At 38.0% G+C, this 122986-nt stretch overlaps 1 protein-coding gene across 6 annotated transcripts; it reads left to right on the top strand.

Moving 5' to 3' along the window:
• The first annotated feature begins 813 nt into the window (after nt 1-813).
• On the top strand, nt 814-117646 carry MTMR2 (myotubularin related protein 2). 6 transcript variants are annotated; one of them, XM_042907000.1, is made up of 16 exons: nt 1111-1196; nt 10809-10879; nt 41810-41915; nt 67265-67340; nt 72244-72338; nt 72490-72600; nt 75756-75857; nt 77203-77286; nt 88630-88779; nt 89529-89717; nt 104509-104694; nt 105854-106060; nt 112254-112346; nt 113549-113662; nt 115409-115585; nt 116282-117646. In XM_042907000.1, the coding sequence occupies exons 4-16, from the start codon at nt 67295-67297 to the stop codon at nt 116441-116443; spliced, it is 1716 nt and encodes a 571-aa protein (XP_042762934.1). In that variant the 5' UTR covers nt 1111-1196; nt 10809-10879; nt 41810-41915; nt 67265-67294; the 3' UTR covers nt 116444-117646. The 6 variants fall into 6 exon arrangements, with proteins under 6 accessions (XP_042762933.1, XP_042762934.1, XP_042762938.1 ...); XM_042906999.1 differs by lacking the exon at nt 10809-10879 and having other exon boundaries at nt 814-1196; XM_042907002.1 differs by lacking the exons at nt 1111-1196; nt 10809-10879; nt 41810-41915 and adding an exon at nt 65793-65974.
• Nucleotides 117647-122986: the final 5340 nt, after the last annotated feature.

Raw genomic sequence — 122986 nt, forward strand, 5'->3', positions numbered from 1 at the left:
TTATAGCAGGACTGAAAATTTCTGCTTTTCTAGTGCCTCTTCTGCAATGTTGGGTCGGTGGGGGGAATGGAGATAGAATGAGGAGCATTAATTTTTTCCTACCTGTCCTGTACTTTCTCCACTCCCTTTCCCATACCAATCACTTCTTCTCTGCCACCCTTCCTATATGTTCCTGTCCGTTTCTTGCAGTTGTATTAGAAACTGTTTATATGCATTAAAACATTACATGCATCCTAACAACCTTTACGAAGTAGGCAGTAATACTAACATCTAATATTTGAGTGCTTACTATGTGCCAAAAATTGTTTTAAGCATTTTACCTGCATTAACTCATCTAATCTGTGAAGTCATTAGTCTTCCTATTTTACAGCTAAGGAAGCCGATGTTCAATGCCTTGGGTTACACTGCATGTAACTGGCAGAGGCAGGACTTGAATTCATGTCCGACTCACTAAACCAGCCTTTAATCGCTATTTAATAATAACTAATTAGTATTTTCAGCCCCAAATCTGGTGAACACTTTTGCCATTTCGAGTTTCCTCATCCTTTACGTTCCCGTATGTTCTTTCTCTTCGTGATCCCCCACGTCCTTTCTGCCCCTTCATCCTACCGTTGGCCGGCATTCCTTTATTACTCCGTCTTCTCACTATCCTTGACCAGCACCGTGCCGGCCTCAGTCATCCCCATGCCTATCATCCCTGTCCCTTTCTTCCCCGGAGACGTTCATCCCTAGTATTCCCTTATTCCTCTCTCTCGTTTCTAAAATTCCCCCTCCTCCCACGGGGTCCTCGTCCCTCCAGCCTCAGGGGACCCTCTCACCCCCGGTACGGCCACCTCCTTTCCCAGGGTCTAGAGGCCACGCGGGGCACGCAGCGAGCGCACGCAGCGAGCGCAGCGCGTCGGGGCTGCAGTCAGAGGGGCGCCGCGGGGTCCTCCGGCTCCTCGGCGGCCCCCGGGCGCGGTGCAGTCTGGGGGAACATGGCCGCTTCCGGTCTCCCTCCCGGGCCGGCGCTGGCCTGACCGCGGCCCCTGCCCGGCGCACTCCGCCCTCCGCTCCTCCCGCCCCGCAGCGGCGGAGGTCGCTTAAGCCTTTCCCTCCCGCTGCCCCCGCCGCGCCATGGAGAAGAGCTCGAGCTGCGAGAGTCTTGGCTCCCAGCCGGCCGCAGCACGGCCGCCCAGCGTGGACTCCCTGTCCAGGTAACCAGGATGCCCACGGCCCCGCCCAGCGTCCGAGAGGGATGGAGAGGGGCCGGGGACCCGCTGGATGGTGCCCCATCTCTCTGACTGCTTCCGAAGGCTGCGCCGAAATTCCTTCCCTGGGACTTGGGAGCCACTTCTTCCTCCCTCTTTGGGATTTAGAAGCTGGGAAAAGGGAGGTTAAAACTCACTGCCGCCTTATCGGTGATTCTCCCTTTCGTGCAGCGATCTCGTTTCATCCCTGGTTGAGGCAGCCCCAGTTCATTAGTTTCTCTTGTTTCTCATTCCATCTCGAATTATTTTTTTTGGACAGCCCTTCCCCCAGCCACCACCCCTCATTTCCTCTCTGCCTGTCTTTCTTTACTATTTTCAAAACCATCCTCCAGTCTTTCTTCCGTCTGTCCGTATGTCTTTGATTTTTGGATTCTTGCCCACCCTTTCCTCTTTTTTTCCATCACTTCACTTCCTTATCGCTTTCATGATTTTCCCTATACTCTGACCACCCGCCACCCTTTTCGTTTTAAAAATGTAAATAAAAATGCCCACTGTACGTCTCTTTTCTAAATCTTCCAGCTGAAAGTCATTATCTAGGAATCTGACTAGTCCTTAACCCCGAGTGAATAATGAGTGGTAGTTTTCTTTCTTGGACTACCGGTTCTCCTGGTTATTTCTCTTGTACCAGATGGGATTTTTTTCTCCCTGGAATTTTGAGGAGGACTTTAGTATGCAGTTTTGCAGACAGCTGTTGCGAATATTAACTAGACATGTTTTCGATGAATTTTTTTCCTTTGGTTTTAAAACAGTGATTTAAAATTTCGGGAAGAAATAATAGAAGACCTGTGTATATTATATATCCATAACAAAATAAGGTTCTTTTCCATCGAAAAATAGTCTAATTGTTATTAGAGAGTTATTGGATACTGATCTGCTATGTGAAAACATAATTTTCATTATCTTCTGAATAAACTGAAGTTTCTCTCTTTTAATTCATTTTGGGGTTTCATTAAATACGGGTGATACTGCTGTGTTTTCCTATTACTGTTCAGATCTCATTGGGAAATGATTAGCTGATATCATCATTATAAATTAAGATTCTCTTCCTAAAGCATTCATAGCAGCCTACCCACACCTTTTCCAGAGTTCTTAACAAACACAGTGTAATTGCTTGTTTAATTGTCTTTTTTATTAGGCTATAAGCTACTGGAGGACAAGGACCTTACTCATTTTCTTATCTTATCTCCAGCATTTAACAGAGATGCTGTGTGTCAGAGGTGCTCAACAAACATTTTTTTGAATTTGTAGATTTAATAATTTTCCAGGAGAGAAGAATTTTTCTTTGCATTCAATTACATATATTGTACATTTGTTTCAAGTATTTTTAAAATTTTATGTTTATTTTTCTGAAATTTAGAAAGCTGAGGATTTAAAATTAAAGAGAAAACAGGTTGGAAAATTATATTTTATAGGAAAGTTATAAATGACAGCTATGGTTCAGAATAGAATATAAAGAAAACAAATGAGGCAACCAGTAATCTCACCCAAGTAAGAGGATTTAGAACCACAGGAGGCAGCATAGTCTGTTAGAATGAACAATATACTGGAAGTTAGGAACTCTTAAAAGTCCCTGGCCCAGCTAGCTCTTTGGCTTGTATCATAATCTTTCTAGTCTATGTTTTCTCATCTTTCAAAATAAAAAAAGTTGGTCTAAAAAAACTGTAAGGTCTCTGGGTGCTCTAAAATTCTATCATTCTTTATCTTAATGACAATGATTATTAAGATGCATTCTTATCAACTACTAATTCCCTTTACAAATACTCTTTGTTAACGGATTTTTGAAATTATACTAAGTAAATGTCTGTTATTATTACAAATTAATGTACCTAATTATGCCACTTAAGCACATTTATTGCCCACCCCCAAAAGAAAGCCCAGTAACTTGAACGTTTATACATACATTTTAAGTCTTAATTAAAGAATTGGTTTTTTAAAAAATTTTTTTTTTAATGTTCATTTATTTTTGAGAGAGAGAGAGAGAGAGACAGAGTGTGAGCAGGGGAGGGGCAGACAGAGAGGGAGACACAGAATCTGAAGCAGGCTCCAGGCTCTGAGCTCCGAGCTTCTAGCACAGAGCCTGATGCAGGGCTCGAACTCACAAACTGAGATCATGACCTGAGCCGAAGTCGGACACTTAACCGACTGAGCCACCCAGGCGCCCCTTAATTAAAGAATTGTTACTGACAGATGAATATGAGAAAAGTAACTCCTTGAAAGAGTTTTGACTGGAATATGTTATCCTCATCCTCTCTGGAAAAAATATAAGTATGATCTACTTTCCATAGGAGAATGCCAGCTTTCATTCCTCTCCTCTGGAAAGTAGAAAAAACTAACATTTATTGAGTGTGTGCTAGGTAGAATTCACCCTGCTAAAGTTTTTCATATCTTTTATTTTATGGATCATTACACTTGTTTGATCAGTGTAGAATAGCTGCATTGGAGATACTTGTTAGAAAGCTTAAATTTAAACTTAATCTAGGCTAACAATCAATTGTAGGTGATTCTAATACAGAGGCAAGGTAGACAACCATGATTAGAATAGCTATGCTAAGTGGCTACCCAGTAGCTTAAATTTTTACTTTGATAGCTTATGGTAAAGCAAACCATCAATGTTTGGACTGTATTGTCAGCCTTTTGCAGAAACGTTGCCCTTAAAGTGTAGTTTATTTTTATGCCTTCTTTTTTTTTTACAGTCAGGACATTTTTGATTTCATATTTTCAATTAGGGAATTGCCATGTGAATTTTTTTGATACCTCCCATACAATAATAGTTTATATGTTCAATGTGTTTCCTATGTCTTTTCCAGACTAGACTGACACAGATTTCTGCTGAGTTTGGCTCCGAGAAAAATTGTTTATGTAAAAAACGTATGCTTCCCATTTGTTTGAAAATAGAAACTATGTAACTGCATCTTTCTCTTCAATTTAGCAAAAAGATTTCAGTCAGATTTGTAACTGAAGTTGGTAATACACCCCTCTCTAATTTCTTCAAGTACTTCTACTATTAGATGAATTCAGTTTAAGTATCATGTGATATTCAAATGTGTTAATTTGTAAGTTTTTTAATGCTTTTCTGGGATATCGGGGTAATACAAATCTGAAAAATAATACACTAGTCTTTCTGGTTGCCCATTGTTTTTGTGAAAATGACAAACCATTGCAGTGGGGTGACTGGCTCTTGTGGGATCTGTAGTTCACGCTAAATGCATGTTGAATCTTGATATCTACCTATCTGTCTGTCTATATCTTTAGTCATCTCAGAGTTGCTATTGCAGCTCTAGGCATTGCCTTCTAGGTCATCATTGACTTGATACTTTTTGGCCAGAAAAGAGTGATTTTATTTTTCATATGATATCCAGATAGCAGTTTCCTAATCAGCTATGTTCATGTTGTCTTGCATCCTTAAAAAAAGTAATGTTCTTTGGTGAGTCTTGCTTGGAGTTGCTCAACTTCAATAGGCTGTTCAGTAGCTCTTGTATATTCTGCTGTTGTCCATTCTTCAATGCGTCCAGCTGATAGAGAGAGAGCTGGGAGCAAATTCACTTCAGCACACTGACAACCTGGCTGTATTCCATAATTTAATTCTTGCTGCTCTTTCTCTGATTCTTGACATAAGTATGACTTATACAGGATAGAGTTAAAACAATCCTGTGGGCTAGCTATGATAGCTAGGGTAGGCCTGTGCCTTAGAATTGTATAAATTATGCAGCCGGATTTGACACTGTCCTGGTAGTATTCTGCCTTCTTACTCTGGTTTTCCATTTTTTTCAGTTTGTACGCTGTTATAAAATGTACTGCTTGAGTGGGTTTCTTTGATTATTTTTTACTATGCATAATCAAATGCTGACACATGTGATGCCAAATAGGTGCCCAGTGAACATTTAAATAAAGAATGGTTGAATGTTCATTGCTCTTTTATATGTTGTGTCCACTCAAAGGATTAAAAAGGGTTTTCTTATGTTGAATTTGGCCTGTAAAGACACAATTTCAGGTTCAAGCTAAAGTTATTCTTAAATGAAGTCTCTTGACACACTGAGCTGATTTAATTGACTACATTATCTTTTCTTGTGCCCAGTCCTGTATATCTTCACAACATTGTGTTCCTGTAGCCTACCTGCTTTTCCATCTGCTACTCTTTATTATTTTGGTTTCTTTCTGTCTAACTTATCTTGTCAGTCATTTTATTTAATGCCTATTTCTTTCATCCTTTATATACCCTCATGCTGGGCACCACTTGTTCGTCTCAGATTATTTTGGTGTATAAGTTGATTTCTAGTCTATAAATTCATTAGCATTTATATTTACATATTTATATGCACATATTTACATTTAGCTTAGATAAAAATCAAAGGGTGGCACCCAGAATATACTCAAAAAAATAGCCTTCAACTAATTACATTTTTAAGTTACATGTCTTCCTTTAAAATTACCATCATCTGAAAATAGCAAATCCTGGATTTTTGTTTCCATGAATTTTGACGGTACTTACAATCTGAAAAGGGAGAAAAGTTTTTGAGATTTCTGAGACACATTTTGTTGTAAGGTCTCACCTTTAGTTTCAGCCTCAAGGTCACTTAGAGGTAATATGTTGGTAGGAAATATGCTTTTGGGTTGTTTTCCAGTAGTGGTGATGGATTTGTGTCCAATCACACATTCTTACCCACTTCCTTGTGACTCTTGGCATGTCTTTGGAGGCAGCTGACCAGGATTAGTGGTAGAAACTCACTGTGGAACTTAGTGAAACTCACAGGTTGAACTTCCAGCCTTGGCCATATAATTAGCACTTTGTGTCAGACAGCGAATGTATTGGTCACTTAAAAATTACTTATTTTGGATTTTATTTTTCCAGGACCCTAAAAGAACTTTAAAGTTTTGTCAGACGAGATCCAATATTATTGTGAACTAATCAATAATTACTGTGTAGATATTTCTGAAAGAGCATTTAAAAAGATTAATTACTAGTCAAAAGTATACAAGTATACTAAAGCTGAGATTGGGTCCCCTATATGTTTTCTTCTTTCCTCTTTATGCTATCATCAGTAGTCTTCTATTAACGTAGACCATTAGTTCCCAGATCAGTAACATCAGCATCCCTTGGGGATTTGTTGAAAATGCAGATTCCTTGGTCTTACCTCAGATTTAATTGGATAAAAGACTCTAGGGGTAGAGCCTGCGGTTTGTTTTAATATGTTCTCCAGGTGATCCTAAACTAAAACTAAGAGTTTGAGAGTCACTGCCTTAGGTCTTTTACTAATTGTTTTCTAGTAACTCCATCAAATTTGCTGAAATAGACTGGGTTAAGGTCTGTGTTACAGCTACCATAAGCCTATTACTTGACAGCATTTTTGTACAAATATTGATTGAAGTAGTGGAAGGTAAAAGTCATCTTTTGTGGATTTATGATATCTAATTTTGGGAAATTTCTTGAGGGTTTTTTTTTTTTTTTTTTCTCAGCCATGAGTAACACATCAGAAATATGTGTTTTAGGCCTTTTCTTAAAAATAGGTATTTGGTGGGGCGCCTGGGTGGCTCAGTTGGTTAAGCGTCCGACTTCGGCTCAGGTCATGATCTCATGGTCCATGAGTTCGAGCCCCGCGTAGGGCTCTGTGCTGACAGCTCAGAGCCTGGAGCCTGTTTCAGATTCTGTGTCTCCCTCTCTCTCTGACCCTCCTCCGTTCATGCTCTGTCTCTCCCTGTCTCAAAAATAAATAAATGTTAAAAAAAAATAGGTCTTTGGTAAGATACATTAGGGGTAACATTAAAAAATATAATATTATAGGGGCGCCTGGGTGGCTCGGTCGGTTAAGCGTCCGACTTCAGCTCAAGTCATGATCTCACGGTCCAGGAGTTCGAGCCCCGCGTCAGGCTCTGTGCTGACAGCTCAGAGCCTGGAGCCTGTTTCAGATTCTGTGTCTCCCTCTCTCTCTGCTCCTCCCCTGTTCATGCTCTGTCTCTCTCTGTCTCAAAAATAAATAAATGTTAAAAAAAAAAATAAAAAAAAATATTATAAAGAAGTAATTCCAGGAAACCATCACCTGAACCAGTGAAGTCTGGATTACGCCCAAGGGAAGGAAATAACCCTGATACAGATGTCCAGAGAGCAGTAAGTTTATTTTGTAAAGCTGCCAAGTTCATGCTATTGTATTCAAAATCACCAGGGCCAAAGGTTGTATGTGATTCAGGACTTGACCAGTGGAAATTCTCTAGATTTTAGTAGAGAGTATTTTCTCTTTTTAAGAAAATTATTTTTGAATAGGTAAAGCACTTGCCATCTTTGTCCTATTGTTTGATTTAGTTAAATCTGTGGATAGGATTGAAAACTATTGAGAGGTTATAATTAAGGACAGGGAGTGATTTTATAAGCCTGCTTTCCACAGGAAATCAGGTTAAAAATGGAAATTTTGGGGAAAAAAAAGTTGGTACAAGGTTATTAAAATGAAAGACACTGGTGAAGATGCCCTCTTAATGAAAATAATAACCTCAGTTCACTTTCCTGTAATTCTATTACACAGAACTGATTGTGCTGTCCTTCTTAATGTGTTTCTGTATATGTACCAATGCTGTCATCACTATAGACTGCTATTGCATCAACTTTGTAGTTCTTCCCCTGCCCAAGTACTTAGTACTTACTGTGGCAATACTCGCTGATGACTTTTCATTTCTTTCAGAGACTCTTACTGGATGTGATTATCTCTTGGGCTCTTTAAATACTTTTTAGTCTATATTAAATAAGGGCAGATGCTATATTTTCAATATAATAAGAATTAACTTTTAAAATATGTTTCAGGGGTGCCTGGGTGGCTCAGTCTGTTAAGCGTCTGACTCTTTTATTTTTATTTTTTTTTAATGTTTATTTATTTTTGACAGAGACAGAGCATGAGCAGGGGAGGGGCAGAGAGAGAGGGAGATGCAGAATCTGAAGCAGGCTCCAGGCTCCGAGCTGTCAGCACAGAGCCTGACGTGGGGCTCGAACTCACAGACCGCAAGATCATGACCTGAGCCAAAGTCGGATGCTCAACCGACTGAGCCACCTAGGTGCCTCGCGTCTGACTCTTGATCTTGGTTCAGGTCAGGCTCCACACTGGGCATGGGGCCTGCTTAGGATTCTCTCCCTCTCTCTCTGCCCCTTCCTTGCTTGCATGTGTGCGGGCACACACACACATACACACACACACACTCTCTCTCTCTCAAAATAAATAAATAAACATTAAAAAAAGTGTTTTAAACTATATACTTCAAAAACCCTAAATAGTGATACTTGGAAAACTCTTCTTATTTTTTTAAAGTTAGGGTTTTGATTTCACAGAGTATAAGAGAAAATCCAAACTAACTGGCTTAACAGAGATAATTTAAGTTTTTCACCCACATAAAAACCCAGGGGTAGTCAGTACAGATCCGATATAGTGGACCTGAAGTGTCAAGGGCACAGACTCGTTATTCCAGTGTTATCTCGTGAACCAAAACATTTGTTGAAGCGCTAACCTTTGCATTCATTGTAGTCACGAGAAAGGAGGAAGGGAAGAAGAAAGGTATGTTCTCTCTCTTTAAAGGATACTTTTTTGAAGTTACATGTAGTCTTTTAAGCTTCTATCCAGTTGGTCAGAACATGTTCCCATGGCCATACGTAGCCAAAAGGAAGGCTAGGATATATAGTCTCTTCTGGGAGGCCTGTGTTAAGCTAAAAATGGGAGGTTCTGTCTATAAGAAATAGGAGAGAATTGGTATTGGAGGTAATTAGCAGCTTCTTCATATTATTTAAATGAATCATTTTAGCAAAGAAAACATTTTCCGGTTAAAGTCTACAATACTTCACTTCTGAGACTTGCAAAAGCAGTGACCAACGTAGAAAATGCATTGAGAGACATGATATATGGTAGCAGACTAGAAAAGAAAACTGTATCTTGGAGCACTCTAAACTCTTGAGTTTTTTAACTTTCTGTTTTTTTGTGTATTATTTTGGGCCAGATTTTTATAATCCTAATCTGGGATTATAATGTAGAAGGGATATGTTTAATAATCGTCAGCTTGTGAAGTGAAAGGCAAATGGAAGTCAAATGAAGAATGATCAGCTGTACTCTTTCATTGTTTATTTCCTTTGAGGAGCTCAAGGAATTGCGTGGTAAAGTGGCCGTGGTGGTGAGGATGGTGGCCTACACTGCTTACTCTTCTGCAGTTCTCAGCTCATTTCCAAGCCACGTGTCCATGTGTTTTATTTCCCACCCCCAAAATACTGCATCAGGTTCTATTTAGGTATTTTCTCTCATTTCAATTCTAACGGTTTGGTATCTGTAAGGGAAATAAAGCTTGCCGTTTGGGGCCATGTTAGTTTCTGAGTGCTTTTGCCAATATTTTGTGTGTTTTTATATCTTTGACCTACAAATTTGAAAATCCACAGAAATCTGTTTATTCATTTTTGTGTGTCCTAATTTAAATATTACTATTTTAAGCATGGAATGTCAAACATAGTTGTTTAATCATTTAGGAGTGAGTAGGAGAGGGTAGAGAAGTCTCCTCTGGATTGTATTATTCCTTGGATTCAGAGGGTTTAATAGGCATGAGTAACCAATATATGCATCTCCTTTCTTAACAGAATTGCATTCACAGATGACTGCAAGTGAGCAGTTTTTCAGATAGGACTCTGTTAGCAGGTCGTATGTTAGCAAAAGGAATAATAACTTTGGCTGATGATAGGCTCCTGGTTACCAGGAGCTTAATTTTCTTGAGCTGAGCCAGGATGCTCAGCAAGGTCAAAAATAAAATTTTATACGATACAGATGTCCTCTGCTACTGGTATTGAATAATATTCTTCCATTACCACCAAAGGCAGTACCTAAAAATATAAGCCCCTGGGATAAGCTTTGCTTTTCAAGTGGTGGACAGTTATTCTACTAGTAAATTACCATTGTTGTTGTGATTATTAATACTAATATAAATAATAAGTATAAATAATAACATTTCTGAGTGCTAAATCCTTTAATATGCATTTTCTCATATCATCATCATAATTGGATAAAATAAACAGTGTTAACTGTTTCCATTTTACAGATGAGAAAACTGAAGATTAGGGAGAGCAATTTGACATTTGGACCCTAGTCTTTTTAATGTTAGGGTCTTCGTAAAGAACTGATCATACCTGAAGATCTAGTGTTCAAGGTCCAGGCCAAAACCTGGTGGTTAGAGGACAGTCCTGAGGCAAGTTGATGGGTGGTAGAGTGATTGGCTGCACTACCGAGAAGGAAAAGGATAACGTGTACACAGTAATTAGTGCGTTCAGAGTGTCCATATTTGGAGAGAATTTTCTCTAGCTTTGAATGTTGTTTTCTTCTGACAGAAAATTGGATGATTTTTTTTCTTTGCTTGATGATTAAGAGGATAGTGTCATTAGAACAACACTACATTTTGAACGTCAGATAAATTATGAAGCAGCTAGACGTGGTACCAGAACCTCCTCTTGCCATTCCCTACCCCGCAGGCTTTATAGAATAATTTAGAATACTTTACTGTAGGGTTCCTTAAATATCTGAATTCCCCTAAGTTCCTTTGTGTGTTTGTTTACAGTTAATGTGTTAAGAGCCATTGACATTTGAAGATCATCAGAAGTGAAGATAAAACATCTCAAAAATTATAATGTAAGTGAATGGGAAAATGGAATTAAAAATGGACAAAAGTTAATATTGCCAACAATATTTCTGGAATCCATATACTTTTGCCCCAAATGAAATTTATGCATTTGAGTAACCATTAACTTCAAACTTGAGTCCCAATTCCAAGTCCCAGTCCTTAAAATTCTGTGTTGGAGTAAACAGTTGCTACGTTTTAGTCACCAGTAATTTTCCATTAAAATTCTTTGGGCTTCCGCATAATGTTTTTTCCCTTTTTCTCTTTAGTAGTTTGCAGTTTGACAGTGGCTCCTGCTATATTTAAAATTATATGTGTGTACAGACTGAGGTTTTTGCTCTTCAGCTGGTGATGTATGTTCTACCCAATTTTAATTTTACTACCATTTTGTATGTTTCTTAGCCAAAAATATGACAGCTAGTCTCTTCCCTTCCTTTCTTCCTCTTTATAAATATTTATTTATCATCTACTGTGGCCTGCACATTATGCTATATCCGGAATTCTTAAGACCTTGGTGCTTACATGAGTTGTGTCATTTTTTTTTATACAGTTAGGGACTTTAGAGATCATTTGTGAGTCACAGTGATGTGACTAGGACTTGTGATGACCTCAAGTGTGGCTGAGGACCGCCTGCATATTTCAATCACCTGTGTTGCTTGGTGGACATTTAACTTCCTAGCTTCCAGTGCAGACATTCTGAATCATGGGGAGTGGGCCCAAGAATCTGCACTTAAAGTGAGAACCTTCAATCCAGATACTTTCTAGAATCTATAAGTTTGTAGATGCAGGAACAGACCTAGAGAAGTTTAATAATTTACCCAAAGGTACAATATGTGCTAGAAGGCCAGAGAAGATTGGTGTCGTTTCAAGTCCTTTAAAGTCACAGAGCTAATTAGTGTTAGAAGTGTTCTGACTCCCAGTTCTAGACTTCATTAAATCATGTAGTGACTTTTGTTGGGCCAGGCAACTTCACTGTGTATATATAAAATCATAACTAATTATCACTGGTATTGAAAAAATTAAATGCACATATGGGTTTTGTGTATGAAAAACATGGACTGTTTTTTCATCAGATATGTGACTGGTTCTGATTTTGAAATCATTAGATGGAAAAAGACCTTAGTAGTCCAAGTAGATCCCCCCACCCCCACTCCGGCCATGGTACTATTCCTACTTGGCCTTTAAGTTTTATGCTTCTGAAGAAGGATTTGATTTAATTTTTGCATCATGGTAACTAGCATAGTGCTTTGCAGATAGTAGGTGCTTGCTAAACTATAGTATGAACAGTTTACTGTTAAAACTTTGTCCCCCCCCTCCCCCCTTTGGATTCTGTTATATACTATTAGGAGTGGTTTTATTTTCTTGATATTTTATTGTTGTTTTTTATTTTGGCGGGGTGGGGGGAGAAGAACGGGGGAAGAGAGAGAGAGAGAGAGAGAGAAGATCAAGAGAGAAGATCTTAAGTGGACTTCTTGCTCAGCGTGGAGCCCAGTGTGAGACTTGATCCCTCAACCCTGGGGTCATGACCTGAGCCAAAATCAAGAGTCACTGACTGAGCCACCCATGCGCCCCATGAATCTGATATTTTATATACCAAGCCAGAGACCTTAAACAATCGGTTATTTTATATTTTTAGTATTGAATTATTATAGCTGATAGTCACAGTATCTCTGAGGGATTGAAATAGTCTAAATTATTTTCTGAATTACAGAAGTTTGACTTAGTTTTAGTATTGTGTATATTTTGTATTGCATATGGTATACTGATAGTTACTGAATTATAATCTTACATTAGGAAATATAGTTTTCCAATTTTTGGGAAACATTCTGTAATTCTCAAATTTGTTAGTAAGTTTAACTATAAAATGCCATTTTCCAATTTTCTGAATATTTTGGAACATGTTTTAATTGTAAGATATAAGAAAAGCAGTATTTAAAAATAACTTTTTCATTTCTAATAAGTTTAAGTAATGTAAATTTTCTTTCCATTGAATTTTTTTCCTCTGTTTTAACCACAGACCCCAATAAATACTATATAGCTGTAAAAGAGAACTTTATCCACTATGTAATCTAACTTTTTCATTTTTTTATGCTAGGACACTAAAGCTAAGGGATTTGCCTAAGAGTGGAAATTTTATGAATGTTGCCATATATTTGTGAACAAACAGAATAATATTTATGGTATTTCTATGATGACATGTGTGAAAAGCTTTTAAAAAAGTGTCACACGAGTAGAATGTATTATGATTACTGCTATGATGATAATATGTCTGCTAAGTTCCCTCATGACTTGATTGAAAATTTTCACTATTGTTTAATTTAAAGTCAGAAAAAGAAACTGGTCAGATTTTACTGAATTTCCTTTTACTTTGCAGGTTCCCTAAATTTCTCTTTCACTGTGTGTAATCTAATCCAGATTGTCACCTTATAAAATTACACAAAATACTCACGATGATATTTATTGGAAGAGTTCTGTCGGCCATTTTCCATGGGAAAATGATGAATGCCCAGTTTTATCCCTCAGTGTAATCAAAGTAGCTAATAGTAATAATAACACATTTTGGTGTAGTTTTTGTGGTTACAAAGCTCTTTGACCTACATCATCTCCATTGTTTCTCATAACAGCCTCGTGAGGTAGATCTTTGATAGATGAGTTACTGAAGCTCAGAGAAGTGATGTGATTGTCACAGTCTCCTGTGCGTAAGAGATGGAGTTAGAACTTAAACTTTGACTCCAAATGCCATTCTGTTTCCACTTCCCAGCATAAATCTTAACGTGGAACCCCTGGAGTTTCATGGGGTATACATCTTGCTATTTAAAAGAAATTCTGAGTATTGGAAAATCGATGACAGTTTCATCTTGTCCAGCCAACCTGATTATTCAGTGCATACTTCTCTTTAAAAGTCCGACTCATGTTGCTACTTTTAAAATACTTAATAAGAGTTGCAGGTATCTTTTGGATCAAAGACTCATTCTCAGCATGGCTACTAGTGTGTGCTGCTTAAAATTATTTGAGTGTTTAAATGTTTTTTTTTAATACTTTTTTTTAACGTTTATTTACTATTGAGAGACAGAGAGACACAGAGCATGAGCAGGGGAGGGGTAGAGAGAGGGGGAGACACAGAATCTGAAGCAGGCTCCAGGCTCTGAGCTGTCAGCACAGAGCCCGACACGGGGCTCAAATTCACAAACCACGAGATCATGACCTGGGCTTAAATTCACAAACCACGAGATCATGACCTGAGCCGAAGTTGGTCGCCTAACCAACTGAGCCACCCAGGCGCCCCTAAAATTATTTGAGTGTTTAAATGTTTGAAACAGTAGTATGTTGAACTATACAAGCTCAAAAAATAAACTGTGATATAATACAACACAGTGTACTGAAATGTCTTGATTCCTTCTTAGTCCTTGGCTCTTTAGTTCTGATTCTACTTGTTGACTGTGACTCTGGATGGGTCACTTGATTTCTGTGAGCCTGATTCCCTTATCTGGAGAAAGGGTAAAATGATATCTGCTGTCCTACCTTTTATAGGGCTGCTTTGAGGCCTAAATATGAGGATTGATGATGCTGACAATAAGAAAAAATCAGCTAACTGCTGTGTAATGCATATCATGTGGTAGGCACAGTTTTAAGTATAGTTGGTTAAGCATCTGACTCTTGATCTCAGCTCAGGTCTTGATCTCAGGGTCTTGAGTTCAAGCCCCGTGTTGGGGTCCACACTGGGCATGGAGCCTACTTTTAAAAAAAGTATTTTATATATGTTCATTTAGTTCTCATAACAGTCCTGCAAGGTATACGAATTGTTACTATTGCCACTTTGTAGATGCAAAATCTGAGGCACAGAGAGGTGAAGTAACTTCCTCAGGGTCATACAGGGTGACTGAACCAGAATTTAGTACCAGGCAGTGTAGCCCTAGAGTTGGTAGTATGTGTGGAAGATAGTGTGCTTTGACCCTTGTAAAGGGCTATGCTAATGTTAACCATTAATACTTTAAAAAATTGTTTAAAAAGAGAGATGTGTTCCTCATCCTTGTTATACAGATAGAGAAAAAAGACAAAAACAAGCAAGAAAAAAGTCTTTATGATTTATGATTTTTAACAATTAACTGACCTCACAAATTTGGAAGAATATTAGAAATTATGGAGAGAGAAATTACTGAATGAGGCTAATACATTTGATTTTTAATTTAACCTTTCCAGGCTAAAATGAGAAAGAGACATTGAGTGCTTTTCTTTTCCTACTGAATGTTTTAACTTCATGACTGGAAAACAAAGTGAAATACCTGTGTTATTTTCTGGGATTTTGACGTTTGTGCAGAAAAGTTTTATCTCATTACACTGCCAGGGAGTGACTAGTTAATAGTAATAATTAGTTTTGCTTTGTCTAGGATTACAAAAAAAAAAAAAAAGCAAACCTTTAGATAGTCTGAAGAATGAATATGTGACTTTATGGTTTTAATGCTGAATTCAGATTTGCATGATGGGGTGAGAAAATCATATGTGAGGTCATTTGTGAAGGAATGAATTCCCTATATGTTTTTCTGTTTGTCCACCTCAAGGTGTTTTTGAGAAAGCATTTATTGCATAATAGGTCAACTGCCTTTTTTTAGTGTTTCTGACCTTGTATTTCAATTTGGGTTGGACGTATTTGTTTCTAAAAGGAAATGCAGTTTCAGAGTCGTGCACTTTGAGTTCTAATGATGTGACCAATTTTCAGTTTAGTATGACATTTTCTCAGCTACACTTCACTATAAATAACTTCCCCTTTAGGCTACTTATGAATCCGTATAAGTTTTAATTTTAGCTCTCGTCTTCAGAGTTTGAGTCAGATTTAGAAGTTCTGAGAAATTCTTTTAAGGGGCTGCTGAGGGTTTTGGGATTGGCACTGGGACTCAAGGTGCCTCTTACTCCATTTTTACCCCATTCTCTGGACACACGCTAGTATTGGCTAGAATATTTTGGTTTTTACTTGTCCATTTATTTATATTTCCAGATAAGTGCTTTGAAGAAACACTACTCTGCAGAAAAAAAAGTATGTAAGGCATTTCCTTTATAGCCTGGTTTTTCACACTTGCTGGTGCATTACCACATAATATGCCCTGACTTTTGGGAAATATAGTTGACAGACCTGAAAACAAAATAATGAAATTAAAATGTCCCCAAGGTCACGTGTACCTTAGAACCTTGGGATTTTCCAGACAGAGTGCCAACATGCGCCAGCTGTTCCAGAGCTCAAATCCCCTTTGTTTCTCGGAAGAATACAAAATGTATTCTCTCATCTGTATCCATCAGATGCCATGATGAGAAGATCATTTATGCTGTATCTTTTTATACTATAGATCGGTTAAGAAATTTAGGGTTCTGGTGTAGCATTTCAAAAAATAATTATAAGCTATAAATTAATTTGGTTTTGGTAGTTGTTTTTCTATTTTGGGGATCCTGCAAATATTCTGACAATAAGTCTTTTGTGTGCCAATGTTTTATACACACTGCAGGCTTTTTATTATTTTTTTTTAATAAAATTTTGAACAGAATGACTGATAGAACATGAATAGTGCTTATGACACTATGGTCCATTGTGTAAGTGCTGAAAGCAAATTTGCATTCCTCGAAAAGCTTGTTCATAGGCAGAATATAGAACACATTCTTTAATGTTCTTGGGCAAACATGTTATGCGTGTGCTCAGGACATTAGTTTCAAGAGAATACTTTTTAAAAAGAACCTTTTCTTTCCATGGACTACTGAAGAAAAGTTAAATTGGCGGTAGGAGGGAGTGAAGCGATTTAAATAAGGCAAGTGGTTTAGATTTTATTGTAATGACTATGGTCCGTAGTACCTGGAAGCAAAAGACATGCAACCTCTCCCAGATCCTCTGGAGGCGTTTGTTTACTAGGATATACGAAAAGATAGGTGAGTTGTTTTCAGGCTGGTTTGAATGAAAGGTATATATCATGCTGCTATGTTTATCTGTACCTTTAATTTTCAGACATACTTTTTTACTTTCGGTAGAAATGGTTTTATTGGATTTTGAAATATTAGATCAGGAGAAATAAGAGTACTATAAATGTACTTATGGCGTCTGTTAGTGCTTGGGTTTTATATTTCTGTTCACTATTGCGAAATACCTCTAAGTATACTATGAATGACAATAAAGTAATGATAATTCCATTAATAGTCCAGCAAACCAGTAAAGCCAGAGAGGTTCAATACTTTGCTAATGGTTACACTGAAAGATTCAGGTGACGGAATTGGTTTTGTGAGTGAAGCTTTGGGAAGTCTTCTGTTTGACTGTGTCAGAAGTTATGTAAGATGTATGTGTATGTGTATGGGTGTGTAATATATGTATAAATATATTACATAGAAAAATATAAATATATTATTTATAGATAAATAAAAAACAAGAAACATAAATATAATATATGTTCATACATATATAAAAAACAACTTCATCCTGATATTTGTTCTTTGTTTTAAGTGATTCATCAAACTCTTTTTAAGTTTAAAAGTTAGTACGTGCAGTTATCTTAATCAAATGAGGACATTTTACAGTATAGACCTAAGTGTAAAGTACTTTTGCGGCCAAATGCTTTGCTTCATTTTAATTTAATTAATCGATTCCTTCTTAAAAGGAGACCCTTATTTCTGATCTCATTCTGTTTTCCCTTCTGAAGAAGATACTCTTATATTTCCACAGGGCTATTTGTTGAATATTTTCTATCACTGCCCGTTATTTAGCACTAATAACTTTCAATAGGCCATGTTTTTGATCCTTATTATAGTCTTACACGGTATTGTTAACTTATAAAGAACAAACAGAGACAGATGTAAGTAACTTGCCTGAATTGTTATTTGCTAAGTGGTGAGATCAAGTCTCTGTGACCCTAAAGCTTATGTTTTCAGCCACTAAGCACTTCTACATCTTGTTCTGTGCTTTGTGTTCTCTTCTGTTTCAGTTGTGTCCTGTATATTCCTTCATTGCTATACAGTACTATTATGAGACACTTTCATATCTGGCACCTTCATTAGGTTGTAAGTCCCTTGAAGAAAATGAATCTATTTTCAACTTTATCCCTAGTATGTAATCCATTGCTGATGTTAGTAAATGTCTGTGGAAGAGATAGATGAGAGGGCATGATAAGGGAGATTCAGGAAGTTCCTTCTCCCCAAATGGAGGGGAAGCTTGGTAAGAGCAGGGGGGCAGATAGCTAAGAGGCCTTTAGCTAGAGGTAGGCTTTCTTAGTTTCTATCCTTCCAAGGAGCTGAACGGTACTCTGAGGCATGGGAATATTCGGAGGTGATAGGTGAACCCTGCTCTCTGGAGGCAGATTTCTCTGCCTTTGCAGCATTAACAGTGATGCTTGTAAGCCTAGTAGTATTGAGGCAAGAAGTACTTCTGTAGTTGGTACCCCAATTTATTTGTTTGAACATAATTTTCTTAATTTGCAACTTTTTAGCTTGATTAATTCTCAGGAATGATTATAATTTTAAAAAATCTCCTAACTGAAACAAAAAAATAGAAAAATGGAGAGGACTTTATCTTATTTAATGGTACGCTTTTGAAAAGCACACAGAGAGTAATTCCTGTCCCCCTACCAATAATTAGTTTGTATAACTGCTCGCCTAAATGCTATACTTTGAAATGGCAGAACTTTTGATACCAAAAGGGTGGAGCATTGTTCTTAGGAGTAGTGTAGCAAAGGAAAAAGACATTCTGTTATAACAACAGCAGACCAGTAAATGTGTGGGAATGACTAAGAGTCAGATGATGGGATTTCTGTTTTGATCTTGTGGTGGAAGGAAAACTGTGTCACTCTGGCTAAGATAGTGGCAGAGCTATTAAAAAACAGAGTATGACTACAGCTGTTCTCTATTGTGCCTCCCTTACTGTAGACCTAAGTTCTGTTCTTCCATGGGTATGTGTATTATTTTGTGGAACTAGAAGTTAACATTTAAATAAGATCAACTTGCTTCTTTTTAATTCGGAATAAAGAGAATAATATAGCTTAGGGTGGGATGAGGAGTGGGTTAAAGAGCAGGGAATTCTGAGGAGAGGGACTTCCCATTTATAGAACCCATGGCCCTGCAAATTTGGATAAATGCATTTGTGAATGTAAATTGCTTGCACGTTCATATAATCTTTACTCTTCCTAAGAGTTGAGAATGAATCAGAATTTAATACATTAGACTATAATTATAGATTTTTTTTAAGTTTATTTATTTTGAGTGAGAGAGAGAGAGAGAATGCGTGTGTGTGCACACAAGTGCTTGTACTTGTGTGAGTGGGGGAGGGACAGAGAGAGAGAGGGAGAGAGAATCCTAAGTGGCTCCACAGTCAGCGCAGAGCCCAATGTGGGGCTCCAACTCACGAACCATGAGATCATGACCTGAGCCGAAATCAAGAGTCGGACACTCAACTGACTGAGCCACCCACGTACCCCTAAAGAGTTCTGATTTTTATTTGGGAAATTTTCTTGGATTAAGCATTTACTGAGTTTGTGCATTTTACCAAAGTAGAACACATACACTGGCTTGAAAACATTAGCAAAGAACCAGTAAGAAATAGCTGTGAATTAAGGGTGAATGTGCTGAAGGGGACATATATCCGGGAGGAATGCTGTTAATCTGGAAAGTCGTCCTGGAAAGATGCCTTGTTTCTTAGACAGCTCCATATATATTTGTTTTTTGCTTTAAACTTAAATCTTAAACATTTTAACAGTGACTTCATTTTCTACATTTTAGCATGTTATCAGTTGCAGGACATTCCTGCCCTCTGCCTGTTTTTTTTTTTTTTTTTTTTTTAGCAGTAGGATTTACCTATAAAAGAATCTTACAATTCAGGGGTGCCTGGCTGGCTCAGTTGGTTAGCTGTCCTACTCTTGATCTTGGTTCAGGTGTTGATCTTGGGGTCATGAATTCAAGCCCTGTGCCGGGCCATGCAGGGTGTGAAGCCTACTTAAAAAAAAAAATTTTTTTTTCAAAAAGAATCTTAAAATTCAGATAGCATTTTCAGTTATTTTTTTAATAACTATTCAGTGAGATAACGAGTAAGTATTTTTTATTTCTACTCATAATATGAAGTTGAGGCTCTAAAGCCTAACCGACTTTCCATAATTTATGAGACCTATTTCTCTTCTTGTAGTTTAAACTCACATGTCTGGTTGGAGTGGGAGAGTAGCTTATCTATGTGTTAGCATTTGCCAAAGCATCCCTTGCTTTATATTGTGAAGATGCTTTTTAGTATGGTAACGTAATCGACTATAAAACACTTAACTATAGATCTCCTTTTTTGGTTGTGAAATTGTACGTGGCAGTTGTGGTGAAAACAGAAAGGATCTGTGTTTCCAACAATGATTTAATAATTGGAACAGGTTGCTACAAGGGAAATATAAAATTTTCTTCTGTAGAGGTTATTTTTGTTTGCTCATCTTGTTTTAAATGAATTGTATTAAGTTTCCTCAGGAGAGACTATTTGATTGTTGACAGTTTAGTTCCTTGGTTCTTTAAAAAAAAATTTTTTTTTAATGTTTATTTTTGAGAGAGAGAAAGGGAGAGAGAGCAAGCAGGGGAGAGACAAAGAGGGAGACACAGAATCTGAGGCAGGCTCCAGGCTCTGAGCTGTCAACACAGAGCCCAACGTGGGGCTCGAACTCATGAACTACGAGATCATGACCTGAGCCGAAGTCGGACGCTTAACCAACTGAGCCACCCAGGCACCCCAGTTCCTTGGTTCTTTATTGACCAAATTATTAGAGTCTTATTTGTTTGGCTCCGTCAGTCCTGTGTTTAACCTTATTCTGATAAATTAGAGTTCTCTGATGGCAGTGGGAGGTGTCCTATTCCAGGCTCCATTAGGTATAAATAGTTTAAATTGTTTTGGTGTTTCTGTTTGTCAAGTAATGTGCTAAACTCTTTGCACACGTGATTTTATTTAATCCTTATAACTAGGTGAAGTCTTCCTGGCAGTCAGTAATTATTAACTAAGTGAAGGAGATATAAAATAAATAAGTAAAACAAAAACTATGTCAGATGATAATAAGCACTCTAGGAAAAATGAAGCAGGGAAGGGAGTAGAGAATGAGTGGGTGGGTTTAGAGTAGTTTGCAATTTTAAATACAGTGGTCGGGGAAGATCTTACTAAGAAGGCAATATTTGAGCAAAGAAGCTGAAGGAAAAAAATGGGAAATATGGGAGAATAAAGTTAGAGATAACTGAAGGAATAAAGGTCTTCAAGTAGGAAGTTGCCTAGTGTGTTTGAGGAACAGAAAGGAGTCAGTTATAGGCCAAGGGAGCAAAAGGAAGAATGGTAGAAGATCAGGGAGGTTAGGATGGGAATGGATTGCCAAAGGCCTCATAGGCCATTTTGGAGACTTGGGCTTTTATTCTGAGTGAGATGGGAAGGTAGTGGAAGGTTTTTTTGCAGAGGAATGACAATATCTGATGTTTCAAAAAGTCTCACTCTAGCTACTGTTTTAAGAACAGACTGGGGGGGGGAGATGCGGGAGTGATCTGGCTGCAACATCTGTCACCCCATTGATTTCCGGGGTTGACTTGGCCGATCTGGCTGCCTAGTCAGGTGTCCTCCTCCTCCCTCACTGGTCCATGTGCATCCGTCCCAAAGCTGTTTTCTTAGTTGAAGAGGACGCCCTTCCCTGATAGAGGAGGAGCATTCTTCTTAGGTCAAGGGTATCCGAGTAGCTGCACTCCCCCACTAGAACCTCTAAACAACTCTCAGTGTCCGTTTGTAGGAGAACTTAGGGTAGTCGAATTTCCAGGACTCCAGATACCCCCAGATGAGGTGCTGTATGAGACAGTTTGCCTTTCTTAAAAACAAAAACAAAAAACAGACTGGGATGCAGAAGCAAGGACACTGGTTTATGGGCAGTTAGAAGCATCCAGAGGAGAGAGAGAGATGTAGAAGAGGTAGAAGTGATTGGATACGGGTACTGGACATGTTTTGAAGGTGCAGCCAACAGAATTTCCTGAGTGTTTGAACATGTAGTTTAATGGAAGTCTCAAAGATGACTCCAGAGTTTTTGGCCCAAGAAAGTATAGAAGGCTGGATTACCATTTACTAAGATGTTGGAGCTGGTTTCAGGAAGAAGGGTAGGAGCTAGGTTTGGGGCATCTTAGGTATCCACCTGAAGGTGTTAAATAACTAGGTTATTGGAATCTGGAATTCAAGAGAGAAATCTGGGATAGCACTAAAAATTTGGGTTCATCAACTCATTGCTGTTAAAGCTGTGAGACTGGGTGAGATTATTAAGGAGGGGAGGTGTTGTCAAGGACTAAGAGTTCAGGGGTACTCCAATGTTAAGAGGTTAAGGTGAGAAGGAGACATTATAGGAGATCTGTGAGAAAGAGTAGTTAGTAGCTAGTAGGGTAGCCATGAGTTTTGGAAGCTGAGTGTTGAAAGTATTTCAAAGAGGAAAGGCCAGTTATCTCAACTGCTGCTGATAGATGAGTACTAAGTATTGACAACTGAGTTTAATGGAGTGGATGTTGTTGATGACCTTGACAAAAGCATTTTGGCTGGCCTGATGGAAGTGGGTTCTGAGAGAATGAGAGGTGAGGGATTGGAGGCAGTGAGTATAGACATCTTCAAGGAGTTTGGCTAGAAAGAAGCTTAGAGGAATGAAGTGGTATCTGGAGAGGTTGACAGAACCTCTGTGGTCACAGTGCAGAGCCCGACGGGCTCGAACTCACAAACAGTGAGATCATGACCTGAGTCAAAATCAAGGGTTGGATGCTTAACCCATTGAAACCCAGGTGCCCTGAATGCTTGGGGTTTGTAAACACAGACAGGAAGAATAGTCTGAAAGTGGCAGTGAGGAACAGGGCCCGATTTGCAGGGCCAGTGGTGGGAGAGGGGTATAGGAGAGAAAATGAAGACTTAATTCTCCATTTGAAAGAGCTATGGGGAGAGCAGTGTTCTTGGGAAAACCAGGCTTCAGTTAAGAGTAAAAGGTGAAGAGACCATTTAAGAGAGAGAGAGAGTAGAAGAAAAATTGCTGATGTTTGACCTTGAAAATCCAAAGTACAGGAGTTAGGGGTGAATGGAAGATGAGATCAGAAGAGAGGTTTGGGGTCTGGCCGTTCTGACTTCTTGTGGGAACTGTCGAAAACGGAGATGAAGGATATGATGAAGTTAGTCCTTACGGTTTTTAAGATGGGGATGTGGTGAGACTGAGTGTTGAAGGGGGTGGGAAAGTTAAGGTCCTGCATGGACGACCCACAGTTCTGGTTGTTTCCTCTTCACTTTGCTGATAGTGGGGGTGAGGCCAAGGGAGAGATGGAAGGAGAGTCTTACTCCTCTAGAGCATTTGGATTTCTGATGCCCTTTCTTAACTCCTGCAGATGGAGGCTAGTTGCTGGGGGAGAGTGGGTGGTGTCACTTGGAACCCAAGGAGCTGAATTAATGACCAATTTGTCATCTCTGTTTTGCATATAAAGAAACTAAGACTTAGAGAGCATCCTGCCCAAGGCCACATGGCCACTGGGTAGTGGAGTGAAAGGAAATGACGCACTCTTACACAGTAAAATAGATGACGGGTCAAGGAGCGGTAACATTCTGTGCGATAACACCACATTGTCATTGGAGCGTTATCTTCATTTACTTTCAGATCCTGCAGTATCACTTGGCTTTATACTGGATTCTAAATGAGGGATCTAATTAACAGTCTAGTCTTCTCATATAGAATGTGTTCCCTGTGTTTGTTGTCCAAAAACTTAAAGCAATTATGGGAAACAGGCCGAAAGGTACTGTTTTGGGGTAGTCTTATTCTTAACCTACTTCTAAATCCAGTTCAGCTCTATCTTCCCCAGGAAGTATTCTTTTTTTTTTTTTTTTTTTTTTAATTCAAGATCTCATCTTGTCTTGCCTATTATTTTTTTTAATGTTTATTTATTTTTGAGAGAGAGAGAGAGCGTGTGTGAGCGAGTTGGGGAGGGGCAGAGAGAGAGGGAGACACAGAATCTGAGGCAGGCTCTAGGCTCCGACCTGTCAGCAGAGAGCCCCCATGTGGGCTTGAACCCACAGACCGTGAGATCGTGACCTGAGCTGAAGTCGGATGCTCAACCAGCTGAGCCACCCAGGCACCCCAGTTCTTTGATTGTTCTTAACTGACCTTCATCCTTATACAGTGAGCTTATGTAGAAGAAACGTTGGTGCCTGTGTGTGTGCTGCACGCATGCGTGTGTATGCATGTGTGTATGCTCTATCTCCCCTGTCAGATAATAAGCACCGTGAAGGTATTTCTTCTTTTGGTTCCACACTCTTGTCAGAAGCAATGTGATTTAGTCAGGGGAATCTGATTCTGTACTTGGCTCTGCCACTAATTTGATATGATATTTCAGACCATTCCCTTCACTTTTCTGGGCTCTACTTTATCTGTATAAATGAGAGGTGTTTCACTAGAAAGATCTCAGGGTCTTTGAAAGTTATAATATCCTATAATTCACTGGCCGACCATCAGAATAGTTGGTTAACTGATGCGTATAAGCATTTGAAAAAAAGAATTTGAAAAATACAGTGTAACTCTAGTTACCTACTATACAGCTTAATGTCATTGTAAGGTGTGGGCAGTCACCAAGCAGGATCAGAGTGAGAAATAGGGCTGAAGAGAGGGTAGGCCAGATGGTACCAGTAGCAAGTATTTGTGGATGCGGGGCTGAGAAGACTAAAGATATGTTCGAAAATCTTTTGCACAGAGGTGATAACTGGAGCTGTGGGAGTCTGTATTTCTGAGAGATTGAGCACAGAGCGCAGAGCCAAGGTTAGAACTTTCAAGAGAATCTATATTGAGAGGGCAACTGGAAGAAAAGAGCAGAAAAAAACAGTATAAAGAAGGGCAGTAGGGGCGCCTAGGTGGCGCAGTCAGTTGGGCGGCTGACTATGGCTCAGGTCATGATCTCGTGGTCCGTGAGTTCGAGCCCCACGTCGGGCTCTTTGCTGACAGCTCAGAGCCTGGAGCCTGCTTTGGATTGTGTGCCTCCCTCTCTCTCTGCCCCTTCCCTGCTTGGTCTCTGTCTCTGTCTCTGTCTCTGTCTCTGTCTCTCAAAAATAATAAACATTGGGGCGCCTGGGTAGCTCAGTCGGTTAAGCGTCCGACTTCAGCTTAGGTCACGATCTCGCGGTCCGCGAGTTCGAGCCCCGCGTCGGGCTCTGGGCTGATGGCTCAGAGCCTGGAGCCTGCTTCCGATTCTGTGTCTCCCTCTCTCTCTGTCCCTCCCCGTTCATGCTCTGTCTCTCTCTGTCTCAAAAATAAATAAACGTTAAAAAAAAAAATAATAAACATTAAAAAAAAAAGAAGAAGGGCAGTAAATTTTAATGGCAATGGAAGTGTAGGGAGAAAAGCAACTCAACAGGGAGGCAGTGATAATACTATCTACCTCTTTGGAGAGGTTAAGGAGGGTAAGAACTGAGAGGAATGAGGTGCCCCTGCATTTGTTCCTCAGGGCATTAATGACATCCAGAGAGCAATATCAATTGAATAGTTGAAGGTAGACTTCAGTGTGTTATTAATGATTCTGACATAGATTCAGCAACTCACTATTGAGTTCCTGCTACCTGTCCAGTGTTGTGTAAAGCCTATGCATGCCTGTACACACACAGACACACACCTTCCAAAGGAGGAAAGACTGCCCTTAAACCTGAGAAGAGATATGTCATCATTCTTCTTTTTTTGAATGTTTATTTTTGAGAAAGAGAGAGAGAGAGGAGAGCAGAGGATCTGAAATGGGCTCTGCGTGGACAGCAGCCATCTCGATGTGGGGCTCGAACTCACAAGCTGTAAGACCATGACCCGAGCCAAAGTAGGACGCTCAACCAACTGAGCCACTCAGGCGCCTTGAGAAATGTCATCATCTAAGATAGGAAGAAAGAGTCAGTGTGGATATAGATAAATTTACTGAGAGAGGGACAAGAAGTTAAGACAGTTCATGCCTCATTATTTTAGTGTTTTCATTTATACTACATTATTGTCGCTAGAACATTGTATAGACCACGTTGACATAGTAATTGATTTAACATATTAATAAATCCATTGGATTTTACTCTTATTTTCCTTTACTGCTCTGTAGTATTATATACTGTTAACTATTGATTTTAAAACATTCTTTTGGTTTTCACTAAACTCTTTGTTTTTTCCATCTACTTTTTTCTATAGTTCTACCTCCAGTCTCTATTCTGTGAAAATAAATGTAGTTCCATTCACTAAATCTCACATCTCTTTTTGCTGTGTATGCTGTTCCAAAGCTACATGATTCAGTTTCATGGCTTTAGCTATCACGTAACTGTAACCTCTCCAGGGAATGTCAAAACTAGAAAAGTTTTGCATTTCCACTTACTTGATGAACACATTCATGTGGATATTTTGTGAGAACCTCAGATTCAACAACATCAAAATCTATTGCATGTTTCCACATATCTCATTCAAACTTTTTCTCCTGTATTTCCTATTTTTGTTATTCTGTGGCCCATTTCAGTTGTCTATTAAGAGACCTAATTCAGTAGGCTATTAACTCAGTTCCTGTAGAATTTCCCCTCCGTCGATATTCCATAAGCCAGCAAAATATATAACACTTCTACTCAGAAATGTTTAATGGCTTCCCCTGCCTCTAGAATGGAATCTGAATTCTTGGTATCCAGGTTTCTTCACAGAACATAGTTCAGTCTTTCTCGCCTCCACCCCTGCCATGACCCACAAAGCCAGTCACATTTGCTTCCCCAAATAATCTATGCTGTTCTCCCTCTCTCAGTTGTTTTCACTCTTCCCTTCTACCATTAAATCCTACTAACAGGCCAGTGTCCCTTAGAAATGACACATCTTTCAAGTCTGCCTAGCCTGTCCCATCACATTCAATCTTTTCTTCCTTTATTCTCCTGTGGTATTTTTAAGCTACCCTTATAGCATTCATCACAATCAGATCCCCAGATAGTTAAAAAGGGGTTTGCCCTTCCCATGAGGCTGTCATTTGGGAGCACACCTAATATTGTTGTATCGTACATACTGTCACAGTTGTCACAGTGCACTCATGTAACAGAGTAAGTAGTAAACTGACACTGCCTGCCTGCTTGCCTGCCTGAATGAATTGAATGAATGGATGAATAAAGAAATGCATGACCAAGTCAAATGTGAAATCTTTTGGCCTACTAGTGTATGAGGTGCTGCGTGTTTTCCCTGTGGATGCCCTTGATGCCACCTCAGTCTTAAAAATTTCAAGACGAAACTTGTCAGTTCCCCAAACTACCTACTTTTCTTTTTTGCTGCTTTGGCACACTGGTTGCTCAGTCAGCAAGACTTGGGATCGGATTTTGATCCCTTTCTCATCATGTCGCGTTATTTGCCAAGTTCTATTGATTCTGTCTCCATGGTGTCCCTTGTATCCACTCCCATTTCATTTTTACTGCTAAGTTAGGCTCTTAGTTCTTCTGACTTGGGGAGGTCTCCAAATAGATATTCCTGCCCTTGTCATCTGTTCTTTGACCTGTTCTTAAAATAATCTTCCTAAAACACAGAAACTTTCAGTAGCTTCTCACTGCTTTCAGAGCTAAGTATCTAAATATCTACTTATTTGTCATGACCTTCTACCATTTCAGGCTTTTCTCTGATTATGTGTTACAAGTATCCTATACTCCAAAGTGGTCTGTGTCTTACAGTAGCTGTAACATCCCCTCACTCCTTTTTTTTTTTTTTTTTTTCCATGCTGTGTCTTTGCTTAGTGAAATTGTTGAGAAGGTGTTGAACCTCTTCCATATTTTGGCTAACCTCCAACACTCTTTAGTAAAGCCTTTCTCAAGCCCGTACATAAGAGCTGTACATGAGCTTTTCAATTTCCAGACCTCTAAGTGGTTTATTTTTCTCTTATTCATTTTTCGTATTCTACATTGTGCTGTGTTTTACGTGTGTGTGTGTGTGTGTGTGTGTGTGTGTGTGTGTACTTGAATTAAGGATATTAGAGTGAAAACTCAGCAGGTGCAGAAATCCTGTGTTATTTATCTCTGTATCTCAAGGAGTTCCTAGAACGGTACTGCCTGGCATATAGTGGGTACTCAAGACTATTGATTACATTAAACTGAGATATGGAATAACTGAAACCATATGCTAGTGAAGGGAGATGACAATTTATAGTATCAGAACTGAGAAAAGACCCCCACCCCTTTTTTTATTTTTTACAATTGGGTCATTAGTAATTACAGAAAAAGCCATTTTATGGGATTCATTAGAGGCAGAAGCCAGATTGCTAGGGATTAAGGAGTGAGTGGGTACTGAGAAAATGGAGCCAGTGAGGGTAGACACTTTGTTGTAATGTGGAAGGTGGCTAACCTCTTAAGAAATGGAATGTGATCTGCAGATTTGGAAAGAGAGTTGTGAAGGAAAACCACATGTGGTGTTTGAAGGAAAAATGAGTGTGCTGTCAGAAACATGAGTGCCAAAATTACTCCAAATCATACGTTTTCATTTTTCACCCTGGCAGAGGAGTGCTCCAAGTGAGTCAGGCCTCTGAAGCTAATACCAAGTTGCAGTGTAGGGAGGGCACAAGGTTAGAGTAAATGAGCACACGTAGCATAAGAAGCCTTGGAAACATAACCATGCTGGGCATTGGGAAGGGTGATGTTCTGAGTCAGAGGAGTTTATATTCCTGTGTTCCAGTTTAATGTGATGAACTTATTTAGAAGAGTTACTGAGCCAGTCATATATATATATATATATATATATATATATATATATATATATTTATATTTATATTTATATTTATATTTATTTATTTATTTATTTTAGGGAATCTCTTCCCTTAATTATTATACATATATGTTTTGAAATGTAAGATACTTAAAAAAGAATCATTACTTAGCAAAATTAGAATATTTTTCAAATGCATTTTATTTTATTTATTTATTTTTTTAAAAATGTTTTTTATTTATTTTTGAGACAGAGAGAGACAGAGCATGAACGGGGGAGGGGCAGAGAGAGAAGGAGACACAGAATCAGAAGCAGGCTCCAGGCTCTGAGCCATCAGCCCAGAGCCTGACGTGGGGCTCGAACTCACGGACCGCGAGATCGTGACCTGAGCTGAAGTCGGATGCTTAACCGACTGAGCCACCCAGGCGCCCCTCAAATGCATTTTAAAAGATAGATATAGTTCCTACAGTTTCATAGTTCCTATGAAAACAGTGAAAATATTTAAAGAAATTGTGGCTTAAATATCTTGATAGGCTGTCATTCTGTGTACCTGTAGGCGGGGGTGTTGAATTTATACAGTGATAACTCAGAGCTCCTGAAATAAGTGTAGCTGTTATATTTAGTTTTAGTTTCCCTAAAGGATATTTGCAAATATCCCCTTAAAAACTATGTTGTCAGAAATACAATATTGGAATATTTCTATTTAGTCCTAGTCTTAACTTCATATTTAAGACTAAGGCTGTGATTATAGAATTAGAAAACATAAGTAGATACAAACACATAACACTTTTTGGGCAATTTAATTTTTCAGCACTTATTTAGATACTATATCGATATAACACAAGGTAGAATACTCCTTTCAGAAGGCATAGACTGTGTTAGAACTAAAAGGGATCATTAGGCCAGGGTTCTTAATCTTCAAGTCCCTGACATTGTAAGTAAATCAGAGAACAGCTTTCATGAGACTCTCAAAGACAACTAGGATCACCAAAAGGCACCACTAAAATGGTCTAATTGTTACTTTTCACAGATAATAAACCAGAATGGGGAAATGGGGAAAAAGTCATTTGTCCAAGGATATTGCTTGGTTTTTTGGTTCCCTACTACTTTTTAAACCATCCCAATGGAAATAACACATAGTCCAAAACCAATTCCCAGCTGTTAAGGATTATTTGTTACTCACTTAAGACATAATCTCTTTAAAGAAATGTTTGTTCTAGTGTGCTAAGAAGTTTTTAAATGTAAATGGAACACTATATATGGTGTATAAGACAATATACACACATTAACTCCAGAAGGAAAATGAGATCATTTACCTTCCTCTGTCCTTGTTCTGTCCCTCCCTCTCCCCCCACTCCCTTTACCAAGTTTCTTTTTCATTTTGTCTTGGATATGCTAGTCATGGCCTCTGATGAATCATCCAGTCTTTGATCATTCTCATTCATTTTTTCACTCACTAGTTGATTCAAGAAATATTTCCTGAATGCCTGCTCTATGCCAGGCACCATACTAGGTCCTAGGAATAGAATGGTGAGCAAAATTGACATGGCACCTTCCTTCCTTGAAGTATGTGTTCTTGGGGGACATAGATGTTAATCAAACATTTGTAAAGATACGTAAGAACAGGATTTTGTAGTTAGGAAGAACTAAAAACACGAAGTACTGAGAGAACAACTAGTAAGTAAGGTGTCTGAGGCATCTGTTCAGATTTCCCTGAGGAGGTGATGTTTCAGTTGAGAACTTAAGTCAGGAAGGAGTTTGGAATAACCATGCTCCCTGCAGAGGGGCCAGCATATTTAAGGATCTCCAAGAAGGCCAGTGTGATTGGGCTGAGGAGAGCAAGGGGAAAGAGAGATGCACAAGAGGAAGCTGGAGGAGGAGGTGGGGAGCAGATCATGTAATGACTTGAAGGCTGTTTGAGGTAAGAGGAAGGGGGAGGCCATTGGAGGATTTCAAGCAGGGGAATGGCCATTCTGGTTTTGACTTTCTGGCTCTTATGAATAATGCTGTTATGACCATTTGTGTACATTTATATGTATTCATGTGTTCTTCTTGGTGGACATACGTTTTTATTTTTCTTGGGAATATATTTAGGAGTGGAATTGCTGGGTCATTTGGAAATTCTGTGTCACCTTTTAAAGGACTGCCAGACTGTTTTCCAAAGTGGCTCTTTATCACTTTACAGTTCTCCCAGCAGTGTAGGAGGGTTCCAGTTTCTCCTTATCTTTGCTAACATTTGTTATTGCCTGTTTGACTATAGCCACCCTAGATGGTGTGGAGTGGCATCTTATTGTGAGCCCCTTGCTTTTTCTTAGCAAGGCTTTTAAGTCTGGCATTTAGGATTCTCAGTGATCTGGCACCAGGCTACCTATTTGCCCTTTTATCCATTTAGTTTGAGTAACTATTCAAAATCTGCCCTGTACTTTCCCAGACTCTTTTCAGAATTTTCTTGTCATATGTGCATATTCTTGTGATTTGCAAAGCCCTGATCTGTGCCTTGCAATCTTTAAAGGCCCAGTTTTCTGTCTTCTTCATTTTATCATTGAGCCATATGGAATTGTTGATATTTGACCATTTTACCTATAGAAGTAGCAATTTCAGATGGTTCATTTTAATGTATTTCTTGCTTTCCTCTAATCCTCAGATTACTACCATTTCCCCTGAGGTTTTTTTTTTTTTTTTTTTTTTCTCCTAGCCTTTGTTTCTGCCTCTCATGGTATTGATGTGCTGATGTGGTATAGCTTCTCTTACAGGGCTGAGATCTCAAGGGCAGAAGCTATTCTATAGCCCAGTATTTTGTACAGAGTAAAGGTTTGGTAATTGTTAACTGTCTTTACGAGGAATATGTGCACTATATAATGAATCAGTATAAACATAGTACGTCAGTATAAACGTTAGCTATAACTGAATGTGCAACATGCAAACATGTTGGAATGCCTGGACTTATTGGAAGGAACCAGTATGAATCACTTCGGGACTGGCTTCTTAGGGGAAATGAACCCTTAACAGAAGTTTTAGGTAGTTAAAAGCCACAGTTGGTCAGAAGAGAAGACATTTGGAGAGGAGATTAAAAAATACTCAAAGCGGAAAGTGGGAAGAGTCTAGCTGCATGAGAATCGGGTTTGGGTAAGCCAGAGTCAATGGAAGCGTGAGCTAGAATTAGATATGGCAGAGAGCTCTGACACTCTGAAAGCTGTGATGCCGAGATCTGATTTGATGAGGAGGCAGCTGGGGGCCAGTATAAGCACCTTTGTCATAATAAATGCAAGTGCTAAGGAAGTGTTGGAGAGATGCTTGAGGAAAATTCTTCTTGGAGGTTTGAATATAATAGAGAGAGATGAGACTAACATCCCTGAGTGATTGTAGGCATGAGCTGGTTCCGGCTTTTTCACCAAGTTTTATTGGCTAGAATTAGACATGAAAATGGGAAAAAGGGGCACCTGGGTGGCTCAGTCAGTTAAGTATCTGATTCTTGGTTTCAGCTCAGGTCATGACTTCACAGTTCCTGAGTTCAAGACCCGTGTTGGGCTCCACACTGGCAGTGTGGAGCCTGCTTGAGATTCTGTCTCTCCCTGTCTCTCTCTCTCTCTCTGTCCCTCCCCTGCTCATGCTGTGCCTGTCTCTCTCAAAATAAATAAACCTTAAAAAATTAAAAAAAAGAAAATGGGAACTAAAAATTATATTCAGTGTGAAAGAAAGGAAAGGAAGAAGAATGGAAAATACAAACTGTTTCTTCTTGGAAATTAGTTTGTGCAGTTGGAATAGCTGTTAAGTTGAGGTAAACAGTTTTGGGAAACGTAGTTAGTTCTCTGGAAAACAAAAATAGGCCAAATGAATCAATATTCAGCTTCTACTCTGGGTTTTCTCAGAGAAGCGTTCTTCGTCCTGTTACTATTTACATACTCTGGATCTGGACAACGCTGGCTCTGTCACTTATTAGCTGTGTGACTTTGGGCAAATTACTCAGCATATCTTTCTAGAGCACTTAAAGCTGTTTTTAAGAAACTGAGAGAAAAGCCCAGGGTCACGTATTTCTTATTTGATGCTGTCAGAATGATAACCTAGGCCAACTGTATTTCCATCTAGTGATATTTCCATCTTACACCACTGCTTTTAAGACTGCTGCTTGTCAACAGCGTGGTAGCTGAGTTCAGATAAATACTGGGTTCCTAAGCTTACTAGTAGTTTTTTCTTTCTTTCTTTCTTTCTTTCTTTCTTTTTTTTTTTTTTAATATTCTAAAGCTATGATGCTTTGAATTTTTTAAAGAAGTTTTCAAGTATACACAAAAGAGAGAGTTGTACAATAAGCCTCTGATTACCCATCACCCACATTGAAGAGCTGACCAAGAATTTGTCATATTTGCTGTATCTTTTTCTTGTTTTCTCCTAAACTATTTTGAAGCAAATCATGTCTTCAGTGTGCGTATTTAAAAGGTATAAACATTTTTCCACATAATCTCATAATGACACCTGAGAGTATTAGGAACGGCTCTTTTTCTCACGTAAGGCTCCTCCATACCACGTTCCCCCAGTTGTCTAAAAACTATCAATTTGTCATATAGATACAAAAGCCAGACATTACAAATGATTATAACCGTGAAGCCTCTTAATTTAGAGCAGTTTCCCTCGATTTAATTTTGCTATCCTTGTCCATTTGCAGACTTTTTCTATAGACCATCTCTCTGTGGTTTATTTACACGTTTGTCTGTACCTGTGCTATCCAGTGCATTCGCCATTAGCTACCTGTGGCCGTTGAGCACTTGAAATATGGCTAGTCTGAATTAAGATGTGTTGTGAGTATAAAATCCACATCCAATAGTTATGAAATAAAGAACGTAAAGTATCTCATTAATACCTTTTTATGTTGAAATGGTAAAGATTATCATTGATGACATCATTAGGTCTCTTCCAGTGGGACTCTTCTGTCCATTTTAATACTTTTTAGAACTTCATATCTTATTTTGTATAGAAGGAAAATACTTTTTTTGTTTTCTTTTAGAGAGAGAGAATGCACACAAGCACATGTGTGAATGGGGGAGGGCGAGAGAGTGAAAATCTTAAGCAGGCTCCTCGCCCAGTGTGGAGCTCGACCTTTGCTCAATCTCATGACCGACCATGACATCATGACCTCAGCTGAATTCAAGTTGGACGCTTAACTGACTGAGCCACCCTGGGTGCCCCAGAAAAAAAAGTACTGTTAAATCGGAAATCTTCCACTTCAAAATCCAAGAGAAACTCCTTTGGTGACTTTCATCTTCTGTGACCATCAGTTCAGGGTTGCTTCCAAAATACAATATAAGCCAGGGCAGCTTAAATCACAGTAATTTATTTCTCTCAGTTCTGGTGTCTGGGAAGTCCAAGATCAAGTTGCTAGATGATTCAGTTCCTGATGAGGGCCTTCTTTGACTGGCTTACAGGTGGCTGTCTTCTTGCTATGTCCTTGCGTGGCCTTTCCTCCTTTCCTCAGTGCATTTATTGTTTGGGGATGGGGTGGGGGAGGGGAAAGACTGAGGCAGGTGAGGGATGCAAGCCTTCTCTCTTTCTCTTCTTATAAGGCCACCAATCTTAAGGGAATAGGACCCCACCATTATGATCTCATTTAAACTTAATTACCTCCTGAAAGCCCTATCTCCAATTACAGTCACACCAGGGGTTAGAACTTCAACATAAGAATTTGGGGTGGGGGCACAATTCAGTCCTGAGTGATGACAGGCTTCATTTTTAAATGACATTCACAGTGTCAATGCGTGTGCTTCTATAGCGATGGTAATATTCATTTTTTTAAATACTTTAGCATAACAGTGTCCAAGAGGAATAATTTCTTATTTTGTCAATACCAGATCTTTAATGTTAGTTCCTGCTATTTTACTCCCTTAGCAAATCTTTGGTTACAGTCACTGGGGGAATTTATATTCTCACTTGTAATATGTCACAGCTGGAATAGTATTAATGAGAGATGACCCAGCAGCTTTGCCATTACGAATGTATTTATTCAACTAATCTGACTTGGGGGATAATACATGTTACATGTACAGTGATATTCCTTTGTCATAAATAATAATAACCAACACTTACATGTGCCAGATATTCTTTTTCAGACACTTTACATGTTTTATTGAGAGCAAGGAAGAGGAGAAACGATCTGTGCTAAAGAAAGAATCTTGGAATAGTATACAATAACAAAAGTATCTGAGAGGAGCTTGTAAGTGAGTAAATGCAATAAAGTATACAGGTCTTATGATCAAAAAACATACAGTGTACAGTAAAGGGAGATGAATGGGGCAAAGTGGGCATGGAAGTGCATGGAGGCCATTGCAGGTAATGTCAGCAGGATTAGCAAAAGACAGAGGTATGAAATTGCTAGAAAATACAGGGAATCTGCAGGCCATTCCCAATGATTTCAGATGAGTAAAAGCTATAGCTGGTTATATACAACAAGGGCCAGATCATGGAAGACTTCAAGTGTTATGTTAAGGAGTTTGGGCTCAATTTGGGAGGGATTGAAGAATCACTGAAAATTTAAGTTGGGGAATGATACGATCAAATCTCCAGTTTTGAAAGGTCACTTTGGTATTCGTTTGGGATGATATATTGGGTGTGTAGGAGAAATGAGACAGGTGATTTGCTATAGTCCAGGTAAGAGATGTTGAATTAAAAGAGTAAAAATTAGGATGGAAAAACGGATGCATTTGAGATGATAGGGAGGTAGACTGTATACAACTTCGGATTGATTGGATGTGATGGGTTGCTGAGCACTGCTGAGCACTCATGTCCTAAGGGGCCCCAGTTTGAAGATTTCTTCTATTAGTAGCCAAGCTTTAGCACAGGCGAAGACAGATCATTATATTGATTCAAATTTAGGGATTAACAGAGCAGTGATGGCCAACGGATAGGATATAAGGTGCTGAATGTTTGCCAAAGAGATTTTAAAATATTGCTATACATTTTAGGTTGGATAGGGAGGCAAGTGAGAGGCAAAAGGAGAGCAAAAAAGCATGAATGATAATGACAAATGGAGGGGTTGAGAGATGAGTTGTCCCCATTGTGTTGAAGATTAGATGAAGGGAAAGTTAAGAAAGTGAGATTTCTGGAAAGGATACCATCTGTCTGTGGAGAGAGATTGGTTTCCTTGTGTTTAAGATTACCGAGACTGCGTAGTTCCCAGAAATGATGAAGTCCAGGGTGTGACGAGAGAAGTGCATTGCTAAAGTGGGAATGTGGGTGAGGGATGTAGGAACTGAGGCGTTTCGAGACAGGTTGTCGCTGGTTTATCCTTGTGGACCTTGAAATTCCCATGATGATGGCTTTGCAGCAGAGAGAAGCTCTGAAGAAGAGGAAGTAAGGCAACTGAAAAAAAGTTCTTAGTGAGTGACGAGGAGTAATGAAAAGGTAGGTGGATGACAGTAACAAGGAAGCTGTATAGCCAAATGCCAGGAACCTCAGAAGAAGCCTTTTACGGAAGGTGGAGAAGTAATACTAGTGGAGAAACATGGGAGTGGAGCTGGGAAAGTGCTGGTTTCACCTTTGGGTTTTGTTAGATGTGGGGGAAGAGTGTCTAGAAAAGGCTGCAGGGCAGTGGGTTCCCGGGAGGAGGTGTCAGCTGGGGCACAGAGAAGGAGGGAGAATTCTATTGAGGATGTGAGGCAATCAAGTCACTCTGGGGTACAGATTCTATAGCGTTAGTAGCTGAAAGAAGACCTGAGCCGGGAGAATGGACAGAGGAAGGACATAGTCCAGAAGACCTGGCATTTTTGAAGAGAGGCTCAGGCTGACAGGGGCGGCAGGAATGTTCGGGCAGACTGCAGTGAAGTTTGTGGGCCTAGGAAAACCGAGGACTAAAGTGGTGGTGGTGGTTACTTGATGAGGTTAACAGACTGCAGTCTTTGCTCCGAGTTCAGATGCCTTGCCAGTTACAAGATTCTTATCCTCTAGCAGCTTATAATTTAAGAAAGAGATGGCCACATAACCAAAGAACTCTAGTCTAATGTGGAAAGTGTTAGGTGTGATTATAGAGTAGAGGCAGAAGTCTGTGAAAGTGTAGAGGAATGGGACTTTAGTTCCAGCTGGAACACCAGGGGAAGACTTCTTGGAAAGCTTGCTTTTCAATTGGGTCTTAAAGAGCAGGTAGGATGTTAATAAAGAGATGGGGAGAAAGAGGTGTTCTGTTTTGGAATAGTGTGAGCGAAGACATGAATTCAGGGAAATAAAGAGCTTGTTTGTGGAACGGCTCATAAAAGATACACAAAGAAAGTTTGACTTCAATATGGAGCAAAGGAGCAGTGGAAAAGAGTAGTGGTCATTAGATTGTATTATACCAGTGGCCCTTGACGATCAGAAGCACTCGTAGAACCCATCTGACGGAAGAAAAGCTAACTGAAAATAGAGCTCTGCATTCTAGGGCATTTGTGGCTGCCTTCAGTCTGAGTAGCTGTAAAGGGCAGCACTTCCTGTTTATACCAAGAGAACTTTTAATGGTTCTGGGGCGTGTGTGTGTGTGTGCACGCACGTGTGTGCCATAATCACAAGAACAGCACTAGGATATATACCCTACTGTGGTCTCCCCCAGCCTCTCATTACTTGCCTGGGGATTGAAACCTTTTGTAAACTGGTTATATTGAAGTATACACATCAGTGCTGCTTTACATATAACATTGTGCATCATAGTATCTTCTCTGAAAGAAGTTAATAATTAAAAGCTGTTTGCCACACGTTTGCTTGAAAGACTGATTCTATGAATCTGAGACTACAAGTTATTAGTTGCAGAACTTAATTTTTTTTGTTATTTTATTTCCCTTAGATTTATTTGCTTCATGCTTTGGCTTTAAAGAACCATTTGCTTTCTTAGTGGGACATGCTATTATATCTTCTCTGTCAGAATTATTTTTTCTGAGTAATATACTACCCGTAGTTCCAGATTGGTTTATTGCCTTTAATTTTATCTGTTCTCTCAGAAGGTCAACTATGCATAAGAAGTAGTACACATTTGAACTTGGCCAAAATAGACTTTATGAGGTGTTGCTATATCATTTAGAATTGTATTTGGCTGTATAGAATATAAAACTCCATTGCAGTGATTTAAGAAATTGAGCTTCATTTTTTTTTACATAACAAAATTACACAAGTAGGGAGTTGGTGTGGATTCCGCTGCTCAGTGATACTATGAGGACTTTCTGTTCTTCCTGTTGTTTGGCTCCTTGTTCTCAGCAGGCCAGCGTGTTGGTCATGTTTACAAGATGGCTGCAGTGTTTCCAGGCTTTACATTCTTGCTCCAGGCAAGACCAAATGGGAAAGGTTAAGGACTACCCTGCTGTTTCTGCTCTCCTTTATTAAGAAAATAAAAGGTTTCCATAACCATTAGCATGGTTCCTCTTAAATTCACTGACCAAAATTGTGTCCCATGGTTCTCCTAGCCAGGAGGGAGCCCAAAGGAATCTTGTTATGTTGGGCTGGGCACATACTGCCCTCATCAAAGTCAGGAAAAACAGAGGTTCGTATGTACATGGAGTAGGCAACAAATCGTATCTCTCAAAATATTGTGCCAGAGTTTGATTATTTTACCTGGTACTTTAATACAGATGGTATTTAATTAATCAGAAGTTGGCTACAACAACAAAAAAATAAAAGAGGAGGAAAGGAAGAAAACATTCTCAGTCTGTCAATTTCTCTTTCCTTACATTATAAAAAACTAGATAATAGAATTTCTTATGGCTGCTCCTTTGTGTAATATTATAGGTTCTTGGGTGTAAATAAATAACAACCACAAATCATACCTTGAAATAGTTAATAAAATAAATATATGTTTGCATTTGAAAAAAAAATATTATGAAGAGCTTCCACTGGAATACCGGTTTTAATACATTTAAATGGATTTCTTTTGGGAGAGATGATTTTCACATTGTATAAATATACAAAAGTGTTTTGCAGATGGCATGATCTTATACGTGGAGAACTGTAAAAGCTCTACGAAAAAACTGTTAAAACTAATAAGCAGATTCAGGAAAGTTATAGGATAGAAAATCAACATGCAGAAGTCAGTTAGGTTTCTATTTACTAACAATAAACTCTCCAAAAGAGAAATTAAGAAAACAATTCCATTGCAATAGCATCAAAAAGAGTAAAATATTTAGGAAAAAATTCAACCAAGAGGTTAAAGACTTGTACAAAGAACACTATAAAACTGTGATGGAAGAAATTGGAGACACAAATCAATGGAAAGTTATCCTTTGTTAATGGATTAGAAGAATTAATCTTAAAATGTTCATGCTAACCGAAGTGATCTACAGATTCAGTAGATATTTTCTATAAAAAATTTCTATTTTCTATTTTCTCTATAAAAATTCCAGCAGCATTTTTGATAGCCTGAAATCAGTGTGTAACCACAAAGCCCCAGAATAGCTAAAGCAGTCTTCAGCATGAAGAGTAAAGCTGGAGCCATCATACTTCCTATCTTCAAACTGTACTACAAAGCTATGGTTATCAAAACAGTATGGTACTGGCATTAAAAAAATAGATAACATTGACCAGTAGAGCTGGATAGAGAGCCCAGAAATAAAACCACACACATACAGTCAACTTATCTTTGAAAAGGGTGCCAAAAATGTATAGTCATTTTGTTAAAAATGGGTATCCACATGCAAAAGAATGAAATTGGACCCTGATATTGCACGATACATAAAAATCAACCCCAAATGGACCAGATGTTTAATTATAAAGCCTGAATCTATAAAACTCCAAGAGGAAAACAGGGGAAAGGCTCCTTGGCATTGGTCTGGAAATGGTTTCTTGGATTTGACACCACTAGCACAGGCAACAAAAGCAAAAGTAAACTAGCAGGATTATATCCAATTAAACAGTTTCTCTACATCAAAGGAAACAACAAAATGAAAAAGTGATGTAAAGGATGTAAGAAAATATTTTCAAACCATGTATCTATCTGTTAAGGGGGAAATGGGGAGATTCTGAGCAAAGGGACAAGGTTTTAGATATACAGTGAATAGTTCAGGGACCTCATGTATAGCCTGGTGACCATTGTGAGGAATATTGTATTGTTTACTTGAAATTGCCAAAAGGATAGATCTCAAATTCTCTATACACACAAAAAAGGTAACTGTGTGAGGTGATGAATGTTGAAATTAGCTTGATTGTGGTACTCATCTCACAGTGTATACATACATCACATCATGTTGTACATATTAAGGCATTGTACCTACACTATTTCACAATCATGCCTCAGTAAGGCTTAAAAAAATAACAGTAAAAAATGAAGTGACAGTTTCTTTTGGAGGACATGATTTTTCCCATTGTATAAATAATGTACTTAAAGGCAGGTTTATGGTGGACACATTTTAAAACAAAAACAATTTTTTAAAGTTTATTTTGAGACACAGAGTGTGTGTGCACGTGCAAGCAGGGGAGGGGCAGAGAGAGAGGAAGAGAGAATCTTAAGTGGCTCCCCACTGTCAGCACGGAGCCTGATGTGGGGCTTGAACTCAGGAACTATGAGATCATGACCTGAGCTGAATTCGAGTCGAATGCTTAACTGACTGAGCCACTCAGGCACCCCAAATGTGTTTTTTAAGTATCACAATCTCGAGATGGATTCTTTTATCAAAATCTAATGAAAAAATTTTTACTTTTGGTGTGAGAAAGACTTTTAGTATGTTGGGAGTGAAGCTGAGAAAAATATATTTTTTAATCAGAACTTTAAACTTCAGTTCAAAGTGCCTGAAATTTCTCCACCATTGGTTTTTCTTACTTTGAATAATTTTGACTTTCTTTTAGTGATAAGAGGAAATGATGTAAATCATTCAGTTTTTGGCATAGGTATATTTTCACTGTGTTTTGGAATTTAACAAACATGATACATGTTAACAGTATACATAGGCACTGAAGTAGATTTTGTGGAAAAGGAAGACCCAGCTCTCCCTTTTGAGGTGATTAAAATGGAGGAAAATATATATGCCTTAGGTCAGTATACAATTGGAGAATAAAAGTAGAGCGTGATTACTTAAGGTAATGGAAGAAGTAGATAGGCTTGTTTAAAGTATAGAAGTTGATTTAGTGGTAAGGTAAAAGGTGCAAAGACAAGCTCCTCTTTTTGTCTTTAGCTTCTGTTCTGCTTATCCAGCCCTGTTGAACCCTTTGTAGTTTCTCAGAGTGTTCTGTGTTCTTTGATTATTCTACACCTTTGCAGTGCTTTTTGTTTTTGTGTGTTTTTGGAATTCCCTTACTTGTTTTTCAGCTTGGCAATTTCCTATCTTTCAATAACATCTCCTCTGTCACATCTTCCCTGATCTTCCTGAGTAAAGTTAGGTTCCTCCTTCTCCTTTGTCCCATTTTCCCCGTTTCTGTCTCTCTCTTTGTGTTTGTAATGTGTTAACCTCGAAGGTAAAACTATCAGTTATATTTCCAGCAAAATGGGTTTACTCAGAAATGACAGAGAATTGCAGTTTGAGACATGCAAGTTATGGCAAAACCATAGGCAAGTCCAGAGAACAAAGGAGAGGAATGAATGCTCTTTTATATGGAAAAGGGGGCTTTAGGAGGGGCTGTTCCAAACAGGAGGGGCTGTTATAAACAGTCCACTGGAGTAAACTGGGTTTTAAAGTGTAGTGTCTTTGATTGGCCTACTTGTGACAGTCACTCTTTGGCTGGGCTGTTGCCAGGCAAGGAGATAATCTTCCTCCTACTGGGGTAGTAAAGGATAGGCTTCTTCTGTTGGGAATTCAGAGGGCTGCAAGGAGTGGTAGGGCACGAGAGTTCCACCTTCTGGCCTCCCGACTCCCATTTTAAATGAGGCTTCCTTTATTCAGTTTCACAGTGGCCGGTGTTATCACCACGCACCATTTACTTATTTGTCTTTGCCACAGCTTGTGAACTTCGTGAACATGAGGATTATATATTTATCTCCAGATCCTAGTGCCTGGTGTAATGGTTTTGCACATTGGATCATTCAGTGAGTGTTTATTGGATGAGTGAATGGATGGTTGAATGAAAAGAAAGAATTAGTCCAGAGTTTATTTAGCAGTACCAGGGAAGTCTGTTCAGAGGAAATGTGGTACGAATACTTAACCCTGCAGGTATGGAGAGTTTGTAATTTATCAGTATTCGGAGATAAGATTGAATAGGCAATGTAGGACAGGTTGGCAATGAAAGTTTTAATACATAATGGAGTAATAATTAGTAAAATTTCTGAAATCGTGTTTTAAAGCCCCCCTTTTTCAAGTATGTTTTCAAACACTGTGCTTTTGTATTTTGTAGTGCTTCCACTTCTCATTCAGAGAATTCAGTGCATACAAAATCAGCTTCTGTTGTATCATCGGATTCCATTTCAACTTCTGCAGACAACTTTTCTCCTGATTTGAGGGTATGTATGCTGCTTTTATGTTTTGATGTATCTTGTTAGCTGTTTGTTGCCAACACTATGAGTATAGCCTTGCACTAAGTACACAGGAGGTCTTGATGGAGCAGCCTCCCAAGACGTCAGTCTTTATAAAATATCCCAGAACAGCCCAGCAGATTTGGAAGTCTTATTTATTTGCAAAACAAAAATGTATAATTTATTTCTACATTTGATAACTTTTTAGTTCTTTGCCAAAAGATACTTAGTGTATTTTGTTGTGGTATAAAAGATTGTCATGATTACTCCCTTGCTGATTGGCCAATAATAGCTAACATTTTATTGAGTACTTACCATATGCCAAGTGTCCTTCTAAATGCTGTAATGAAATGTCTCTTGTAATACTTCTTTCAATTCTGTGAGGTAGAGACTATTTTCATTATCATTCTGCAGGTAATAATAGCTCAGAGAGATAAATAACGTCCAAAGTCTCATCGCTAATAAATTCTGTGGCTGATATTCTAGCTCATGTAGTCCAGTTCTGGAGCTAAGTCACTTAAATATTATGCGATAGTTGCTACACATCTCGCTATAGTTTAAATACTCTTCTATTTGTTCAAGGTCTTGTTGCTATGAAATTAATCACATCAGTGATATCCTGTAGCATTTTGTACGTTTTTGGATTCATCTGCTTTTCTACAACTGTTTATCTATGAATGATAGAGCAAATGAATTTCATGTGCAGTGCCGACCCTTAATTCTTAGAATCTTTTTATTCCGATCAAGTGGCTGCTTTCCCAGTGGTTATACTTCCCAATTTTAATGAGAACATTGTTTACATTAATGAAGTCATTTGTTGGTGAGCGTATACTGATACTGTATCTTTTCCTTATATTTCACTTTCAGAACAGAATCCGACAAATGTAAGAATGTAGGTTATAAACGTCTGTAAAGACTACTGCTTATTTGTCCTTATCTATCTTTTGTGAAATGTCAGAAAATAATAGCTTGAGTATGACATGACTTTAAATATCACTAAAAATAATAGAGATTTATCTTTATAATCTGGATATCTATTGTGCTAATTATGAAGGCTTCATAATATTCTATTATTTTGACACATAACATACATTTAAGGCAGGTTCATCATTAATAATGCGGGATATAAATCCATCATTCCCTGTCCTTATTTGCTACTTAAAAATACATGTTATATATATACACACACACACACCTAACTTTTGTTTATTCATTATGTTAATGCAAATCCACTGTGGGCCTATAGGCCTCTTGATAATTTTGAATTTTTTTGGCCAACTTCTGGGCAGATTGTATTAGTTAAAAACACCCTTTGTTTTTAACTTTGTATTGTGACTGATAACTCAGAAATGGGAGAAATGTCACTTATGCTTCTTGATATACTTACATTATTAATATTACATTCTACCTGCTGTTTCTTGCCTGAAATAAAATACAATTACATGGTTCAGAATAAACCATTTGTGTGTTCTTGTGAGGATTTAGTTAAACTACTTGAGTGGGTACATATGTGAATTGCATCGCTTCACAGGATGCTGACAGATGGCCTCTGCTGTCAGCTTCTTTGCAGACAGGTCCCCTGTCATTTCCTCACACATCATATGTATTATAAATAAGAGTGACTGACTTACATTGGAACAAAATGAGGGTCATAATGTTAATCTGTATGTTAAACATAATTTATTTCTTATTCTTTTTAGATACTTCTTAAAATTTAGAGCAGTTTTGGATTTACAGAAAAATTTCAAAGATAGTGTGGAGTTCCTATATACTTGACACTTCGTGTCCCCTATGAGTAATGTCTTACACTTGTATGGTACATCTGTCAAAAATAATGAACCAATGTTGAACCATTGTTATTAACTAACGTCCATACATTTTTCAAATACCCTTAGTTTGTACCTAGTTTTCTTATTTTTGTTTTAGGATCCCATCTAGGATATCACATTACATTTAGTTAGTCATGTCTCCTTAGGTATCTTCTGGGTGAGACAGGTTTTTAGACTTTGTTTTTGATGATCCTGACAGTTTTAAAGAGCACTCAGGTGTTCTGTGGAATGTTTGATATTTTATCCACTATTAGACTGGGGTTATGTCTTGTGGGAAAGAAGACCACAGAGGTAAAGAGCCATTTTCATCACATCATATCAAGGGTACATGCTATCAACATGATTTATCACTGTTGATGTTAACCTTAATCACTTGTTGGAGGTAGTGTTAGGATTTTCTTTGCAAAATAATTTTTCTTTTCTCTTCTTTTCATACTATACTCTTTGGAACGAAGTGCTATGCACAGCCCACATTTAAGCCCACCTGTTTGTCAGTGGAACATCTACATATTTTTCATAATTCTTCTACATGGAGATTTGTCTCTTTTCTCTCATTTATTGCTTTATGCAATCATTTATATCAGTATAGACTCGTGGATATCTATTGTATATATATATATATTTTTAAATCTTTTGATTTTTTTTAATGTTTATTTCTGAGAGAGAGAGAGAGAGAGCACGAGTCGGGGAGGGGCAGAGATAGGAGACCCAGCATCTGAAGCAGGCTCCAGGCTCTGAGCTGTCAGCACAGAGTCCGATACGGGGCTCAAACCCACAAACTATGAGATCATGACCTGAACTGAAGTTGGACGCTTAGCTGACTGAGCCACCCAAGCGCCCTTCTATTGTATATTTTGAATTGCAGTTCAGTGCTACTTCGCTGCTCAGATTGTTCCAGCTCCAAATTAGGAGTTATTTCAGCATATCTTTTGTCCCTTTGACATATTCCCATCGTGTTTTTTTCTTCTTTTGTTCTGAGCTGTTTTAGTTTACTAAGGAAGCACTACAGGAGGCTCCAGGCTCATCTTGATATTTCCTAAAATTATCCATTTCTCAAGGAGCCCAGGTTTCTTTTGTTGGAGAATGGTATTGGAAACCAAAATCTGGGCACTAGGTGTGCTTACTTTCTTATTTCATTTTATAATTTGCCAAAAAGGAACAAAGCTCTTTTATTTTCTTTCTGAAGCAAAAGATCATTTGCATGCATTTTATTTGGAGGTAATATTGTGGATAGGGTGATCACATATGCACATCTGTCTGGAGTAGGCTTATTTTATGCCTGTTTTCCCTTCAGATTTAACCTTAGACACAAAAATGTCCTGAATTATTGACTTTCTCAGTACTATGGGGTACCAAGGGCATCTTTTGAATTTATACATCACCTTCATGACAGTAGGAATTATCTCCATTAGTGCCTTATGAATTTAGCATCTTTCACAGTTAGAGGGTCCCTCAGAATTTTTATGAGATGAATGAACTGTACTTTCCATAGTAGTGTGTAGGCTGCCTGTTACCCTGTTCCCTCAATTTTGTTGTTGTTGTTGTTGTAATGTTTTTATTTATTTTTGAGAGAGTGCAAACAGGAGAGGGGCAGGCGGGGACAGAGGATCTGAAGCCGGTTCTGCACTGACAGCAGCAAGCTTGATGTGGGGCTTGAAGTCATGAACCATGAGATCGTGACCTGAGCCAGAGTTGGATGCTCAACTGACTGAGCCATGCAGGTGCCCCCTGTTCCCTCAGTTTTAAAGATATGTTTAGTTGTTAGTCTTCTTTTCAGGTGGGGAGGGAGAAGAATGATTAACATTACGTCAAATGTTAGTATCCTTTAAAAAATGCAGCCCAATTTCGGGTGTGTGCTCTTTTCAGAGGTGGGATGGGAAAAAGGAGGTGCTTCTAATACTTGAGAAACATCCAGCTTGCTATTGATAAATATGTATACATGCCTCATCTAACTTTCACAACAATCCTGTGAGACAGATATTATTACTCTGTTTGGCCAGTGAGAAATCTGCTAATTCAGAAGAGATGAATTAAGTCCTGTGCTTAAAGTCACACAGCTCAGTGTTGTCCTTACACGGTCTCAGGTTGGTCATATTCCTGTACAGCACATTACCCAGAGAGACTGTCCTTCCAAGACTTGGCTGCTCTTTTCGAATGTGCAGTGAGATTTTCTTAAGTAACAAGGAATGTCTTTAATACATTTTTTGAGGTAGCAATAACAGCTTTCAATATTACTTCCTTAATACATGAACATTGCCTTTCTGAATAATCAGAAAACGAGGCTTTTTGTAATAAAAATCTGATCTCCCCTCTCCCCAATTTTCTTAGCGGATTGATATTTTACTTTCAGTGTGTATACCTTTACTGGCCATAAGGTAGGAGTGAGCTAGTTAATTATAGGTGGACGTTAACTGGAGACAGTTGCGTGTTGTTCTCTGCCTGATCGCGGTGCGGCTCTACTCACGAGGTGAAGGGCTTGGTGTGGAAGTGATGGAAATCATCATTCACAGATGATCTGAAGTTGATTAACCTCTAGGCTCTGAGTTCTCCACAGAACCTCAACCATTTACCCCTGCCTTAATCTTTTTAAAACTCCTTTGTAACAGCTTCTAAATAAGTATAAGCAACACCGTGCATTGAAAAGCTAATCCAATTTCGTTAAAAATCTAAAATCACATTGCATAAGTTTTCTACTACAGGTGACACTTGCCTGAAAGGATAGTGTGTTACTTGGTCCAGAGGTGAATGTGAGAGCTTCTGTTAAGGATTTCTTACTGAAACAAGATTTGTTGCTTCTGCGCCAGTAAAGAAGGGGAAATAAGAGGAGGTGTGGAACTGTACTAGACATCTCAAACTTGCATTCATCCACGTGCATTTCTCTTTGTATTTTTCATTTTTAGCCCTGCTTGTTGTGGAAAAAGTTAGATACAGATAAAATCCAGTACATGTGTTTCCAAAAAATTGAGCACAAATTCAGCCTTTGTAAATTGAATCATGCTACCTCGTGAATAATTGTAGAGTGTGTTCTCTTTGCCTCATTTGCTTTTCACTTTGCAGTGAAACTTATTTAATTAAAAAAACAGGGGCGCCTGGGTGGCGCAGTCGGTTAAGCGTCCGACTTCAGCCAGGTCACGATCTCGCGGTCCGTGAGTTCGAGCCCCGCGTCAGGCTCTGGGCTGATGGCTCGGAGCCTGGAGCCTGTTTCCGATTCTGTGTCTCCCTCTCTCTCTCTGCCCCTCCCCCCTTCATGCTCTGTCTCTCTCTGTCCCAAAAATAAATAAAAAACGTTGAAAAAAAAAAAATTAAAAAAAAAAAATAATTTTTTTCCTACATTTTTTCCCACTCACCCCCATTTTTTTTCTCTGCCCCTCTTTCATACAAAAATTTTAAAGCAAATCACTTTTTTGTTTTTAAATAAATCTGCAGTGTTTAAAATTAGGCTTTCTTTAATAAGAACATACTTTTAAAGTTTGACACGTGGTGGAGTTAAGAACCTGGGAAGCTTGGCATCTGTTTGGTTTATTTGCTGACTAAAATAATTTCCATGAAATGTAGGATTTTAAGATTCAAACCCAAAGCTCTATTTATTTATAAAGTGCAATTTGTATAGCATTGGGTTTTAGTTAAAGTAAGTTCCTTAAATGGTGGTAATTAAAAGATAACTTGAAAGTCGGGCTATGCAGCATTTTTTTTTTCCTTTGTGATGGATGTGATAGGGCACTTATAAAAATGTTTATCTGTGATCCAAAATCAAATATTGAAATGGAATTGTATTTTATGTCTGTTATCCCTTTATTTTAGAAGGCCTGTTTGATCTTAGAATATATGTCATATGTTCTATATTATAAACATGTATATATATATATATATGAGGTAAAAGTTGTAAAATTCTAGATTTTGTTTTTAGCCATCTGTCCTTATCTTACAATATTTAATAGGCTTAAATCAAGTAAATTTGATTATCTTTTTAAAATTTGTTATTCATATTTTCTTTATGAAACAAAGGTCAGAGATAATTGGATTATTTCTTATCTAGAATGTGTTCATGAATGTAGTATTGATATGTTCTGAAAGTATGCACATGCGGCCAGAATGAGTTACAACTCATAGAACAGATGTTAGATAGACAGTGAATAGTTGTCTATTACATATAATCATTTCAGTAGCCAGAGAAAAAAATGATTGAAGTTAGCACTTATTCATGATTAACACCACTACCCCTCACACCAGCATCAACTCTTGAGAACCTAGGAATTGAAAAGAACAACTTTAGCCCGATGAAGGATACCCAGCAAAACTCTACAGTAAGCCTTATACTTAGTGGGGAAATGTTAGAAGCGTATCCTTTATATGGATATAAGAAACCTGATGCTAGAATTCCTAGCCAGTGAAGTAAGAAAAGAATAAGTTATATAAGAAATGAAAAGAAGAAAGAAAGCCTTTTTTATTTACACATGATTGTCCATATGGAAAATTTAGGAAAAAATCTATATGTAAACCGCCAGCTCTGTTGCTGGATACAAGATAACTTCAAAAAGATAAATCATGCTTCTGAACCTTAGCAAAAATGTTTACACAGTGTGATTTTAAAAAGATTTCCAGGGAGCCCCTGGGTGGCTCAGTTGGTTAAGCGTCTGACTACATTTCAGGTCATGATCTCACAGTTTGTGGGTTCAAGCCCTGCATAGGGCTCTGTGCTGACAGCTCAGAGCCTGGAGCCTGCTTCGGATTCTGTGTCTCCCTCTCTGTCTGCCCCTCCCCCGCTCGTACTCTCTCTCTCTCTCTCTCTCAAAAATAGATAAACATTAAAATATTAAAAATAAAAAGATTTCCAGTCACAGGAGCAACAAAATTACATTACTCAGGGATACAACTACTAAAAGATGTACGAGAACTTTATGGAGAAAGTTATAAACTTTGTTAAAGAACTTAAATCTAAATTAATAGATGAGTAGACACAATAGCCTGGAGATGTCAAATATTTTTACTATATGTCTGTTACTGCAATATAATTTCAAACCAAATTTAAAAGTTTGTCTTGCAGAAGTTGGCAGCTTGATCCTAAAATTTATATGGAAAGGTAAAAGGTCAAGATTACATAAGAGGAAAAATGAAGAGGGGGGATTCACTTAATCCGTTGTAAAGCTAATGTAATTAGGACAGGAATAGATGAAGGAGACACATGACAAAGTTCAAGAATGATATTTTAGGGGCGCCTGGGTGGCTCAGTCGGTTAGGTGGCTGACTTCGGCTCAGGTCATGATCTCGCGGTCCGTGAGTTTGAGCCCCGCGTCGGGCTCTGTGCTGACGGCTCAGAGCCTGGAGCCTGTTTCGGATTTTGTGTCTCCCTCTCTCTCTGACCCTCCCCCGTTCATGCTCTGTCACTCTCTGTCTCAAAAATAAATAAACGTTAAAAAAAAAAATTAAAAAAAAATAATAATAAAAAAAAGAATGATATTTTAGCAGTTCTGTATATATGACAGAGATGGTATAACACATCAGTGGGGAAAGAATGAACTGTTCGGTAATCAGTGCTGAATTTGGTAATCAGTGTTGAAATAACAAAAAGTTCACACATACACAAACAATGAGTTTATTAGATTAAAAACCTAAAATTGAAAATGAAAATTCTAAAATTTTAAAAGAAAATATGTGATAATATCTGTATAGCTGTATCAGGAATGAATTTGTAAATAAGACCTAAGAATATTAGCCATAAAAGATTATTATTCAATAAAAAATAGGTTTTAAAATTTTTATTTATAGAAAAAATAAAAAGTTTTATTGTGCTAAAGTAGTAAGTAGGGACCTTTTCTTGTTTATTGATTATGTTTTTCTGACCTCTGTCTTATATTAAGCTCTACAAAGGCAGGAACCCTGGTTACATCCCTACTGCACAGAATAGTGCCTGAATAAAGGTGACTTAAAACAGCTATTTTATACTTGCGGCCCCTTGCAGCCTGGAGCTCCCTGGGGCACTGGAAACCTTTGCCCTCTCATTTGCTTTGTTTCATTGGTGGAAAAGTTTGAGGAGCACCCCTAATTGAATGTCTCTTGGAACCACTTGTTAGCTACATCTGGGAAATGAAAGAAGGAAATTCTCTATTTTATTCAGAATTCCAAATAAAATCTGTGCATTTGTTCACTAACTCCCTGCACTCTCTTAAAATTTCTGGAGTGTTATGGGGAAACAGTGTCTAGTAAGATGTGGTTTCTGCCAGCATGAAGCTTAGAGTCATGTAGTGGGAAAGGAGGTAAGCAAATCAGTGATTATTACATGATAGATACTATGAAGATCCCTTGGGAGCAAAGAGGGCAGAACATTCCAAAATATTCTAAAGCAGAACATTCTAAAGTTTATATTATAGGTAAATAAGGTGCTGCTGCATTTAAAAATACTTATGAGAAAGTATTTGGATGGCTTTTACAAAAAGAAGAATTTAAAGAAAAATAAATTTATTGGGTAAGAAAAAAGAATATACTATAAGCCCCTTGAGGGCAGACATGTTTGTCATATTTCCTGTTGTATTCTTAGAACTCACTATCTAGAATGTGGAAGGTACTCAAGAAAAATTTGTTGACTGAATCAGTAGAAGAGAATGAGAAATACAAAGTTATTTACTCATTTTCCTCTTTCCATTCTTTTTCTAAAAAAATTTTTTTTAATGTTTATTTATTTTTGAGACAGAGAGAGAGACAGAGCATGAACGGTGGGGGGGGGGGGGCAGAGAGAGAGGGAGACACAGAATTGGAAGCAGGCTCCAGGCTCTGGGCCATCAGCCCAGAGCCCGATGCGGGGCTTGAACTCACGGACCGCGAGATCGTGACCTGAGCTGAAGTCGGACGCCTAACTGACTGAGCCACCCAGGCGCCCCTACTTTCCATTGTTAATAGTCCCCTAGTTGTTGTGTCTGGTAGGCTTGCCTTTCTCTGGTTCAGCTAATGCACCACCATAAGGCTAATCCTCCTCTGACATCACTTTCATAATATGATACCCTTGTTTAAAAATTCTTCAAGGGGATCTCTGTTTCTCTGAGAAAGTGGAGACTTTTTAAGCCTTGTGTTCAGGGTTCTCCCTGTTTGGTCCCATCAAAGCTGTCACACTGTATGTCCATCTTTTCAGAAACATAAGCCCACCACTTCAGATAAGGGATTCTTGTTATCATCCCTTAAACATCATGTGCTCATTCCTACTTCCGTTCATGCTGGCTCACACATCTGGAATGTACTTCCTTCTACTCTTCAGTGAAACAGATCATGGTCAGTATGTTAATAATAGACTCAGCCCCATCAGGTGATTCCAGTCCATTATCTTTTTTTTCCTGATAGGAGATATTTGGATAATAATCAGAAAATGTTGAAAAAAACTTTGAAGAAATTAGGAAAATTTGGAAGAGAGACAAGACAGAAGGCAGTCACTAATTCACCTCTGTCATCAAAGAACCACCAAAATCCACCTGAAAATATTCACAGTGGTCTCATATTCATCCTTAATAGGGAAATGATTTCAGTCCAAACTGTCATGATTTCCATTTTACTGCAACTTTTCTCCCCAAAGTTACCATTAACTCTCTTTTGTAAGATTTTGTATCTTTTATAACAACAGTAGTTTTTTTTTTTATTATAAAAGTAGTATAATGAAATAAAAATTTGTGGGAAATAGAAATAGGATTAAGGAAAAAACTAAAATCACCAGAACTTTTACTACTTGTACTCTTAGTATTTGATACACAGAGACTCTTCCATAAAAATTTCTACTTTGGGGGCGCCTGGGTAGCTCGGTTGGTGAAGTGTCTGACTCTTGATCTTGACTCAGGTCTTGATTTCAGGGTCTTGAGTTCAAGCCCTGTGTTGGGCTCCATGCTGGGCTCCACACTGGGTGTGAAATCTACTTTAAAAAAAAAAAAAAAAAAAAAAAAGAATTCTACTTTGACATTTACAAGATTGGGTATCAGAGTAAAAGATCCTCAGCTCTGCTCACCACAAGTTTATGTTACCAGCAATTGGCTAGGCTCTAGTAAGTAATGTCTTGCCTACTGTATTCCATCTATAGTGTGTTCATTGGGTTTGTAATTAACTTGATGTGGTTTGAAGATATTATTAACCCCCTTAAGGCTTAAAAGAATAAAATCTCCAAATATCTTAAAATTTTTAGTAAAAAGAGCCAAATAATTATAATAGAAACATAATAGAGATTGTTTAAAAATTAGAAAGTATGAAAAGCTGATAAATGGGAAAGCATATTTAATATGTTCATGATGCAACAGAAATAATATTGACTGTATTCAATTGATATTGAGGAGATTAGGAAAAATGTATGCACCTAAAGGTTATTTAATTAAGTGGAATGCTAATTAACATGGTGCTAATTCTGGAGAAGACAAGAAGTGTTTCAGACTTCAAGATTAAGCATAATGAAAGTGCTGCTGATAGAATTTCTGTTATAACACACACAAGATTCCATATAATCATCTTTATATATAGAGAAAAGGCACATAAAAAGGTATTTGACAAAATTCAACATCTATTTCAGGTTTTTAGAACTTTTAATTAGAAAAGAATAGGTAAATACTTATGTAAGCATCTTGCTTAATAGTAAAATATTAAATTAGTAGAAGTAGTCCCACTAAAGACCAAGACAACATTACCTGCTGTCATGCCTGTGTTATTGAACATTGCACGTAAGTACTGTCCAATGCAATTAGATAAGAGAAATGCATGGTAGGCATATTATTGAAAAGGAAGAGGCAAAATAAGCATATCTTTTTCCTGGAAATCAGAATTGAGTGAAAATTATTGGAAACAAAAGACTTTAATTGAATGACTGATTATAAAAAGGAGTTTGGAAGTCATCAATCACTCTGTCCTAACAAGTAAAAAGCAGAAAAGTTGAAAGTCAACAACTCTTCTTAGGTCCTTCAGAGAACTGAGGTCACAGGGCAGATAGCTGACCTCCAAATGGGACAGATGGGTAGAGCAGAAACCCACAAGCAGAAACCTTCTCAGGAACCAGTATCAAAACAACTGTAATTGATGAATTGCTAGGGGCTCAGTATGGACAAATCTGAGAGTTAAGAACTCCAGGGAACCCCTACACTAGTTCTACATACTTATGTGAGTTTTACCTACAAAAACCCTACCAGGTTCTCACACTGAGGAGTGAGAAAAATCTCTGTTGCTCTTCGGCAGAGGGAGGGGAAAAACAGCCAGTTTGAAATATGTTCAAAACATTCTGTTTTTCTCTCTCTTTTTAAAAAAAATTATTTATTTTTAGAGAGAGAAGGGGGGAGAGAGGAGCAGAGAGAGAGAGAATCTCAAGCAGGCTTTATGCTCAGTGCAGAGCCTGATGTGGGACTCAATCCCAAAACCCCAGGATCATGACCTGAGCTGAAATCAAGAGTTGGATGCTTCAACTGACTGAGCCACCCATGCACCCCCAAAATGGTGTTTGTTTGTTTGTTTATTTGTTTGTTTTTTGGATAAGGCCTGCCCTTGAGAGAGACTGTTTTACTAGCCTATCCTGCCTGATTTTGTCAGAGCCTACCTGACCTGGGAGAAGGGAAATCCCCAACTCCAGCCTCCTCTAGTCTTCTGCCTGGGGGAAGAGAAATACAAATTCTAGTACCCCCTAGTCAGCCACCTTCAGGGTTGGGGAGATGTGGGTGTGGGGACTTAAGAACTTGTGAGTGTCACAACCCAGGGGCACAAGCTCACTGAAAGACTGACAACTATAGGACTTAGTCCTAGGACTACAGAACACTTCCCCTCCCACCTCCACACCTTACCACCACATCACTGAAGGCCTCCGTATTAAGTACTTTTTACCTAGTCGTCATGTCCATCTTTCAACAAAAAAATAATGGACATACTAAAAGCCAAGTTTGATATGTAAGAATCAACAGCTTTCTCTTATGAAAATACTTATAAAATATCAGGGAGGGAAAGATCCTATTTATAAGAACAATTAAAAAATATAAAATATCCAAGAGTAAACTTAAGGTATATGTAGAAATTTTAAAACTCTGCTGAATAATATAAAAGAATACTTAAATGGAAAGACATACCTTGTTGTTTGACAGAAATGCTCAATAGGGGCGCCTGGGTGGCTCAGTCGGTTAAATGTCTGACTTCAGCTCAGGTCATGATCTCACAGTTTGTGAGTTCAAGCCCCGCATCGGGCTCTGTGCTGACAGCTTGGAGCCTGGGGCTAGCTTCTGATTCTGTGTCTCCCTCTCTGTCTCTGCCCCTCCACAGGTCACGCTCGCTCTCTCTCTCTCTCTCTCTCTCTCTCTCAAAAATAAATAAAAATTAAAAAAAAAAAGAAATGCTCAATATTGTTCAGATTTTAATTTTTGTTTATTCTGTAAGTAATATGGTTAAAACTTGACAAGCTGATTCTAAAATTTGTAATAACAAAAGTCTGGAAACAATAGAAATGTCTTTTGGTGGGGTGATGACTAATGTATATGTTTTTAATTGAATACTATGCACTCTTCGGAAAACAGAGGTGGATCTCCATGTGTTAATGTGAAAGTATATTCAAGGCAGTTAAAAAATCAAGAGTCAAACAAATTCCCATCTGTTGGGAATTGTTGGGGGGAGGAGTAAAGAAGCTGTGGATACACAAGGAGGTAGTATTAATTAGAGGCAAGTAGAATGGAAACGAGGAAACATGTTTGGAGGCTCTTTGAATGATTCCAAGTGAAAATTGATAAAGGACAGGTACTAGGATGTGGCTGTAATGTGTTAAAGCTGTCTGAATGTTGCAGATCAGGGGGAGGTAGAAGTCAAAGATGATGGCCCCAGATGTCAAACCTGATGACAGATTTTGGTTTCCTTCTTTTCTGATGCCCGCCCCTTGTACACTTTCCTATTCCTTTCTCCTCAGCCAAAGAGGTGACCACAGTGTTCCCTTCAGCCCTTGTTCACCTCCCAGCTCCCTTCTTCTTTCTTCCTTGTGCTCTCTTTTATTCTCATAGCTCCAGCTGTTGTTTCTTTATGGATGACTTCCACCCCTTGTCTCTGGTCCTGATCTCTTTCTCAGCCTGCGATCCGTCATGTCAGTTGCTTGCTGTGCGGTTGCTCTAGGATGCTGTTATGTTGTGATCATAATCTTAGGACAGTCCTACCTCTGTTCAAGTTCAGCTGCTGTTGCAAGGTGTATGCCACCTTGGAAAAGTTGCTTAACTTCTACAGGGGGCAGTTACTCCATTTATAAATGGGAATAGCACTACTACTTCTCTTCTGGGGTATTAGAAACACTAAATGAATAATGATCTTCTAAAAGCAGTACGTTAACTAGGCCAGTTCATGATATTTTCCTTGGTGTGAAGCGAAATGAAAGTAATTGAGATAATATTTTATCGGTCTACTTATCTACTTCTGTTTCATTTTTGACAGATATTCTGTTACGAGCCATCTTTTGTCGAGGAAAGACTGTTCTGTATTACAAGAGTATATCCTCCTAACTTTTTGGTTTTAAATATCTGCTTTCTGTTATAAAATGATGTTGCTAATGGATAGTAGTCATTATTGTGGTTCTTTTAGTGTTCTCAGTTATAAGAAAATAGTCTGCAGCCGTATAATACCCCTCCCCCGTCTCCTGTTATTTACATGGTGTATTAGTTTGGCACATTTGTTACAACTGATAAACCAATACTGATACTTTATTCTTAGTTAAAATCCCTAGTTTACATAAGGGTTCACTCTTTGTGTGGCACAGCTTGTGGGTTTTGACAAATGTATAGTGACACGTTTCCACCATTACTGTATCGTGCATAGTAGTTTCAGTGTCCTAAAATGTCTGTGCCCCACCGATTTGTCTCTCCCTCCCTTTCACTGAACCCCTGGCAACCCTTCATCTGTTTACTGTCTACATACATTTGCCTTTTCCAGAGTGTCATATAGTTGAAATCCTCTAACACATAGGCAGATTGACTTCATTCACTTAATGGTATGCCTTTAAGGTTCCTCTGTTTCTTCTTTTGTCTTTATAACCCATTTTTTTAAAGTTTACTTAGAGAGAGAGAGAGAGGGAAGGAGAGAGAGCACGAGTGGGAGAGGAACAGAGAGAGAGGGAGAAAGAGAGAATCCCAAGCTGACTCTGCTCAGTGTGGAGTCCAGTGTAGGGCTTGATCTCATGACCCTGAGAGATCACGACCTAAGCCATTATCAAGAGTCAGTTGCTCAATTGACTGAGCCCCCCCGGTGGCCCCCTCCCACCTTGTTTTTAAGTGAGAGAGAGCACTAGCAGGGGAGAGGGGGAGAGGGGGAGGAGGGGAAGAGAGAGAGACAGACAGACAGAAAGAATCTTAAGCAGGTTCCATGTTCAGCATGGAGCCTGATGTGGGGCTTGATCCCATGACCCTGGGATCATAACCTGAGCCAAAATCAAGAGTCAGAGGCTCAACCAACTGAGCCACCCAGGTGGCCCTCATTTTTTTTTTTTTTATTACTGAATAATGTTTCTTTGCATAGATGTACCATTGTTTGCTTATCCGTTCATTGTATGAAAGACTTTTTGGTTGCTTCCAAGTTTTCACAGTTATGAACAGCTTGCATTCAAAATTTTATTCAAAGGGCACCAGTGGCTCAGTCTGTTAAGCATCCGACTTCAGCTCAGGTCATGATCTCGCAGTTCATGGGTTTGGGCCCCGTGTTGGGCTCTGTGCTGACAGCGAGGAGCCTGGAGCCTGCTTCAGATTCTGGGTCTCTTTCTGCTCCTCTCCCGCTCATGCACTGTCTCTCTCTCAAAAATAAATAAACATTAACAAAAATTTTTTAAAATTTGATTCAAGATTCAAAGTTGAAAAATTTTCCTGATATTAGGTGTATTCATTCTTAGGGCTTCTATAACAGAGCACTGCAAACCGAGTGGCTTAGAACACAGGAATTTATTTTTTTCACAGTTCTGGAGTGTGATATTGTGCTATATATAATAGGAAATATATATTTTGGTTTTCATTCTCAGCTCCTGGCCAGAGCTTCTAAAACCTTTGTAATTTACTAAGTGATAAAAGCCATAGGAAGATCTTTTATTCTAATACTTGGTTTCTGTTTCTGGCTCCTGAAACAGTCCCAGAGTGATAAAAGTGAAAGGAGCATCTTTTGTTACAACACACCCCTTTCAGCCATACTGAGTTAATGTTAGCCAGGTGACTTTTGGAAAGCCTCTAAGGATGGGGGCCTCATTGTCAGGGGGAAGCAAACCTCACCAAAGCAACTAGAGGTTTGGAACTTTTAGCCCCACTCCCTTCTCTGGGAGTGGGAGAGGGGCTGGAGGTTGATTTAATAATTAATGGCCCAGTGATTGGATCAGCCATGTCTAAGTAATGAAGCCTGCGTAAAAACATCCCAACTGAAGAGGTTTGGAGAGCTTCTGGACTGGTGAATATCTAGAGGTGCTGGGAGGGCGATGATGTGCCTGTCCAGAGAGGGCATGGAAATTACATCCATCCTCTTACCTTGTACTTTGCCTTTGGGCCTCTTCCACCTGGCTGTTTCTCACTTGTATCCTTTATAATAAACTGGCAAATGTAGTTTGTAAAGTGTTTCCCTGAGTTTTATTAGCTATTCTAGCAAATTATTGAACCTGGGAAGGGAGTCATGGGAACCTGATTCATGGATGACTGGTCAGAAGTACAGGTGACAGTCTAGGGCTTGAGATTGGTGCTTCAAGTGGGGGCAGTCTTGTGGACTGAGCCCTTAGCACGTGGGTTCTGTGCTACTTGCGGGTGTTAATGTAATAATTGGAGTGTAGGACACCCAGCTGGTGTCCACTGAGAATTGGAGAATTGTTTCCTATGGGAAAACCCACAGTGTCAGAAGTGTTGAGAGTATGGGAAATAATTTTTTTTTAGGAGGTTAGAATCTGAAATCAAGGGGACAAAATTGGTTTCTTCCGAGGGTTCTAGGGGAGAATCCGTTCTGTACGTCTCCCCTAGCTGCTGGTGAAGGCCAATTTTCCTTGGTGTTTTTTGGCTTGTAGGTCCATCACTCCAATCTCTGCCTCCATCTACACATGGCATTCACCCTGTATCTCTGTGTCTTATAAGGACAGCAGTTATATCAATTTAGGGGCCACTCTACTCCGGTATATCCTCATCCTAACTAATTATATCTACAGTGACCCTATTTCCAAATAAGGTCACATCCCCATAGACTGTCAGTCAGGACTTCAGCCTATCCTTATTGGGGAGAGGAGGGCACAACAGTTCAACTCATAGCATGAAATGGTGCTTGCCAGACTGTTCCTCTTTAGATACTTACCCTTTTTTGTTGTTGAATCGTTGATGGTGATATGTTATCCAGCTCTTGGTAGTTGTGGTTTCAACAGAAAACCAGATTGTCCTTGGCAGTGTTATAATAAGAAAGGGCTATCCTGTGCTCAAATTTGTGCTTTTAAATATGTAACCAATAAGATTTATCCCAGATGCCAGTTTGTGGCTCTACCCGTTCAGTATTTTGTTTGTATGGTTTGTTTGCCTACTTTGTGGTTCGTCAGTCAAGTTGTGTAAAAAATAAAGTAAAATTGATGTTAAAAAAGTTTTTTACAAGAATTATCCAATGAAGAATGGATACTTAATTTTTTCCTTCACAGTTTGAGTGTATAAAGAAACTAGAGAGGATAGTTTGTAATTTCTACAGACTCATTGTTCCCTTTTAGGTGATTATAATGTAGTGTTTTGCAGATTTCCAAAATATTCTTTCCTGTTTTTCTGTCATCTGACATTCCATGTGAAAACTGACCCATAAATCTGCTCCCTTCCAGATCATCATTATAGACAAGGTTTCTGAATTTCCTTTATAGTAATTTCCTGATTGGAGTGAAAGGGGAAGAGAGGGAGAGAAAGGGAGGTAGTTTAAAGTCACATGGAAAGTTACTGAGCAGTTTGAAAATAGTTTGATTAAGTGGGCATAGAAGAAAATGGGGAACAATAACATCATTGGAGAGAGAGCAGAACTGAACTGATTATGTTTTGGGAATAAAAGAATTACAAATTTTAGTCTGTTTGGTAGGGGTTTTTTTTCACCAGTAAGATTTTAATATGATGAATAGACTTTTCTTGGTAATAAGAAAATGGTTAAATATTGTATTAAATGGTACCAAAGAGCAGACCTTACATCATCTTGTCTTATTGATGGGCGTCCAGAGCTCCTGAGGCAGGCTGGGATCTCATCTGTACCAGATGTATTTATGTATTCCAAGGGATTTCTTTCCTCCTCTCATCTGAGAGTTCTGTGACTTTTTCTACACCAAAGATATGTCCATGTTAATGCAGAAAAACCTAATGAATCAGTCTGGCTTGGCTGTTTTCGTGCCCCGGCCCCCATTTTAGGAAGATAGACCTCTGTTGTTTTTGCGTGGTCCTCTTGTTTTGACCTTGACTCCTCTCTTTGTTGAATCTGTATTTCTTCCATTACCGACATATCTGGAATACAGTTCTTCTCATGTAAAAACCATCCAGTATTACTCAAATAATTGCTTGTATTTGTTTCATAAATCTAGGGTCAAATTTGATCACTTCTTCCAACAAGTGTCAAATATTCCTCTTTATTTCTACCACCACAGAGTAATCCAGGATTTTGATATTTTTCTGTTAGATTATTATAATTTCATCTTTATCATATTTAGTTTTGTACATGTTCTTGACTGTGCCATTTACCTTTATCAGAGACCTGCAGTAATTTTCCTTTACATGACTGGTCAAGTTTAAAATCCTTACTCCACCCCCACCTAATATTTTATCATAAAAATTTCCAAATACACTGTTGAGTTGCATGAGTTCTTCATATATTTTAAATATTAACCCCTTATCAGATATGCACATATTTTCTCCCATTCAGTCAGTTGCCTTTACATTTTGTTCCTGGTTTCCTTTGCTGTGCAGAACTTTTTTTGTTTGGTATAGTTCCACTTGTTTATTTTTGCTTTTGTTGCCTTTGCTTTTGGTATCAGATCTAAAAAATCATTGCCAATCCCAATGTCAAGGAACTAAAACCCTCTGTGTTTTCATCTAGGAGTTTTATGGTTTTAGACGTTACGTTCACATCTTTAATCCATTTTGAGTTGATTTTTGTGTATGGTATAAGAGAGGGTCCAGTTTCACTCTTTTGCACGTAGCTGCCCAGTTTCCTCAGCTCCGTTTATTGAAGAGAATGTCCATTCCCCGTTGTATATTCTTGGCAACTTTATTGTAATTAATTAGCCGTATACGTGTGAGTTTATTTCTGTGCTCTGTATTCTGTTCCACTGATCTTTGGGTCTGTTTTTATGCCAGTACCATATGGTTTTAGTTATTACAGCTTTGTAATATAGTTTGAAATCAAGAAGTGTGATACCTCTAGCTCTGTTCTTTTTCAAGATTGGTTTGGCTATTTGGGGTCTTTTGTGGTTCAGTGTAAATTTTAAGATTTTTTTGTTCTATTTCTGTGAAAAATGCCACTGGGAATTTGATAGAGATTGCATGAAACCTTTTATGTTTTTTTTTTTAAGTTTTTTTTTTTTTAACATTTATTTTGAGAAACCGTGGGTGGGGGAGGGTCAGAGAAAGAGGGAGAGAGTAGAGAATCTCAAGCAGGCTCCACACTGCCAGCACAGAACCTGACAACACAGGGCTTGAACTCATCAACTGCGAGATCATCACCTGAGCCCAAGTTGGACGCTTAACCGACTGAACGACCCATGAGCCCCATACTTTTCTGTTTTTAATGTCACAATTTAACTCTTTTTTTTAAGTTTTAAAAATTTCTTTGCAAGGGGGTGGAGGAGCATAGAGAGAGGGAGAGGGACAAGTGCAGAGCCCTATGGGGGAATTGAGTTCATGAACCTGTTCATGACCTGAGCCAGGATCAAGATTCCAATGCTCAACCAGCTGAACCACCCAGGCACCCCACCTCTTTTTTTGTTGTGTATTTATGAAGAAATTATACTGTCTACAGTTATTCTTAATGTTCTTTTCCTTTAACCTGTATAATATAGTTAAGTGTTTACATACCATCCTATTATAGAATCAGAGTTTTCTGAATCTATTATATTTACCATTACCAGTGAGTTGTATATTTTGCTTTGTTTTCATGTTACTATTAGTATTTTTTCATTTCAGCTTCAAGAACTCCTTTCAGCATTTTTTTTAAGGCAGATCCAGTGGTGATGAACTCCCTCAGCATTTGTTCTTCTGGGAAAGTCTTTATTGCTTCTTTATTTCTGAAGGACACCTTTGCTGGATAAAGTATTCTTGGCTGGCAATTTTTTCCTTTCAATACTTTGAATATATCATTTCATTCTCTGCTGGCTAGATTACCACTGAGAAGTCTGCTGATAGCCTGATGGGGGTTCCTTTTGTAGGCTGCAGAGGGAGGAGGTCATTGACTTGGTACTTGGGATGTTGAGCATTCCTGTGGCTTAGATGAGGGCATCTTTGGAGGAGGTTTTCCCAGTGACTCATGGGTGGGCTTCCTTTTGGAGTCCAGAATGGAGAACTGCATCCCTTTAATGCCTTCTGAAATTCTTATCTGGCTCTTTCCTGAACTCCTCCGTTCCCCCACATCATGGAGCTCTTGTTTTAAATCTTTGGGTGCCGCAGAAGAGAGACGGGTTTCCTTAGCAGTGTCCCCTGCTGGAGAAGCTGGGCACTCACTGCTCCCCCTTTTCCCCTATGGGAAGGATCCCTCACCTGCTTTTTCTTTGATCTGTGGAACCTTGTGGGGAGGGGTGATGCTGGCAAAGTTCCTCTTACCAACTTTTATATATCCAAAACTTTATTTTTTCCTTTTCCTTCCAGTGGAGTGTTGGAACTTCTCTTCCAGAGTCCTGGACTTCTGTAAAGTCTTTCTCATCCATGGGTGTCTGCCCAAGTTAGTGTTTTCCAGGTGCTATAGCTAGGTTGGAGGTTTGGAGTCAGTTCACAGGCTCCTGCGGTTTCCACAGCCTGTACCAGGTTCTGTCTGCCTATTACCTGATGCACAAGTGGGTGAGACTCCTCCAGGGTCCCCTGACATATGGTGCTGGATTCCATTGCTCCCATGGAGGCATTTTTTGTTGTTGCTCATGGATAGATGCCAAATTTTAGATGTGAATGGGCAAAAAAAATGAGGTCCATCTTACGGTGCCGTGATGATATCGCTCTTCTTGGTGTTTTCTCTAGAATCGTAAGATGGTTGCTGTTTTGTAGCTGAATTTAAAAGTTAGTAGTTCAAGGGTTAGGGAAATTTATGACATGCTGTCTCAAATATTAATCCCTGTCTATTTTAGAGCAGAGGAACGAAGCACCATGTGATTAGGCCATTGTAGAAAGAGATGTAAAAACTTACAGTGATGCTTCTCTTAAGTGAATAAGTGTTTTTTACATTTTAATAGCACCTTGCAAATCCCTTTATGATGCAGCTGTCTCATTTCATATTCACAAACCTGTAAGGTAGATGTTGATATTATCTCGATAATATAAATGATGAAACTAAGATTCAGAGAGGTTACTATGGTGGCGGTAAGTGGATTTTGGTCGGGGGCAGGAAGGTAGTTAACATGGAAAACTGAAGTCTTCACTATATACCATGCATTTCTTATATGTAAGTTTTAATTTTGATTTCCCCTTTTCAGCTTAATTACCACCTCAGGTAATTTTTTTTTCTTTTTTAAAAGCAGGACATGTGGGTTATATTTTTGGTAGCCTGGCATATCTGAGAATAACTTCCTGTTGCTGTCAAAGATGTCAGAGGGGTCACAGCATTTTTCTCACAAAGATCCGATAACATTTTGTTACTGTTTTCTAGAATATAGTTTTACCAGATAAATTGAAGCTTGCCTGATCTTGTTTTTGTACATGACATCCCCCCCTCCCCCACCTCTCTGTTTTGGCCTGTATTCTCAGAGGTTGTCTTAATTCTTAACAGTTCAAAAAATTTGCTGTGATTCACTTAGACCTATCTGTCATTGACTTTTATGTGGAACATGGTAAACTATTTTGATCAACAAACTTAGAAAACCTGTGTTCATTTCAAAAGCATGTTCTTCACTTATGTATTGGATTATTGCTCTTGATTTTTTTCCTTCAGGAAATAGAATTCCTTTATTGATACTTTAACCTCTTTTATCTGTTTTTCCTACAGATTCTTAGAGCAGTTTTCATGTTTGTCCTCAACATAAATGCTGTTTTCTGAATAATCAACTCAGTTCTTTATGATTTCCAACACAAATTTTGTTACTACGTTTTTAATTTTTGCAATCATTCCTTATCTTACCATTTCTCTTAGTCTCCGTGTGTCTGTCCTTATATCTTTGTTTTATTTCTTAGGGAATGTGGTTGATTTCCTTTTGGGTGTATGCCAGATAGCTTGTAAATGTCTCTACTAACGCCTAAAAGAATTCTTTTCAGAAGACTACTTTTTTGTTGAGCTTCAAGCTGGTACTCCTTGTCCTTGTCAAATAATCTTTTTTTTTTTTTTCCTAGGCCCTGTTGTTTCTCTTCTATTTAAGGGTAGATTTGTTCATAGTCAGTGTTTGCCAACAAAGGGTCCAGATTGCCCTTGGCCCTGCTCTGTTTACTTGGGTTCCTTTTTATATCTTCAGCTCTAAAGTGAGTTGTTTTGTATATCCTCTAGGGCATGCCTTCTGTTAAAAATCTGTCATCTGGGGGCAGCTTTTCTGGGCAGATAATGGGATCTTGACTTGCTTCCCTTCGTTGCCTTGTTCTCTGACATTCTCATCAGAACAAGAGTGAGAGAGTCTATGGCTCTCAACGTGACTGCCTGCATGAGTTCCTGGTCTCACCTCTCACTTGATAAAGCTTTACTTACAAACCTTACACCTTCTGTACTACTGTGTGTCTGTGCCACAACTGCCTTCCTCTCTACTTCTGTTTACAACACACGTTTTCTGGGGTGTGCAGTGTTCTTCTGAGTGTAGAAATACAGGAAGAGAGTAAGTCATGGGAACAACACTGTGGCAGCTACGAGGATGTATACCTGTGCAGTATAGCAACTATTGCCCAGCTTTGTAAGTGACACGATATTTGTATTTCCAAGTCAGGTGGTTAGATGATGGGCAAAAGATAAAACATTTCATATGATCTTTCACATGTGTAGCATGCTTGATTTTTGTTCTTTTGTATACTGTGTGCTAGTTATTACTTGTATCTTTCAATCCAGTTCTGTTGTTTTCATAATTAGAAATTCTTACCAGATTCCACTTATCAGTTGTTGGTCTGAATTTTTATTATGACGATTAATAGAAACACTTAAGTATATATTATATGTCAGCACTGGTATAAATGTTTTAAATGTATTAACTCATTTAACATTTTTGTGAGGTACCATGACTATTATCATTTCATAGGTGGGAAAAGTGAAGCATAGAGAGGAGTCGAACACTCTGCCCAAGAGTTCTTAGCATGTGGCATGGTCAGGATTTGAACCCAGGAAGTCTATATATTTTCATATTGCAAGTTTTTATCCTGTTTTTCTGCTTCTTCATTGCCTCATCCATCCTTCGTCTCTCCTTCCTTCTGTCTTCATTCTTTCCTTTTTTTTTTTTATGGTTTCATAAAATGCTATATCAGGAACTGGCAACTAGATGCCATTCAAAAATATGACCTTTTAGGAGTTATAGAATGTGGCATATAAAAAATTATATGTGTGTGTATATATTTTAGTTCTTTGGGTATTGCATTAAGGTTACTTTATGAAACAAATTGTTAAACTTTCAAAAGTATATTAATTTGGTTAGATTATAAGTTTATTAAACAGAATTAATTTGTTCTTTGTAGTTCCTACTTTATTGGCCTTAGATGAGCATTGGGCTATGACAATAATGTCTAACCCTTTTGTCTAATCTTCCCTAAGCACCTGACTTAAACTAAAGAACGCTTGATCATCAGGAAGATTAGATTCATTAGGTTAGTACTGATCAGTATGAGCACCACTAGAAATATAGTTGATTGAAATGTAGCTGGCCTGGATTGAGATATGCTATAATATAAAATACACTCTAGAGTGTAAAAAAAATAAAAAAATATATTAATAAAAGGATATAAAATGTCCCATTACTACTTTTAAAAAAATATTTTTAAATTCTTTTTAACATTTACTTATTTTTGAGAAACAGAGACAGAGAATGAGCAGGTGAGGAACAGAGAGAGCGGGAAACACAGAATCTGAAGCAGGTTCCAGGCTCTGAGCTGTCAGTATAGATCCCGATGCGGGGCTTGAACTCACAAACCGCGAGATCATGACCTGAGCTGAAGTCAGCTGCTTAACTGACTGAGCCTCCCAGGTGCTCCTACTACTTTGAAAAATATTACATGCCAAAATGACAATACTTTTATTGTCATTTTATTTTTTTATTTACTGGATTAAAGATATTATTAAAATCAGTTTTGCCTGTTTCTTTTTACTTTAAAAATTTTTAAATGTTTACTTATTTTTGAGAGAGAGAATGCAAGTGGGGAGAGAGAGAGACAAAGACACAGAATCTGATGCAGGCTTCAGGCTCTGGGCTGTCAGTACAAAGCCCAATGTGGGGCTCGAACTCACGAACTGTGAGATAATGACCTAAGCTGAAGTCATGTACTTAACCGACTGAGCCACTCAGGCACCCCTCTTTTTACTTTTTTAATGTGACTACTAGAAAATTAAAAATCACGTATATGGTCCATGTTATATTTCTATTCGGTATTTAGAGTGTATTAAGATATGACACCTCTTCTCTCAGAGTCTGGTAGCAAGAAAGTAGATGGTGTGATAAGTGCCAGATAGGAGCTCATGCATAGGAGAGCCCTGAGTGAGTTTGAGGGCCTGCAGAAGGTGACCTTTAAAGTGGCTGCAATACATTGTTTTTTCTTCCTTTTTACCTGTTTTTGAAGACTCTACATCTGCTTTTTGGATCAAAGGAAATAAAAGTCAAAAGCTACTTAAAAAGTGTTTGGGAATCTTTTTTCTAGTGGTGTTGGTTCTCAGTCTAATGAAACAAGTCAAGGTTGAAGCAGAAGGCCTGAGTCTGCACAGAGACCACTGCTCAGCCCTCCCCCAGATGTGACTTAGGCAACGAAACGGATGCTGGTGTCGTTTGTGAAGTATGAACACAGGTCAGCTTGAGATCTGTGGAGTTCAAGGTGTTTGGGGGACATCTGGATGGGGAGGAACAGTAGCAGTTGGTTGAATGGAACCTAGAGTGCAAGAAAAATCTGAGCTGGCAGCATAGACCGAAGTTAGGTGAAGCCATAGGTAACGTAAGAGATATCAGGAAGTGAGTAAAGTGAGGTGTGGACAAATCTCTGAAGAACAGGGAAGGTTGGGGAAAGGGAAATAAAGCTTATTGAAAAAGAATGGTCAGAGAAGGAAGAGTTTAACAGGATGGTGTGCTTTCAAGAAGCAGGCAAGTTAGGGTGCCTGGGTGGCTCAGTCAGTTAAGCATCTGACTCTTGATCTTGGCTTAGGTCATGATCTCATGGTTCATGGGTTCGAACCCTGAGTTGGGCTCTGTGCTGAAAGCACTGAACCTGCTTGGGATTCTCTCTCTCCCTTTCTGCCCCCCCCCCCCCACCTCAAAAATAAATAAATAAACATTAAAAAAAAGAGGCAAGTTCTAGATGAGGTCAGATGTAGTTGAGAGATAAAAATAAAGACTGAGAAATGTTCATTATCTATAATAATGAGAAAGTTATTGGGAAGAAAGTGGGTTCCCCGGAAGGATTGGGTTAGGTGGCAAAACCACATTGCGGGATGTTGAGGAATAAACATGAGCTAAAAAATTGGAGACAATAAAGATTATTGTCTAGAAGTGTAAGAGGTGGAGGTGGGGAGGCTTGTGGTAGCTAGGGGGATGTATTTATATTTAGCATATGACAATTGTGTGTGTGTGTGTATGTGTGTGTATGTGTCTTGCTTGTTTCATAAATCCATTATGCAACCGTGTATCTGTATCTTTACATCCTTGGAATCCAGTGTAGCATCCTTTGTAAGCTAACTATTCAATAACAGTTGTTGGTCATGATTGTAATATATTAATACCTCTTTTTCAACAAGATACTTTGTCGCCATCATTTCCAAATTCTCTAAACATTAAATCCGCATAAGACCTTGATATTATCTGAGTTTAAATGCACTAAGGCCCCTGGTCGTGGTTTAATGGAAAGCACATGGGCTTTGCAGCCCACTAAACTATGATTCACATCTAGATTGTGACTTGTCAGCCACGTGGCCTTGAAGAAGTTAATGGTCACTTCGGGCCTGTTTTCCCTCATCTGCAAAATGAGGATAATAAGACCTACAGTTATAGGGCTGTTGTGGGATTGATTCATTGAGAAAACACGTAAACTGTTTTGTATGGTACCTCATATGAAGTAGGCACTCAGTAAATGCCCTGTAGAAAAATAGCAGCTTCACGTGTGGCACGTGCCAGCACCATAGTTTTTGTAATTTGACTTCAGGTAGTGTGTGTGATACAGTGTGAAAAATTGGCCTTTGAATAAAACATGTTTCTTTTCTTGCTCCCTCCTCCCCTTTCCGTTCCAGGTCCTGAGGGAATCTAACAAATTAGCAGAAATGGAAGAACCACCCTTGCTTCCAGGAGAAAATATTAAAGACATGGGTCTGTAATGGTATTTTTTGTTGAATTTCCTTCTCCTTTCTGAGGATACAGACTGTTCAATACTCTCCGTGTACAGAGAGCAGCCTCACTGTCCAAGACACCTTATGTCTGACTGCACTCATTACTGCCAGTCTTCCTAGCATTTGGTGTGTCCTATAAGCCTGGATCTACGCTTACTGGTCATGTGTGTACTTGGGACTACTGGGAAACATACATATTGAATTACACCCTGCTGCTTCTCTTTACATTCATTTGCTTTACATTCGTTGAAAGTAGGTGGCTTTTTCTTGTCAACTGTCACTAAATTTTTTATTTTTTTAATTAAAAAAATTTTTTTTTAATGTTTATTGTTTTTGAGAGAGAGAGAGAGAGAGACAGACAGAGAGCAGGGAAGGGGCAGAGAGAGAGGGAGACACAGAATCCGAAGCAGGCTCTAGGCTCTGAGCTGTCAGCACAGAGCCCAACGGGGCTTGAACTCACAGACCAAGAGATCATGACCTGAGCTGTAGTTGGCCACCCAACTGACCGAGCCACCCAGGTGCTCCCTGTCGCGGAATTTTTTAAAGAAAGCTTCATTATTTTAAATGACTGTAGTAAGATATTGGCTTGCCTAGATAAAACATTGACTTGTCACTTTGTACAAGTAATTTTTCTCAAAACACATTCTTTCTGCTTCCTTTATTTTTTCTACTCTGAATAAACTTAGGCTGAGTTTTGGATGAAAATATCTCCTCTCCATTGCAAAGCAAACCTTTTGCCTATGGCTGCTTTTCTTTTGCATCCTAAAGAACTAAGCCTTAACTTATTGTATGGACTGGAAACAAGCATTTAATTTTGTTTTGTTTTGTTTTTTGGTACTTAGGCTTTTACTTTATTACATGTGTGTGGTAATCTACAAAATACCATCGCTCTTGAAATAAGAAGTAATTAAGAGAATAAAGTAAATGGTTTCCTAGCCAATGAAACACCACCTTTCATTTATTATCAATTATAATTTTTAAAAGGACTTAATAAATGCTTAATTTATCCTGGCGAGGTGTCATTCCCTCGTGTAAAAATAAGAAAGTCAAAAGGCTTGCCTACCGTACATTTAGTTCCTTCGCTCTTGCAAGATACGTGTTTCTTTTTGCTTTTAACTCTTGATTGAATACCTCCCCAGTTTCTTTTTTGCTCCCTGCTCAGCCTCGTGTATGCCCTAAGTTCTTGTTCTGCTGAGCTACTAGGTTAGTATTCTATGTTATCAGCATTGGACATTACATAATAAGAATGGTTATCATTATTGAATGCCCACTGTCTCATGTAAGCGTCCTCACATCTTCTGAGAAAGACATTAATCCCATTTTGTAGATGAGGAAACTAAGGCATAGGGAGATTACATAGCTAGTAATGTTACAGCTAGTCTTATGACTGACAGTGTTTTGCTCTTCTGAGCCTGAAGTACATGCTATTTCCACTGTGATAAATAACCTTATCAAAGACTCTGAAGTTACCACTCCAACTCTCGTTGGCTTCTGTTCCTTTAAATAGCGATACTCCTTTAGGACTTTGTCCTTGATCTGTTTCCCTTTTTCCTCTTACCTGCTCTTTTTGGTTGACCATATCTAAATTAGTAGGTCCACCTACCATATATTTACTGATGACTCTAAAATGTGTTGTTTTTAGTGTGAACTTCTTTCCTAATGCATATAAACAAATGCCTGTGTCCTATATACATGCCCTTGGATATCCTATAGATGTCCCTTATACCCAGCATCTCCCAAACTGAAATCATCACCTTTATCCCTAAATTTACTCCTTTTCTTTTCTTCTCTCCCTCTGTTAGTACTAACACCAGTTGTCCATTCACTCAAAGCAGAAATCTCAATATATCATCCTGGACTACTACTTTTTTTCTGAACTCTGACATCCAGTGAGATCCAGAGGACTCAATCTCTAAGAATTTCTTGAATTTCTCTTTTTCTCTCAACTGTCCTGAGTCATTGATGTCATATATGTGTATATTGAATTCAGGTACCTTTGAGAAACTTCAAGTGAAGGTATTAAGTGGAGATATCTTAGGAGCTTAAGAGAGAGTTCAGGACTAGAAGTCCAGATTTGAATCATCAGAACATAGATATCCATTCAAAATGAGAGGAGGAAATTAACCTTTGGAGCATATAGTGAGGAGGGAGCCAAGAACATGGCTTTAGTAAACAGTTTACAATACTTGGTAAAAGAGGAACCCAGGAGGGAACTTGCAGAGTGAAGAGTGTGTGATACAGTGTATCACTGTAGAGAGAGCCAGACTGTATATTTACCTTTGTCCCCAAAAGTACTTTCCTTCTCCACTTCTGTATCTTGGGTTCGGTTCTTCCTCTGCATTGAGCGCCATCTCTCTCTCTCTACCCACCTAAAGGATACCACAACTCACATGCCGATGTTCCTGGAACATGTTTTCCATGTTCGATGTTTCGATGTTTTCTGATCCTCCAGCTGGATGGATTTCCCCTTCGATGTATTACTTAGAGTATGTGTGTGTGCCTCTCTTTCTGTACAGATTGCATGCTCTCATATATTATATTTGTGTATATTTTATATCCTTATAATATGTATTCACAAGGTCACTTTAGCTCACCTCACGAAACTATTATGGGTCTTTCCTCTGTGAACTTGGTGAAAATTTGAGAGGGTTGGTAAATCTAATCTCTCAGTACGACTAGGTGGTATTAGTATTGCAAAATTCAGAGGAATACCTAATCTATTAAATATTCTGATTCAAAATAATCTATGTAGACTTATGTGAAAAATTTATGTTTAATATAAAGTGTAAGGCTAGAGTAATGTAGAATATGTTAATCCATGTAGATAAGGCATTTGATTTTTAGTTGGTCTAGTATAAATCTGCAGTTTAATTTTTTAAAAGTTAGAGTAGTGTTAGGAACATCACCTGAATGCTTTAAGGAGGTAACAATATCAGAGTATTGTGGCCTGGGTTTATCAGGAGTAGAGATAACTCCAGACTACAACCTTTCAACCTTTAACACGGGAGTCAGATTACGCTATATTAGTGGTTTAGCTTTGCATGACGTGATGGAAAGAGATTCGAATTTGTAGTCAGAGGAACCGCATTCAAGTCTTAATCTTAGTTACTAGTTCTGAAACGTTAGGCTATTCTCTGAGCCCTGGTACTCTCATCTAAACTTTGTAAGTGTAATTATAGGTCTTATATGCAAGGTTTATTAGGAAGGTTAAAGGAAGTACACAGGTGAAAAATAGTTTATAAACTATGCAGTGCTAAGCCATCCATGCTGGTTGTTACCATTGCCATTTTCTCTGGAATGGTTCCTGGTCATAATCTCTCATCTACTTGGTACAGACCCTGATAGGCATAAATTCTCTCTTCATTGTGACTTAGCTGCCACCAGCCTGAGGAGGAACAATAAAGTGGGCAGAACGGAGCAGAACCTAATGACTGATGATAATAGTAACATAGATAGAAACGCTTTGTGTATGTATACTGCTTACAATTTTGGAAGTACTTTCATGAATTTATGCATGATTTTAGAATAAAGGGCCAGGTGTAACAAAAACACTGGACATACCTTGCAGTAGCATATAGAATAATGAGATTGATTTTCTTGTGTGAGTAAAGAAACTTGGTCTGGAAAGAATCCAGAAATGTTTTAGTAGCATTGAGTAAAGCTTTTCTCATTGAGGTAAAAATTTATAAGGGCAAGAAAATGTATGGAAGGCAAGTTTATGTATCTTTCCTTAATGATGGGTTTATTTAATTTTAAAAGCTTCCCTCTAAATGAAGCATGCATTGGAAACAGTGATTTAAAAAATGTAGCTCATACTTGAACATTCCCAAGGGAACTATTTTGAAGGTTAGAAATGTTTGTTGTAAGGTCAGTCTCATTTCAGATTCCATACAAAGCATTCAGTCCTCCAAAGTGGTGAGTAAAAAGCCAAGTCAGGAAGTTGCAATACCATATTAATACGTATTTTATGTCCCTAAGTTCTCCCAGAAGCCCCTTGGACAATTCTTAGCAATTTGTTGCTGTTGCTTGTGCCTTACTTTCTTGGAGTGATGAAGATATTCCTCTGTTTGCTCATTTGCTGCTATAATGACATCACAGGGATTTATGAATATTTTAAGATGTAAAAAAGCTCATAGTGGGCATTATGAACTCTACCATATTAAATAGTATTTTGAGCTAGTGGTAGCTGAGTTATCCTGCTTCATTAATGGATGTTTAAAAAAGCATAATGCTGTGTAGATTCATCATTAATCATGTAATAGAACAATGCTTGTGATTATTTCTCTACAAAGTTTGACATCAGTAGCTTGGTCAGAAATACAACGTCCTCTTATTCTATTATTTTTCTAAGAAATTATATTTCGAATACATTGCATTTCTCCTACAGTATTTTCCCTGTAAACATAATCAGGTCAGGAGTTTCTGGTATTCGATCTTCCAGATGTATTTTTGGAGGGATGTTGATAAATTAGACGGACCAGAAGCCCAGCAGATTGGGGAGGTGATCTAGAAACTATAAGATGACTGGTGTCTGTGGCCTGAGACATTTCCATTTGTTAACCACCATCACTATCACCCTTCAGCCACGACTCCAACTCCCACACAGAACTTTATCCAGCGGGGAGCTAGCCTGCTCTTTTTTCTAAGGGCAAGTGTTTTCTCTGCCTCTTCAGTCCTTCCCACTTCCTCTACATCCCTTCCCCAGATTGCTATGCGGTCGGAAGCTTGGATTTGACCTCTGAGTTCTGTTTGAGTCACTGATTGTGTGATTTTTGAGCCCAGGTTAGAATAGCAATCAGAATTATTTTACTTGTGAAAAGATGAGAGCGCAGTTTTTAAAAGTGCACAATGTATGGTAAACTGTGGACTCTTTGCTTTTGCAGCCAAAGATGTGACTTATATATGTCCATTCACTGGTGCTGTACGAGGAACTCTGACTGTCACGAATTACAGGTTATATTTTAAAAGCATGGAACGGGTAAGACTGGTTGGACTAGATTTTTTACATGTACTTCTGTGTGTGGTTTGTAGTTTTGTCCATTTTTGATCATTTTTAATTAAAGCATTTCTAATTACGATCATTATATCAATTGTTCCATTTTAATTGCTGTTTTCTTTCCTTCCTTTAGGATCCCCCATTTGTTTTAGATGCCTCTCTTGGTGTGATAAGTAGAGTAGAAAAAATTGGTGGTGCTTCTAGTCGAGGTGAAAATTCTTATGGACTAGAGACTGTGTGTAAGGTAAATGTTATAATATTTGTGCAATTTTGATTTGGTTTGAAAAGCTTTCTATTAAATAGAACCTGTGTGTAGAAACTGGTTTCCAAACTGTCAAATAGATTTCATACTGAAGCATCATTCTAGAAGACAAAAACAACAATTAGGAGTAATAAAAGGTAGTCTCTCATGAATTAGGCTTGAATTCTTTTGGACCCAATACAAGTGACTTTGACATTGATTATTTCATGTTGAGCCTCAAAAAATCCTGAAGTAGGGATGGTAGAAATGATTACCTTTAATTTACAGAAGCCTAGGGGTGAGCCTTCGTACTGGAAGAGCCAGCTCTGATGTATTCGTCATCACCTGTCGTTCCAGTCTCACAGTTTTTCTGCTTCTGAAAAAATGGTGTGAAAAACTTGACATTATAGACCTTCTCTATTTTCTTATCTAACTCCTATCCTTTTTTTCTCCTCATGGTTGGCTCTGTTTTATTTTCGTCCCCGTATTTTCCTTTGCCATGAATGTTCTCTAACTCAGAGCATTTACCTATCATATTTATCTTTAAAAAAAAAATTTAATTCCAGTGTTGTTAATATACAGTGTTGTATTTGTTTCAGGTGGACAATACAGTGATGTAGCAGTTCCATATTTTGCTCAGTGCTCATCATAAGTGTACTCTTAATCCCCTTCACCTGTTTAACACCCCCCCCCCCACCCCCTCTCTGGTAACCAGGAGTTTGTTCTCCATAATTAGGAGCCTGTTTTTTGGTTTCTTTCTCTCTCTCTATTTTTTTTTTTTTGTTCATTTATTTTGTTTCTTAAATTCCATATATGAGTGAAATCATATGGTGTTTCTTTTAGCATTATACTCTCTGGATCCATCCAGGTTGTTGCAAATGGCAAGATTGCATTCATTTTTAACACTGAATAATATATACATGCACACATACACACACAACATACACACACACACAACTCATCTTCTTTATCCATTCATGTACCAGTGGACACTTGGGCTGGTTCTGTGGTTTAGCTATTGTAAAAAATGCTGCAGTAAACATAGGGGTGCAGGTCCATTTGAACTAGTGTTTTTGTATTCTTTGGGTAAACACTCAGTAATACGATTATGATCTGAGGGTAGTTCTAGTTTTAATTTTTTGAGGAGCCTTCACACTCTTCACTGTGGCTGCACCAGTTTGCATTCCCACCAACAGTGCATGAGGGTTCCTTTTTCTCTGCATCCTCGTCAACACTTATTTGTTGAGTTTTTGATTTTAGTCATTCTGACAGGTGTGAGGTGATATCTCATTTTGGTTTTGATTTGCATTTCCCTGATGATGTCTAACTTGTATTTTTTAAATGCATTGATATTTGAATGAAACTTAGACTTTTAGATTTTCACCACTCCGGTCAGTCATAGATCTTTCATATCAGGTGCCACTTCTTTGGTTGCTGTTCTTAATGTGGTCTAATTAATACCTGTGCGCATGTCAATTCTAGATCACCTTAATTTTTTTTTGGTTCTTCTGCCAGTGCCAAGAGTAAAAGCAAGTTCCTTTCTTATGCTACTCTTAGAAGTTTTGTGTATCTAGTAATAAAAGTAATGACTTAATAATTATTTTTATGCTTTTCCACTGTTTTTTTTTTTTTTTAACGTTTATTTATTATTGAGAGACAGACACAGAGCGTGAGCAGGGGAGGGGTAGAGAGAGGGAGAGACACAGAATCTGAAGTACGCTCCAGGCTCTGAGCTGCCAGCACAGAGCCCCACGTGGGGCTTGAACTCACCAACTGTGAGATCATGACCTGAACCGAAGTCAGCCACTTAACCGACTGAGCCACCCAGGCGCTCCTGTGCTTTTCCACTGTAGTCAGAAGGGATCTAAGAGTGCAGTAGCTTTCAACCATGTGTCAGGCATGTTTAGCTTTCATCCATGTGTCAGGCACGTTGTCTCCTGGTCACTTTTCTGTAATCTAACAGTAAATAGAGTAAATTTGTAGGCTCCCTGCTGTGGTACTTCTAGATAGCTGTGTGGTTGACAGAGCGATTCTGAATATCTCTACTAGTGGTAAAGATTTTTACTGAAGAAAAACAAGGTATCAGCTTAGATTTCCATACATGTTTGTTTTATAATATGGTAGAACTAGCATCCTAGTTGTGGGTCAGATTTCTAATTAAATGTTCTACTCATTCATGTACTGCAAGTGCATTGTAGTGTAGTCTCTGTATTCAGTTTTACAGGATTGGGTATAGTTTGAATTCTGCCTAGATTATAAAACACCTAGATAAAATGGGTTGTTTGAAAGTGTTCTTAGTCCCCAAGTTTTCCTTAGTGCAGTTAAGATGCCAGTAAACCAGAACATAATATCTGTGTTCAGCCTGAGCACAGAAAATTGCTTGAGGACAAATAACAGAAACGGGAGCCTCCTTGGTCTTTAGATCTGACTCTAGAGACCACATGATATCAACCAAACAATTGAGAATTCACCTGTTAGGAGATGGTTAAAGAACTTGGACATGGAGTAGACAAGGAGATTTAGGCAGAGTTTGATTCTATCAGTCTAGTAGCAGGAAGCTTACAAAGATCCAATGAAAATGAGTCCTGGGAAGGGGTCATAAATAGGAAAGTCATCACTAGGCAAAATGGGAATGAAGATACTTATGAAATATAACAAGAGCTAATCAGGTTTTTAATAGGGAAATTGATGACAAAATGGGTTTTCACAGGGGAAGGACATACGTGAGCTGTGTATCAGTCATAGTAAATTTCAGATATAATATCTTTTATCTCTAGTGCCTGCATCAGATGCTGTCTCCTTTACTGGCTTATCTTGAGTAAATACACAGAAATAAAATATCTGTCCTCTGAATAAAATGAAAGATATATAAGAGCATTATGGAAAGTTATAAACATTATTAAAGAACTTTAAATAAATAGATGAGTAAGCACAGTAGCCTGGAAATTAGAGTACCTTGTGGTTTTGAATATTTCTTTCAAATGAAATGCCTTTCAATAAGGCATTGTGATTTCCCTGTCTCCAGGAGCTCTTGTCCTATTTTTGTATCCCACATTCATAGGTCTTAACATTTTACAAGATAGTTCCCAGTTACCTTATGTGTTTGTTCAATAAAAAGTGAACAATTACAGATGACTTGGATCCTAAATCTTTTCTAGGATATTCGGAACTTACGGTTCGCTCATAAACCTGAAGGGCGGACAAGAAGATCCATATTTGAGAATCTAATGAAATACGCATTTCCTGTCTCTAATAACCTGGTAAGGTGTTTTGGTTTTTTTTTCTTTATCTTAGAAAAGTGTGTATTATAATTTTTGGAGTACTATAAAGAAACTTGTCTAAGCTACCTAGAAACTACATTTACGATCCTACTTTGCCATTAAACCAAATGCATAATTTAGGTTTAACCTAATCTCTTGGAATAGTTCTTTTTTGGTATGAAATGAGGAAGCTGGACTAGTTGATTTCTGAGGTCAGTGTCTGCCCACTGACATTCTATAATTATATGATGTTTCTATCCAGGGCATTCCCATGATGAAAAGCTGTCTGTGGTCTTCATTAGGATTTGAAATCTTTTTGTTTGTTTGTTTTTGTCTTTTGTATTTGTTTTTGTTTTTGTTTTTGGTTTGTTTATTTATTTTGAGGGATGGAGAAGGGCAGAGAGAGAGAGTCCCAAGCAGACTCTGCACTGTCAACACAGAGCTCAATACGGGGCTCGATCTCACAAACTGTGAGATCATAATCTCAGCCAAAATCAAGTAGTCGGACGCTTGACCGACTGAGCCACCTAGGCGTCCCTGAAATCTTTTTTAATTAGGAGCTGAGAGTTAAGTCTACCAATTTTAGGAGGAAAGGGTGGACAAATACTTAGCTGAGCTCCTGCTATCTGCTAGTCATGATGTTAGGCTTCCTCACTTATGTTACATAATCCAGCTTCCATGGTGGGTGTAGCCCCAGGGTGGGTGGCAAATATTATTTACCCCTATTTTGGAGTTGAAGCCAGGAACAGGTAGGCAGTTACCTCAAGGGCACAGCTAGTAGGGAGTAAAATTGGAATCAGTACTGGTCTTTTGGCTCTCCTTTGAATGTTTTTCATCATAGTTGTTTCTGTCATTCTGTCTATTTAAATGATAAGTTTTCTTTGTTGGTATACCGATTGTGTGCCAAGAAATAATATGTCAGTATGTTTTAGAAAATGTAGCATCAACTTCGGCTGCCTAACTGCTGACATCTGGGATGTCAAACCGATTAATCATATCAGGAGATGTCTTTTGTTATGTAAAGTCTTTCATTATTTAGAAGAAAACCTAAGCAGCTGATATCTGAAGGAAATATGGTGATATGTTAGCATTTGATAAATCTTGGTGGTGGGCCTCTGTGCTTTTCTATATGTTTGAAAAATATGAAAAAAAAAATACATTTTCAAAATTATAAAACAAGAGCTAAAACAGCAATATGAAATAGGACACCAATACAAAACATCCTTATAGATGAGTAAATGAAAACTTTGAGTATGATAAGGATATATTTCTGATTATCTCCTTAAATGTCTGTTGTTGTTTTTTTTTTTTTTTTTAGCTATTAACTCTGTTTACTGTTTTGTAGCCTCTTTTTGCTTTTGAATACAAAGAAGTATTCCCTGAAAATGGGTGGAAGCTATATGACTCTCTTTTAGAGTATAGAAGGCAGGTATGTACTTTTTTCTTTCAATTTTAATGTTATAGATTATTTTCATTACAACACAAAGCTTAAAGATAGACATAAACAGCTTTATATAAGTTGTATGGGTTTTACTGTTGTTCTTTCAATGAAGCCTAATCCTGATTTCTTGTCTGCTTTCAGTTTCTTTAAACTGGGTTGAGACAGTGCCAAACTCTGTTTGAGACAGAGATCTTTTAGAAATCTTTTCTTGCCTACCTAAGAGCTTACAAGTAAATCAGCTTGTTTAAAAAATGGTTAATAATGGTAAAAATTAAATGGTAAATATGTTTACATTTTGATATTCTTATATGCCATTCAACATTATTCACACATATTCTTCTCTTTTGGATATCCTATAACATAATTCTAAAAACTTTTATAGTAGTCCTCCTTACAGCTTAGCTCCCCATGAAATTTTAGAAGTTTTAGATCTTCATAGAGGACACACGTCTACATAAAATGTTAACAAATCAAATGTGATAGTATACCAAAGAGATAATACATCGTGACTAAGATGAGTTGGTTTAATATTAGAAAACCTGTTGGTGGGATTCACCACAGCAAGAGATGAAAGCAGAATTCAGTCTGGAAATGTCTGGAAATCTGCAGCACAGTCTATCATTCTCCCTCTTCTTTCTCGACCCACCACTTCCCAGAGCCCTTAAACTGACTGTTTAAACTCTCCCTACAACAGTCTTTATTTTTAACTTTGCCCGTGTTCACTGTGCTTTCTTGAGAATTTAAGTTCAGAGACATTGATTGTTTCTTTGGTAATCATTAGATCTGATACCCAGTTTTTCTAGAATTCAGATATGAAAATAAACTGATTTTGTCTTTAGATTTCAAACATTTCATTTGAATTATAGAGCTTCCAATTGACTAAAGTGTGTTTCACAAAGCAAGGAGAGTAAAAACCCATCACACCACTTAGAGAACTAAAGATACCCAGTGGTTTGAAGCGCAGTTTGTTGCTCAGTAGCATGCGGCCAGTAAAATCGAAAATTTCTTATTCAGTTATAAAGCCAGCAGCTTGGCAAAATATGAAGCAGAATACACAATAAATGGATCAATTAAAAATCAAGAGTCTACAAGTAACATTGCAAGATATTTGCCACTTCAAAAAGTCAGTGTCAGAACTGGGTGGGAAAGCAACCAGAAAATCCAACCAATGTCCTTGGAATGGTCAAAATGAGGAATATTCTGTGGGGATCTGGGCAGAAATTGCCATCTGTTCTAGTAGCATTCAACATAGAACTTTGGAAAGCAGGTGGGAGACCTGTGGCTACAGAAAAGAAATGTTATTAACAGAAAAAAATAAGTTAAAGAGTAAATGAACAGTTATACCCTAATTATAAGATGAGGAAGTGTGGCAGTCAGAATAGAGTCTCTACATTAAATGATATAGATGCTTTATGATCTTTGACTTACTGGGTGAATTTTTGACTTTTTTTTTTCTTAAAGAGTTAGATACTTTGTCTCTGAGTCAACTAAGCCAAATCATACTATAAATAACACTGCATTTTTTGTAGTTAGAAGATTCAGGTTTTGGGGTTTATTTTGGTGTATATTAAGTTTATTATAGGAGAAAATGAAAATAATACTTTCATATAAACCTTAAGACTAAAGATGAAACATCAGAGTATTCCTTTTCAATTAAAAAAGATTTAAAGTGGTAACCCTTGCACCCTGCATAGAATTCAAAAGTACAAAAGGGTCTATTGAAAGGTAGGTTTCCCTTCCAGGACAGTCTTGTCCCTCAGCCACCGCAGCTCCTCTCCTGTTAGGAAATAAAGTTACTGGTTGCCTGTGTGTTCTCTCAGAGATCTTATGCCTGCAAAGCCTGAGTATATGTGTGCATTATTTTTTTAAGCAGATAACAGCTTACTGTGCACACTGTTCTGTACCTTTCTTTTTCACTTAATGTGTTTTGGAGATCCTACCATCTCAGAACACACAGACCTCCCTCTTCCTTTTTTCTTTCAAGTCGAGGTATAATTCATATTCCATAAAATTTACCACTTTAAGGTGTACAGTCCACTGTTTTTTAAACTTGTTTTTTAATATTTATTTATTTATTAAATAAAACTTAATAAATTTAATATTTATATATAAATATATATTTATATTATATAAATATATATAAATATTATATATTTATAATATATATTATATATTATGTATGTTTATATAATATATATTTATAATATATATTTATATATAAATATATATTATACTTAATTTATATAAATATTTATTTATATTATTTATTTATTTATTTATTTATTTTAGAGAAAGAATGTGAGCAGGGGAGGGACAGAGAGAGAGGGAGACACAAAATCCGAAAGCAGGCTCCAGGCTCTGAGCTGTCAGCACAGAGCCTGATATGGGGCTTGAACTCACAAACCATGAAACCATGACTGAGCCGAAATCAAGAGAGAGTCAGATGCTTAACCGACTGAGCCACCCAGGTGTCCCTCCGCTGGTTTTTAGCATATGCCCAGAGGTGTACAACTATTACCACGAATTCCAGAGCATTTAGAAGACTGAGTTTGAATCCTATCTCTAGCTCTTACTTTGCCCTCACTCTTAGGTATGTGCTCTTGAATGAGTCATTCATGTCAGAGTGCTTTTATTTTTTACTTGGTCATAGGAACTCATTTATAGGAATGTTTGAAGGATTGTTAATAGACAGGAAGATATTTTATGAATCAAAGAAATCTACTCAAATGATTATTATTGTATTTATTACATTGTAAAGCTTTAAAAAAAGAAATCATGACTGCTTAGATTCATTGTGTGCAGCTGCTAAAACATGAAAGAAAAGCCACATTAATTCTGTAGACCTATACGTTATAGTGCTAATCATACATTATTTTTAATGGACAAACCTATTAACAACTGTTTAAACTTGTTACGTAAGAGGATGTTTCTTTAGTTTACTCTTTTTTTTTTTTTAAGTTTATTTATTTTGAGAGAGAGAGTGAGCATGAGCAGGGCAGGAGCAGAGAAAACAGGAGAGAGAGAATCCCAAGGAAGCTCTATGCTGTCAGTGCAGAGCCTGATGTGGGGCTCAATCTCATGAATCAAGAGATCATGACCTGAGCCAAAATCAAGAGTTGGACACTTAACCACCTGACCCAGCCAGGCACCCCTCTTTAATTTACTCTTTTTAAAAAAATAATTGTTATGCTAAGTGAAATAAGTCATACAGAGAAAGACAGATACCATATGTTTTCACTCTTATGTTGATCCTGGGAAACTTAACAGAAGACCATGGGGGAGGGGAAGGAAAAAAAAAAAAAAGGTTGGAGAGGAAGGGAGCCAAAACCATAAGAGACTCTTAAAAACTGAGAACAAACTGAGGGTTGATGGGGGGTGGGAGGGTGGGTGATGGGTATTAAGGAGGGCACCTGTTGGGATGAGCACTGAGTGTTGTATGGAAACCAATTTGACAATAAATTTCGTATTAAAAAATAAAAAAAATTTAAAAAAATTTATTTATTTATTTTTAAGAGAGAGAACGCATGAACAGGGGAGGGGCAGAGAGAGGGAAACAGGATCTGAAACAGGCTTTGCACTGACAGCAGACAGCCCGACGTGACTCGAATTAACAAACCAAGACATCATGACCTGAGCTAAAGTCGGATGCTTAACCAACTAAGCCACCCAGGAGCCCCAAATTTACTCTTTTTTTAGAAAGTTGTGTTTACTTATTTTGAGAGAGACAGTACGAATTGGGGACAGGAGAGAGAGAAGGAGAGAGAGGATCCTAAGCAGACTCTACACTGCCAGTGCAGAGCCCAATGCAGGGCTCACACTCTTAAACTGCAAGATTATGACCTGAGCTGAAACCAATTGTCAGACACTTAACTGACTGAGCCACCGAGGCCCCCCTAATCTACTCTTGGTGCTCGTAGTGATTATACAGAGGAACCTTGAAATTTGTGGATAAGGTCAAGAAAAATCATCAGTTGCTAAAACAGTAGAAATCAGTATTAAATAAATGAACATGGGTCTTCTGCAGAAATATCAATCATAGGGTAGATGTATTGCGTAACAAATTTGGAAGACATTCAAATCCAGTCAAGGAAAACAGAATTTATCCTCAGAACTGGAATATATATAACTAAGGAAAGCTATAATCCAGTTAACTTAGTTGTAACTTGACTCTGATAAATGGGAACATTAACTGAAGGGCAGTGATTTGCAAGGAGAGTATAAACATGTATGCCAAAATCAATACTTGTCAGTATGTCTTTAGTACTGTCTACAAAGAGTGTATGCTGACTAGCCAATGCCACTTTTTGGTTTGGAAGGGAATTCCTGTAGCGGAGATAGGTGTGTCAACTTATCTAAGAATGAGGAAGACTATAGTCATAAATGTAATTAATGTAACATAAGTAATGTAAGTCAGTGGTTCCACCCCCACTCTGACAATTTCCTGAAGCATGTTACGTACTGGTAACAGTCGTTCTCCGTGGGAGTGGTTTTCTTTAAGGATGTGTGAAGGGATTGACAGATGGGAGTACCTACCTGGGTTGGGAGTGGTACATTAGGATCTCAGGTGATGTATGCTTTTAGGTGATCCAACCCTCTTAGCTCTCAGTCCATATTTTCTAAGAAAACTTCAAAAGCCAATTTTGCTTCTTATGAAGGCTTCCTTTTGGTTCATTGATTTATCCGTTAATACATTCCTTCCTTCCTTCACTCATTCATCCATCCATTTATCAAATTTATACAGCACTACTATATACTAGTGGCTAAGTCTTTGAAACAGGAAGATACAATCCTGACTTGCAAAGAGCATATATTTAATGGAGGATTCAAAGAAGTAAACTAACAATTAAAGTACACAGTGATGAATACAGTGACTGATAAAGCAGGTACTCCAGTGCGAGAATATGAGGCCGTTTGGGAACTAAAAGTATTTGGTACAGGCTAGACTAGAGTTTGGAGGGGCAAGACATCAGTGTGGAGAAAGTGGGAGGATGAAGGCCTTTGCTAAGTCCCAAAAAGGAATTTCTTTTACAGTTTTATTGAGAAATAATTGACATACATCACCATACAAGTTTAAAGTGCACAGCATGATGGTTTGATTTACACATATTGTGACATGATTACCAGAGTAGGTTCAGCTAACATCCATCTTGTCACAATAGACAGAATAAAAAAAAAGGAGAAAGAAAAAAGGGGAAAAATTTTTTTTTTCTTATGAGGAGAACGCACTGGATTTACTCTCAGCAACTTTCCTTGTATATCATACAGCAGTGTTAGCTGTAGTCGTCATGTTGTACATTACATCCCTAGTATTTATCTCCCTTGTAATGGAAGTTATACCTTTTTACCACCTGACCACTTTCCTTCAGTTTCCCTTCCCCCACCCTGTGGCTCTGGGAACCACAAGTCTGTTCTCTTTTTCTATCCTTTGCTATGAGTTTTTTTTTCTTTTTTTAAATATTCCACGTGTAAGGGAGATCATATAGTATTTATTTTTTTCTGTTTGACTTCTTTCACTTGGCATGATACCCTCAAGTCCTTCCATGTTGTTACAAATGGTAAGATTTCCTTGCTTTTTATGGCTGGATAATATTCCATTGTATAAGTATACCACAGCTTCTTTACCCATTTATCCACCAGTAGACATTAGGTTGTTTCCATGTCTTGGCTATTTTAAATAATGCTGCTATGAACATGGGGGTGCAGGTATCTTTTCAAGTTGCTGTTTTTGTTTCCTTTGGATATATTCCCAGAAGTGGAATTGCTGGATCCTATCATAGTTCTGTTTTTGATTTTTTTGAGCATCATCCATACTGTTTTCCATAGTGGCTGAGGCACTTTACAATCCCACCAATAGGGTTTTCTTTCTTCACGACACCAGCATTTGCTGTCTCATGTTTTTGTTTTTGTTTTTGTTTTTGTTTTTCTGGATAACAGCCACTCTGACAGATGTGACGAGATATCTCATTGTAGCTTTAATTTGCATTTACCTAATGACTATATTGAGAATCTTTTTTTTTTTATATCATAATTGCTTTTATTTATTTTTTTAATATATGAAATTTACTGTCAAATTGGTTTTCATACAACACCCAGTGCTCATCCCAAAAGGTGCCCTCCTCAGTACCCATCACCCACCCTCCCCTCCCTCCCACCCCATATCACCCTCAGTTTGTTCTCAGTTTTTAAGAGTCTCTTATGCTTTGGCTCTCTCCCACTCTAACCTCTTTTTTTTTTATTTTTCTTCACGTATCTGTTGGCCTTGTATATATATGAAACATTTTTTTTTTTTTTTGAGTATAGTTGACATACAGTGTTACATTAGTTTTAGGTGTACAATGTAGCGATTTGGTGTATTGCATGAGTTCTTTATATATTTTGGATATTAACCCCTTATCAGGTACACAGTTTACAAATATTTTTTCCCAAACTGTAGGTTGTCTTCTCAGTTTGTTGATGATTTCTTCTGCTGTGCAGAAAATTTTTAATTTGATGTAGTCCCTTTTGTTTTTTATTTGTTTCTTGTGCTTTTGGTGTCCTATCCAAAAAATTGTTGCTGAGATCCATGTCAAGGAACTCTCTATTCCTATATTTTCATGGTTTCAGGTATTACATTTAAGTCTAATCCATTTTGAGTTAATTTTGGTGAGTGATGTTATACATGGGTCCAGTTTCATTCTTTTACATGTGAATATCAAATTATCCTGGCACCGTTGATTGAAGAGATTGCCCCTGCTCCACTGAGTTCTTTGCTCCCTTGTCAAATATTAGTTGACTATCTATGTGTGAGTTTATTTCTAGGCTCTTGATTCTGTTCCATTAGTTGTATTTGTCTGTTTTAATGTGAATCTGTTTTGATAACTGTGGCTTTATAGTATAGCTCAAAATCAGGAAGTGTAACAACTCTGGCTTTGTCCTTCTTTCTCAGGATTTCTTTGGCTATTCGGTGTCTTTTTTGGAGACACAAGCTACCTTCTCACTTATTTGCATCTTTGTTCAAATTTTTTTTTTTGTCAGTGTCTTGTAGTTTTCAGAGTAGAGATCTTTTACCTCCTTAAGTTAAATTTATTTCTAAATATTTTATTGTTTTTGATGTTATTACAATAACAATAACAATGACATTGATTTGTTTATTGTTTTTTTGGAAATTCGTTCTCATCGTATAGAAACAGTATTGATTTTTGTATGTTAATTTTGTATCTTGCAACTTCACTGAATTTATTGATTAGATCTAACATTTCTGGTCTTGGGCTTTTCTCCTTTGAGGGATCTTTTTAAAATTGTCTATTTATTTTGAGAGAAAGTATGTGAGCAGGGGTAGGAGCAGAGAGAGAGAGAGAGAGAGAGAGAGAGAGAGAGAGAGGGGGGAAATCCCAAGGAGGCTCTGCACTGTTAGCACAGAGCCCCCATGTACGGCTCAAACTCACAACCTGTGAGATCATAACCTGAGCTGAAATCAAGAGTCGGACGCTCAACCGACAGAGCCACCCAGGCGCCCTTGCATTGAGAGATTTTTAACTACTGATTCAATCTCCTTACTAGTAATTGGTCTATTCAGAGCATCTGTTTCTTCTTGATTTAGTTTTGGTAAGTTGTCTAAGAATGTTTCCATTTCTTCTAGTGGTCCAGTTTGTTGGCAATTAGTTTCATAATAACCTCTTACCATAATTTGAATTTCTGTGCTATCAGTTGTAATATCTCCTTTTTCATTTATAATTTTGTTAATTTAGACCCTTTCTCTTTTTCCCTTAGTTAGTCTAACTAAGAGTATAACTAAGATATAGACTTAGGTTGTTAATTTGGGATCTTTCTTACTTTTTAAGGTAGGCATTTATTGCTATGAACTTCTCTTTTAGAAGTGTTTTCGCTACATCCAGCAAGTTCTGGTGTATTGTGTTTGTTTTTGTTTGTCTCAATAAACTTTACTTCCCCTTTAATTTGTTCCCTGACCCATTGGTTGTCCAGGAGAATGTTGCTTAATTTTTTCATGTTTGTGAATTTTTCAGTTTTCCTTTTGTTACTGATTTCTGGTTTTATGACACTGTGGTCAGAGAAGGTACCTGGTATGATTTTATTAGTCTTATTGATTTTGCTAAGACATGTTTTGTGACCTAACATGTGGTCTATAGTAGAAAGTGTTCTGTGTGCACTTCAGAGGATGTATATTCTGCTGTTGTTGGATAGAGTGTTCTGTGTATACCTGTTAGGTCCATTTTGACCATAGTGTTGTTTATATCCACTGATTCCTTATTGATTTTTCTGTCTAGGTGATCTATCCATTGTTGACAATGGGGTATTGACATCCCCAACTATTACCATATTACTGTTTATTTCTCCTTTGCTCTGTTAGTTTTTGCTTTATACATTCAGGATTTACTTTATACATTTAGGAGCTCCAAAGTTGAATGCGTAAATATTTACAGTTGTTTTATCTTCTTGATGTATTGTCCCTTTTCTCAGTATACCAAGACTTTTTTTTTCTTTTTACTGTTGTTAGTTTAAAGTCTATTTTGCCTGTGTGGTCATCCTGCTTTTTACTTTTTTTTTTTTTTTTTTAACTAGGCTTCACACCCAGTGTGGAGCCCAGTGTGGGGCTTGAACTCACAATGCTGAGATCGAGAGTCCCAATGCTTAACTGACTGAGCCAACCAGGGGCCCCACCCCTGCTTTTTTTTTTTTTTTTTTTTTTTTAATCATTTGCTTGCAATGTCTTTTCCCATCTTTTCATTCCCAGGCTGTGTGAGTCTTTGAGACTAAAGTGAGTCTCTTATAGGCAGCTGAATTCTAGGGCTGGCAGAACTCCTCATTTGAGGGTCTAAATTAGGGAGTTTTGTACCCTGCTGAGTTCCCTGGTCAGAGTATATGTGCCCAGGGCTTGGCTGTGCAGGTGAGCAAAACCATTGGTTTGAATTACTACTTGGACACAGCAGGTATGAACTCTGTTTCCCTGTAGTGTGAGATCAGAGTAGGGACTCCTACAAAGCAGATCCACAGTGCTGGGGTGAGGGAGGGATGCTGCTGGTGTTCTGCCCCTGGCTTGTGCTTCCTACTGGAGGAGCCAGGGGTTCAGAGGAGACCTGTCTGTGTGGTGGTGCTGGGATGGCCTTGGGGGAGGGACAGTGTGGTCAACATGCAGCCACTTCTCTTCCCCTTCCATTGCAGGCTTTCTGGGTCTCTGAGGTGCAGGAAGTGCTCCAGTCCCATGTTGTAGGATTCTCTCGATGCTGTCTTGCTCCTGAATGGTTGTTAGTTCTTCTTGCGTGGAGGAGCAAAGTCAGGAACACCTGTGTTGCCACCTTGGTGACCTCACTCCTCCCCATGAAGGATTTATACTTTATCTGAAAAGGAATAGGTAACCAGAGACAGGGGAATGGCATGCTAGCTTGCATCTTAGATGATTATGTGGAGGCAGCATCGGGAATGGCTTGCAGAGGGACAGGAGAGAAGTGGTAATGGCCTGAATTAGGGAAGTTCCAGTGATGATGGAAAATAGCAAAGTTTTCTTTTGATACTTTTAGAAGAAAAAAGTCATAGAAACTGGTCATTGATTGGATGTAAGGGGTAAGGATGTAAGGAAAGGGATGAGTTAAAGATGGTTTTTGCTTGAGTACCACCTCTGTAAACTTGCCAGTTCACCATACTTTTTTGTTATAGCATGGGAATACATTTTTAAGCCTTTAATTCTTTCTTTTATTTCTAACAATAAGTAAGCATCTTACCTGAACCATTTTTTAGTATTTAAAAAGTTAAGGAAAGCAAGAGGGAAGGAGTGATGTGTATCATAAGCTAGGTTGGGACTAGGCTAATGTAAATAGAATATAAGGCACTGATGAAGAAACACCATGGCTAGGAATTCATGGAAACTCTATTGATAGCATTTACCATATGATTACTGGGAAGAAATTTTCTTTCCTTTCTTATTTTTAATATTGTCTTGGGTATTTGGCAGTCGCTTGAGAAATACCTCTTTAAAGGGGAGTACATTCTGCCCTTTGATTTCAGATTTTTGTTAACAATTTCATGAACTAGGATATTAATTTTTTTTAGGAACAATGTACTTCTAAATAAAAAGGATAGGTTTGGAATGTACATGGAATTCTTTATTACCTCCTTTGGTCAAGTTGCAGTGTACCACAATTTCTTCACCTATAAACTGAAGTTAACAGAACCTGAGTACAATAATATGTATATGTGTGTGTGTAAAAAGTCTGCTGACATGCACCTGTGCATAACGGGTACTCAGTAAATGTGTGTGTGGTGGGGGAGTTTACTATAATTTGGTTTCTTTCTATTCTTTCTTGTTCTGATTAATTATGTGAGTTGTCAGGGGCCATAAAGTTTAAATATATATATTTTCTTAATTCCAATTAACTTAATGACCTCCTTGTCTGTGGAACGGAAGATGGAAAATTTTAAGTGTCTTATTTAAGTAACCCTTTATGTGAAGTAGTAGACTAGTTAATAGCAAATCCTGAAGGACCAAATGAGGGCTTAATAATTGATTTGTTTTCAAAAATATTTCTCTTGCCTGTTGGTTTTGCCTTCTGATACTCCCTTCCTTTTTTTTTTTTTTTTTTTTTTTTTTTTTTTTTTTTTTTTAATTTTAGAGAGAGAGAAAGAGAGCATGAATGAGCAGGGGAGAGGGAGAGAAGGGCGGAGGGAGGGAGGGAGGGAGAGAGAGAGAGAGAGAATATCTTAAGCAGCTCCATGCTCACACAGAGCCCCACTTGGGGCTCAGTCCTACAGCCCCGGGATCATGACCTGAGCTGAAACCAAGAGTCAGATGCTCAACCAACTGAGCCACTGAGGTGCCCCACTCCCTTGCTTTTCTACTGTGTGTTAGATTAGCAACATTCCATTACTACTATAATTTAGGAGGGAAAAATTCACTTCAGGTATGTAAGTGATAAGCATATGTATAGCATTCTGGTGGATACTTGGATATTTGATAGCTGCTCCCTGACATTTCTTTATTTAAGATATTTGAATGGCAACAAAATCAATTATCCAATCAACCTGAATGAGACTTTTTTTTTAAAGACAGGGAACATTTTCAGTGTTACTGTGTCCTTCCTTCCTACTGGATATGTTTAGCACAGACCCAGCAATCAATCAGTATTTAATGATTTAAGAAATCTTTCAATATGTAATTGAGTACCAAACTGAACACAGATCCCTGCATTGGAATAGCCTGGCCACTATACCAGTAGACAGTGACTATTCCAACAACTTAAGAGATAGTGCAGACAAGAGAGGTTAAATAGGATAACTTTTATTTCATTATATTGTAATATTTTAGGTAGTAATTTGTCCTGTGTTTTATTTCACATGTAGGGAATTCCGAATGAAAGCTGGAGGATAACAAAGATAAATGAGCGGTATGAGCTCTGTGATACATATCCTGCCCTATTGGTTGTGCCAGCAAATATTCCTGATGAAGAATTAAAGAGGGTGGCATCCTTCAGATCAAGGGGCCGTATCCCAGTAAGTATGAAGCTTTGATGAGACTTTGCAAATGCTTTTGTACTCTGCGTGATGCTGAAGTTAATGAATGGGAACATGGATGCAGGATAAAAATAGCTGTAGCAACAGGCCTTTTATGGGGGTATTAGAGAATGAGTTATTTAGTAAAATGAAAAGTGGAGGAAAGACTTAAAGAAGTTTCTGAGACTCCGATATGGGTATTAGAGAACTGCACAGAATTGCAATTCTTAACTTGAAAACAAAGTTGGCTCTGTATTCACTATTTCTTTATTTTATTATATATTCTTTAATCATGGTGATAACTGCTCTTTTCCTTCAAACCCTGGAAAGAAGAAAACTTTATAAATTTATGATGAAGTATTGTGTTTTAGAAAGATTGGCTTAAATAATTCTTGTTACAAAGCTCATAGATTCTGAAGATGTTATAGTTAGACAGTTTGCTGATTTAGTAATAAAACTTTAAGAGGTTTACTTAACACTCTTTTAATATATTTTTTCCTAGAGACAGCACTTCCGAATAATCATGACTTTCATAACTCAATACCTGATTAAAGAATTAGACCAAATTGCCCATATGCCAGAGTTGGCTTGAAAGAAAGACAATGATTTTTTATAGCAGCCTTATATATCCTTTCATGGTTAGGCTTTGGAACTAATCAGAAAGCAGAATTTTATAGAGTAATGTTTTTGAGAAGAATTATAAACAGAAACATATATAAAGGGTGTGTCACTGTTTTTCCCCCCTTAAGGTTTTATCATGGATTCATCCTGAGAGTCAAGCCACAATCACTCGATGTAGCCAGCCCATGGTAGGAGTGAGTGGAAAGCGAAGCAAAGAAGACGAAAAATACCTTCAAGCTATCATGGATTCCAATGCTCAGTCTCATAAAATCTTTATATTTGATGCCCGGCCAAGTGTCAATGCTGTTGCCAATAAGGTGAGATTGTCTTTCAGTAATTAAGATTTCAGTTCCATGAATCAGCTGAGTTTGGTGGGAGCCACAATGTAGTAGAAAGATTTCGGGCTCTCCAGTGACAAAGATATAGATTCTAATGCTGGCTCTCCTGCTTGATGGTGTGACTTTGAGTTAGTTACTTAATCTTGTAACTTTTTATTTGTTTACTTTTTTATTGAAGTACAATTGAAATACAACCTTATGTTAGTTACAAGTTTACAATATAATGATTCTGTATTTGTACACACTGTAAAATGATGACCACATCACATCTGTTTACCATCTACTACGATACAAATTTTCTTAGAATGAAAACTTTTAGGATTTACCTTCGTAGCAACTTTCAGAATCATATTATTGACTCCATGGGGACTATAGTCCCCATGTTGTATGTTACATTCTCATGACTTACTTATTTTGTAACTGGTAATTTGTACCTTCTTATCTCCATGCATTTTGTTCCCTGCCAAACCCCCCACCCTGCAACCACCAATCTGTTCTCTGTATCTGTGAGTTTTGTTTGTTCATTTGTTTTGTTTTTTAGATTCGAGGTCTGAGTGCAATGATACAGTATTTGTCTTTGTCTGACTTAGTTCACTTAGCATGATACTCTTGAGGTCCATTTGTGTTGCACAAATGGCAAGATTTCATTTCTTTTTATGGCTGAGTAGTATTCCACATTTTCTTTTTAAAGTTAATTTATATTGAAAGAGAGAGCACAAGTAGGGGAGTAGCAGAGAGAGAGAGGGAGAGGGAGAGGGAGAGAGGAGAGAGGAGAGAGGAGAGAGAGAGAATTCCAAGCAGGCTCAGCACTGTCAGTGCAGATCCTGATGCGGGGCTTGAACTTATGAACCGTGAGATCGTGACCTGAGCTGAAGTTAGGCATTTAACCGAGTAAGCTATCCAGGTGCCCCTATACCACATTTTCTTTATACATTCATGCACTGATGGACAGATAGATTCTTTCCATATCTTGGCTATTGTAAATAATGCTGCAATGAACATAAGAGTGCATAGCTCTTTTCATATTAGTTGTTTTTATTTTCTTACAATAAATAGCAAGAAGTGGAACTGCTGAATTGCATAATGATTCTGTTTTTAATTAAAAATTTTTTAAATTTATTTTGAGAGAGAGCAAGTGCACATGTGTGAGTAAGCGGGGGGGGGGGCAGAGAGGGGGGGAGAGAGAGAGAGAAAGAGAGAGAGAGAGAGAGAGAGAGAGAGAGAGAGAGAGAGAGAGAGAGAGAGAGAATCCAAGCAGGCTCCATGCTGTCAGCAAAAGTCTGAATTAGGGCTCAGTCTTACAAACCATGAGATCATGACCTGAACCTAAATCAAGAGTAGGACACTTAACTGACAGAGCTACCCAGGTGCCCCTATTTTTAATTTTTTGAGGAACCTCCCTACCATTGCCGTCATGCTTATCTTTTTGATAATGGCCATTCTGACTGATGTGCAGTTATATCTCATTGTGGATATAATTTGCATTTCCCTGATAATGAGTGATGTTGAGCATCTTTTCATGTGCCTGTTGGCCATCTGTTGTCTTCTTTGGAAAAATGTCTATTCAAATCCTCTGCCTATTTTTCAATAGGATTGTTTGTTGTTATTGAGCTGTATAAGTTCATTATATATTTTGGATATTAATTCCTTATCTGATGTATGATTTTCAGATATCCTCTCCCATTTGCTAGTGAGGAGGTCCCTTCAGTATGCAGAAGCTTTTTGTTTGATGTAGTCCCATTTGTTTATTTTTGCTTTTGTTGCCATTACTTCTGGAGTAGGAGCCAAAAAGATACTACTAAGACCAATGTCATGGAGCTTATCACCTTAGTTTTCTTCTAGGAAGTTGAGGGTTTCTTGTCTTACATTCAAGTCTTTAATCCATTTCAAGTACAGTTTTGTATATGGTGTAAGGTAGTAGTCCAGTTATATTCTTCTGCATGTGACTCTCCATAACAGTTATTGAAGAGACTGTCCTTTCCCCATGTATATTCTTGTCTCCCTTGTATATTAATTGACCATATATACATGGGTTTATTTCTGGGCTCTCTGTTCTGTTGTATTGCTCTATGTATATGTTTTCATGCCAACACCATACTGTTTTGATTACTGTAGCTTTGTAGTATAGTTTTAAAAAAATTTTTAATGTTTATTTATTTTTGAGAGACAGAGAGAGACAGCATGAGTGGGAGAGGGCAGAGAGAGAGAGAGCGAGACCCAGAATATGAAGCAGGCTCCAGGCTCTAAGCTGTTAGCACAGAGCCCGACGCGGGGCTCAAACTCATGACCCGAGCCGAAGTCGGGTGCTCAACCGACTGAGCCACCCAGGTGCCCCATAGCTTTGTAGTATATTTTAAAATCAGCATGATGCCTCCAGCTTTGTTTTTGTCAGTATAATGGGATATTTTGTGGTTCCAAACAAATTTTGGGATGGTTTTATTTCTGTGAAAAATGCCATTGGAATTTTGATAGGGATGGCATTGAGTCTGTAGATTGCTTTGGGCGATACAACATTTTTCAAATTAATTTTTCCAGTCTAACATATATCTTTCCATTTATTTATGTCTTCTTCAGTTTCTTTCATCAGTGTCTTACAGTTTGCAGTGTAAAGTTTTCTCACCTTCATAGTTAAATTTACTCCTGCAAATTTTATTCTTTTTGATGCATGTGTAAAGAAGATTGTTTTCTTAATTCTCTGATAGTTCATTGTTAATGTATAAAAAAAAAATAATAGATTTTTATATTGATTTTATGTGATTTGAAGTGATTGTTACTTCACTCCATTCATATATTAGTTCTAATCATTTTTTTGGTTGAATTTTTAGGGTTTTCTCTATATAAAATCATGTCTACAAATAGTGACAATTTTACTTCTCCTTTCAATTTGGATGCCTTTTATTTCTTTTTCTGCATAATTGCTCTGGCTAGATTTCCAATATTTTGTTGCATAAAAGTGGTGAGAGTGGGTATCCTTGTCTTGTTGGTGATCTTAAAGGAAAAGCTTTCAGCTTTTCACCATTGAGTATGATAGTTGGGGACCTGTCACACATGGCCTTTATTGTGTTGAGTGTTTTCTGTACTCACTTTGGTAAGAGTTGTTGTCATAAATCGATGTTGAATTTTGTCACATGCTTTTTCTGCATCTTTTAAGATGATATGATTTTTATTCTTAATTTTGTCAATGTGTTTTATCACGTTGATTGTTCTGTAGATGTTGAACCATTCTTGCATCCCCCAAATAAATCCTTCTGGATCATGGCATATGATCCTTTTAATGCATTGTTGATTTGGTCTGTTGAGTATTTTTGCATCTATGTTCATTAGGGATATTGACCTGTAATTTTTCTTTTTTTTTTTTTTTTTTTTTTTTTTGGTCTGCTTTTGGTGTCAGGGCAATGCTGGTCTCATAAAATGAGTTTGGTAGTGTTCCTACCTCTTCAGTTTTGGAGGAGTATGAAAAGATGAAAGGATAGGTATTAAATCTTATTTGAACATTTGGTAGAAATCCCCAGTGAAGCTCTCTGGTCCTCGACTTTTGTTTGTTGGGAGGTTTTTGATTACTGACTCAGTTTCCTTACTAGTAATCCTTCTATTCAGATTTTCTGTTTTCTTCATGATTTGGTCTTGGAAAATTATGTTTCTAGGAATTTATTCATTTTTTTTCTTGGTTGTCAAGTTTATTGGCATATTATTGGTCGTAGTCATCTCTTACATCCTTTGTATTTCTTTAATATCAGTTGGGACTTAACCCTTCTGATTTTATTTATTTGAACCCTCTCTTTTTTCTTAGTCTGGCTAAAGGTGTGTTGATGTTATTAATCTGGCTTAGTTTCATTGATCTTTTCTAATATGGTTTCAGTCTCTGTTTCATTTTTTTCCATTCTGATCTTTATTAGTTTCCTCTTTGTATGAATTTTGGGCTTACTTTGTTCTTTTATAGTTTCTTGTTTCTTCAGGTAGGCCTGTATTGCTATGAATTTGACTCTTAGAATTGCTTTTGCTGCATCCCATAGATTATGGTGTGTTATATTTCCATTTTCATTTGTCTCAAGCTATTTTTAATATCTTCTTTGATTTCTTTGTTAACCCATTGATTGTTCAGTACCATATTGTTTAATTTCCATATATTTGTGATCCACCCCCCCCCCCCCCCGCAGTTTTCACCCTACAGTTGATTTATAGTTTTGTACCATTGTGTGCAGAAAAGATGCTTGATATGGTTTCAGTCTTCTTCAATTTATTGAGACTTGTTTTGTGGCCTAACAACATATGATCCATCCTGGGGAATATTCTATGTGCACTGAGAAGAATGTGTATTTTCCTGTTTTTCAATGGAATGTTCTGTTTATATCTAATAAGTCCATCTGGTGCAATGTGTCATTTAAGGTTGATGTTTGTTAATTTTCTGTCTGGATGATCTACCCACTGATGTAAGTAGCCTGTTAATCCCCTACTATTATTGTATTGCTGTCAGTTTCTTTTATTAGGTCTGTTGGTATTTGCTTTATGTATTTAGGTACTCTTATATTGGGTGCATAAATATTTACAAATGTTGCATCTTGCCAGATTGACCCCTCTATCATTATGTATGGCCCATCCTTGTCTTTTATTACAGTCTTTTATGACAGCCTTCCTAAAGGTCTATCTTGTGTGGTCAGTATACATATAAGAAAGTGATACCTGGTTTCTTTTGGTTTCGATTTGCAGGAAACATATTTTTTCATGTCTTTACTTTCAGTCTTCACATGTCCTTACATCTGAAATATGTCTACTGGAGGCAACATATTGATGGGTCTTGTTCTTTTTTTTTTTTTTTTTAATCCATTCAGCACTCTTTTGATCAGAGAATTTAGTCCAGTTACAGCTAAAGTGATTATTGATAGGTAAATACTTATTGGCATTTTTTTTTTTTTTTTCAATTTGTAGTTCCTCTCCATTTCTTTCTTCTTCATTTGGTTTCTTCCCTTTTGGTTTGATGACTTTCTATGTTCTTATGCTTAGATTCCTTTCTCATCATTTTTTGTGTATCTACCATGGATTTTTGCTTTGTGGTTACCATGGGGCTCATATATTACTGCCTTTATATGTAACAGTCCATGTTAAGATGATAGCAGGTTAAGTTTGAATGCATTCTGAAACTCTACACTTTTATTCCCCCTGATACATTTTGTGTTTTTGAATTCACATTTTACAACTTTTTATTTTGAGTATCTTTTAACTTTTTATTGCGTTTATAGTTATTTTCACTTTTTAAAATCTTTATCCTAACTTTATAAGTGATTAATGTGCTATGCTTACTATTTCTCTTTACAGGTGAGATTTTTACTTTCATTTTTTTGTTATTAATTAGTGCCCTTTCTTTTCAGCTTAAAGAAGTCCCTTTAAAATGTTTTGTAAGGCTGATGAACTCCTTTAACTTTTGTTTTCTGGAAAGCTCTTTATCTCTTCTTCAATTCTGAATGATAACGTTGACAGAAAGAGAATTCTTGATAGGAATGGTTTCCTTTAGCAGTTTGAATATATCATGCCACTCCCTTCTGTCCTGAACAGTTACTGCTGAAAATACTGCTGATTGTCTCATAGAGTTTTCTTTATACATAACATGTTGTTTTTCTCTTGCTGCTTTTAAGATTCTCTCCTTATTTTTAACTTTTGACATTTTAATTATAATGAGCAAAATGTCTCTTTCTCTGGTTTAGGGAAAATTTCAGCCATTATTTCTTCAAATAAGTTTTCTGCCCCTTTCTCTTCCTCTTGGCCTTCTGGCATCCCTATAATGCAAATTTCATTCCACTTAATGTTGACCCATAGGTCCCTTAAGCTATGTTTACTTTTTAAAAATTCTTTTTTGTTTTTGCTGCTCTTTGAGGATGAGTTCCACTGCCCTCTCTTCCAGCTCACTGATTTTATCTTGTTATCATATGGTCTGATGTTGAACCCTTCTTGCACTTTTCCGTTTAATTATTGTATTCTTCAGTTCTATGATGTCCATTTCTTTCTTATATTTTCTATATATTTATTGAAGTTTTGCTGTGTTCATTCATACTTCTGAGTTTGGTGAGCATCTTTATGACTATTATTTTGAACTTGTTATCAGGTAAATTAGTTATCTCCATTTCAATGAGGTTTTTTTTTTTTTTTTCCCCCCCCTGGGGTTTTAGCTTGTGTTTTCCATTTGGAACATATTTTTCTTTCTCCCAATTTTGCTCAGGTCCCTGTGTTTCTATGTATTAGGTGATAAAACAGCTATGTCTCCTTATCTTGCAGGAGTGGCATTGTTTAGGAGATGAGCCTTATCATTTAACCTTGCCCTAGTTTTTGGTTGTCTTTCAAATCTTTGGGATTGTGTAAGCAGCCTGATGTTTTTTTGGTAGGTCCCAGTTGTTGAGGTTGTACCAAGATCTTGAGTGTTACTGGGGGGTGGGGGGGGGATCTTAGTCATCCCCCAGTTGGGGGCCAATTGGAAGCTAGACCCTCAGGTAGCAGCTTTTAAGGTATGCAGATATACACAGTCCTATGGGACTGCAATTGTAGACCTTGCTGGCCTCCAGACCAAGTGATCTGGAGGTGTCCCCTAGTGACAGTTGTAAAATTTAGGGCTTCAGACAAGTATATGGGCTTTTTTTTTTTTTTTTTTTTTTTTTTTTTCTGGAGGTACTGGCAAACTATAGTGGGACATAGTGAGAGCTCATAGGTAGTATCCCTCAGCTCTTGTTTTCTGAGAGCATTTCCATAGACTCAGGATGTGTTATAAACCTGAAGCTATAGATCACGTAGTTAGGCCATTCTCAGAAAAAAGGTTGAGGATATATTTAAACCTGCCAACTATACAATTCCCTGAGGGTGGTTGCCTACCAAGAACTGCCTCTCCAATTGTTTCAGACCCACAGGGCCCAGAAACACAATCCCCCTTGGCCACCAGAGCCAGGCACACAGTGGGTGTCCCCTAGTGAGCTACATGCACCAGCTGCCTTTGATGGTTCCAAAGTGAGGTGGCATGTGGGGGTGGGTTATTTAATCTTTTTAGACTTTAATTTGCTCACTTGTAAAATGAGAATAACCACACCAACAGGGTTGGTGTGGGGGCAAAACTCATCTAATAAAAAGTAGTGCATAACCCTGTGCTCACTTACATAATAAATAAGTATTCAGCAATTATTTGTTTCCTTCCCCTTCTCCAAACTTGATAACTAACTGAGTTTATGACTGGCTAGAGTGTGCACAGCAGGGCTGTAGAAATCAGTGTTCTCCGTGACCGGTGCTGCCCTCTTCTGACTGCCCTCCACCTCTACAAGTTATTCAGACTGGAGACTTGCAGTTAGCTGGGGCAGTAGTCCTGGTTTCTGCTATAAAGATTTTCATTGTGGAAATAGAAGTTTTGGTCCAGTTGACAAAATCTACCATAGGAGAAGGAGAGAGAAGAGATACAATTTAGCTTTAGTAAGTTACCTTTTTTCTTTTTTTACCCCCAGTAAGTAATGTATCTGTGTCATAGAATTAGCTAATGCAGATAACCAAAAAGAACATATTTTAAAATTCTCCAAATCCTGTAACTAAGAGAGAAACACCATTAAACATTGGTTGTACCTCCAGACCTATGAGTATACGCATGCACACGTACACTTGAAATAGTGGGATAATTATACCTTCCTTTTAAAAACATTGACACTGTATCTTTCTATGCCAATAAACATTTATCTATAACATGATTTTAATGGTACAGTAACTAACAGTATCAACTGTTGTTGGATATTTAGGTCATTTCTGGGTTTGGTTTTTTGTTTTTTGTTTTTTGCCTTTATAAACAACGCTGGGATGATTGTCCTTTAATTAAATTATGGTGCATGTGCCTAATTATTTCCATCCTGTTTAGTATTTCGAGGGCATTGTGAATTCCAGGAATTCTCTATTAAACTTTAAATATTTCCCCTCAAAGGAGAAATGAGATAATGTGTACATGAAGGCTGCAGGACAGGCACTAGCATATATTGTTCTAGTAATTACTTGTTCGTTCCCCTTCCAAAACTTTACTCTGAATTAGCAGGAGGGAGACTTAGTATGTTTTCTAGCATGAGAGGAGAAAGGAGAGAGAAATATAATGCAGAAAAGGTGGTAAAGCAGACTGTTATATTCCATATCTTATTTTTTTTTAATTATTCTGATACAGATTTCATATGGAAAATCCCCTCTTTTTTTAAAGACTGATATATTTTATTTATTGGTACATTTTGCTGGTTATAAAATATATAATAGATAGTATGGAAAAACTAGGCAGGCCTAGAAAAAAGAAATAAAAATCACCATATCCACTAATACTATAATATATTTTACTCCCTAATTTTTTTTTGTGCATTTATATGTTGATTGTTTTGTTTCTTTGTTTTTCCTCTTAATATTATAGGAACTATTTTCTCTAGTTAAATATTCTTGAAAAATAATGTAATACTCATTATAGCTGTGCCATTCATTTGATCGTGTTTCTAATATTAGGTGTTCAAGTACTGATTTAGTATTTTATTTTATTTTTTTTAATTTTTTTTTTAACGTTTATTTATTTTTGAGACAGAGAGAGACAGAGCATGAACGGGGGAGGGTCAGAGAGAGAGGGAGACACAGAATCTGAATCAGGCTACATGTTCTGAGCTGTCAGCACAGAGCCCGACGCGGGGCTTGAACTCACGGACTGTGAGATCATGACCTGAGCCGAAGTCGGACGCTCAACCCACTGAGCCACCCAGGAGCCCCTGATTTAGTATTTTAAATATAGCTGACATAAATATCTTTTGTTTGCATCTTTATTTCCTTAAAAGAGTATCCTAGGTATATAATTACCATATCAAAATTTAAACTGTGCATTTTTAAAGAGTTTTTTACATATTATCAACATTCTTTGGGAAAGTTGATTCAGTTTACCAGCCTAATGTCTTCTCCCCACTGCCCCGCCAGTTTTACTGAGATATAATTGATATAGAACATTGCACAAGTTTAAAGTATGCACTATAATGATTTGCTATGTTACATATATTATGAAATGATCACCACAGTAAGTTTAGTTAACGTCCATCATCTCATATAGTTACAAGTATCTTTTTCCTTGTGATGAGAACTTGTAAAGTGTATTTTCTTAGCAACTTTCAAATATACAATATGAGATTGTTAACCATAGTCATCATGTTTTACATCACATCCCCAGAACTTATCTTTTAAGTAGAAGTTTGTACCTTTTGACTCCCTTCACCCAGTTTCCCCACCTACTACCTCCTTTTTAATTTGAAAAAGTGTACATCCTTGTTGCAACAAATATTTTTTACCTGAGCTGTAAGAATATTCTCTGTAGCTTAATCACTGTGAATATGACAAGTCCTCTTGCAGTCATGACGCAGGTCAGGAATTAAACCTTTGCCAGCCACGAAGTCTTCCATGAGTGCCCTGCTCCAATCCAGTTCACCTTCTAATCCTACTAAAAGTAACCATTATCCTAACTTTTATAATAATCGTCTTGTTGCATTTCTTTATGTTATTATCAAAGTGTATATCCCTAGACTATGGTTTAGCCTTGTTTTTAAATTTAAAATTTTTACTTTTTTTATGTTTATTTATTTTTGAGAGAGAGAGACGGAGTAAGCAGGGGAGAGGCAGAGAGAGAGGGAGAAACAGAATCTGAAGCAGGCTCCAGGCTCAGAGCTGTCAGCACAGAGCCCAATGTGGAGCTCGAACCCATGAACTGTGAAATCATGACCTGAGTAGAAGTTGGATGCTTAACCAACTGAGCCACCCAGGCGCCCCCAGCCTTGTTGTTTTAATACGGCATTTGATCTTTTTTTTTTTTCTTCCTAATTTTATTTATTTTAGAGAGAGGCGGTGGGGGTGGGGGTAGGGAGTGTGAGCAGGGGGTGGGGGCAGAGAGAGAGGGAGAGAATGAGAATCCCATGCTGATGGTGTGGAGCCTGATATGGGGACTCAAACTCACAAACCATGATATCATGAGCTGAGCCAAAATCAGAAGTCAGACACTTAACTGTCTGAGCCACACAGGCACCCTGTATTTGATGTGTCTTTTAAGTCTCTCTTAATCTGTAGTCTACCCCTTGCCCATCTCTTTCTTTTCTTGACATTTTATCTGTAGTTTCCCATAGTCCAGATTTTGCTGTTGCATTATGGTATGGTTCAACTTTTTTTCTGTCCTTTGAATTTCTTTCACATGAATTTAGAGGTTTATTCAGATCCAGGTTCAACACCTTTGGCAAGGCTATAGGGGGTATATCAGGAGGGAGGCACATCATTTGTGGCTGATTCTCCTTTGGGGGTATTAGCAACTGTTTTCTGCTCAGCGCCTAGACTGGATTTGCAAAATGGTGGTATTTTAATTTCATGATTTCTTTTTCAGCTGTTAGTTGAACTCTCTCTATAAAGAAACACTTCCTATTGTCTATATTTTGGTTAACCAGCAATCTAGTTTATGTAAGAAAGCCAGGATAAATACTTGGTTCTTTCTTATTAGCCAGTTTTCCTAGTAATGAACTTGCTATCATCCCATGAAGGTGACTAATTTTTTAAAGTATCATTATGAATGTATGTATTTAAACACATTCAACATTTTCTAATCCATTGCAGAAAATATATATATATTTTTAAATGTTTTATTTATTTTTGAGACAGAGACAGAGCATGAGCAGGGGAGGGGCAGAGAGAGAAGGAAACACAGCATCTGAAGCAGGCTCCAGGCTTTGAGCTGTCAGCACAGAGCCCGACGCAGGGCTTGAACTCACAAACTGCAAGATCATGACCTGAGCTGAAGTCGGACGCTTAACCGACTGAGTCACCCAGGTGCCCCAGAAAATATTTTTTTGAAGTTTAAATTTCTCATCTTTGGTCAGGGGGAGGCTTTTCAAGTTACCTCCTGAGTTCTTTTGACATAACCCTAATAATCTTCACTATCTGGTGTGAGGTGATATGCCAGACTCATCAGGAAGTCTTGTACATCACCTGCCCCAGACTTAGAACAAGTATTTCTCCAAGAAGTTCTCGTTTCTGTTAGTAAGAAATGGTATCACAAACCAGGATGCTGAGGATATTTGCTTACTGGGTGTGTCCTGTTTCGAGGTCTTTTCAGTGAATAGAGTTAGGGAATATTTACATAATTTTAAAGATAAAGTACCTCCTAAATTCATACTGGTGCTTTCAATTTCAATTCAGTGCCAAACATTGTTTACATAGCTTCTTCTCAATTACATGTGTGTCTCGTTTCTTCCATGCCGGGAATCCTGGTTCTCAGAGACACAGGGAATGATATCTATGTTCCCTAACTACTTGTTTCCTTTATCCTCCCAGTCCCAGAATAACAATACTAATCCCACCATCACCAGTACTTACTGGAAAGTTTATTTTTTCTCATTTGCTCTCCCCATTCACCCCACTTTACGAATACATTATATTTCTTTACATTGTCAGCACATATAGCCTTGACACATTCTCCCTTTTGAACACATACTCTCCCTTTTACCTCTGACTTCGACAAGCAGCTCTAAGTTTTGTGCTCACAACCAATTCGTATATGGATGTCTTTCTAGACATTATCATTATTACTATTACTATTATTATTATTAATTATTACTGTCTGAAGTTCCCCTCCAAATATTTCAGCAGGGGCTCATGGGAACCATATTCTGAGTATTTGCATGGTAATCAGAGCTTGTGTCCTTTATGTTTGAAAGTCAGTTTGGCTGGACATAAAACCCCTGGCTCACATGTGATTTTCTTGAGTTTCTTAAATATGTTGCTTATTTTCTTTTGGCATAAAGTTTCAAAGGCTAATGATAAATTAAGTTTCTTTACCTTCTAAGTCCCTCTTTTTTACTTGGACATTCAAAGGACTTTTTTTCCTTTTCTTTGAAGTGCAGTTATTGCCAGACTATTGTTTCATGTTGTGTGTTCTGGGTCTATATTCTTGCAATTTTTTTAAAATCTTAGTTCTTAGTATTGTTTCCTTGTTTTGACTTTTTTCTTCAGGACTTCTGTGTTAGCTCCTCCTTGCCTTTCTTCATCATTTGTCACTTACTCTTGATTCTTTCTTATGTCTTTCTAATTTCATTTTGGTTGTAAATATTTTCCTTTTCTCTATTTCTTTTAACTTGATGTCTGCTATGTTTGTTTCTTCTTCTTTAGTCTTCCTGATGTTTTACTCTTATATCTAATATGTTCCCAAATTTTTTCACTCCATTTTTGAGTTTTCTTTTTTTTTTTTTTTAATTTAATTTAATTTAACTTTTTATTTAGGTTATTTATTTTTTCATTTTTGAGTTTTCTAATTCCAACTTACTTTGTTTTTCATGCCTGGTGTTATTTTTTAATGTATTTAGGTTGCTTGAGAAGAGAAATTTCAGTTTTGTGGGACATTTTCGTTGGATGTGTTATGAGTGCTGCTCATTCTCTTTTTAGGAAAGCGTCTGTGCGACTTGACCTTGATCCTTTTCTAGCTCTCATTCTTAGGTGAAATTAGTTTTCCTGAACTATTGGGATGGTTGTTCAGTTAGAGGGCATGGCTCAAGGTAGGTGTACTCAGAGGTTAGAAGAGTTCATTTCACTGAGCTGCCTCTTGTGTTTTTTGCATGTAGCATTAAAAAGTATGAAGTCTTACTTTCTGAGATTTCCTGGCTCTGTCCTGTCTCTCCCACCCAGCACCCTCCCCCCATTCTTTTATCAGAAAGATATTCTCTTCCTTGGTCTTGTTTTGTCTGGACCTTCTCTTCCTTTGTCTCTGTCCTGCTCACCTTTGATTATGTACTTAGCAGAAGTGGTCCCTGGCTGGACTGTTAGGGGAATGCATAAGCGTTACGTTGGTTTGGCCCCTTCAGATCTGCTATAGATCTGTTAGACTCCCCAGCTGTTAGTATGGACAGAACCCTTCCTGGTTTACACTTCCGAGATTGACCTGTTGGGCTGTCCTGTAGTGCCAGAAGACGAAGGCCAAAACCAGAAGCAGAATAAACACTAAAAAGTATAAGGCTCGTTTGTGTATAAGAGATTCAGTGTATAAGGTATAAAGTTCTCCTGTTCTCCAGTCCATCTTATATCCATTACTCCCTCTGCTGCTTCCCACAGGTTCATTGACAGCATTCAGCTCTTGTGGCTCTTGGTGGTATTGAAGTTTCACCGAATGCCTTGTACCCATTTCTGTTTTAAATGATTTGTGTGGTTTTAGTTTTACTATCTGGTTGCTGTGTTTTTTTTTTTTTAATTGTTGATTTTATTGAAATGTAATGCACATGCCATAAAATGCACTCTTTTTAAGTGTGTATTCAAATATTTTTAGTATATTCACAAAGTTCTACAACTATCTGATTCCAGAGCATTTTCATTCTGTTTGTTTTTGTGACTGGTTCTGTGTAGTTTCCACTACCATCTTTCCAGAATATGTTGTAACCAATTTGAATTGAAAGTCTGTCTCTCTTACCCCTGACCTGTTGTGTTTCCACTCTCCAGGAGTAATCCTTGTTAATAGGTCCCTGCCGAAACACTGTTAACTTTGTACTTGTGCCAGTCTTGAATCCAAACTATTTCCCAGACTATCTAGTGTCAGAAAGGAAGCTTGACCTTCTGTGTTTTTTTCCCTAATTTGTTGTTGGTTATGAGTTCGTGAGTTTTGTTGTTTTCAATGGTGTGAGTCATATGATCACTTAATTTTATATAACTACAGTGGCCATTCTAATATTTTTCTCATGTTTTTCCATGAGTTCTCTAAGAAGTTGATTTTTATACATGAGAGGTAGGAGATAGAATACTTCATTTTTAAAAAACAGAGAAAGATTCAGTCCAGAAGAATTAAGTTCTTTCCAGCCACAGCTTATTTTTAAGACCAAATATTTCTCAGTCTGTTCTGCAGATGTAGATTTAAGTATTTGAGGGTAGAGATAGTAATTTATTCTGGTATTCTGTGCTTTTATACTTGTTCCATCTTTTTTCTTAAAAATAATTATGTGGCTAAAATAGAGGCAAGTCATTACGATTGCAAAGCATTTTACAAATATTCAGATTAAATGAGGTGAAGAGGAAGGGAGGTGGAGAAGCATGGTCCAGTAAGAAACTAGATAGATGTTGTCCCTGCACATGGAGCTGGTGATTTCAGTCTAATGTAATAAATTATGTTTGAGTAGAACTTGAAATGTAGGTAGGAAAAAATTAGTGCTTTAAAATGCTTAAGTATCAGGGTGCCTGGGTGGCTCAGTTGGTTAAGCATCTGACTTTTGATTTCAGGTCATGATCTCACAGTTTGTGACATTGAGCTCCATGCCGGGCTCCACACTGAGCATCAAGCCTGCTTAGGATTCTCTCTCTCTCTCTCTCTCTCTCTCTCTCTCTCTCTCTCTCTCTCTCCCTCTCCCCCTCCCTCTCTCCCACTCTCCCACTCTCCCTCCCTCTCTCCCTATCCATCTCCCTCTCCCCCTCCCCTGCTTGCACACTCACTCTCTCAAAAAATAAAACTTAAAATGTTGATCTTCATATATGTAATCACATTTAATTTTTACAACAGCTGTATAAGGAAGTCACGGTAAGAGTGTATCTTCCTGTTTTATAAAGAACATGTAGCAAAGAGTAGTTGTGTTAAGATGTCCCAAGCCATTGAAATTTTCCCATGGAGTTTTCCTATTCATTAATAACGTGTGTCCTCTTTCATGCTATTGGATATTCTGCGGCACTTTTCGATGTATGTTTACATACAATGGGTGTACACTAATTTATGAATTCCTGTGGTGTGTGCTTTTTTTCCCAGGCAAAGGGTGGAGGTTATGAAAGTGAAGATGCGTATCAAAATGCAGAACTCGTTTTTCTGGATATCCACAATATTCATGTTATGAGAGAATCATTACGAAAACTTAAGGAGATAGTGTACCCTAACATTGAGGAGACTCACTGGTTGTCTAACTTGGAATCTACTCACTGGCTTGAACATATTAAGGTTAGGTGTATGTTGTTATTTCTTGTATTATTGTGGAAAATCCAGCAAAGACTTTCTCTGTCCTTTTGTCTGTTTGTCACTTTTCATACAATTGAAATTAAGGTGAAAGTGTCTTTCTATACACTGAAAAATTGCTAGCTGCTTTGATGATTAGAACTACTTCTAAGGTGTGTTGCTTGAGTGAATTAGTTTCCTATACTGTGCATCTGGTTCTGTTGTAATCTATTCTTTCCCTCTTACCACCGCCTCCCAGAATTCTACCCACCATTTTAAAGGACATTATACTGTTGTCTTTCTTTTTGGTTTTAACTCAAGATCAACTTCAGAAGAGGTAATTCTTTTGCAGTGTCTGCATATTTTTAAAAATAACTGAAATTATTTTAAATACCATTTAAATTGACATAGTAATATATTGATCTGCTGAGCAGTTTTCAGAAAATGCAGACTTCTATAGGCACGTACATATTAATATGATGAAATAAAGGGAAAGGAGATTTTTCGTGTTAAGGAGCAGACTTGTACTCACATTAGAATCTCTAAAATTCGGACAAAATTGAAGGCCAATTTGACCTCATGAAAATTAGAGACTATTTTTATTGCCTGATACAGAAAGGTAGCTTACTCTAAAGTTTTATACTGTGCTTGCTGTAAGCGCTGTGACATACATCAAACCGGTAAAGTCAAAGCTATAGGAGCTATAGAATACATTAAGAGAGATCCAATATTATTGCTTTCATAGCTATTCTAATTTGGTGAAGTAAGCACTGTTTAAGTAATGTATAGGACTTCATTTGGCGAATTATTTTTATTTAAATAGATGATGTTGGAATATTTGAAGATTCTTAGAAACAGACCTCTTACAATTTAATCCTTCTTTTCTCTCACTCATACTGTTGATTTGTATAGAACCCAAAGGCACCCTTCATTTGGCTCTTTCATTGTGCAGATTAATAGCCTGCATATATGATGTTTTTCTAGTTCTAAAGGCAAAATGTTATAGATATTCTTCCACTTACAAGAATTCTTTTTAGGAAGGGACTGGTGTTTTTTCTCCACATATTATTGAGATAATCATCTGTAGTAAAACTGTGTTAGTTAATTTTAAAGAAGGAAGCACTTACTTTGTTAAAAATTTCCTTAAAAAAAATCTGTTTTGCAGCTTATTCTTGCAGGGGCTCTTAGGATCGCTGACAAAGTAGAGTCAGGAAAGACGTCTGTGGTTGTGCACTGCAGCGACGGATGGGACCGAACAGCTCAGCTAACTTCCCTTGCCATGCTCATGTTAGATGGCTACTATCGAAGCATCCGAGGCTTTGAAGTCCTTGTGGAAAAAGAATGGCTAAGCTTTGGACATCGATTTCAGCTTGTGAGTAAGGAACCTTGACTTGATCTATCTATCACAGGCATTTCTCATATGGCATGTGAAAACAATGCCTTTTATTCATTAGATACTCATCTAAAACTTACCCCTTTATACTAAACGGATAAACTTCTAGAGGGAACTTTGTTAGTTTTGGAAAGCATTAGGATGTCCTCTCTTGGCTGTGTAGGTCTGGTGTCTGGTTCGGTCCCTTCTGTGATCACTACCAGGGGAAACATTAGATGCCATGCGTTGACTTCCACAAGGTGTCTCTACCATTAAATGCAGTTTGGTTTGGCATGAATGGTTATGGAATTACAAGGCACTTCTAATCTTTCCTGTAGATGTAAAAGAAGCCAAGAATTGTTTAATTATTATTCTTTAAAAATTTTTTTTTTAATGCTTATTTTTGAGAGTGAGACAGAGACAGTGTGAGCAGGGAGGACAGAGAGAGAGGGAGACACAGAATCTGAAGCAAGTGGGGCTTGAACTTGGGAACGGCGAGATCATGACCTGAGCCTAAGTCAGACACTTAACTGAGCCACCCAGGTGCCCCTAATTATTATTCTTAATTTAAGAATACTTCAAAGTAGCAGTGCTCACACAGGAACAGGGTCTTAAAAAAAAAAAAAATCAGGCTGGGACCAAAAGAAGTATCAGAGAAAAAAATAAAACTTTCACTCAGAGTTGGGAATAAAACAGCTTTTTGATTATCCTTCTTCAAGTACTGACACTGTAATGACCATATATATGGAGAGTATTATAGTTAGTTTTATAGAAATGACAAATTTTTGTGCCCTCTATTTGCCTCCACATTTATTTTGATGTTTTTGTTGGTTTCAGATCTGAGTTGGCAAGACCTCAGAGGCCAGACATTCATTGTTGAATGTCTTCTGTGGTATCCCCATGAAATGATTATTTAGTTTCTTCATTAACACCTCCAGAAATCAGCAGTCTCTTCCTCAGGCTATCTGGTCTCACTCTAGAAAGTATACCCACTAGAAAGTTCTTCCTCATAGTGAACTAAAATTTCCTTCCCATTCTCTTACATTCCCCTTTGAAGACAAGAACAAATATAACTGTTTATCCAAATAAGATAGCCCTTCAAGTATTTGGAAATAGCTCTCTGCCCACTTCATGCATAAATTTCAATTCTTCTGGCTAAACATTCTTTTTTCTTTTTTTTTCCTCAATCTTCTCCCATCTTAATCCCCTCTTCACTCAAGTTGTCCTCTGGACTTTGATCATGCCTTACTTCAAGTGTGGTACCCAGAACTAATCACAGTTCCCGAAGCAGAGGAATGGGGTTATTATAGCCCTTTCAAAGGATACTAAGCTTTCAAATTTGCTTTTCTGTTACATTATACTTTGGATTCAATTCCTGTACCTGTTAATTAAATAAACATTCAAGTGGTTTTTAGCTGTGTTTCTGTTAAAGACTAAATTTGCAATCCGAAAAGTTGGCAACAGTAACCTGGTAGGCCTTGGTTCTCTTGTATTGCTTATCTGTGTTAGTTGTAATCATAGAACTTAGAGAGTGAGCAGTAGGAATACTTTCCCAAAAAAGAGAAACAAGGTGGGGAAAAGTCTAGGTGGGATTGAGTTTGGCAAGAGTGGAGTTTAAGGGGGTGGGAGGAGTTAAGAGAGTCACGGAGAGGAGAGTTAGATTGTCAGAGGTGTTGAAGCCACTGAGAGCTTAGTTCCTGGCAGCATTTTCTAGATTAGATGAAAGACTTTCTGAAAGATGTTTGCCCAGACACTGTCTCTAATGTTAACCTTTACTGTTCTGTGGTTACCAGGGTGTCCCAGCAGTGTTTATAAATACAGATGACCCTTGCACAATGCACAGTGCAGGGGTTGGGGTGCAGTCAAAAATCCACATATAACTGTTGATTCTTCCCCAAAACTTAACTCCTTATATAGCCTATGGTTGACCGGAAGGGAGCCTTACTGATAATGTAATCAATCAACACATTTTTTTGTATGTTGTAGGTATTATATACTGTATTCTGAAAGTAAGCTAGAGAAAAGAAAATGTTATGAAGAAAATTGTAAGGAAGAGAAAATACACTTACAGTACTATAAAAAAAATCCACGTCAGTGAACCTGTGCTGTTCAGCCTGTGGTGTTCAAGATTGACCTGTAACTTGAAAGAAACAGACATTTAAGGATAGTCAGCTCTTTTGAACTTGAATGAAGTTTTTTTTTTTTTTTTTTAAATGTTTTTATTTATTTTTGAGACAGAGAGAGACAGATCATGAGTGGGTTAGGGGCAGAGAGAGAGGGAGACACAGAATTGGAAGCAGGCTCCAGGCTCTGAGCTGTCAGCACAGAGCCCGACGTGGGGCTCGAACTCATGGACTGTGAGATCATGACCTGAGCTGAAGTCAGACGCTCAACCGACTGAGCCACCCAGGCGCCCCTAAAGAATGAAGTTTTAATCAGCCAAAGCTGCCCATGTTCATATAAATGTGACCAAAATAGTAAACATTTCAGACTGTTGGAATTTTCTGTGGATTCCTAAATTGCTAACTCTGGATTCCTACTCCATTTTTTGCCCATAGTTTTTCTGAAAGCAGAATTTGACAATTAAGGGACAGCTGGTAAAGAGGATACACACACCTTGTTAATGTAGGGTGATGCTTCTCAAACTTTTCAATTTCAGGACCTCTTTCCATTGTTAACAGTTATTGATGACTCCTAAGAACTTTGCATATATGGTTTATAACTACCAATATTTGCTGCCATTATAGAAATTAAAATTTTTAAAAATGTTTAAATATTAATTAAAGAAATGATAAATTGTCTTAGTCTGCTTGGGCTTCTGTAACATAATACCACAAACTGGGTGGGTTGCAAATTTCAACAGAAATTTATTTCTCACATTCATGAAGGCTAGATATCCAAGACCAGGGTGCCAGCATAGTTTGGGTCCATTGAAGGTTCTATTCTAGGTTGTAGATTGTCAGCCTCTCATGGTGACCTCACATGGTAAAGAGAGCTAGGAACCTCTGTGGGGTCTTTTTTTTTTTTTAAGTTTTTTTTTTTTTTTAATTGTTTTTGAGAGAGAGTGTATGTGTACATGTGTACATGCATGCACGAGGTGGGGAAGGGCAGAGAGAGAGGGGGACAGAGGATCCGGAGCAGGCCCTGCACTGACGGCAGAGAGCCTGATGCAGGGCTCGAACTCGTGAACTGTGAGATCATGAGCTGAGCCAAAGGCAGATGCTTAACCATTTAAAATTTACTTATTTTGAGAGAGAGAGAGAGAGACAGAGAGACAGAGAGAGACAGAGACAGAGAATCCCAAGCAGGCTCTGCACTGAAAGCACAGAGCTCAACATGGGCTTGATCCCACGAACCAACTATGAGGTCACGACTGGAGCCAAAATCAAGTCAGACGTTCAACCAACTGAGCCACCCAGGCATTCCTGGGGGCTTTTGATAAGAATGCTAATCCCACTTACTGGAGTTCTACCCTTGTGACTAGGAGTTCCCAGACAAATTACTCTTGCCATTATATTGGGCATTATGATTTCAGCATGAATTTTGGGGTACACAGACATCAAACCATGGTACTACTGTATGTTATCCTAGATGATTTTATTTATTTATTTATTTATTTATTTATTTATTTATTTATTTATTACTTTATTTTCACTCTCTACACCCCATATGGGGCTCGACTCACAACCCTGAGACCAAGATACAGACTCCACGGACTGAGCCAGCCAGGTGCTCCCAACCTAAATAACATTTTAAAGAAAACTAACTATATTTTCCGAAACAACAACAAAAGAATTTATTGCAAAGAGTGGCATTGTTTTACATCTTTTGCAAATTTCCTTCAGGTCTGGCTTATTAGAAGATGGCTGAATTTCACAACTACTTCAGCATTCAGTTTTCTGCAATGTTGCTGTTGCTTGAAGGCAGTGAGGAAAATCTGACTTTTGAGGAAAACCACACAGAGATATGTAGGTTCAGAATCAGAGAGTGTCCTCATAGATTTTTATAGGGAATTGTGGATATTCTTTTTTTTTTTTTTTAATGTTTATTTCGAGTGAGAGCACATGCGTGCACAAGAGCAGGGGAGGGGCAGAGAGACAGGTAGAGAAAGCATCCCAAGCAGGCTCTGCGCTGTTAGTGCTTAACCTACAGAGCCACCCAGGCGTCCCTGGATATTCTCTAATACTATGCCAAAATTTAACAACTGCTAATTTCTTCTATGATCCTTGTAATGTGGAGTCCAAAACTAAATCCATGAGGTTTTCACTGTTTGTTCCATTAAATTCCATTGGTCTGTCTTGTACTTGGAATACATTTTTTCTTTTACCCATGCGTGATTCTGTAACATCATGTATTGGTTCTTTGGAAAGTACTGGCTTACTGACTTATCCAGCTCTTCCAATGTTAATGAATTTCATTACATAATATCATAATATCCCATTTGTTAATATCACCAATGATTATCAGCAAAGTTTGTATAGCATTAAACTTATTGTGGCAGGTAGTTTTCCACAAATCTAATTTGCGCTCAAAGCTTGAATTTTGTCATCGTTTTTCTCTTTTTTTTTTTAAATTGTTTTTAATGTTTATTTATTTTTGAGACAGAGAGAGACAGAGCATGAACGGGGGAGGGTCAGAGAGAGGGAGACACAGAATCTGAAGCAGGCTCCAGGCTCTGAGCTATCAGCATAGAGCCAGACGCGGGGCTCGAACTCACTCACGGACTGCGAGATCGTGACCTGAGCTGAAGTCGGACGCTTAACCGACTGAGCCACCCAGGCGCCCCTGGTCATCGTTTTTCTTGAAATGACGCATTCATTTTGTACATTTAAAATAAATGTCTGTGGGATATTCAAGTCTTAATAACCATAGTTCATATATTAGTTGTTCCTTCAAGTTAAAATGACGTTCCATGAAAAAGTAGTGTTTGTATCATCTTCAATTTACACTAGAAGAACATCATGCGTATTTTCCACTTTGTTACACAGGACGTTAAAAACAAAACAAAACAACTGTCCTTAAGGGGAGAGATTTTTTTAAAAAAATTTTTAATGTTTATTTATTTTTGACAGAGAGAGAGACAGAGCACAAGCAGGGGAGGGCAGAGAGAGAGGGAGACACAGAATCCGAAGCAGGCTCCAGGTCCTGAGCTGTCAGCACAGAGCCTGATGCGGGGCCTGAACTCGTGAACTGTGAGATCGTGACCTGAGCCGAAGTCGGACGCTCAACCTATTGAGCCACCCAGGCGCCCCAAGGGGAGAGATTCAATAAGCTTAATTTTTACTGCTTCATCAGGGAAACTGGCTTTTTCCCCTTTCACTTAACGGCAAGTGTGTGGCAAGGGGGAATATAACACTGCTAGTGCAGCTTGACCGCAGTGCCTTGCTTCATTTCCCCTAAAGTCCCCGAAGTTTTATCCTTCATTGCTTTTGCACCATTACTACAAACGTCAATGCACTGAAAGAGGCAAATAATGTCTTAGTATCATTATGAAAATAGTTTGGACCTCACAGAGTTCCCCAGCTCCCCACGTGAGCCCTAGAAATCTATGGACCATATTTTTAGAATCCCTGCTTTGGAGTATAGAGGTCCGTTTCAGTCATCTAGGGCAAAGGTCCTTAGAAGAGAGAAAAAAAAAAAAAATAACAACAGAAAGCAGGTGAGTACATGCTTGGAAGGTAGATGTCAAGCATTCTTTAAGGGTTTTCGAAAGTTTGTGTTAACGTGATTCTTCTTGATAAAGACGGATGAGACCTAAGATACAGCAGAGTATCACACACTGGCCAGAAGTGTTAAAGGAGGAGGTTGCTTCCTGAGGCTTTTGTACAAGTGACTGTTAATATTTAGGGAATATTAAATCTCTGGGACGAAACATCAGGTTCTGAGATCTGACTGCTGCTGTCTCTATTACTAACTGTTTAGATTTGGGTCTCATTTATTAAACAATGTTGTATTCCTGTGACAAGCATGTCAGAAAATAATCTGGCAGTTTGTACATCATAATGGTAATAGAGACTTCTATCTGGTAAAATTATGAGTGATTTCTATTTTCCTTGCTGTGACTCTTTTTAAGAGTTTGAACCTTAAAGAATATTGAGCCAGTATTACTTTTATTGGAAAATAAAATTATTTCCATGAAAAAGAAAAGTCCCACAAGCTCATTCAGTATTTCATTTTGCTCTTTCTCCTTCAGAGACTTGGCCATGGAGATAAGAACCACGCAGATGCAGACCGATCGCCTGTTTTTCTTCAGTTTATTGACTGTGTCTGGCAAATGACAAGACAGGTAACTTATCTAGGAAAGTCATTCTTCCATCTTTCTTTTAAGCCATCCAGAATTGGGAGATTTGGTCAATGACTATCCTACATTTCATGTAAAATGGAAATTCTTGTAAGATTTCTCGGTAAGGTAAAGAATATCATTTGCAGATAGCAATAAAACTTGACAGTTTGATCCATTAGCACTTCAGCCAGAAGAATCAATAATAACCCAAGAGGTTTCCTCCCTCATTTTGCACAAGTAGTTAAGTCATGGCAATATATTTACTCAGAAGCTCATCTATACATTGCTAAGAACGGTAGAGGTAAAGAAATGAATAGGCTAGGTAACTCTAGCAAAATAAAATCCTATTTTAAGTAATTTTAATGGAAAAATATGCTCATTTAAAAAAAAAAATTTAATGTTTATTTACTTTTGAGAGAGACAGACAGAGGCATGAGCGGGGCAGGGGCAGAGGGAGAAGGACAGGGAGACACAGAATCCAAAGCAGGCTCCAGGCTCCGAGCTGTTAGCACAGAGCCTGACGTGGGGCTCAAATTCACAAACTGCGAGATCATGATCTGAGCCGAAGTTGGATGCTTAACCGACTGAGCCACCCAGCTCCCCTAGTAATTTCGTTTTTATTTTAAAAAAATTTTTATTAAAAAAATTTTCTTTTTAATGTTTATTTCTGAGAGACAGACAGAGCATAAGCAGGGAAGGAGCAGAGAGAGAGGGAGACACAGAATCCAAAGCAGACTCCAGGCTCTGAGCTGTCAGCATAGAGCCAGATGCGGGACTTGAACTCGTGAACTGCAAGATCATGACCTGAGCCGAAGTCGGGTGCCCAACTGACTGAGCCACCCAGGCGCCCCCACCCCCCACCCCAAGTAATTGTAATGGAAAAATATGTTTAGATGTTTAGAGCTGCCAAAATTGCCAAAGGCAAAATTCATTACTCCACAAGTTTAGGAATAACAGACCCAGGGGATACAGAAACACCAAGATCAGACCATTCACACACAAGAAAAGGAGATTTGGGGAGAAATCTCAGAAAAGTGGTAAAGTGGTAAAGCAGATAATGCCATAATGGATTAGAAATATCTAGTTCTGAATATTGTTTTACCTAATTTTAGGAAGTGTTACAAATTATCTACCCATATGTGGGGATGAATATGCTTGAAAAAAATGTGCTAATTTTATTTTTGTTTATGATACTCAATTCGCAGTTTCCTACAGCATTTGAATTCAATGAATATTTTCTCATCACCATTTTGGACCATCTATATAGCTGTTTATTTGGAACATTCCTCTGTAACAGCGAACAGCAGAGAGGAAAAGAGGTAAAATATGAGCCATGACCCTCCCCCCTTTACTCCCAGTATGTGTGATGTTTCCTAGACTAGGGTGGATTCTCTGATAGATTTCAACTTAACAGTTCTTTGGGATGATGTCTTTGGCCATATTTTCTTTCACATGTTGTAAGGTCCATATATCTGAACCTGATTTAGTTTTCAAGTACCTCTGTTACAAGGCGGAAGGTACCAGCTAGCTGTCAGGTGAGTTTATGGGTAAAAGTAGTGCCTGAACTGAAGTTCTGTGTAATCTTCGGAGCACCAGTGCTACTCGTTAGTCCCTACAGGATGGAAATCCTTCCAAGCAGGTACAGAAAAATGCTGTTAGCAAAAAATATACATATGAATGAACGGACAGCTCAAATCCCCAGATGCCTTCTGCATACATATGAGCCATCTCAGGTTTTTTTTTGTTTTTTTTTTTTTTTTAATTGTAAAACAATACTGTAAAACATCCAAACACTGAAGAGATACTATGTAGAAAGTGTATGTTGCCCCACTTCACCAGAGATAATCACTGTTAAGTGGTCGGGATTCTTTAGAGGAAGCTGTGTGACGATTACATTTCAAATTTTACTTCTGACTTCCTCAAAATACATCTGTCCTGTGTATGAAATTCCAAATCATCTTGGTGTCTCCTTCTGCATCACTTCACTCTAAAAATGTGGTTGTAAACGAGTTTATTCAGGCTCTTCTCTAAAGCATCGTGGCAGAGTGCTTGCTCTGGAGCCGGGCTGCCTGGGTTGAGATCTTGGATCTCTCCCTTACTGTGCAACCCTGGGCAGGTTAATTTCTGCTTCGGTAAATTAGGGAAAATACTATTGTGTGAGAGTTAACTAAAATAAACTACAAAGCACTACAGTGACTGCCGTGTAGTAGACCGTAAGCTCCTTGAAGACGGATATTAAAAATTTTGTTACACCGTATCTTCAGTGTCCAGCATGCAGTCAGTATTCCCGTGCATGGGGACCACTCAAGAACTTACCAAATGTTAGCTAATTAAAAATACCTAGGTTCCAGAGATCCTTCTCCTCTCTTGGGAGCCTTGAATGGAATTTAACTCTATCTTGATTTTTGAAAAAGAAACTTTTTGGGGGGAGATAATTTGTAGTCCATAAAATTAAAATGAAAATTTAAGTACTTTTCAGAACATCTACAGAGTCGTACAAGGATCAGCATCACTGACTTGAGAACCTTGAAAAGGAACCCTGTACCCATTTGTGGGTACTCCCCAGTCTCTTCTCCTAGTCCCTGGCACACCCTGATCTCTGGACTTGCCTCTTCTGGATACATCATATAAATGGACTCATTCACAATGAGGCCTCTGTGTCTGGCATCTTTCACTTAGTGTGTTTTCAAGGTTCAGTGTGTAGTGGGTAGCAATACTTTATTCCTTGTCATGGCCAAATATTATTCCATCATATAAATGTGCCACATTTTTATCCATTCATCAGTTGATGGACTTTGGATTGTTTCTTCCCATTGGCTGTTATAGTGAATAATGTGGATTTGGACGTCTGTGTCCAGGGTTTTGTGTGCCTGTGATTCTGTTCTCTTGGTATATACCTAAGAGTGGAATTGCTGGTATGGGGCTTATCTAACTTTCTCATGAATTGCAGGGTTTCCCAGTACCCTCTGATTTTAATGTAAGCAGGGCTTCTCACTAAAGTGTCCCTGTTCCCTCCCTCTAGAGAGATTTTAATCATCAAAACTACCTATATTTCCTTCTTACAGAATCTTCCTAAAAGGACGGTGTCACTGTGGTCTTATATAAACAGCCAGCTGGAAGACTTCACTAATCCTCTCTATGGGAGCTATTCCAATCATGTCCTTTATCCAGTAGCCAGCATGCGCCACCTAGAGCTCTGGGTGGGATATTATGTCAGGTGGAATCCACGGATGAAGCCGCAGGTATATGCTCTTAATATAGTCAGTGGGGGTTTTCATCCATTCAGCTGTATCCGTTAGCTTTGTCAACTTCAAAGCAACTAGAAAAATTGGGTATATTTAAAACCTGCCTTTTTCCTGTTAATAGTTATAATTGGGTAGTAGAAAGAGCACTACATGGGGGAGTGCGGGTGGGTCATCAGTATACTGGACTCTTACCGAGTTTGCTCATATGGTCCTGGAGGAGACACTTGTCTTTTCTTCCCTCCTCTGTAAAGTGAGTGTGCTGGACTGGATATCTTCTAGGCCATTTTAATAGGTTTGAGGAAATGGCTTTAGGAAAAAAGCCTGACACAATTCTGGTCCATTTTGAAGCAGGTTACGGAATATATACATACTACTTAGAACTGCTTAAAAGACTGAAACTCTACAACTAAATGATAGGAGATCTTGAATTTTGGCCTGTAGGTTTTCTTATTACTTCTCTGTTGTATTAGTAAGTGCCAGTTTCAGGGTATTCTGTGGAAACAGTTGGGGGGGCACCGGTGTCGTCAGGGTCCAGCTAATTCTCGCCCATATGCTGGAAAGGTGGGCGTGGCCCCACAGCTGAGAACGTGCAGCCTGCAGCATTCAGGGAAAGACCTGTATACTGGAATGATTTGACTCGGGTTAGCTTACGATTGCCTGGCTGAATGATTTGACAATGTTTTTGTCTTGTAGGAGCCCATTCACAACAGATATAAAGAGCTTCTTGCTAAACGAGCGGAGCTCCAGAAGAAAGTAGAGGAACTACAGAGAGAGATTTCCAACCGATCAACCTCATCCTCTGAGAGAGCCAGTTCTCCTGCACAGTGCGTCACTCCCGTCCAAACTGTCGTGTGAAAGGACCGTTCGAGAGGGGCCGTCGTTGCCATGAACTCTGGATCCCAGTGGCAGCTTTAGGAGCATAAAGTCTTCTGAAGTTAGAACCCACCTGTGAGAGAAATTCAGTTGCTTTATTTATTGTAAATCTCTCCAGGATGGGTTTGGAACTGTAGCAGTGCAGGTGGCATAAGTGAAATAACCCCATATGTAATTACGTGATTATGACACTAATCTTCTAAGTCACCCAAAGAATATTAAGATGCTTCCATACCGGATCCACAGTGGGAACAAGTTTCTGATTTTAAAATCAAACTACAAACCACTCCAGAAATATACCTCTTGATGGAAGAGAACTCACTGGACAGAGGGAAGGAGCATCAGTTTTCACACCAAACCAACACTGAAATTCTGTGGCATTATATATATTGAGCCTCGATGTCATGAAAGTTCAAAATCATTGGATACACCTTTCCCCATCATGAGTTTTTCTTTTTGATAGTAGAGTGATTTACTTTGGTCACCTTTCTGCACCCACACGCTTCACATACGGTATGGCAAAGTCTTGAGGACATTATGATGTTAGTAGTAGTTGAAAACTATTGCTGTTGTTATTCACGTACTTAAGATGTGTTAGGTAGCCGTTCTAAAATGATGCCTTAGAGAGGTACTTGGGGTGGGGGGGCGCGATGGAGAAGAGAAAGCAGTAGCCGTCCAGGATTTCAAAGAATCCTATGCCCTTCGGATTACTTTCCATTGCCCAATTACTAGAAAAATAATGGAACATATTTTACAAGTTCATTATCACTTTATTTCATTTACATTTTTGTGTGTGTGTCTGAATATAGAAGTTAATTGGGAAGTTGTGAGGCAATATTTTAAAAGTTTACTAGGATTGACTTTTTTCCCCTGAAGTCTGTATAAATAGCTTATGGGTGAGAAGTACTACGCTCAAATTTTACATGAAATTATTTTACTACTACTTTACTTCGCAAATTCTGTAATTCCACTGAAAGATTAAGTCTACCAAAGAGCTTACTGCATGTCAAAATGTATTACAGTCTCAATGCCAGTAAAGGAAATACTGCTTCACTGTTCACCTGCCAGTAACAGTTCAGCACTGGTGTAAACATTTGACTCCCTGATATCCTAAGAGCCATATGTTATGTACTGTAACAAAGGAGCTTCTTCTTGGGTCTTTCATTAAAAGAAAACTTCAACTGACTTTTAAACTTTGTCCTTATTCTGTTTGCCTGAAGTTTCTTTTGCAGAAATGTTATTTGGCTAGTTTTCGAAGAAAGGGGTCTCTCAGCACCGGTTCCAAATTGAAATATTCAGTTTGAACCCATTTTGCTTCTAATACCCAAACAGTACTCAAAAATGCAGTATTCTTTCACTTTCTGATTCACCATAGTCTGAACCTTAGCCCCTGTTCTTGCGTCTTGCAGTGAGGAACTAGAATTTCTCTCAGTACATCCAATATTAGCAAAATCAGTACCAAAATGATTTAGTCTTTATGTGATATTGGTTATAAGAAAATTAGTAATGGTATTTAAGTGGCCAGCCTATCAAAGCTAAGTTTTCTATTCCAGATATTTTACAGATTTATTCTTTCCTGCCCATTCTACCTATTTGCTTATTTAAGCCTTTGTCATCTTGGTCTGATACTACATAAAAGAATACAGATGACTGAAGAGATCAAGAATTTCAAACTTGCAGTCTCAGTACCCTCACATCCACTTTAAATTCCATTCAAAGGCCAGAGCAATCTAAATGCAAATCACTTATCATTTTTAAGCCTTCCAGGGGCTTCCTTTCCTCTTCTGCAGGAGCCTCCAAAGTGGAGCACATTTTAGATAATCCATTGGTGGTGATGTCAGCATCACAATGGCATGAGACATTCCTTTCTCTCCCCCTTAACTTACAACTAATTGGACATCCATGACCGAATATGACTGCCTCTGCCTATGACACCAGGACATCCATCTATGCACCTTAAGTCCAAGGAGGCTATGGAGCCAGGGGTGTTGCAGTGGCAGTGAGAGTAGCCACCTCTCTAGCAAAGGCGGTGGAAAAGGGGGTGCGTGAAAGTCTGCTCAGCTGCATGGGCTGCAGCTGGAGGGGTTCGCTTGCCTTTCAGGAACACCCAGATTTCTGAAGAGAGACCTCCGTGACTAGGTAGAGGGAAATTAAAAAGGCAAAGATTGCTGAAGGGACGTGTTTTCTCCCATATGTCCTAGGACTCCATCAAGAGGTCCATCCACGAACCTCTGGGAATCCCTCAGTCTGGGATTGCCCTAGAAGGCTGTGAACATGCCTAAAGCCCCAAGTGCTAACTAAGCACACACCTCCCCCCACTCTGTCTCTAGTCGTTTTTAAATGCCATCTTTTTAATACACACTTCCAACTTAGTCACTTCCACTATGGAAACCCCAAAACTTGTGCTATAGCACCACCTTCTGGAAAACAAATGAAAGTTTTCTAATTGTCAACCTGTTTTACTACTAAAATCAAAGTGAACAAAGCCTTACCTAAGTAAGAAAGGTGTTGCTACTTAAAATGTGGCAGCACAGGCACATTTCATCAAATACTATGAAAAATCATGATAATACAGTATCACAAAAAGACGGTGACAATTCCGCAGCAGGTGCACCCAAAGACATGGAATACTGCAATCTAATAACGAATCCAAAATTCCAGCCTACAAGAAAATGTGGAAAGGCAATCCACTGAGCTTAGGAATAAAATTAATGAACATAAGGAGTACTTTACCAAAGAAACTGAAAATTCTAAAGAACCAAAAAGACAAAATGAGATGAAGAATGCATTAGAAAGCATTGAAAATGGAGCAAGATCTGATGGAAGAGAGAATAAGCAAGCCACAAGACAGGAATTTAGAAATGATTCAGGTGGAAGAGGAGAGAACTGGTATATTTAAAACATGAACATACCCTGAAACAACTATCAGACTCCATTAGAAAAGCCAACATAAGCTTAAAGGGTAGACCAGAAAGAGGAGAGAGGAGGAGGCAGAGAGTTTATAGAAAGAATGGTTGAGAACTTCCTAAACCTGGGGAAGGAACTGGATACACAAGAATACAAAGCTAACTGACCTTCTCCCAGGCACATTATAATGAAACTGTCAAAAATAATGATAAAAAGCCAGGGGGAGAAAAGTAACAAAGGAACCCACACCAGGAGGCTATCAGATTTCTCAGCACAAATTCTACAGGCCAGGAGAGAATGGAATGACATTCAAACAACTTAAAAACTGCCAGGCAAGAATACTCTAAGTGGCAAAGTTATCCAGATATAAAAGCTACAGGAAGATTTCCCAAACCAAAAAAATGTGAGAATTCACCACCACTAACACTGCCTGAAAAGTTGGAAGTAGCTCTTCAAGCTGAAACAATGAAAAGGGCATCAACAGACAGAAATAACTATTTTAGACTATAAAATAATTACAGTATAAAGCTTAAAGGAAAGAGCATTAAAAATAACAACAGCTATTAACATTTACCAATCCACAGAATAATTTGTGAAAAGTATAAAAGGGAAGGAATAAAAAGATGAAATTAAGTAAATGAAGATAAATTTTTATTAGCATACAATGACTCTTTTATCTATGAGATATTTTGCATAAATCTCCTGGTAACCACAAAGCAAAAATCTAGAGCAGAGACCCAAAACAAAACAAAACAAAAAGACTGAGCAAAAAAACCAAGGACAAACACCAGCTTACAAAGGAAGACAGAAAAAAAAAAGGAAAAAGAAACAACGGAGAGAGAGAAAATAACTAGAAGGCAAAAGATAAAATGGCAGTAGCAAGTCCTCACATATCAATAATCACCCTACATGTAAAATGGATTGAATTCACCCATCAAAAGGCACAGAGTGGCCGGATGGGTTAAAAAAAAAAAAGACCCAACTGTATGCTCACTACAGTACACTCATTTCAGCTTTAAACAAATACACAGGCTCAAGGTGAAAGGATGGAAGATGATATTCAAAGCAAGTGATACCAAGGAAAGTGGACATCGTCTTACATCAAGACAGACATCAAGCTAAAAACGGTAAAACTGACAAAGCTCACTAGATAATGATAAAGAGGTCCATACATCACAAAAATATAGCAATCATAAATTACCTGACCACCAACACATACTGAGCAAATACAAGTCTTAAGGGAGAAAGAGATAATAAAATAAGAATAGGGGACTTCAAAACCCCACTAGCACCAAAGTGAAGATCATCCAGACAGAAAATCAACAAGGCAAACACTGGAATTGAACGATACTTTAGAGCAAATAAACTTATTAGACATACACAGAACAATTCACCAAACAAGCAGAATACTTGAGAAATTGTTCTCAAGTGCACATGAACATTTTCCAGGACAGATCGTATGACAGGACACAAATCTTAGCACATTTAGATTGAAATCATACCGATTATCTTTTCTGACCACACAATGGTATGAAACTGGAAATCAACAAGGAAGAAATGAGAAGATCTATAAATATGTGGAAATTAAATAACATACTTCTGAACAACAAATAGGTCAAAGAAGAAATGGGAAAGAAGGAGAGTTTATAGTAATAAACACAGATGTTAAGAAATTAGATCTCAAATAATCGAACTTTATACCTCAAGAAATTCGACAAAGAACAAAGCAGAAGGAAGGAAATAATAGGGGTGCCTGGGTGGCTCAGTTGGTTAAGCATCCGACTCTTCATTTTTGGCTCAGGTCTTGATCTCATGATTCATGGGTTCAGACCCCACGTCCGGCTATGCATTGGCAGTGCAGAGCCCGTTTGGGAATCTCTCTCTCTCCCTCTCCCCTGCTTGGTCTGTCTGTCTTCTCTCTCAATAAATAAATAAATAAGATCTAAAAAAAAATGCAAAAGATGCAAGGATGGTTTAACATATACAAATCAATAAATGTAATACTTACCAATAAAATGAAAGATAAACCACACAATCATTTCAATAGACACAAAAAACATGACAAAATACAACAGCCATTCATAATAAAAAACCATACACAACAAATCCAGAGCTAACGTTATACTCACTGGAGAAAAATTGAAACTTTTTCTTCTAAGATTGGAATAAGACAAGGATGTCCACTCTTCCTTCTTTTCAAAACACTATTAGGATTACTAGCTACACAAAGGAATAAAAGGTATCCAGATAGGAAAAGAAGTAAAATCCTCTCAATCTGCTGGTGAAATGCTTTTATATGTAGAAAACTCTGAGTCAAACAAAAAACTGTTGGAACTAATCAACAATTTCAGGAGAGTTGCAGGACACAAAATCAGTTGCATTCCTTTACACTAATGAAACATTCGAAAAATAAACTCTCACCATTCACAATAGCATAAAAAACTATAAAATACTAAGGAATAAATTTAAACAAGGAAGTGAAAGATCTGTACGATGAAAACTGTATGACTTTGCTGAAAGAAATCAAAGACAAATGGAAAGACACCCTGTGTTCATGGACTGGAAGAATGTTGTTACAATGTTCATGCTACCAAAAGCCATCTACAGATTCAACACAATACCCGTCAAAATATGAAAGGCATTCCTCACAGAAATAGAACAATCCAAAAATTTTTGTGGAATCACTAACAACCCCAAATGCCCAGAGTAATCCCAAGAAAAAGACCAGTGCCAGAGGCATCCTTGAACGATCGAGCAGTTAGGGGTACAGACCCCTCATACAGTTTAAAATCCTAGTATAACTTCTGACTCCCCCAGTACTTAACTACTAATAGCCTACTGTTGACTAGAAGGTTTACCAATAACAAAGAGCTGAAAAACACATATTTTGTATATGTATTATATAGCGTGTATTCTTAAAGTAAGCCGGAGAGGAAAAAAATGTTAAGAACATCATAAGGGAAATACATTTACAATATTGTACGAATTTCATGTGTAAGTGGACCCACACAATTCAAATTCATGTTGTTCAAGGGTCAATTGTATACTGCAAAGCCAGAGTAATAAAACAGTATGGTACTGGCACAAAAATAGACACAGACCAATAAATAGAACAGAATAGAGGCCAGAATTAAACCCTGGCATATATAATCAACTAATACTTGACAAGGGAGCCAAGAACACCGAATGGGGAAAGGACAGTCTCTCTCACAAGCGGTGCTGGGAAATCTGGAGAAATACATGCAGAGGACAATGAAATTGGACCCCTATCTCATACCACTCACAAAATTAACTCACAATGTACCAAACACTTAAACGTAAGACCAGATACCACAGAATTCCTAGGAGACACAGGAGGAAGCTCCTCGATGTTGGTCTCAATGATTTTTGACACGATGCCAAAAGCACAAACAAAAGGAAAAATTAACAAATGGGACTACATCAAACTCAGAAGCTTACACACAAGCGATAAAAAGAACCTACAGAATGGGAGAAATATTTCCACACCATTTATCAGATGAAGGGTTAATATCCAAAATATATAAAGAATTCATACGACATTCAAACAATCTGATTAAAAGTTAGGCAGGAAAAACGAAATAGACATTTTTTTCCAAA

Source organism: Panthera leo, chromosome D1, assembly GCF_018350215.1.
Source record: "Panthera leo isolate Ple1 chromosome D1, P.leo_Ple1_pat1.1, whole genome shotgun sequence".
In the NCBI taxonomy this organism is placed as follows: domain Eukaryota; kingdom Metazoa; phylum Chordata; class Mammalia; order Carnivora; family Felidae; genus Panthera; species Panthera leo.

Bases quoted from the DNA above. Each gene is read 5' to 3' on its own strand.
- MTMR2 (XM_042906999.1), top strand. From the start codon at position 1,117: ATGGAGAAGAGCTCGAGCTGCGAGAGTCTTGGCTCCCAGCCGGCCGCA. The intron at 67,341-72,243 runs GTCTGTAATGGT...TTGCTTTTGCAG, and splicing joins AGAAAATATTAAAGACATGG to CCAAAGATGTGACTTATATA. The intron at 72,339-72,489 runs GTAAGACTGGTT...TCCTTCCTTTAG, and splicing joins ATTTTAAAAGCATGGAACGG to GATCCCCCATTTGTTTTAGA.